This window comes from Phallusia mammillata, chromosome 2 (genome assembly GCF_965637545.1).
Source record: "Phallusia mammillata chromosome 2, kaPhaMamm4.hap1.1, whole genome shotgun sequence".
NCBI lineage: Eukaryota > Metazoa > Chordata > Ascidiacea > Phlebobranchia > Ascidiidae > Phallusia > Phallusia mammillata.
This window is the reverse complement of record NC_137253.1, coordinates 4,592,607-4,708,596: the sequence shown is the minus strand read 5'-3', so window position 1 is coordinate 4,708,596 and position 115,990 is coordinate 4,592,607. Positions and strand designations below refer to the sequence as shown.

General features: G+C 36.1%; 6 protein-coding genes and 1 pseudogene across 14 annotated transcripts; 6 read left to right on the top strand and 1 right to left on the bottom strand.

The window, feature by feature from the left end:
* The first annotated feature begins 38,528 nt into the window (after positions 1 to 38,528).
* Positions 38,529 to 49,787, top strand: LOC145214007 (uncharacterized). Its single transcript, XM_080082430.1, has 14 exons — positions 38,529 to 38,913; positions 39,718 to 39,925; positions 40,239 to 40,334; positions 40,855 to 40,986; positions 41,525 to 41,640; positions 42,246 to 42,415; positions 43,048 to 43,265; positions 43,548 to 44,080; positions 44,447 to 44,646; positions 44,851 to 44,932; positions 44,994 to 45,084; positions 45,840 to 46,851; positions 47,324 to 47,435; positions 47,931 to 49,787. The coding sequence occupies exons 1-14, from the start codon at positions 38,727 to 38,729 to the stop codon at positions 48,116 to 48,118; spliced, it is 3,345 nt and encodes a 1,114-aa protein (XP_079938556.1). The 5' UTR covers positions 38,529 to 38,726; the 3' UTR covers positions 48,119 to 49,787.
* Positions 49,788 to 51,283: 1,496 nt separating this feature from the next.
* On the top strand, positions 51,284 to 61,032 carry LOC145212826 (calcium-activated chloride channel regulator 1-like). The gene is made up of 20 exons (XM_080081086.1): positions 51,284 to 51,493; positions 51,667 to 51,801; positions 52,001 to 52,148; positions 52,522 to 52,633; positions 52,708 to 52,885; positions 53,211 to 53,453; positions 53,631 to 53,852; positions 54,568 to 54,687; positions 55,027 to 55,215; positions 55,565 to 55,810; positions 56,087 to 56,248; positions 56,420 to 56,522; positions 56,792 to 56,868; positions 57,383 to 57,470; positions 57,626 to 57,740; positions 57,884 to 58,023; positions 58,159 to 58,345; positions 58,820 to 59,079; positions 59,320 to 59,388; positions 59,547 to 61,032. The coding sequence occupies exons 1-20, from the start codon at positions 51,317 to 51,319 to the stop codon at positions 59,699 to 59,701; spliced, it is 3,126 nt and encodes a 1,041-aa protein (XP_079937212.1). The 5' UTR covers positions 51,284 to 51,316; the 3' UTR covers positions 59,702 to 61,032.
* A 4,303-nt stretch (positions 61,033 to 65,335) lies between these two features.
* Positions 65,336 to 73,834, top strand: LOC145212825 (calcium-activated chloride channel regulator 1-like). Its single transcript, XM_080081085.1, has 20 exons — positions 65,336 to 65,458; positions 65,615 to 65,749; positions 65,929 to 66,076; positions 66,458 to 66,569; positions 66,659 to 66,836; positions 67,156 to 67,395; positions 67,562 to 67,783; positions 67,872 to 67,985; positions 68,235 to 68,423; positions 69,001 to 69,255; positions 69,702 to 69,863; positions 70,384 to 70,486; positions 70,728 to 70,804; positions 71,148 to 71,235; positions 71,426 to 71,540; positions 71,827 to 71,966; positions 72,130 to 72,316; positions 72,898 to 73,151; positions 73,424 to 73,492; positions 73,626 to 73,834. The coding sequence occupies exons 1-20, from the start codon at positions 65,336 to 65,338 to the stop codon at positions 73,832 to 73,834; spliced, it is 3,120 nt and encodes a 1,039-aa protein (XP_079937211.1).
* A 3,637-nt stretch (positions 73,835 to 77,471) lies between these two features.
* LOC145214647 (uncharacterized) lies at positions 77,472 to 83,860 on the top strand. Of its 3 annotated transcripts, XM_080083212.1 has the most exons (18): positions 77,472 to 77,721; positions 77,795 to 77,869; positions 78,257 to 78,373; positions 78,640 to 78,747; positions 78,874 to 79,221; positions 79,289 to 79,465; positions 79,549 to 79,667; positions 79,762 to 79,876; positions 80,054 to 80,332; positions 80,942 to 81,199; positions 81,267 to 81,386; positions 81,459 to 81,541; positions 81,606 to 81,696; positions 82,531 to 82,662; positions 82,737 to 82,826; positions 83,218 to 83,274; positions 83,529 to 83,624; positions 83,685 to 83,860. In XM_080083212.1, the coding sequence occupies exons 4-18, from the start codon at positions 78,711 to 78,713 to the stop codon at positions 83,750 to 83,752; spliced, it is 2,070 nt and encodes a 689-aa protein (XP_079939338.1). In that variant the 5' UTR covers positions 77,472 to 77,721; positions 77,795 to 77,869; positions 78,257 to 78,373; positions 78,640 to 78,710; the 3' UTR covers positions 83,753 to 83,860. The 3 variants fall into 3 exon arrangements, with proteins under 3 accessions (XP_079939338.1, XP_079939340.1, XP_079939339.1); XM_080083214.1 differs by lacking the exons at positions 77,472 to 77,721; positions 77,795 to 77,869; positions 78,257 to 78,373; positions 78,874 to 79,221 and having other exon boundaries at positions 78,645 to 78,747; XM_080083213.1 differs by lacking the exons at positions 77,472 to 77,721; positions 77,795 to 77,869; positions 78,257 to 78,373; positions 81,459 to 81,541; positions 81,606 to 81,696 and having other exon boundaries at positions 78,645 to 78,747.
* A 1,292-nt stretch (positions 83,861 to 85,152) lies between these two features.
* On the bottom strand, positions 85,153 to 87,754 carry LOC145214284 (uncharacterized). 2 transcript variants are annotated; one of them, XM_080082783.1, is made up of 8 exons: positions 87,610 to 87,754; positions 87,128 to 87,518; positions 86,849 to 86,939; positions 86,598 to 86,792; positions 86,263 to 86,424; positions 86,035 to 86,194; positions 85,773 to 85,873; positions 85,153 to 85,555 (listed from the first exon to the last, which is right to left on the bottom strand). In XM_080082783.1, the coding sequence occupies exons 1-8, from the start codon at positions 87,704 to 87,706 to the stop codon at positions 85,244 to 85,246; spliced, it is 1,509 nt and encodes a 502-aa protein (XP_079938909.1). In that variant the 5' UTR covers positions 87,707 to 87,754; the 3' UTR covers positions 85,153 to 85,243. The 2 variants fall into 2 exon arrangements, with proteins under 2 accessions (XP_079938909.1, XP_079938910.1); XM_080082784.1 differs by having other exon boundaries at positions 86,035 to 86,110.
* Positions 87,755 to 87,786: 32 nt separating this feature from the next.
* On the top strand, positions 87,787 to 91,584 carry LOC145214283 (uncharacterized). Of its 5 annotated transcripts, XM_080082778.1 has the most exons (9): positions 88,156 to 88,207; positions 88,286 to 89,117; positions 89,193 to 89,327; positions 89,397 to 89,577; positions 89,643 to 89,806; positions 89,877 to 90,053; positions 90,136 to 90,345; positions 90,427 to 90,577; positions 90,643 to 91,584. In XM_080082778.1, exons 2-9 carry the CDS (start codon positions 88,380 to 88,382, stop codon positions 91,488 to 91,490), a joined length of 2,604 nt encoding a protein of 867 aa, XP_079938904.1. In that variant the 5' UTR covers positions 88,156 to 88,207; positions 88,286 to 88,379; the 3' UTR covers positions 91,491 to 91,584. The 5 variants fall into 5 exon arrangements, with proteins under 5 accessions (XP_079938905.1, XP_079938903.1, XP_079938907.1 ...); XM_080082779.1 differs by having other exon boundaries at positions 87,787 to 89,117; positions 89,508 to 89,577; XM_080082777.1 differs by having other exon boundaries at positions 87,968 to 89,117.
* Positions 91,585 to 104,764: 13,180 nt separating this feature from the next.
* LOC145212824 (uncharacterized) lies at positions 104,765 to 109,796 on the top strand (annotated as a pseudogene). Its single transcript, XR_013856793.1, has 17 exons — positions 104,765 to 104,778; positions 105,132 to 105,214; positions 105,605 to 105,952; positions 106,020 to 106,196; positions 106,282 to 106,400; positions 106,526 to 106,641; positions 106,703 to 106,707; positions 106,816 to 107,087; positions 107,611 to 107,868; positions 107,938 to 108,057; positions 108,124 to 108,206; positions 108,272 to 108,362; positions 108,593 to 108,724; positions 108,799 to 108,888; positions 109,277 to 109,333; positions 109,402 to 109,497; positions 109,563 to 109,796. The product of XR_013856793.1 is annotated as an uncharacterized LOC145212824 (transcript).
* Positions 109,797 to 115,990: the final 6,194 nt, after the last annotated feature.

Sequence of the window (115,990 nt, the reverse complement as noted above, 5' to 3'; positions counted from 1 at the left end):
AAAACTTTCTGTCGGCGCCTATATGTGCACACACGATTCAAAAGAATCAACGGTATAAAATGTACACACATATGTATCTGCATCTTTCGATTAATATTAAACATTAATCATACTACGCCAGGTCCATTGAAGGCATTGTAGCGACGTCACTACCGGAATCAGTCATGTGCCTCGAAGCGTGTCATTTAGTTTTTATCTGTTATTGTCATTGCCCGCCTGTATCAATGCCTCTACCACTTTTGCGTTTATAACACGACTCTCGGACTTAGCGCCGCTGCTTCGACCGCTTTAGCGACCTACTAAATCAGCCGACCACCAAGTATTCACGTGCAAGAGTTTCGGCCATAAATGCTCAATCTTAATTTTATTCGCTTTTCTGTATATTCTGTGTAAAAAAAGTATTCTCAAATGGCAAAGCGGCGAAGGCGGAAAATCTAGACTGTGGTGGGATTTAAACCCACGACGTGAGTTCTTCTGGGACTCGCGCACTACGAACTAAGCAACACTAGCTTAGTGGTGATCCAGCAAAACTCGTATCACAAGCATCGTTGTCGTTGTCGCTGGTGGACGGTTATGACTGATCCCGGTCATTATTATATTTTCGACGTACCTAATTCAAAATTAATAACACAGTGAGTTTCTTCAGGCAAATATTGTTTATTACAGAAAGAGTGTCTTTCTCATTCTTTAAATAAATGCAGACTAAAACAAAAACTCAGCAAAATAAATAGTATAACTGTTTATTGTGACACATTGATTTAAAACTCAAAAGTGGATCAAATCCATTGAAACTGTGACAGTGAAATGTTTTAACAATGCGTTTCACACAATGACATTTCAAGTAAACAAATCATGTTATTTGCATGTTAATTTTCTGCTAAAAATTGCAAAGCTTTGTTTCGGTCTGAATCAGACATGCCTTGTTTGGATAACATTTCCAACATGTACCTTGGTGACCCAAATTTCCACTGTTTTAACCGTTTATCAGCGATACACATTATTACATAAGATAAAAAGAGAACACAAAAACAAAAACCTGAGTTTGTCCAATAGCTTTCATAAGATTTTAGAATGCAATGAAAGACTTTGGGTGTGCAATCTGAAAGTACACATGTAAAAGAACTATGAACTAAGAATAAGCAAATCGCCAAAACAAATGCGATAATGCCCGTAACTTCCGATTTGTTATAATACGAAGTAATGAGACTTAGATTAGAACCAACATCGTGAGATTTGGTCACAATGGTTTTTAATTTTTGTATTACATCGAATTCGGGTAGGTTCTCTCTAGGATTTTTTGGGTCTGAAGGCTGGTCGAAAGCTGTATTATATTTTATTATGTCGGTGGGAGATATTTGTGGTATTTGTTGAAATACGAAATTCCATTCTTCTAACACATATCTTGCTTGTGGGTGCAATCGCCAAATAAAGTTCAAGAAGCCAAATACAAACGCCAACATGATAATCACACTGCCAAAGTTTCGATCCAGCCAGTGCAGTTGATCAATACAAAGTATCGCGTCTTTAAGCACTGATAAAAAAACGAATTGATTGTAAATGTTTAAACTTGGCTCTTTAAACTTTACAGAATAAAACATCATCAACGTATATCAACAAACCATCAACATGCACTTACTTTCAGAGCCGTTTTATGGCAGAAAATAAACTTGTCTTCTGATCCAGGAACATAGTCATCAGTTGATTGCCCAATCAGCATCAGAATAAAAAATGCCAGAATCAGTAATATTTCCCACCATGGGACTATTGTACCAAGTATATGATTATACAACTTAAGTAATGGGTCTGGTACAGTTGCCATTTTGTGTTTATACAATTCACCTAACCTGAAAAATACATGATTTGCTTTATTACCAAACGTTAGGCGATGAAGGTGCGATTTAAGGCTTGGTTCTACATGACAGTAATAATATCCGAATTATAACTCAATTTTTATCGGAAATAATAGAATGAAGCGAAAAACGCCTGCACAAAACGTGTGTAAAGGAAAAAGGCAGAAACTTGCGGCTAAAAAGATTGCAAATATCACGCTTAGAGAAAAACGTACAGGCAAAAGGCATTGGTTTAAAAATGTTCTATTCGACACTTTGCGGAATATAATACGATGCCCAAGTTTTAAAGTTTTTTCCGATCTTTGTGTTGTTTGCAAAACTCTTCTCGAACATTTCCCACGCTTGTTTGGTAATTTTCTGTTGTTCGAGTTGTGCTTCCCTGTGAATGTTGCTGATGTATTCCAAATCGTCAAATTCTGCAGCTTTGCTCAGATCATCACATAGGGATTTTTTCGCCATTTCCACGTCATCATTAAAAGCTTTTAGTTTGCGATGCTCAGTCAACCTTTGCAAAGCTGCCAAGGACTCGTAAACCTGCATAGCTTAGGACAAATTATTTACCAAGTTCGTTTAAAGTTGGTTAGGTAATTCCTATAAATAAAACGTTGTTGTTGTCAGTAACGCAATATTAGTAATACTTTCTAACATTATGACGCCATTAAAAGTGACTACTGGCGGATCGTGACTCAAATATGCAATGGTGCTGTTTAAAAAATGTAAGGTTTGTTTTGATATTTTGGGACAGCAAAAAGGGATAAAGCGACAAATGATAGTTTATTTAAAAACCTATTACGTTCTTAAAATAATAAAATCATACACATTTTTTTACTTACTATAACCTTAATAAACACAATTTCAACTTGATCCATTTAAATTAGCGGTTGTTAATCAGGACCCATCGCCCCCAGGGACAACAGGGCTAATGACGAATACTTGCACAATGTGCGCAAAAATGTGCAGGTCAAAATGTTAACATGACACTTATTTTTAACAAAAATGTCGTGCAGAATGGGCACTGCTTTTTAGCATTATCAGAAAATTTATTTCCTTATCTTATTTTAATTTGGGTTTTTTCTTTCTTTTTTTACCGTTCAACATTTTATATTTTGACCTGCACATTTTGGCACCTGCACATTTTGACCTGTCCATTTCGCGCACATTTTACAAAAAAACGCTCGCTTTCTCGACTCCCCAGAGGGGACACGAGCTGTATTACATGGGAGTTTCAGGTGTAGGCTCACTAGAAACATCCACCAAAAGACATTAAGCCATTTGTCCAATGTGATGTAGCCCGCTTATCTTTCGCAATGCGTTGAATGATGGGGATATCCAAATATTACTTAAATTTCGATTTATTGCGTTATTGGACATTCGTATTCTTGATTAAATCGACTATTTCTCACTTAATCTTCGTGTCTGTATTAAGGCCACCACAAATAATGTTACTTTTACTTCAACTGCTAATAAACTTTAACGATTCAGGAACTAAAGTTGATTTGCCGTTAACTATTCTTGTTTCGACATTTCACTGAAATTTCGCAACGTATTGTTTTAGTGGCGTTATCCATGTTGAGGTACGCAGGAGCAGTTCAATGTCTTAAAGTTTATACCACTCATCTGTTATCCTGATGGATCCTGGATTTTATAAGTATTGAGTTTTTCATCTGCATTTTTAATAAGCAGGGTCCTGAAGGGTTACTTAGGGGGACACAGTCTATGAAAGGTTAAGAACCCCTGATTTAAATAAAGTTCTCCTGTTCAAATGTGCGGGTAAAACTTTTCTGCTTAGCACTGCACCTCTTTTTCTTTGACATTGTTGTAGCTACAAAACTTACATTTGTTATTTTATATATTCTTTTTGCGAAAAACTAGACCTAATTACAATATTCAAACATACAAAAAACACCACATAAAATTATAGGTATGTGATAAGTAATTGAATTTGAAAAGGCTCGGAACACTCGGAAAAAATCTCGGTAGTCAATCCCTCTTTTTTTCCAAGACATGACACATGAGCCAGTACATGCGTAGGTTTGACATGCTACGTATAATGTAAATGCAAAAATTACTTGTTATTGCTTGAGCCACTGCGCTTGAGCTGATGTAACATTCTAATTAAAAACATCACCAGAGGTGTTGCGTTGCCAGATTATCATGATACCAAGACTCGTGTCATGTCGAAAAAGCTATTGCTTCTCAGCTTGTAAAGGTCCGTTTACACTATGCTTAGTGGCGCCTAACCTAACCTTACCTTGCGACCCCTTCCGTTTACACTGCGATTATCGGTGCGTACCTAAGCTTACTAAATAATATACTAGACGTATTTTTCAGCTCACAGCAAATGTCGATGACCATAAATTACCACATAAATTTATTGTTACCTATTTTAGATCGAAAAAGCTTTGTATCAATCTAAATTAAATCATATTTTGTTAGTAAACATGATTTTGCATCTTGGTAATCATACAGGATAGCTCTGGATGTTGTTGTATAGATTGGTGGCATGTTTATCTCATTTTCATGTTTCTATGACATATAGTCCGCTGTGCTAGGGTAAATGTACATTTTAAATGCACTTAATTACAATATTTAAACACAATAAAACATAACATGCAATCGTAACCATGTAATAAATACTTAAATTGAAGGCAAATAGCGTGTCATCATTTATTTTTGGCAAATGAGCCAACGTTTTCAAATCACAAACCCGCACACAGCGATAACACAAACCGTTTGCGCAGGTTCAAGCAGCTTGATACGCAGAAAAACGCTCGGCAGGCGATCGCTCGCTCATTTCTACGAGACTTGAGCGCCCGAAAAAAAGCGCGAGACCAGACAGAAAAAATGAAACAAACAAACTTACGCAGGTCTGAGCGAGCGCGATACGCATAGTGTAAACGGGCCTTAAATGTTAAAACAACACATACAAAAATGAGCTTAAGTACCAATTAAAAATGTATGTTTAATAAATTCGTTATCAGCAAGGCTTTGTGTCATTACATGAAGTTGCCAAGACGCTTGCCACCCCATTCTGACCGCTTAATAATGCACTGGAAATGGTATATGATGGATTATACTTAACTAAAGTCACTGATTGCCCAAAGGCGAAACGATCAAATGAAAAATGATTTAACGGATCAACAGAAAACAAACAAAACATGCAACTGGCGGGGTAAAAAGAGATTTTGACCTCCTTAACAATCAACAGCCAATACCGATATAGGCCTATTGCTACTAAAAACCCGACAAAACCACTGGTTGCGCTTCTCCAAGAAATATGCCAACAAGTGTTGAATCGCGATGCTGCATGACATCACGATAAACATGAGCAGTCACGTGCTATCCAGTAACGTCATAGCTGATTTGAGTCCGAAACGGAATGGAACCTATACAAACACCACGAAGGAAGAACATCCACAATGACCAAGCACCTGCTTGGAAATTAAAGTGGTTTCCACTAAATGATGTTATTTCAGTATGAAAGGAAATACCTAATACAATAATCATTGCCCACAGACAATGCATAATGTTTCTAGTCAGGTTACATTTGCAAACACGACCCATTCGGAAAAGAACTTGGCTGAATGGTCTAGGTCGCTTAACCCATATCAAACAAATCTTTAGGTTTCGTCTTCGGGAGCTTTTTGGCTTCAAACCCAGTGAAAAAAAAGACTGTCTGCTGAAAAGTGTAAACTTTCACATAACATGTAATGGTTTGCACTTACCAGTACAGAGTTGTAAACGGCCCTGAAATTGGAGCCCGAAACCCGGCCCGAATCCCATTCGTTTTTGAGAAGCCGTTTAGGCCCGAAAGTTTGATTGACAGGCCTATACATTATAGCACCAGGAAAGACCAAGACAACAAACACAATAGACAAAGGCGTTTTAGGGCTGTTTGAAATGAGGTCTGGTCCAACCCGACCCGACTTACAACTCTGTGCCGGTATATTCCATGTCGGTTGTAAAGTGGTAAATATTTCTTTAATAGGAACACAAATAAATTATGACGATAATGAAAATAACACTTTTTTTTGCAGGCGTCTGAGACTTTTGACGTTTCTCGAATTTATGACGTTCCTCAGGATGATATACAGCGTCAAACTTTCCAGGGGGTCATAGAAAGAAGAGAACGATACGGAAACGGCAAAAAACGGTGTTATGTGGTTTTCATTAAGTTTGGTTCAACTTGTTTTTCAGGAAAAGAGTGTTGTTGTATGTATCGCTATCATCTCGTACTGTAACATAAACTACAAATACTATTATTTAGGACTGACAAATTTAAAAAGTGAACTAAGTCTTACCTTTAATGCCATTTATTCTTCTATGTTAGTCCTACGTATCCTACTTTAACGCTTCAAATCTCAGTAACAAAGTTTTATTAACTCAAAATCGCCTTTGTTTGCTTTATGTGTGTTTGTTTTATTGTTTTCTTCTGTCGGCGAACAACACTTTAAATGCAAACCATAAGTTCGTCGGTTACCTGAAGCAATTAAAACGTGATGTAGTGTGAGCGACATCTAGCGAACAAAAAAAAATAGAATGTGTTACCTGGATACAAGCTTTGCATGTGATTTTCTGATTTTTTACTGGTTGGTGGCAATGTTTGTTTGTTAAGTCTTAAATTCGTACAAACTCCTGTGGAGCAGAGATGTTGCCAAGAATTACTTTAATATTTTTGGTTTACGTTATTTTAATGTTTGCTGGGGTCGTTTTTAGTTTCCGATTTTACCAAAAGCTGATATGATTCTTACATGGGCAACAGCGGGTCATAAACTTATGTTCTTTACCGGGGCTTCAATAAGAAAAGCTCTGCTCATTTAGAACAAATTTTAACCAATATTATATGTTTACTCTATAGTGGCCTTAATTTATTTCACAATCTGTGCTGCCTGGATCTGCACCGACCACTGCACAAGGGCTGCCCAAATCGTTTTGAAATCAACACTGCCTGACGGGTATATTCCTTCGTTTTGTGAACAGCATTGGTTCTCTGTGAAAGCGAACAGAAAAGTGTCATAATCATCTAACGTAATATGCACACACAAAATGGCCAATAAAGTTACACACAGAAACATGTGACACTAGGAAAGTCAATACTTCACTATTCACCACAATGTTAGCACGACATTAAAATTACATACAATCAAACGTACCAACTTGTTGTAAAACCAGGTTAAAAACTAATCACTGTTCATTACTGTTTAGCATTCTTTTGCACGTAGCCGCCCACAATAAATTGATCAGTAAGCTTACACATATTTCTAAAAAAGAAGGCTGCTTACAGCACAGAAAGAAACTGTGAAACGTGATTAGATTGCACCAATCATGGCAGGCGCTTTGTTACGTAACAATAAAGAAAAAAGCAAAATCCAGATTGCTTTTACTAATTCGGCGGGTAAAACGGTAAAAATTAGTGATGCACCGAAGTTTCGGTTGGCCGAAACATTTCGGCCGAATCCGTTGTTTTCCAATGTTTCGGTTTCGGCCCGAACTTTTTTGAAAATTCGGCCGAAACCGAACTTTTTTATTGCATGGAATTAAGGCCTTAGATTTCATTTTCGCCCATACGAAACATCATAAATTAACTATTTGTTGTATCTATAAGAGCCACTGTGTCGGCAAAAACTTAGATGTTTAGTAAATCTTACACAATGTGAAAGTGATTTTAGTTTGTCAAAATTGAGTTCACTCGCACCAACAACACAAAGTTCAGTTGAAAACATCCATAAGAAAGGGGATTTTAGGTTCGGCCTGATTCGGCCGAAATTATTCGGCCTCATGGCCGAAGAGGCCGAATATTCGGTTTCGGCCCGAACCTTTTTAGGAGGGTTCGGTGCATCACTAGTAAAAATATAGTTTGCAAAGTTTGTCTGGTTCATTGTTTTTTTTTTTTGGCGCTGGGCGGAGGAACGCACGAATACGTCATGTACAATTGTTTATTTTTCTAATTCATACCAGCACAACAATGTACTTCCACCTCCAACCAACACCAACTATAGAACGTTCACGAATGACTGCACACTTAAAGGGAGCGCCAAAGTAAAAGTGTTAAGATGTTTGCTAAATACCGATGGATGAATCAAAGAGCTTTTGCTAATATTTACAAACAATTTGTGGAATTGTTGACCGTTGGGGCTGCTAGGGTTGGGGGAAAGTTTTGTAATAATAATAAAACAATGAAGCCATCCTTCAAACTTAACGTTCAATATAATTGCTAACCCTATTCCATTCTCACTGTTAATTAAAATAACTGTGCTCTTTACGCCACTTATCGGCACTTAACAGACTTACACTGTTGTGAGTTATTATGTTAGTAGTTCTATTTTCACACTTCATGTGAAAAGTGTCATCAAGCGAACAAGCAAACATAGAAGGTGTTACCTGGATAAAAGCATTGCAGTATTGTTGTCTGTCTCATTTTTAACTCGAAGCAAGATGACAGTGAATAGAAAATACAGGAAGGAAAGAACAAACAGAGCCATTGTTGTTGCAGATATTTATGTAGGTATAAATATTGATTTTGCAAACAACAGTGACAAAAGAAACTCTAATGAGTGGGTAATTTATTCCAGTCTGAGTGAAAGCTACCGAGGTATTCAACCAAACTGATCAGTTGTTTCGTAGTGATTTTTTCCATACACATGCATAAACTGAGCGAACTTAAGCGAAGACTGTTAATTACCGAAAGAATTATTTTTCTCAGTCTTGGAATGATTTCTGATTCCAACAAAAAGTCAGCAAAATAAATAGTACAACTATTTATTGTGACACATATTGTGTTGAAACTATACAATACTTTGGTTTCAACGTGGATCAAATCTAAAGAAAAAGTGACAGTGAAATGTTTTACCTACGTGTTTCACTCAATGGCATTTCAAGAAAAAATAACACTGTTATTTAGTTTTCAGCCAAAAGTTGTAAAGCTTTGTTTCGATCAGCATCAGACATGCCTTGCTTTGACAACATTTCCAACATGTACCTTGGTGACCCAAATTTCCACTGTTTTAACCGTTTATCAGCAATACACATTATTACATAAGATAATAAGAGAACACAAAAACAAAAACCCGAGTTTGTACAATAGCTTTCATAAGATTTTAGAATACAATGAAAGACTTGGGGTGTGTAAGAAAGTACACATGTAAAGGAACTATGAACTAACCATAAGCAAATCGCCAAAACAAATGCGATAATGCCCGTAACTTCCGATTTGGTATAATACGAAGTAATGAGACTTAGATTAGCACCAACATCGTGAGATTTGGTTACAATAGTTTTCAATTTTTGTATTACATCGAATTGGGGTCGGTTCTTTCTAGGCTTGTTTGAAGGCTTTCCGAAAACTGTGTTATACTGTATTATGTCATTGGGAGATATTTGTGGCATTTGTTGAAATACAAAGTTCCATTCTGCCAACACATGTCTTGCTTGTGGGTGCAATCGCCAAATAAAATTTAGAAAACCAAATAAAAACGTCAACGTGATAATCAGGCTGCCAAAGTTTCGATCCAGCCAGTGCACTTGATCAATGCAAAGTGTGGCGTCTTCGAGCACTATTGGAATAAAATAGTTTTAATTAGTAGTACAGTTTTTTTTTTTTTAAAAACTCGCTTATACAGTATATTATTGATTTGTTCATAATATTTAAACTTGGAACGTAAAATTTCATAGAAACAAACAGTTCTTTTTGGGAAACCACAACTAGAACTTGACGAAAACTGCCATATTAAAAGCGTGTAAGAAAAAAACGTATTTTTTATTATTTTTATTGCTATTTTACTCCATGATTTTACAGTACGATGCCAATTTTAGGAGAACATGTATTCCGAAATTTTGCATCGACTGATTTTGTTTTTTTCGCAACGTATTTTTATATTTAGCCATAACGAAAGTTATATACACAAACCATCAACATGCACCTACTTTCAGAGCCGTTATGGCAGAAAATAAACTTGTCTTCTGATCCAGGTATGTAGTCATCAGTTGACTGTCCAATTAGCAACAAAACAAAAAATGCCAGTATCAGTAGTATTTCCCACCATGGGACTATTGTACCAAGTATATGATCATACAACTTAAGTAAAGGGTCTGGTACTGTTGCCATTTTGTGCTTATGCAATACACCTAACCTGAAAAATGCGTGTTGTTTTATTAGAATGCGAACACAAAGAAAACAATTAAGTGCAAACACAAATTATGCGTGGCATTTTAAGTGCATTTACACTAATATGATAACATTTTACGGGTTATTTTAGTAAACTACAATTTTATCCCAAGGCGAGGCGATAAAGATATACTTCACTTGGTTTACACAAAAATGAGTGTCGGTACAATAAACCAGTTTCTATTTGGCACAATGTGGAATATAATATGACGCCCATGTTTTGAAGGTATTTCCAGTCTTTGTGTTGTTTTTAATTTTCTCCTCGAAAATCTCCCACGCTTGTTTGGTGATTTTCTGCTGTTCGAGTTGTGCTTCTCTGTGAATGTTGGTGATGTATTCCAAATCGTCGTATTTAGCTGCTTTACAGAGATCGTCCGCAAGCGATTGTTTTGCCATTTCTTCGTCATCATTACATGCCTTTAATTTGCAGTGTTCGGTTAATTTCTGCAAAGCCGCCAAGGATTCATAAACTTGCTGCATGACTCATGCCAAGTTATGCACCTAATGGTTTAAAGTTGAACAGATAATGCCTAAACAAAATAAGTCTACTTACATGGAGCGTTTAAGTGTATTCTATACGCTTATTCGATACGCATTTTTCTCGTTTCCGAAAAAGAAAAAAGGCAAAGCGTATTAGACTTCTCTGATTCTCGATGCGCTCGGTACAGGTGGTTTGAATACGCTTAGGCGTCGATACGCTTACGGAAACCTTTTTTTGAACAAGTGGGTTAACTTAAGACCATATGTTAGTTTGTTTAATTTTGTACCCAACATAACGGGGAAATTTGTATTCGATGCTAAACAAACGTTTCAATACCCCACGTTGCATAATTAAAAAAGTTTTTCGTCTAACTGGTGCAAAGTTATACAAATTAGTCGTTTATTATTCATATAACATACAAGAGACTCCAATGAAACAAAGTTTAACAGATTTGTCCAGTCATATAAGGGAATTTTTAAATGTGCTAATGTATGGCCTTAAAATGTGACATAGTTATAGTATCTCCAATTTTGATATCAGGTGTTACTACTAATTGACAATGAAGTCAGAGAGTGATCTTTATATTTTAAATGTTTGTTCCAACTTTTCCTGATACACATTAATTTGGTATGTCTGAACTCAACGCAAACAACAAACAAATCAATTTAGATATTTTCGGACGCATAGACATATACAGTCCAAAAATACTTTTAAATTAACACTATTCCGGCCTTATGTATGCCCATAATACTCCAAATCGTCTTTGCGCAAAACTGAAAAACCTTAAATGCGATTCGGTCTGGCAGCCATGTAATTTTACGCTTTAGCGAATCGAACGCGTGACGTGACATAATGCTTATCAGTTTCACGATTCGATTCCCCTATGAGCGGTTGTCAAATGCGCAAACAGTAAGAAAAACGCCACCGCAATCAAACTAAAAATTAAATTTGACAAGAGCAAAACATCAAGAACTATAGCATGACTTGCCCACAGGTTATATTATACTTTTTTTGAAAAGGTTCTATTAGTTTTTTTGTAAAGTAGATAGTTCACTTTTCTAAGTCGTCGGTACATTCTTTAATTTGGACTACCACAAATCGCCTAAATTAAAAAGCTGATACCGAATTCTGCAGCACACAGTTGAAAGTGAGCGAGTTGAAAACGAGTATGGATAACATGTTCAATTTTATCAATATATATACTATGCATCCACACAATGGTTTGTTTAAACCTAAAGAATAGGTTTAGTTATCCAAACACACCCGCTCACGAATGGTACAAGTTGGAACTATAAAAACAGCAGCACGCTATCCAATAACAAAAGGGTTTCGCATCTGTTACTCACTCTTCAAAAGGAAGTTTCACACCACTTGGAAATACAAATATTTGGGCAAGTGATTGCCAAGAATCGAGTTACAAGTTATTTTTGATGAATACAGGGAGTCGAACCTGTCATATGGGTTCAGGTTGGATTCGAGTTCACTTTGTTTTTTTTAAAGGTTCGGGTTCGTTTCGGTTTTTATAAATGTATATTTTCGGGTTCGGGTTTTGTTCCGATTCAGGCAAATTATCCGGTCCGAACCGATTTGCGATTTTCAAACCGGTCCAAATTTTTATATGTTTCAATTTAATTCTACCAATCATCTATTTGCCCTTTTTAAACTCCAAAAGAATTTTGACCATGCACTGTTATTTTTGACACGCCATATAACTGTTATTCTTTTTTTTCAGTGCGCGTTATTTTTTTTTAAATTATAAAATATAAGAGACTGCATTTTTGCTGGTTTGGTTCCGGTTGAGGTCCAACACACAAAATATGGGTTTCAACTCCGGTTCGGGTTTTTAGGAAATCGTAATTAGCGGTTCAGGTTTGGTTCAGGTTTAATGAAATTATTCGCTTAATCCGGTTTGCGCGTTCGGGTTCAGTTTCGGTTCGACGCACTGGATGAATACGTTAAGCAACTCGAGTTGGACGGAAAAGTTGTTCAACTGCCAATTTTTAAACAATAACAATTTGATTGTTGAGGAAAATTATGTCAAAAACATGCATTTCTCCCGTAAGACACGTTGTTTTATTTTGTCATGTCAATGAACATTAACTTTATCCTTGCGCCCACAATGAATGTTTTCTCGTGTTTTAAATGTGCTTGAATTAAGTTAGTTTTTATCATTTTCATTTGATAACAAACTCTAAACTCAGATATTTAAGCAGAGATAGTGGGCTTGTACACATTTACTTGTCCTTTCTGTATATTGAACTTTAATGCTGGTTGCATTCTTATGAACCAATTCCAACAGCTCAAGAAATCCCAGAAACAGCTTCTTAAAACCCGGACAAGTCCCAACGCTGCAAGGTGTGTGTTGTTGTGATAGAGGAAAACACCGAAATCAACAATGTCATTGATCTGTGAAGTATCTGTGAAAACATGCCGTTGTTATTTTTTTGGCGTGAATAAGGTTTAACTCTGGAGGTGACAAAGCAGAATAAAGCTGGAGTTCAAAATTCTATGTCTTCTATGTTTGTGTTTGTACGTGTCTGTCATATTGCCATTGTGGTGCGTTGCGTGACCACGATACGCCAGATAGCAAGCATTTTTCCACTCTTGAGACTACGCAATATAAATATTTATGTAGGGGATGGGGATATTTTCATGGCGTTCATTAGTTGCTATCTGCAGATACACAACACGCAATTACATACAGAGGAGTGGGCAAGATAATAAACGACACATTCCGTCGTACAGGTTTTTAGTTTTTCGTTGTTTGCGTTCACATCAGCAAAAGTCATAAAGTAAACATGGGCTGAAAAGACTTTTGGCACAGGTTGTTGTGACGCCATGACCATAGGATAACAACAAAAAGTGATATCCCTGACTGGATGACTGGCTGTGCCATGTCGCCGTCATGGGGCGAACCTCGAAGAACAGTAAAAGTTTTTCCTGCAACTTGCGCAACACAATGAAGGTGTGAGTGTGTCGTCACTCTTCACACCTGTATTATATAAAAAGTCGTACCTAAACAAAAAAACTCAACAGGAGAAAAGACAATTTTGTATACGAGTAAAACGATAAAGTTAATGAACATTTGCACTAAACAACACATGTAATTGTCGTTTTATCATAATCAAAACGTTTCAAACTTACCAGATACCGTATGACTTGCAGTTTTGTTTTTCTCAATGTTTGAATGTGTAATTTTGCGCAGTTTATTGCTTGAGAGGCAAAATGTCGATACTACCCTCCCTCCACATATACAGCAACCAGAAAATAACTTATAACTTTACAGTTGTTCAGCTATTTTTCGATTGAAGAGATTTGTGTCTTGGAAATAAGTTTGCAAGCATTTATGGTGCTCAGCATTATAAGTATAACTGCAAAAACAAAATTGTGTATTATTTCATTTTTTCGACGATTGGCTTATCACCAGGGGCAGTATAATACAATAGACATTTAACTATAGCAAGCGAAAACATTGTAGGGCAGAAACTTGTCCGAATGGTCCGGCTCGCCTGACCCATATACAGACTTAAAAAGCCCTAATCGGGATTCGTCTCCAGGAATGTCCTGGACTCGAACCCCGTAAAAAAGCAAAAAAACAAGAACATTGTAGTACTGGACTCTCAAATCCGCGAGAGTCCGAATACACGATGACTTTTTTGTCTTACGGGCTACGATGATTGGATGCTTGAAAAAGTAGATCTTTGGTCAAAAAACGTTTTTGTTCGTAGCTGTCCGTAATAATTGCTTCCCATAACGTTCTTTCTGCTATATATCCCACGCTCCATATGTTGATATAAATTCAATCAAACCAATTTAACAAACAAATAAATTTGCACACTTGCATATTCCATCTCTTGCATGGTATTGATAAAATACAAGCTTTATTGACGAAAAGAATACATGTATATATTATTAGTTTCAATCGCGTGAACGTGTATTTAATGCATGAAGGCTTTGTTTGTGAGCCTAGGAGTACTCAAATACCAATAGCAGGGTTGCGTTCTGGCTTGTGTATACGGAGAAAAGTTTAAAATACTTCAAATCGTCATATTTTCGTAGCGGTGTGGTAAAGCCTTTGTAAATACATGAGTAACGGAAATCAATCATAACTTGACGTAACGTGAGCGACATCTAGCGTTTAAGCAATCATGAAATGTGTTACCTGGATAAAAGTTTTTTCTATGGTTGTCTCCAAATGCTTTTGTTGGTTGTTGTTTGGCTGGTTTACTGGTTTCATGTTATTAGCTAGCCATCTAAACTACTGGGGAGTAGAAAAGGTGCTCAGATCCTTACATTATATTTCTCCCACAGTCATTCAGCAGTTTTCAGCATCATTTAAAAGCTGAGCAATTATTTTTAACATCCGTAGACGGGTTACTTTCCGCAGCGGGGTGCCATAACACAAACATAACTAAGGTGCCACAACGCAAAAAAGGAAAGTGAAAACAAAGAGTTACAAGCAAGAAAACCAATGTACACAAGCAACAAATATCTCTACACTACTACTGTCAGCAAACGCACAAAATCGCGTTGCAAGGAACATGTAAGGGGTATTGCTAGTGCGTTTTGTAACTCTGGAGTAAACATGCTATTACTTTGTAGCTTAAACGTTTCCGCACAGGTCTAAAAATAGATGGATTAAGTATATATGTTTAAGGGTTTACTGTCACATTGACAGTGAAAATGTCGAATTACCGGTAATGAAACTTACAAGCTTCTCATTTTTTCTATGGCACGGATGCAGTGCCATTTCCTTTGTTCTCATTATTTGGCTGCCGCTTGTGGTGCTATGTGGATGTGTGCGAGGCCAATAACAACGCCAGCATATTGGCCGATTTTGCTTGACAGACAGTCTGGTAAACTGTGTGCAAAGATGATTAAAATAAACACCACCCAAGAGTACAAAAAACCTTAAAATGGGTGTTGAGAATGTCATATAATAATTACGGTCAGTTGCAGTTTAGGCCAAGTTTCCTGTCCCGGAGAGTTCCCGGGGACGAATCCTGATCATGTTTTTAAGTCTGTATATGGGTCAGGCGCGCCAGTTTGTCACAAGGTGACGCACTCATCGCACTTAAAGATTTAACGTTACACAACACCAACGCAAGGATGACCAATCCGCGCTTTCTTTATTACGAACACAAACATATGTTTGCGCTAATAAACAACCTGCGCTCCAAAATTTAATGCCAAAATAAACATTCAACTTAAAATTTAGCCTCGGGCCTTCGTTTTCCAATTTTGCGTCACATCTTCAGGAGACGTGCCTGTCTAATAGCGTGCTTATTGCGCTTGCTTTTGCACTGTTCCTAGCAGGTTACACAGTTAGAGCCACACACACCACACCTCACGACAGACCCAAATTTAGCTAATTTCGAACGGTGACGCAAAGAGCTGCATTATTCATTGAGCGGCTAAAAGGGTTAAGGTTGAAAAGTTTTTGAAAATTTTTCATGAGAAACTAAGTTCTATTGCTTGGTTTATTGAATTTTAAATGCTAATGCTTTACTCCGACCCTTATAATCCTAAGCGTAAGCTTTTTTAGAAATATTTCGTTTTTAATGGTTGAACTGCTCTTTGTGCCACCTATCGAATGGGGTCTTCTGTGAAGTGTGGTGTTAGTTAATTTTCAGGTTACATAACGGCAGCCTTTTGTGTTGTATTATTTTATCGTTACTCTGTTTCATCGATTTTACATTTATTCATATGAACTGAAGAGGACAAAAGAATTTGGCAAAATATACACTTAATAAAAAAGTGCTTTCCGACGGATCCGATTTGGCCTAGGGCAGGGTCTCAAATTTTTTTTTACAATGGGCCAGATAAATTTAATAATAAGCCACGAAAGCCACATGGCTTACAACCCCTAACTCACTCCTTCACAAACTGGACCCCGCGAGGCAGTATTTCCGTTCAGATGATGCCGCTGTTAATTTGTAAAACTATGACGGATGTATACAAATACTATTCTATGCTCGTGTCTGTGGCGTACATTTACAAAATGTTCCAAACGTTTTGCGTAACCAATAACACCTTCGCGGGCTGGATAAAATGGCGCCGAAAGCCGGATCCGGCCTTTTGGCGACCACTGGTCTAGGGTAACATGCAAGTTTTGGATTATGAATTCCTTTAATTTGCTATGCTTAGTTGTGAAAGTCTATTTTCAACATAGCACGCAATGTTTTGTTGTTGAAGGGAAGGCGTGATTTAATGGTTTACCAAACACACCCGTTGACAATCAAAATTGTATTAATCGAAATTCTGTACGATCACAATGGACAAAAAACGCCATGTTGAGTAAACTTACGTCAAGGAATTGTTTTATTATTTGTTGACTACAAAAACATCAACACTTATTCAAACACTATTTCCCAGAAACTGGTCTTAACAATGGATGTCGTGCTTTGTTGCAACAAGGTACAGAGAAGATTGTGAAATCCAAAAGTTGAATGCGTCTGTAAAAAACATGTCTTTGTTGATTTATCTGTGACCTAAATCACTTTTCCTCCTAAAACAAACAAAGCACCTAAAAGCGTCGCGACCTTAACCCTTTGTTCCTATGCACCAAGAGCGAAATAGGTGACATAACACAATGCCAATGACAAAAGAGCGTTTCAATCATATCTAAAATAAAACGTGTCGCAATTGCTGTGAGGATCTTGTGGAAAGCTGAACACAAAACCGGCTTTTGTAAGGCCAAAAATGTCCACAACTTCCGTTCTAGCCACGAGTTTGTTAACGCGGGTATGATGGTCTGCAAAAATCAAATGCAATTTTATAACAAGGAAAAAATCGACAAGAAGCAATTAGTATTTAACTCTAGAGCAAATCACTCCTTTAATTTAGACTAAGAAAACGCAGTAAGTACAAATCTGTTTCTGATCCACTTAAACACATTTATGCTGACTAACGATAACGAAAAAATTAGATGTAAATTACAAATGGCTGAAGTAAGCAAGCATAGAGTAACGAACCAAGTGTTCCTTCACGGTAAAGCAGCTGATTTTTCTGTCTTAAATTGGATCTGACGGTGGCCGACCGCTTAAATCTGAAAAGATATTATGTATGGTTCAAGTTAGATGCAAAACCTCACCTCGAAAAGCAGATTAATACTAATATTTGGGTTTGTAAATTCCTAAAGACTGCCTTCAAATGGCAGCTTCGTACTTAGCTGAGGTTGCAGATAAAACTGCATTAACTTAGCCTGAATGTCCATACGAAGCTTCAGAAGTGTCTTCATTCATGGAAGTGCAGATTCAAGCATGGTAATTATACAGTTTTAGTAGAAATACTTTAAAAACTCTAGTAACCTAGGATTAAAAAAGTACAATGATTAAATTAGTTTTTAAAGTGAGCTTAAATTTACCCCCCCTCATAAAGAGCGCATACAATTTTCGTTCGTGAAACATATCTACGAATATTTTTGATGCAGCAGATTGGATTTTTCACGGCATACAATGATGAAACTTTCATTTCAATAAAGCCGCTTTCCTAACGTGTAGAATAGGGCAGACCAAAATAAGGGCCTGGATTTCCTTATTCCTCTTTATAAAAATTTCAAATTTTGGACAAGAATGCGTTCCTTTGAAAGAACCATGAATTAGAAACATCAAACGAATCCGCCTTCCTAATGTGTGGAATAGGGCAGACCAAAATAAGGGCCTGGATTTCCTTATTCCTTTTTATAAAAATTTCAAATTTTGGACAAGAATGCGTTCCTTTGAAAGAACCATGAATTAGAAACATCAAACGAATCCGCCTTCCTAATGTGTGGAATAGGGCAGACTAAACTAGGTGCCTGAATTTCTTCATTGCTTGTTGAATCTTCTTCAATTTTTGACAAGCATGCGTTCCTTTGAACGAACCACGAATTAGAAATATCAAACGACTTCGCCTTCCTAATGTGTGGAACAGGACAGATCAAATTAGGTGCCTGGATTTCTTCATCGCTTGTTGAATCTTCTTTAATTTTCGACAAGCATGCGTTCCTTTGAAAGAACCATGAATTAGAAACATCAAACGACTTCGCCTTCCTAATGTGTGGAATAGGGCAGACCAAATTAGGTGCCTGGATTTCTTTATTGCTTGTTGAATCTTCTTCAATTTTTGACAAGCATGCGTTCCTTTGAAAGAACCACGAATTAGAAATATCAAACGATTCCGCATTCCTAATGTGTGGAACAAGACAGATCAAATTAGGTGCCTGGTTTTCTTCATCGCTTGTTGAATCTTCTTCAATTTTTGACAAGGATGCGTTCCTTTGAAAGAACCATGAATTAGAAACATCAAACGACTCCGCCTTCCTAATGTGTGGAATATGGCAGACCAAATTAGGTGCCTGGATTTCTTCATCGCTTGTTGAATCTTCTTCAATTTTTGACAAGCATGAGTTCCTTTGAAAGAACCATGAATTAGAAATATCAAACGAATCCGCCCTCCTAATGTGTGGAATAGGGCAGACCAAATTAGATGCTTGGATTTCTTCATCGCTTGTTGAATCTCCTTCAATTTTTGACAAGCATGCGTTCCTTTGAAAGAACCATGAATTAGAAATATCATACGAATCCGCCTTCCTAATGTGTGGAACAGGGCAGATCAAATTAGGTGCCCGGATTTCTTCATCGCTTGTTGAATCTTCTTCAATTGTTGACAAGGATGCGTTCCTTTGAAAGAACCATGAATTAGAAATATCAAACGACTTCGCCTTCCTAATGTGTGGAACAGGACAGACCAAATCAGGTGCCCGGATTTCTTCATCGCTTGTTGAATCTTCTTCAATTTTTGACAAGCATGAGTTCCTTTGAAAGAACCATGAATTAGAAACATCAAACGACTCCGCCTTCCTAATGTGTGGAACAAGACAGATCAAATTAGGTGCCTGGTTTTCTTCATCGCTTGTTGAATCTTCTTCAATTTTTGACAAGGATGCGTTCCTTTGAAAGAACCATGAATTAGAAACATCAAACGAATCCGCCTTCCTAATATGTGGAATAGGGCAGACCAAATTAGATGCCTGGATTTCTTCATCGCTTGTTGGATCTCCTTCAATTTTTGACAAGCATGCGTTCCTTTGAAAGAACCATGAATTAGAAATATCATACCAATCCGCCCTCCTAATGTGTGGAATAGGGCAGACCAAATTAGGTGCCTGGATTTCTTCATCGCTCGTTGAATCCTCCTTAATTTTCAACTCCTTTCTTATGTATTGCGTTATTGCATGTGGTTTCTCATCGCCGATATTATGAATAAAGTGACATTCCCTCCAATCCAATTTCCTTTCCAAGTCAGCAACATCTGAATATCTTCCATACACTTTGTTTCCAAACTTTCCATCCGGCATTTTATTCAGCAGCGACATGTAGGTATATGCCTGCAATTTTGGGTTTGTGTATTTTCCCAAGATTAGTCCAACGCTTTTTACACTTTCCCTGTTCTGATAAAACAAATGTAGAGCACGGTGATAGAAATACCCAAACCATCGTAGAGCAAAACTATGTTTAGTAACAAGCCACTTATATAGTCTCTGTCAATCGGGCAAAGTCAAAATTCCTTTGTTGACCAAGCACTCAATGTTTTCTTTTAATCAAGCACGCAATTGGAAACACCCAGTTGTCAGTCAAGTTAAATGAACCACCCGATATTGCAACACGTATGTCGCAAAAACAACAGCACACCAAAAAACACTTCTAGTTATGGTTACAAATGGTTACATCAACACAACGTTTCAAAATAAAAGTTTTAATTTGACTTGCACTAAAGGCATAAAATGATTCTTAATTAATTTTGACAATTGAATAGAAACGGTAAAGCACATCCTTAAAAAAATTCCGAACACATCACTTTTATTATTACCATAAGTTTAATTAGTACACTTGGCTGAAGTTAGTTGCACTTTGCTATAACTTGTTTAAACTCTAACATTTCGATCAACGTTTTTATGTCTGCATGTGGGCGAGCAAACATATAGACAGAAAAATTTTAGTAGACTAGACATTGAATTTGTATTGCAACGTGCAGGCTGTAGGCACATATATGTGGCGACAAATACGTTTGCCAAATGAAGATTTTGTTTACCACAAGGTTGCGCAGTAATCGCGCGACATGGCAGAGACTTACCGTTGTACAGCTTGAACAGAGCAGTGACAAAGCCGGGCTTTTTCGTCATTAGAACACAAACATATGTATGCGTCGGTCTCTAAACCGGACATCGCCACTAGTTTTACGGTAATTGTAGAAGCCCAACGTGCGCTCCAAATTTTTGCCCAAATAACTTGGTTAACGAGGACTAATGCAAGCAGACTTGTACAAGGACTAATGCTAGAGTATTGCCTCGCCTCTACAGTAGACTTGGATAACACAACGTGTTTGAACTGAATATGCCAAGGTTAGTTTGGCAAATTTGGCATCATGTTTTGTGCACAGGATCCTTTAATTTGCCATGCTTGGAGGTGAATGTCTGTTTTCAATAAAGTACTGTGGCGCTATTTATTTGCGCGAATCCAAATATCGAATGGCAACACAACAGAAAGAGCGAAAAATGACACTTTGCCAAGAGAAAATGCCACCTGACGTATTGTGAGGTTTTGTAGCCAGTGGATGAATAACGCAGTTGGGTAAACACCGGTTGTCGCCACAGTATGATTGTTTGAGTTTTAAAGAAAAAGCTTCATTGAAATGTTAGCCCTGCAATAACACTGGGACAAAACTTGCCATATTTGTCAATGAAGTCAATGACTCGTGTCTTTATTTGATTACTACAAAACATCAATACGTAATTCAAAAATAAAACCAGTTTCGCATCTATTTTTCGACAACCAACATGAAACACCTTTTTACACTTTAAAAAAATACAGTTTTAGGGCAAGTTGTTAAAGGCTTCTTTTTGATTGTTTTTTTTGTGTCGATGCATTTCAATGTGGCTTCCTACAATTGTTTAAATTCAAATCCAATCGAGTCAGCAATTGCATGTTGAAACTTTTCCAACAGGTATGAAGCTATAATAATTGTGACATTAAAGCACATGTAGTGTACTTGTATGCATATTCGATGCAATGTCTGTACATGTTAACTTATTTTGCATCCGATTTCCATAACCCTAGCAATCCTAGAAATAGGTTCTTTCGGAAAAATCCCATCATTGGATGTTGCGTTATGTAGCAATAGAGTAACAGAAGATTGTAAAATCAGCAAAGTCATTTTGAAGCTGTGAAACATGTCATTGTCTGTGACCTGAATCAAAACAGACAAAGCACCTGAAACGTATTTAAAAAGCGCCGTGACCTTATATCTTTATTCTAATGTTGGTGAGAAACCAATACGCCCTACGTGTCATAACACATAACAGATTACAAAAGAGGGTTTTAATTCAATCCAAAACACAACGTGTCGCAATTCATGTGACAATCTTTGGCGAAATCCGAAAACAAAACGTCACGGGAGAATAAAAGGATTGCAACATGATAAACATTAAACACAAACACAACAAGCTGTTTGACAATGGTTGTTTTTTAAACCAGACTTCTGCGGCCGACAGCGAACAAATTTACCAGTTTATAAGCTCAAAAGGGCCCATACGAACAAATATCCTCCCCTTGGCAGATAAGTTTATGTTATAATTGATCGAGTTATCGGTTGCATGCATCAAGTCGTACGCATACTAAATGGATATACATGTTCGTAAAACTACAATGCAGAATTTACTGAGGTGGATATGACGCTTGAATGTGATCGCATTTAAAAAATCATATTTTGAAGCCAACGCCGGAAAAACAACATTCAAAATTACGGTTTGGTGTGAATCATTTAGAAAATACAGAAGTACCAACGTGCCATTCAGCAATGGTATGGGATAGTTTATTTAATTAATTATATTTAATAATATAATTTCGTTAAATCAAGAGCACTTGTTTCAATTTAACGTTGTAGAGAGAAATAGCCCTTAAAATTAAGTCCCTTTTTAGGCACAGATGGGCAGAAGAATACCAATTCAATTTACTTACGTCTTTATGAAGCAACAACAGTAACAAAGTTATCAATTTGTTTTGGCTAACCTAAAAAATGCCATGCGGGCGTGAGATTAAATAAATAGTGTCAAGTGGGGCACGACCGAAAAAGTTTAAGAACCCCTGCTGTGAAGCAATTTAGCAGCTACTGTTTAGAGAAATAGTACATGTCTATTATATCAATACACATGATTGCACTTGACGTGGTGTGTTAAGAAATGCACACTATTGTCTTCACTCAGGTATTTCAAAATTCCTGTTGCTTCTGCAATTGTTTGTTCTGCATTTGATATTGCCCGCATTTCAGTGAGGCATTTAACTTCACAGTCACAAATTTAATTTATTTTTTGGTAGCATTAACAACTAAAACTGAGTATTTCTTGTTGTTGTTTATTCCTGCATGACATTGGAGTAGCAGATGTTTTGTCCCATACTTTCATAAAACTTTTTAATTCAGATATTTATTGTATAGTTTAATTGTGATTTTTCAAGGTGTTAGATGACTTCTTTTTCTTTTTCAAGGTGTTAGATACACTTATTTAATTCAATGATAACTGTAAAAACTGAAACCCACTTACAGTCATCTTAAAAAGTCACGACCAACAGTCAAACAATAAATTTAATGATAGCAAAATAAATTTTTAACTGCACTCACTGTTAAACTTAAACTTTTTTTTTTCACGGGGTTCGAACCCAGGACTCTCCCGGGGACGAATCCCGATCAGGTTTTTTTATGTCTGTATATGGGTCAGGCGCGCCAGACCGTTCGGCCACGTTCCTGTCGAACTTAACAGTACACGGGTTTGGCTTTGGAGCTTACTGACGCGAAGCGAACAACACAACTAGCGCTACGTCACGGGATGGGCTGCGCGAGCCACAGCCTCCTCGCGCCTATTTCGCCCGGCATGTAGCTTTTCCAAGTGCGCGACAAGCTCCGCAGCCCCCTCGTACGAGCCGCTCCTGATTGTATAATATTGCGCTGACTAGCAAGAAATGCGTTCGTCATGCGTTCACGGGACGTTACAGCATATAATAATCAAAAATGTAATTTTTTAACCGACCTGAGTTTGTACGTGGAAAAAATCCATGCGTTTTAGTTCATCCAAAAGTCAAGCCATCATCAGCATAGCACAAAGAATCGCCAAAGGATAAAACTGCAATGAAGTAAACACATACAACAACAACAAGCAGAAGGGATTTGCAAACATCATTACCTCCGTAATTGATACAAAAGCACAATACGATCAGAAAAATATTCCATTTGAAATCTTTTTAGACATTTAAGGCTGTCACCGCTGTAAATAAATCTACATGGTAAGTTTTGTTTTGATGATCATGGAAATGTGCCATGATTTGCACGAATAGTAAAGAAAATTAGGTTGACTAACGTAAAATTACAAATCAAATTTGCACGAGTGTAAAATCAGGCTCGAATCAAATAAGTTTCTGTTGAACTTCGAATGGTGACCTGAAAAGCCCCAAGTTACATATTTGCTTTACCTGAATCGCAATTGACTGTTGCATTAATTTGGCTTGTGCACATTGGTTATAAAACATCCCTACAGTAAAAAAACCTGTGGCCAAAAATAAAACAATACAATTAACCTCCCAATTTCAAAACTTACAATATAATCTTTGTCGTCATACATTTATCAAATTACCGAAATACATTCCAGAGCTTTTCTTTAAAACCCAATTAAAGAGGTGATAACAATTGGTACCATCCTCATTGTTTTTTTTGTCAAATATTTACATTTATATCTACAATTTAGTTTTATTTTCCACACTGAAAAAGTTTGTTTGGAAATTTGGTAGGTGTTCGCTTTTTGGCATCAAATTCTGATATCGAGACAACAATCAAAACGTAACAATCAACAGGACATGTAAGACAATTTTTTTGTTATATTTACTGTAAACCTGAAACGGTGAAAAAGCAAATAACCAAAAAAGAATATAAATGCGTTATATGCATACTTATATGAACTAAATCACAAAAAGTTGATTAAATATATTTCTGTGAAATTTCTGTTTTCTGTGAAAATATTTCTGTGAAATATTTAAATCAGAAAAGGACATATAAAGTATTTAGGGATCGAGACTGCCTTTTTGGATGCTGCATTTCAACATCGCAAGTGCAAGTAAACCTTTTTTAAACTAATTGGCCCAAGTAGTATAAAAATACAAGAGCTTCTGGGTCTTGTAACAACAACATAAAAAACGCTGTACATAGGCCTGTTGTGTCAAATGGTTTACCTAGTTGTTTTTTGAAGTCTTGTACAGGCTTATGCAGAAATTGGTCATAGTCCAGTTTGATTAAAATGACGGAGTACATAGAGGTTCTTTCTGTCCAAGTCGATGCGCTTCTCCTATAATTATCTACCTATCTCACTAACCATTAGGCAAAACATACAAAGCAAACCTCAATAAGGGGTTACTATCTAACTAACTTACAATACGTCACACTTATTCAAAATTGATTGCGTCATCTATGATTATAGCATGCCGGGGAGTGGGAGATGTACTTCCCGCTCTTTGGCGCATGAATACTCGCTATTTGCTACAAAACATGACGTCATTTGGCAAAGTGTAAGCATTTTTAAACATCTCTGTCCATGCTGCAAGTCTATAGTGGTGAAAAAAGTTGTTTGTTGTAAAAAACGAGTTTTCTTTCCATTAGTCTCCAGTAAGTATTTGGCACGATTTGTAATTTGTTACTATTCTATTGCAAGTATAATTTCACTAATACGCAAATACACGCAAAAAGGATACATTTTGTCGTAATCAAGCATTACACTACAGTGATACAGAATCCGAAACTGCTACGACAACCCAACAGTTACGAGTGTTGAAACCAAAGTGTGCAAACAGGTAAAGGTGAGCGATATTTGCATATTCATACAAAAATAAATGCATCACATTCTAATGCAGTGTTGCCAGGTCAAACCCTTACAAGCCGCAAACCTGCTTGTCAAAACTAGCCAAGATCGCAAACAAGCTCAAAACGAGCCCAGTTGTACCGTTAATAATTTCATTGCGAAAAAGCATGTACAATAACAACAATAGGCTTTTTGAAAACCCACAACTTGATTTCAAAAATCATCCATTTGTGTGAAAAAAACGACCCTGGCAGCACTGTTGTTAAGACCCGCCACCACCAAAACCACAGTTACTCCTATTCAATGCATGGCGTGATAGTAGAAACCTAGGCGCATGGCTTGATTACTTCATTTGATAAGATTGACATTACAATTGCATAATATTTTATTTGCTGTTTGCATAGATTTATTATGTTATGTCTGCAGGAATGTAGTAAAAACGTACATCGGAAAATATATTTGAAAAAGGAAATTGTGCAACTTTTTTATTTACAACTTGGTACTGGTTATTTACACACAACCAACTTAATTGATTATGGAACAATTAAACTAGACTTTTAGTCGTTTGTGTTTTACACATCACTAAAAATTATTTACGATTGACTTGTGGGACGTCGAGGAAACATTCGTGTTTCCAGAAAACGAACTGTACATTGAGACCATTTTTAAACTCAAAGTGGCACATAAAAAATAGCAAACAACTTAAATTGTTTTATTGGAATTTGTTAGCGATCTGTTTTTGTTTCAAAGACAAACGTTTTTGTGCTGACAACATTTCTAACATGTAATTTTTAGACCCAAATTTTTGCCCTTTCAGGCGTCCCCACGCACATAACATAACAGCGAAAGAGAAAGTTAAAGTGCAAATGGATAAAAAGGCCACTGTAACATAGGAATTATACGCTTTTATTATACAACGGTAAGTTTTTGGATGATGGTGTTTTGTGTAGCACAAATAGTCGGGCTTTAGAAAAAAATACCAACTTAAACCGAGACCAACAATAAGAGCAACAGTCAAAATAATTTTTATACAGTACGAGGTTAAGTTGATTAAAACCGAGCTTTGGTTTAACGAAGAGTTTAGTACAATTGTTTTCATTTTGTCCAGTTGTTCATTAACTTTATTACTTTTTCGTTTTTCTTGTGGCTTAAATCGATTGGTGTTAAATTTTTCTACTTGATCTACTGAAATGGTGTCTAGATGCTCATACACAAACTTCCATCCGCTCATGACAAACCGTGCCTCCGGATGTAATCTCCAACTAAAAACAAGGGTACCCATCAAGAGAGCCAATATAGTTATGAAACACTCAAAGTTCCGTTCTATCCAGGAGAGTTGAAAAACACAGGAAGCAATGGCATGGGGGTCTGAAAAAACGACAATAAACTTGGATAAGCAGGTAGATAGTAGGTTTGTGTGGAACCACTAAAACAGAAGAACAAACCGATAGATTCATCTCGACAAAACAGGTGATTTGTTAGGTAGTTTCGATCGGACAATGAGGACAACTTCACGTAAATAAAATCTGAAAAATATTTGGGTCTTAAGGTAGTTTGTTGCATAAAAAGTTGAAGTTCAGCTTTCATGTCAACGAACCTGGTGTTGTGCTTTCGCAGAAGTCGTATGTTGCACTTGAATTAAATATGTTGCTTGTAGGTATGTGATCGCATTGATCTTCCGCACAGACAACTGCAATACATATTATTGATGAACAATTGTGTTAATGGATGGTTAACTTTTAACAAACAATTATAATTGCATGAAAACAAAATCTCCAAAATAAACTACTAGACAGGATGGCAGGTTACCGTTATTTTACTGATTAATGTTTTTTGATTCCGAAAGCCACGCTTGTTTGTAACTTTGTGTTTAAATACCTTAACTTTTTTGATAAACTTATGGTTCTAAATGTGTTACGCTTTATAGTTACTTAATTTTATTACTGTATTTTTATGTTTACCGTATGATCCACAATATGAAAAAATAAATACCCAAGTTAGTTTTGCAACACGAAAGAAGTTTGTCTTCGGATCCAGGAATGTAGTTTTCAGCCATTTGCCCGAGAACTAGCATAACGACAAGAAAGAACATCAAACATGTTTCCCACCAGGGAACTATTGTCAAAAATGGGTATTCAAACAGTTTTAATGAAAAATCGTCTATGACTGGCATTTTGCTGCCTGAAACAAAACTAAATATGAGTAATTACACGAATGAATACATTGTGCTTTGCGTATATCTGAGGAATTTAGTATGCACTGAAATCCATAACAAGAAACTACATAAAACTAAATAGCACGCAAATGAAGAAATTTTGGGCTGTAAACAATAAAACAAGGCTTACTGCAGCGGGAGTTTTGAAGTTTAATAAAAAAGGGTGACGCGGCAAAATAGCTCACTAAATTAATTGGTACGCCAGGTTCAGGGAAATACCCTGATTCAAAAAACGTGTCGATGAAGAAATGCCTGACACTTGCGGTCGGGTTATCGAGGTTGGGATCAAGTTTGATACTTAAAACAAAGGGTTATCAGTGTATAACGTACATATGTTTTAGACACGCACTATTTTAAAATTAATTTGTAAACAAAATACACAAGACAAACGTATTGGTATAAAAAATTTCAACGTTTTATCATTTACAGCGGTTATTTTCAAAGAAATAAAGCAAGAAGACCAGCAAATAAGCGACGCTAATTTGTAGCTAAAAGCAATTAGCCGCATAAGTTTTGACATTTGTTTTTACAATTTTGAACGAACTTACAGCGGAACATTACAAAGACCTGCTGAGGCGGCCTTTAAGTAACATTTGAACATGAAGAGTGTTTTAACATATTTTACATCAGTATATGTCCACCAAAGGGTTTCGGCATGGATGCAAACACAGTTTTAACTGTGGCTGAAAATCTACATTCGGACAAGTAAGTTGTCTTTAAGCTATAAACGTTTCAATCAATGTTTTACATGACCATCACAGAACCTATTTCATTCACTTTCTGAAGCAGTATTTTCTTATTGTCTTCTCCGATTTTTTTAAGGAACTTTTTGAGGGCTGCACCAGTTATTTTCTGCCGCTCTAGTTGACTCTCTTGCACAACATAGGCTATGTATTGTATATCTTTCAAATTCCAGGCTTTTTCCAAATCGGCGACAAAAGATTCGGTCGCATCATCATCTTTGTTGTTGTACTCTTTTAGTATGATGTCTTCTGTGATCATTTCCAGTAGTGACAGACAGGCATTAGCTTGCATCTCGATTCTGTGTCCCACTTACACGTACACAGGCATTGTTAAAATGGAGAAATAGTCTGCAAAACGAAGCATTAATTTTCATTGTTAAGCCTAAACAAGCTTCAAAGTTTTTAAGGTCTCATATCGAGAGTATTGTTTGAAATTTCACAGCAGATTAAGAAAAGATCGATGGTTACATGGAGTTTAAAATAATGAGAAGATTTTTTTCTGATCCCGGGATGTAGTTGTCAGTTGTGTGTCCAATCAGGAACAAAATAAATATAGCAAGCATGAAAAGCGTTTCCCACCAAGGAACAATTGTTCCAAAAATGATGTCATAAAGTTTCAGTAATGTTTTTTCAACTATGTCTATAGACATGTTTTATTCAACGTTTTTTTATGTCGGTGAAAAACCGTATTGCTCCACATATAGAGCACACAATACCAGGTAAAAAGAACAGTAAATATAAAATCTAATTACACAACAAAGTGTTGACATTTTTGTGATAAATGCAGTAAACTCTTAAACACACAAAGTATATGTTCCCGTTTCCAAATACATGACGTAAAGCTGCATTGATTAGTAAGGGCTAGTATCAGCATTTAATTAACACATATGTAAATATGAGAACTGCTCAAGCAACAATGCATGTCTGTAAAATTGCTTGAAAAGCCTTGCGGTTTTCGTCGCTTTTAGCCATGTTTGCCGTGAAAGTATCCCAAGCTTCTTTAGCTATTTTTTGTCGGAACAGCTGACTCTCCCTGTAAACGTTGCTGAGATATTCGGTGTCTTTGAACTCCACTGCTTTTTCGAGATCTTTAACAAGAGATTGTTTTGCTTTTTCCTTGTCATATTTGCACTCTTCTGGCTTGACATCTTCAGTAATTTTATTGAGAAGTCTCAAACGTTTGTTAACTTCCATGGCGACAACGTTATCACCACAATAACCTTCTTGTTTCTGCGACTGAAGCTCTCAGGAAAATCTCTTTGCTTTTTTAGCGAGTGGTTTGTTGCTATGGTCACATGTGGCTTATAATTTAACCCTCGCTCGAAGTTTTTTTTTGGTGTGGCCCACATCAGTGTTAAAGTTTTTGTACAAAACAGGAGGATAATGATTGGTTAATTTTACTATAAACTGGAATGCGATTATCACTTCCGTACTCCCAACATTCTGAGGTGTAACGACAACCAGTGACGCTTGTAACCAAGTCCGACTTTACAAACCTGCCTGACGCTAACAATTGTAGAGAATGTCAAAACAAAAAAGCACAATAGCAGGGTTGGTTACGTAGTTGTAATGATTTTAAACAAACAAATAATATGGTTTTGTTCTCGTTTTTGTCCGTGAGCTGTCATGATTGCGCAACTTGCAGCAGTAAAAACAACCTTGTAGGGAAACTGTACTTGCTTCCCTGTTGTTTCATGAATCAGGTATAAATAATACCAGTTGTTTGGATTGCACCAGACCTGGGGTCGCCAACCTTTTGAGCGAAACGTGCCAATTTACTTGTTATTTCCACGTCATAATGACTTTGCGTGCCAACATGCATCTAAGTGATAATATTATTGTGATTTTGTGCTAATATCAATATTTAGGAAAAAGCAGAGCGTTTTGTGCACGCGGCTGGATTTGAAAACAATGACATGATAAAAAACTGAAAACAAATAGTGTAACAGGTTCACTCAGTACTCGAATATAAACGTGCAATTGGTTTGCGCTGCCGGGATTGGTGCCAGGCACCAGAGAAACTTAACAAAACCACTTATTTATACACAACAGTTCGTCCCATTTTATAGTACCAGGAACAGGTTTAAGTGACCTGTTACACAAAGGTATTTATTTGCAGCTGTTTCTGTTCTATGTCTAAATTGTTTTAATTTCGTCTCATTTTTACCAAACATTACGCCACCTTCTAATTTTGATTGCATCCACGTGCTAGGTTTATGAAATCTGTTGCCAGTGGTAAAATTAATGCAGTAAAAATTAACAATGATCCCACTTTCGTACTTCGTAATTAATACCTAAAACTGCCGCAATGATTGCTCTTTTGCGCTGTGTAGCGGCGACTGCCAAAAACAAATCTGTACAACAGGCTTTAGGGCAGCGGTTCCCAACCTTTCTTGTGTCGTTAGCCATGCCTTAGGCGACCCCTGGCAAATTGTCAGGCAGTCCCAGTTGGAGTCGCGACCCACAGGTTGGGAACCGATGCTTTAGGGCATTTTTTGTCAAAGAACATGATGAAAAAGAGTAGATTTTACCAGAAAAATCCAGAAAACCAGAAAAACCAGAAACAAGTTACACTGCTTTTACGCTAAATACTGAAAATAATATTAAACATGACCCACTGAAGATCTACAAATTCATACCATAGCCAAAGTAGTAAATGTGACAGATTCATAGCTGGTGTAAAAAGGTCAAGGAAATCTTAAACAAAGCATATTTATAAAGATAAAGAAATATAAAGAATCTTGCGCAAATGTAATGAGTAGCGTTTTATTCTTAGGTTTTAATTTAAGAAACGCGTTTTGAACCCGAGACATTTGGTGCCTTCAAATGTCACTGCCTTTCGAGGTCCTTAACAAGAGATTGTTTTGCTTTTTCATTGTTGTTTCCGCACTCGTTTAGCAATCTTCAGTTGAAAAGTTTGAAACAGTTATTACCTTCCACAACGACAACTCGACCAACCAATTCCTATGACTGAATCTGTTGGGAAATACTCTGCTTTATAGCGAGTGGTTTTGCTAATATTGGTAACATAGCTTGTTATTCAACTCAGGTTTACCTTCGTCTACATCAGTGAAGAAGGTTTTGCATCAAACAAAGAAGATTGACACTGGGATGCGAATCACTACGGTATTCCCTAAAACTTCTCTTTTTTGTATGGGAATATTGGTTTACGTGATAACGACAAACAATAACACTTGTAGCAAAACAAAAGTCACCAATATAAACCCGTCCGCCGCTTACAGTTGTAGAATGTCAACAGCAAAAAGGCATAACAGGGTGGTATACACTACGTTAGTTGTACTAATTCAAAACAAACAAATCATATGGTTTTGTTCTCGAATTTCTAGTAGTTGCTGTGTAACGATTAAACAAGACTTCCAGTTAAAACAATCTTGTACGAAAACTGTTTGTCATATATCCACCACGCAAATTGAACACGTTTAACTTTGTGTTATTCAAATTGATCACGTTTAACTTTGTCGTGTTATATTTAAAATATTAACGCAGTGTCTAAAAGTGGTACCCAAGGGGGAGTATATAAATTGTGCATATAGATGATTTTGAAATTGTTTTCTAAACATTAATATTTAAATTGATGTATTTTATCGATGCATGCAGTTAGAAAGCGCAATCGATATTTTGCCTAGTTTCCAGGAATCACAGGTCAAAATGGGCCCATTCAAATAGTTGTTTGATTACAATTCAAATTATAAATGTTGATAAAAAATTGAAAGAAGAGGTTTTTGAGTGTATAAATAAGGATACATAATATTGTCCGCCAAGTTCAGTTTGATAGATTGTTTGTAAAATAGTATTTAGTTTATCATTTGGCGTGTCATACAGACAGGTTCTGTCAATAACTCTACAGTTTCCTTACACTCACTTCTGTAATGCACAAAAAGTTGTTCGCCATTTGAAACATCGCGCCTTCCTCTTTTAACTAGTGCTTTCAAGTTCTCATCTAATCTGGTCGTAATCATCAATTAGATCTAACTGGTGACATGTTAACAAGTTTAAACCTACAGCACAGCTTACGGATCATACATGTCTGTTATTAAAACAGTTTCCAGATCCTTCAACAAACTTGTTTACACTCAAGCAAACGTACAATAACAACAAAACAGCTGATGCGTTTACTAACAAACGTTTGTTAGGGTTTTGTGATTCTTCCAACAGCTTTAAAGCTGTCATTTACAGGTTTCACTAAGTTACAAGTGTAGGGCAAAACGTGCACAACGCCCCTCTCAAACAGAATGAAACGCTATCGAACTACAGCGCGGAACACGCCTCAGAAAGGCTTTTGCAAGCGTGGGAATGTGACAATCAACGCGCGTGTGCTCCAAAAAGGACAAGAACGGCTTCTACAAAAAAAAACCCGCAAACATGCTAACACAATATTGAAAGAAAAATGAGCATTGGCAAGAATCGTTGCAGTGTTCATAGTGAAGCATCAGCCGCGACTGCATTAATTCACTGGAATACTGACGTGCTTTATAGCGAAAAACTCAGTATCTATTGACTGCATAACTTTTTCTCTTGCGTCATCTACCGACTGTACAACTTTTGCAGAAGTTAATACGCTTTTTTGAAACATATTCGTTTTTCTAAAACTTTGTTGCATATATTGAATTGAGGATTGAAATGATTAATTATCATGTTGTAAAGTTGCATTGCCTGGTTAGTCTTTTTTACATCCTTTGTGTGCGACGCTGCTTTTGACACTGTGAAGCACAATCCAGCAGAAAACGTTTTTTTTTTTGGACAGCAGGGCTTTTTGTAACCCACAGCAAAGTTTTATATTAGAGGCTGTTACTTTGTATGTGGTAGTAAAAAGCTCATGACCAATCAATAAATGCCTTTGCAATTAAACACGAGGAGCTACAAACAATTTTACATTAAACCATATTTTAAAAAGTTTGGATATAACCGATCTACGCATACGGAGCTCCATTCAGGTGCTCAATTACAATAAATTTCTCTTTGCTCAGGTTTTAATCAGATTAACAGGTAATCATGAGTCAGCAGGTTTGTTTTCAGTCATTACATGACAAACAAGTTTCACAAAAGCTTCTGGGATAATACGGTGTCGATTAACACAGTAAACAGCTCAGTAGCACAAGCTAGTGGTTGGACAAATTTATGTTTAACAGGGCGCCATATTAACGACACAATGAACTTTATTTCCAAACAAAAGCTTTACTTTGTTCAAAAATATGTAAACAGTGCACCAGTAATAATAATAAATTGTTTGTTAAACTTTATAATCATAACGTCACGCTTCTATTGTGACACTTTCTTCAAAAGAAATATAACATACAAATCACCTCAAAAAATTCACACAGTAGCAAAAAGCGGTAAGGTATAGTTCAACGTATAAGTCAGCAATACTGAGTTTTCATTTTGTTTGATTATTTTGATAAAAATTTCCGAAACATACCAAATCACAAATACCGGCGTTTTTAGACGGCGATACGCCTAAGAAAAACAATCAAATTTTAAGCGAGACATTTATGGCAACGCAAATAAAAAGCACACCGTGGCACAGAGGGTATAGTGCAGGGGTGTGCAACAATTTTTGATTGTGGCCCGCGGGCCGCCTGTTGCACACTCCTGGTTTAGTATAACAAACGCGAACAATTGTTTTTAGATATTTTGATGTTATTTTTTTATTTAATTTTCTAGTTGCGTCAGTCTCTGTCTGATACCGGGTAGAACTTGTTTTTGTTTTGACTGCAGCATTACCATATAGTCGGGGGTGCCAAATTGTTTGTTATGTAGACGCCATTGGGCGCAAATCATGGTTATAATGCTGACAAAGACTATAAAACATAAAATAAAGTTTGTCCAGTATGCTTCATAGGATTTTAGAATGCAACTGTAAGTTCCAGGTTTATATTGCTTTATAGAGCACCGATGGTTAGAGTGAACATAATTGTAGCAACAAAAACATAGGACAATAGTGATAATGGTAGTGCAGCCAATTTTTATTGCATACGATGTAAGTTGTTTAACGTACCAGCTTTTCTCCCCGCTGGTAGAGTCTACTACAATTTTTTTAATTTTGTTCAAGACTTTATATCTGTCATTGATCTTTCTTCGTCGTTGTTGGGGTCTTAATATTCTGTCGTTAAACTGGATAATTTCGTCAAGTGAAATATCATATATCTCTTCAAATATGAAATTCCACTCGCTCAAAACCAGTCTGGCCTCCGGATTAAGTCTCCAAACAAGAACCACAAACACAAATACGGAGGCCAAAATTGTGATGAAATACCCGAAGTTTCGTTCTACCCAGGAAAGTTGATTAACACAGGTAACAAGGGCATGATCATCTGCTAAATAACGTTTGTTATTTAAAAGGAATAATTCTTGTTAAAACTCTCTGTGAAAGTCGTACCCAGGAACACGATACGGATCTGTTCTTATCTTCACAACCTTTCATGTCAATATTTTATTTATTAAATGGGAAAAATTTGATGTCGTATAACGCAGTGCTTATTATTTTTCTTCTACTTATCGCAATGTGTACATAAATTCGCCATATACAAATAGATAGGGTCAGCTTGCAAAAATATCCAATTGTGGCTCCAGCTGCACCCTTTTTGTTTTAACGCTTGTTTTATATGTTTAACCGTATGTTATTCGTCTTTATTATTGTACGTGGGCGCTGAAACAAATAAACTAAATTGATTGATTGATTGTTCATAAGTTTATAGACGTAAAGTAGGGACAAATAAACGTAAGAAGCGACATGCTTAATTGTTCAAACGCATGCCGCTTTTTACGTCTAAGTTTTTTTTGGACCGTTATTGTATCATTAAACATACTTACCCAGATTATCCTTTTCGCATGTGAGGTCAGACGAAGTTTGTGCCGGAAACGAAATGTCTAAAATAAATCTTTGCTAAACAAATGCTTACTTCTACTTGTACACCAGGTTGCAGAAAGCACAGCACTCACCGAGTTTTATATTATACCTTTCTTTGGTGGAGTTAACAGAACAGCAAGAGGTAAAGTTATTACAGCGATTTCCTCCGACAGGTGTAATAGGAGGATCTGCAATACAAAGCACCAGTTAAATACTTTGGTAAAAAACTAAAAGACAAGACAGCTCAAAAATCTGTAATATCATGCAGCATTTAAATCAGGGGTGGTCTAATTTTGACATTTGTAATTGGCCCTACAGTAACAAAGGTTGCTCACCTCTGATTTAAATACTACGCACCTGTAATTATTCTGCAACATGAAAGCAGATCTTCCTCTTTGCCCGGTTTGTAATTGTCAGTTGTTTGTCCAATCAGAAACAGAATAAATATGAAAAGCATTAACAGTGTTTCCCACCATGGAACAATTGTTCCGAAAATGATGTCATAAAGTTTTAGTAACGGACCTTCTACACTCGCCATTTTGTATCTAATTTTCCTTAAAAAAATATTTTTTTGAACATTGGTAAACACAAAATGGAAACATCGATAAAACACAAAAAAACTACAACATAGGAACACGAAAATTCTAGCCCAAATAGACGTAAAAGGCGACATGCTTTTATAATTTAAACGTTAGCGGCAAACCTTTAAAACTATGTGACTCAAGTCGTTATAAAGGGGTATAACTAGTGTGGCCCCTAATATCACTGATGACGGTATGAGCGTTTGGAGAAGCGTGTCGCTTTTTACGTCTATTTGCCGACATTTGCATCATTAAACACCAAAACATTTTTTTTCACTTTTTGTCTGTACACAAGTAAAATATCTTAAGTGCAAATCGCTCTCAGCAGGTCATAGTATATTGTATTTGATGATCCTGAGTTTCGAAAAATGGTTTATAACGGCAGGAAAATATACACACACGAAAAAATGAAACAAAAAATTCGGAAACAAACAAAAAATACCTTTACATCACATCACATACGCGAGTAATTTAAACTCATTTTTAAGTGCATTTGGGTATTCCATTTCGGTTTTAATCGTTTATTACCCACAAACCTCCTTGCGGGGTTAAAGGTTATAAACTGGCAAACCGTCACATAGACAAACCTACTATTAACTTACGAAATTCTATGTCGTTTTTTGTACACCAAAAACATCCAAACTTTCTGGCAACAGACCTATCCTATTTTACATAACAGTTACTATCTTTAAAATGGCTTGACCACTTTTATCGTTTTTGTCCATTTTTGCAGTGAAAGTCTCCCAAGCTTCTTTGGTTATTTTTTGTCGTGACAGCTGACTCTCTCGATAAACGTTGTTGATATATTCTATGTCTTTGTATTCCACTGCTTTTTTGAGATCTTCAGTTAGAGCTGTTTTTGCTTTTTCTTTATCGTTTTCGCACTCTTCTAGCATGACATCTTCAGTAATTTTATTGAGAAGTGTTAGTCGCGATAAAACCGGCATTTCGACAACTTGAAAAAACTACACACTTGCAACAGTTTCACTTCAACATAATGCTGTCGCGCCTGTTTTATTGCGCTCATTGAATAGCCCAGCTTTGTTACCTCATAATTAAATACCTTTTGTTTCGGAATAAAATACTGTTGCGTAATCACGTCAGCACTCCACAAAATAAGATTAGGGCATTGTTGTAGTGGATCACATAGAATGTTGAAAAGGCTATAGTTGTTTTGGTGCAATAAAGTATTGCAACAAAACTAACAATTTAAAGCAAGAAAAATCCACAAACCAAGTCTTTGTTTTCTTAATTATTAAACAATTCGTGATCATGTTTAGTGTACGAATTTGACGAGAGTATAACGATTAACGCCAATGACTTTGCTTTCTATAAGTGCGTTATAAATGCGCATTTGCAACATAATAACAAATCATTTTCTAAGTAATTAGTTCCTACATTTCTACACTTTGATAGTTTATTGCAGCGTTTGCAGAAATTGAGAAAAGAATTTCATACGAATGGCGACACAAAGAAAGACCTCTAATCCATGGGAAACATGGTGCAACCAAGGTAACACAAAACTACACATATGGAAACAGATACGTAATGCGCGAAACAAGACCGAATTAACAGCGGACCTATGATTGATAATTAATTGACACAAACACTGATGATAATTAATTCACACAAACATTTCGGACAACAACTGTTACTCACATGTCACCAGTCTTTTTGTGTTTAATTATGTCGCAAAGATGTACAAGCCAGCAGAGCTAAAACTGAAGCACCTTTGGAATCCTATTATTGCCTATGTCATACTCGAAAATATTTCCTGTGCATTTTTTGTTCAACTTTCGCCTTGAAACTTAAAATAAGTAATTATTTTGGAACACTAGATGCGGATCTGTTCATAAGTTTAATGGTGAAAATAACGGCCCAAATAGACGTTAAAAGCGACATGCTTTATTGTTCAAACGTTTCGGCAAATGCTCATACCATCATTAGTGATATGAAGGCCACATCAATTGCACCCATTTATATACACTTTAGTCGCATAAAAGAATGATAAAAAGGTGCGAATCAAGCGTCGCATAAAACGATAGATATTGTTCAAACGTTTGCCGAAACGTTTGAACAATAAAGCATGTCGCTTTTAACGTCTATTTGGGCAGTTATTTTCACCATTAAAGTAATTATTCTTTTGCTATTTACCTTTTGTGTAACTTGTATGCCAGGCCTATTAAAGGCGAAGGCACAATTAAGGTTAAAAAAAATCTATTCTGCGGTGGGATAAGAAACAACGACAAGATCCTTTCGGGCTGATGCTGATCGCAGGATGGATTTTATGTATATTATTGCTAATCCGTTTAAGTGGTAACAATTAATGCAATATGTTAAAAAGTGACAAAGGGGGAATGCCGCGCTTGCCTACAATCTGAGTTTTCCAACACCAAATTGTAGGCGTGTTAGAATCGCCTAAAAGTGACGGAAAGGGACTATGAATAAACATTTTCTAAAGTTTCCATCTTACAATATTTTGGGTTTGGAATCTTGTTTTGAAGCAGAGACAAAGTAAATGAGACAAAACGCTCTGATGAGCATAAAATCATTGAGGCGTAGCGAGACTGAACAAACGCGTGAAACAAAAAAATTGAACACTTCTCCATCACAAAATAATGAAATTATCATACTGCGAAAAAATTAAAACAAAACTCTTAGCATTACTTCTATATTGACCAAAATAAACAATAAAAACAATCTTTGCCCTCATTGGATATTTCAATTGTGTTGTTGTTTTAGGGGAAGTTTTTCATGCAAAAGTCGGAACTCGGAAGGAAAACTGTTTGTCTTCATTTCCGGCAAAATTTCTGTTTAACAAACGTTTTTGAAGAACTTGTAATTTGTTTTGTTCAGTTAACAATTCAGCTTGTATTAAAAAATTGGTCAAAAGCAACGTAACCTATATCAATGGAGAACAAATAGGAAAGCTTCAGTTGCTTTGAAATGTCTGTTTCTGTACCTCAACGCGTTCCTTTAACTACAAAACATCCAACAATTGGGACAAACCGGCATGGCTCTTCTTCACATGAAGGTTTTGTGACATTTGATGTTGGAAGTCGGTACAAATTATTGGAAACAATCGGAACTGGAGCTTATGGCGTTGTATGTTCAGCGATTGATGCAAAAACAAGTAAATAATGTTAAATGCTTGTGTATTTTGGTTTTATCCTGTCATATTTTAACAATTTGTTACATCATTATACCTACCTAATGCTGTGTAAATTACTGAATGTGGATTAGCAAATTTTGAAGAGTTTTAATAACTGTTTCTTAAAGTCTTGAACCAGAGCATGAAACAAGGAAAAGTTTTTATAACAGGATTCCTTCTCCGGAAATTCTCAAGAAATGTCAAAAAAGTGTCGTTTTTCTAGAAATAAATAACAGTTTCTCACAAGAAATGATATTACATATCATAAACAAAAAGTAATGGCAGCACCTCGTATAATGTGTATATATATATTTTTTGTTTTAACTTGCCCCATAGCGCACTGGGCACATTACTTTCTTTCTTTACTAGTGAAACAGCGATTCTTAAAGTGTGTTGCCACTAACCTTTTTTCTTTCCCAAGCAGTATTCAGGGATAGTTGCATTATTACTATAACACAGACCTACAGTCGCTTCATTTTTTGCTGGTTTACTAGCGAATCACTTGTTGCGATTGCTACCAGAAGCGAAAAAGCATACAGTCGGACTTTTTTGTTTGTTTTTGTTAGAAAATGTGCTTAAATAAATATTTCGAGACTCTCGTGATTTTTAAATAACGAATTTTTAATTTCTCGATTCTCCAGAACAAAAAAGTCGAGAAATAGAGGATCCCTAATATACATAACTTACCCTTTTCCTTTATCTATTTCTAAAACTTGTTTTTGTTGCTAACACAGTGTTTCGTTGTTTGTCCATTTCTTATCGTATTTTAAAAACTCTTTTCTTCAGAGAATCATGTGGCCATAAAAAAGATCGTCAATCCATTTGATATTGTGACAACAGCAAAAAGAACTCTGAGAGAATTGAAATTGTTGCTTCACTTTAAGCATGATAATGTGGTTGGTATCAAAGATATTGTACAAAGTGAAAACAAGAATTTGAAAGATGTTTATCTCGTCATGGATTTAATGGAAACTGACTTACACCACATTATTCGGTAATTTTAAATTGTTTAAAATTTACTGTTTCTTATTTCTGTATGGTTAAACAATTTTTGAGCCATCTAAATAGTTTATAAATAGCGGTTATATGTACAGGCCTTTTTACTATAATATCTTTTATCATAAAAAAGTCTAATGTGTGAAGCAAATGATGTTGGGTGATAAATTTTAACAACTTGCAATAATACATTGCCCAAGTAGTTAATTTTGTTTATCACTAGTAAATGTTTAGAACACTTCGAATGCATAACATTTTAAACACTCTAAATGTCCGTCATCTGCTAGTCTAAAAGTATTTAATTTTTCTAGGTCAGAACAAACTTTGACAAGTGAACACATTTGTTACTTTCTGTATCAATTGTTGAGAGGAATAAAATATATTCACTCCTCCAATGTCATCCACAGGTACAAAAAATACTTGTATAATCTGACATGTTTTTATGTCGCTCTTTGTATTCAATCAATGATAATTCAGAATTAAAACTCTGCAAAGACTCAAGTTTTAATATATAAGTCAGGGGTCGGCAACCTCAAGGTTGAAATGCAAGGTGATTTTTCGTGGCATGCCAACCGATTTTTCTCAAAATTCAGCCTTAAATGTGCAAAGCGTTTTTTCTCTTTATGAGTAATACCTGCTGGCACAAACCCCTATTATTTAGAAAAATGTTGGCTTGTGGGGTCATTAACACATGTAAATAATGAGTAAATTGGTATGCCTCGGGTAAAAAGTTGCCGACCTCTGATAAAAGCTGTTGTTGCTAGGCCTAATGTCAAAATTTAATTCAAGTTTTAAGTTAGTAAATGCCTTGTGTTTGTTTTGCCTGTTAATGTTAGCTGTCACCACAAACTTTTTGCATTTAATATGAACTGTTTGTGTTATAGTTTGCATAGAAAATACTAACCTGTTGTGTATGTATATTTTTAGAGATTTAAAACCGAGCAATCTGCTTGTAAATGAGAATTGTGAATTAAAAATTGGAGATTTTGGAATGGCGAGAGGAATAACTTCAAGCCCAGAGGACCCAAAACTTTTTATGACCGAATATGTTGCTACAAGGTAAACCATCATAAGCAGAGAAATGGACCAACTGTTGTTACTGTAAAACTTGCAATATGAAATATATATATATTTAAAATGTGATTTTACTTCTTTATGTGTACATTTTATGTTTTACTATCATGTTAAAAAAACCCATAAAAGTAATTTTTGGCATACTGTTTTGTTGTTACTAAAAATACTTTAGTTAGTGTGTAGTGCTATTGTTTTGACTTGTTGTTTTTACTTTCAATTTATTTTTCAGTCAAAATATTAGTAAAATATGTTGCTTTTGTGGATTTAAAAATGTAAAATGCAATTATTCTTATTTTTCTCAAAAAATAAAAGTTGTTTCAGCTATGAAATATACATATAAAAATTGTATTAGCAGATTGTACTACCGAGATATTGTGTTCAAAACATTTAGCATAAACATTACTACTTTTTAATTTTTTTTATATTTTGGAGGTCAAAAATATCTTGACATGTGTTGAAAAAATAGTAGTTAGCATTATGTTATGTCAAATTGTTAAATTACATATTTGTTGCACATTTTTAGGTGGTATCGTGCTCCAGAACTTATGCTTTCAGCTGGCTCCTACAGTCAAGCCATCGATATGTGGTCAGTGGGATGTATATTTGCTGAAATGATGGGCAGAAGGCAAATCTTCCCAGGCAAGTATTTGTATGTGGGAGTTACCAGCTATGTCAGCAGCTTTTAGCAGGGAATTTCCATTTGTGGTTTACTTGAACTGAAATGCTTCTGCTTGTTGATTTAAGCCAGGCCTTTCGATGTCTGCATTTTGTTTTTGTAGTACTGTGCAAAAGCCCCCCTTAAATACCACTTGCACTGATGATGTCAATGTCGATAGTATAAGTGTGTCTGCATTACAATATATTACCTTTATACATGATCTCTGTGACAGTATTGTTTCTTTTAATTTTGTTGCAATTGAAGTGGCTAGTGTGTTCCAAAGATGACTTCAAAATATTAGTTTCACCTGTGTTTATAAGATAGTAATATCCTTAAACACATGGAAAATTTATAAGCCACCTTTAAGGTTTGAAGCTGTATTACTCATAATGTGTAAATTACAATACGATTTTAATGGCGAAAATAACGGCCCAAATAGACGTAAAAAGCGACATCTTTATATTTTAAACGTTTCAGCAAATGCTCATACCATTTTTCACTGGGCTGTGTCTTCACAATTAAACTTATGTACAGATTTATATATAGTGTCTAAAATACAATATGACTGATCTTAATTTTTGTTCAGGTAAAAACTATGTGCATCAGCTACAACTGGTGGTCTCGGTTCTTGGCTCTCCTGCAAAGGAATTGGTAAACACCATCCGATCCGAACGGGTTCGTCAATATATGCAACGCCTTCCCCGTAAAGAACCTGTACCTCTTGTCTCACTGTACCCCAAAGCCTCCAAGGATATGGTGTGTAATTTTGTAGATTATGTATTGTTTGTGTTAATGGCTAAATATTTGTCCTTGTTTACAATGTTTCTTGCAATGGGTGAAAGATTAATAAACAGAAAATTAGTGTTTTTTTAAGTAATTGTGTCTTCTGTGAAAAGTAGAACATTGTTTTTTAAAGTTTCATGGCCATTTTTGGTTGGTTTTACCTATATATATACTCTATTCAGGTTTACAAACTGTTCACTAAACTTACATTTCTATTGCCTGCACTGTACAACACAGTGTAATGGTGAATACACCACTGATTGTATGTTTCACCTTTTTACCCATTTCTTTTTATTATTGCACTGTTGTTTTTTGTGAAGTTATGTGACTGTGTTTTCTGCACCAGGCAAATAAATTTAATTTAAACCAGTTAAGTGGTGAAAATATCGGCCCAAATAGATGTAAAAAGCAACATGCTTTATTGTTGAAACGTTTCGGCTAATGCTCATGCCATCATCAGTGATACAGCATTTCCAGAAACGTTTGAATAATAAAGCATGTCGCTTTTTACTTCTACTTGGGCCAGTATTTTCACCATTAAACTTATGAACAAATCCGTATGTAGTGTTTCAAACCAGTTTAATTTAAGCAAATTGTTGTCACAGATTGATATTCTTGCTATGTTGTTGACCTTCGACCCTTCATCCCGTCCGAGTGCTGACATCACGCTCAAACATCCATTCTTTCGACATTACCATGACAATGAGGATGAACCGATCTGCCATGCTCCATTTGATTTTCGATTTGAAGCCACTGTTACGAAGGAAGAAGTTTGCAAACAAGTATCCACTGTCATAGACGAGTATCACCACAGGAAAAACAGGTATATACATTTTTTACACTGTCTAAGTCAAATCACAAGCACCGTTGCCTGTCTTGTATGCTGCACATATCAGCTTTGTAATAGGGGATCGCCAGTTCGACCATCATAAACTCGTCTTGTTTGAATTAGATTCTCAACAACTTATATTTGTTTTTTCAACTCATCTTTGTATCATAAAAATCAGCATTATTTAGTCCGTTACCCACCCTTACCTATTCTGTGACTACCTCCTGCTAAGTATTGTTGCATTGTTTTTCTAAATCATTTTTGCTCATTTTTCAGGCTGTCAAAACAACTGATAATAGTCTCAAAGCAGCCTCAAACCCCATCCACTGATGCAACAAAAGACTTCAACAAAACACCAACCGAGGTTTTCAAGAAGCCGCAGACTCCTGTTGCAAGTCAAAGGATACTTCCCAAACCAGATCACAGCACCACAGCGAATGACATTGACATGAAAAGTGCATCATCTGTTTGTTCCATGGACTACAGCCTCGAATTGGACCCTGCAACGGTGGATAAGGCATTAAAGCTGCCTTCTAAAACAACTACAGACCCAAAAGTCACCACAGTTACGAGCAAAAAGCCAATGATAACGGTCCATGTTGTCCAAGACAATGAGCCAGAATCTGATGTGACTGTGGTGAAAGAAACACCGCCTGTTAAAGAGACAAAAAGTAGTGACACTGCAAAAAGGCAACCGACCAGTACCAAGAGTAATACGAATAATGCTGTAAAAAAGAAAACTATTTCCGAAACTACCAAGACTAAAATCAGAGATACTATATTCGCTTCTATGCTGTCCAAACAAAAAGGTAACAACTGTTTAAGTCAAACATTTGGATTTATCCTTTAGCGATATAATAACTGGAAAACAGGTGCATGACTCAAGTCATAATACAGTTGGTAATCCCATTTACACTTATAACTTAATGATTGTAGAAAATTATGTTGCAAAAATCCTTTTGATTATTAAATTTTAGATAAAATTTACTAAAACAGTTATTCATAGAGCTCGTTTTGTTTGTCGTTGCTTGATGACTGTTTCAAATTCCACAGTTTTCCACAGTTGTAAGTAATTTGTATGCCCCTGCTGAAATGTATGCTATAAAATTGTGGCAAATTATTGGTTACAACTGTTTTTAATGTATTTTATGTAAAATTACAATTGTATGTTTTAGGGCTGGGAAGGCCAAATGAAAAAGTGAAGAAGTCTGTTACTGCTGCTGAGAGACAACGGGAGCGTGAAGAGAAAAGAAGAAAGAGACAGGAGCGAGCTGCAGAGAAGGAGAAGAAAAAGAAAGAAGCAGAAGATGCAGAGAAAAAGAAGGAACTCAGTGAAGCTGATCGAAGCTTACTGGAGAGATGGACCAATATGCAGGTGGAACAAACTTTTGTGTTTCAAGTGTTTTGTTTCAAGCCTGTGGTTGTAGGGGAGTCACTCCTTGGTTTCTGTTTCGTATTCTACTGCGGTTTGAAAGCTATTTTTCTTGTGTAAATACAGTTATATATATACTTTTTTAGGCTGCCAATTTTTTTTACTTGTGTTTTTAAATTAACATCTTTATTTGTGATAAATTTGCAGAAAGTGGAAGTTCCAAAAAAGACTAAATCTAAAGAAAATCAAATCCCTGATGAAAGTAGCACAGCTCCAAAGACAAAAACTGGTAACAGACTGAAAATTATTTTTTGCTTTAAAAAAATTGTTTAAATATACATGTTGTTTAGATGCTTCAACCAAATCACTCTCTGACAAGAAACTATTTCGTCATAAATCACTGCCATCATCTGCTTCAAACCCATATCGACATGTTGTACTGTAAGTAAACAATTCCACATATTTTTGGGAGACAAAATTGACTTACAACAAGCTGAATTTTTCGCACACCAAAATCTCAAAATCATAACATGAACATAATTATATTCATGGTAATTTACCAATGTGCTTTATAAAACTGTAAATCATTGCACACAAAAAAGCGATATTAAAATGAAAGTAGTTTTTAGGAAAGATCATTTGCATATATGTTCCACACAGACATAAACAACAATTCTGACCTGCTTAAACAGAAATTGTTTGGAAATGATTTTCCAATTTAAAATCTCTGGTTAAAAAGTGCATGACACCAAACTCAAAACTGCAAATGTTCTGTTTGGTCGAGCACCGAGCATCTCACGTTAATGCTCGGTGCTCGGCCGAGCACGCTCAGTGCATTATGACGTCACAAAAAATCTCCTTTCTACATTTTTGCTCAACAAGGTCTTGTACGTCACCAGCGGTGTATTAAGCTGTACAGGCCTCAGAAGTACACGTTTTTTCCAGCATCTAATACATTTGAAAAAATCATTTGTTTTTGTTCATAGACACCCTTTAGAACACTAGCATATATTAGCAGGGCATGAACATGCAAAATTAATGCTCAGGTCAGTTTGTGCAACTGCTCGGCCGAGAACCGAGCATTAAAAACAGGGATGCTCGGGTTCTGGTTCGGCTTGTCGCATCCCTACTCTGCACATCTTTTGATAGCTGACTTCAGGTCCAAAACTCAATTGTTTGTTGTTTATTCTCTTTAGTGATAACAATGGGACCAACAAGCGATGGAGCATGAATGAAGAACAAACTCAAATTTTAACCAAACCACAAAAACCCGATGTCTTCGCTGTTGTGATGGGAAACAGCAACACTACAAACCCACCACCAGGTGTCACTGCTGTACTCAACACCACTGTTGCTAGTAACAATGGAATTGTGATGTCATCATTCAGTGACATCACCTCGTCAATCAATGCGCTGACGTCGAAAATTGAGTCCAACCCACAACAACAGCAACAGATGAATTCACGGTCGCATGCTTTTATACCAGAACCAATGTTCCAACCAGTGGTCCACAATAAAATACAAACCAATATGACCAGTAAACCACCATCCACTGGTGGCAACCAGTATATTAACACCAATGTCGGTGGTGTGTTCATCCCAGAGAGCGAAGTAACTGTCACCGCACCGGAGACAACAAGACCAACATCTCTGTTCACAACTGAACAAAACAATATATCGGTTTATGTGAATAACCAAGTCATGACGCCAGGGCAGGCTTCAATGCAGAACTGCTTGACCACACCTTCAGGAAAAAATCTAATTTCTATCAGCCCGGACACTGTAGACTTTGTGCTTGATGAAGAACTAAAAGATCATCATCGTTTAGTCAGTGATTCAATTTTAATGAGCGCAAAGTCATCTTCATCCCTTGAGGGCGGCGTTACTTTATCTCCAGGCGGAACCTCCCTTGTTTTTCGAGCCAAGCAGCCTAAATCGAAGCTCAAACCAAGTACATTGTTACCGACGGAAAACCCCCTCTCTCAACCTATTGCCTTAAGTGACATTCCACAAAATGTGATGAGCGATCCATTGCAGCATACCACTGTATCGCATAACACTGGTAAACTAGCACACAGTGGGAATGATGGCAATTCTACATGCAACCAAAACAAACAGATGCAAACTGAACTACCTCTCACAAATGGTGGACTTTTTGTACCAAACATTGATAACTCATTGTCACTCAATGCACATCATTATGGACCTGTAAGTAACTGCTCCATGTGCATTTTTAGTTTAACATGCTCCGGTCATTCCTCAATGTAATCAATCTGGGATTACAGAGCTAAAAGTAATTTTATTGGATAACAATAATGTTTGTTTATTATACGCATAACAATAATGTTGTTCAAAGAAATTGAAATATAAATCGTACAAAGGGTAATGAAACCTGATCACTAGACATGGCAAACCACAGTTTATAGACATTTTTGTCACTTTTACAAAGCATGACTAATTTTATTATTATGATGAATATCCATGCATTACTGGAATTAGCCCTAAAGCGTTCAGTGATTACAAAACACTCATACATAATTATAGTATACCAGGCTAATGCATAACACCTAGTAACATGGTAATGTGGTCAGTATAACACCTTGAATAGTACTGGTGTAGTATGAATAAATTTCATTCTAAGTAGAATGTACAATAACCGTTACTGTGCTGTGGAATGCAGATCACCTTTACTGACAATCTACCAACTTCTGCTGGTGCTGCTGATGCAACAGGTAGTGGATATGGACTTGGTGTTAACATCGATGATATCATTCCAGCAGCTACTGGAGAAGGTGCTGTAAGCTTTGTATTATTTCCTTATTCAAACAGAACCAATATAATCATAGCAATATACCTCATAGCAAAAAGTAAGCTAGCCAGATGGCTACTAGCTTTCTTGCCACCAGCTTAAATAATGTGGATTTATAGGTCAAAACTGTTAGTACTGTCAGCAACTTATCAAACACTTAACAATCTAGTGTTAAAAATGGACATGAAACAGAATTTTAATGGTAAATACTAAAGCACAATAAAAAAGGCCAATGCAATTCCATTATTGCTTCATGTAAACGCACATTCTTCCTTAATTAAAGAGTTAAATGAGTGATAAATAAAAGAAAAATGTAATACAAATCATAGAAAAATACTTGAAATAACTCAAGTCCACCTGACACCAACATTAACTAAACAGCCTATGAAAATGTTACCACCATTATAAACCATATTATAAAAATAAGTGATGTACTAACAATGAAAATGAAGATTCAAACTCAATTAAATGTCAACAGGTGGTATCATGGCTGGAATGGACTTCAGTGCAACATCTGGTGACTCTCTTGATCCTTGCTCCTCATCTCTGCTTCGTGATTGGTTGGATTCCCACTCATTGCAACCAGCTGATATGGAAGCACTACAGAAAGATCTTGAGCTGGGATCACCGATGAGTGTGGATGGCGATAGTATTAAGCTTGGATGAATACTTTTGATTGGTTGCACTGTTTGGTACTGGGGTATTATACTCTATGTTACAGTTGCCGCCCTGCCAGATATTGTCCAGTGACACCTGTCACTAGTTCAGGGGTCACCAACCTATGACATAGGAGTCTCAAGCACCTCATTTAATACATATGACAGGCAATAAATGCTATTTTTTTGTATTCATTAAAACCAGTAGCTGATATCAAGTTGCAAAGGTAATCCCTGATTTTTGGGTCATTTACATGACCACAGGCACACCATGTACACCTATCTCTGTTTATAAACCAATCTGTTAGGTCTCACACAGCTTGGGGATTAGTTGGCGTCCATTTTAAACTCAAAAACAGCACTGTCTTTCAGTTTCTGCCAATGCACTTACACTTTTGTGTGATAAAGGTGTCTGCAATTCATATTCAATTTGACAATCAGAAAATGACATGTCTTGAATGTATATTGCTTACATATCCAAACTGAGCTTGTTTATGTGACCCTTTCTTCTAAATGTAACAGAAAACAACACTAGTTTGCTTTTGCTGTAGAATGCTTTTGCACCATGTGTTTTTTCACCCAGTGAATGTCCATGCTTTAGACTTTTGATACGCCCTGTGCTTCTTTTACGCATTGCTAAGTACGCAATCAACCATACGAACGCCCTTAGTTTGCTTCTTGAACGTTGAAATTCTATTATGTGTCGGCACTTCAAAAATGAAAAGTTTAACTGACTGGTTACAAAGTCACATAGGCCAAATTTTGTGACATACACAGGTTGCCCTTAAGTTTGTCATTGTATTGTGGCCAAATTCTAAAATAACAAAGGTGGTGGAACATTCCCATTGTTATGTTTGTCAACAACAATGGCACAATGCAATAGACGGTATAATACTGGTGCTGAATCTATTGTAACTGACTTTTGTGACAGCAAGATAATGTTTTTGTTACTTCTTATTTTTTGCTTGTGATGTATTTTGCACTAAACCTTGTTAGTAGATTTAACTGTAACTGTTTTCTTTGCACTTTAATTAGGAAAAAGAAAATTGAACTTTTTCCCAATCAATGTGTTGAAAATTTGTAATCAATAATTATGCGTTCAGTTTTAATTCCAAGAGAGTTAACTGAAGTTAGTATTTTATAGAGCATTTTCTCCAAAATTTTTATCACATATTATTGTACACAACTACAGCTTCAATATGTCAACTATTGCGCTTTATTGGATCCAAGCTGTGTTGATGTTAGTATGTCTTAACCTCCGTTTATCAAGTGATTTGTTTCAAGTATTAACGATAATAATAATAATCATCGCTTACATAACTAGTTACGAAGCGTTATATGCTTCTGGGTTGTTCCTACTTTTACACATACTGGCCTTAATGGGAAATTGCGGTGATTTAACCAAACATTTTTTTGTGTTATTTCAAAGTTTTACTCTGCATTTGTCACAATTTTTAGACGTGTCCATGTCAACCGTCCTGCGTAGCATTAATGTGCCTTACGCCGCTTTGTAAGGTGATGACGTAGACGTTAAACCAGGTTTGTCATGACCCAACTTTCAAATATGCACTTCCCGCGCTTTTTTACACGCACTGATATAACTTGTTGCTGGACGCGCCTCTTTTATACGACCACGCAAAAAGGTTTGCTCTCAATAATACTCACTTTTGTGGTTTGTACTTGTTGTGTTTTTACTGATTTGCAGCAGCTTTAGACTGTTATATTACTGCAAACTCCAGTCATTCAAACATAGCCAGTTAATTTTTAAATGAAAGGCTCTCAACTTATTGCTGGGTTTGATAGTTTTCAATTTACACCTAAGGAAGTAAAAAACATGTTTTCTAGTTGATCCTCCAAGTCTGTTTTGGGCTACCACAAAAAGATTGAAAACCTATGTCTCGGGCAATGTCAACTTAATGCAAGCTAATCGGTTTTTGCTGCTCTATCGATCAGGCGTTTGATCCATCATACATCGAATAAGGAATTTAAAGGTTATTTTTTTGTGATATCTTGGAGAGACTCACGTGACGTCAGTTTAGACTTGAGACAGATAATTCAGTCTCAATAGGCTAACTGAAGCGTTAACAACTGCCAAGGATAATTTGGACCAATCACAAATTGTGTTCGTGCTGAAATGTTTGTGATACTTTCAATTTTTGTATAGTGTGTTCCAAAAATATCATCAACAACATAATAGTTTGCGTAATTTTATTGGCTATAGACAGTGGAGGGATTCAGCCGGTTCGCACCGGTTCTATAGAACCGTCTCACGATATTTTATGAGATTAGCGAACCGGCTAGCATTACTGGATACTGTCAATGCACTTTGTGTAACAGAACGGGCTGAAAAGTATGACTTTTGTGATAGAACCGGCTGAAAAAAATTAGAATCCTACCACTGGCTATAGATTTAAGTTCTCACTTTTAATGTGTAGGAATTGCATGTATGTAGTACTAAAAAACCTATGTTCTTGTTTTTTCTCCAGCCTTGCCTTACACAAGATTCGATCACGGACAAAACAGTGAACAGGAAGAAATACCCTTCCAAAATATTGTTCCAAGCATAGCGTACAAAGACGAATCATGTTCCAATGCGTACAAGGCAATTAAACGCCCCAATGAGACAAGGTGTGTTGTGCCATAATATGGTATAACATAGGAATTGTTCGGTGTTTGTTACAGATGGAACGTACCTTTGTGTATTTTGTCATTGTTCGGTTCATAGGAACTGAAACATTATCTTGAACATAAACAAGGCAAGGGCTATTATCGCCATTTGGAAAACACCCATGTTTGTTATGAACACAATTGTATGACAGGATATTAAGTATTTTGATGGAGAGCACCTGTCATACTTTATGGTTTGCTAGAAGTATTTGTTCTGCAGAGCAAAATTGAGAGTAACAGCAGGCAAGCATGTTGTTAAGTATTCTTAATTTACAAATTACTTACTTACTGTACTTCCGTTTTAGTTCAAGGAATAAAGCTATATTTCGTTTTGTCTGTTCCGGATGTATGTCTGCTGTATAACAATGCTGAAAAAACACAGACGCTTTGGATTAGAATACCCTTGAATTGACAAGTTAAACATCTGTGAAAAAGCTTACGCGACATTTTTGGCGCACTTTAGGGTGGACCTTAAAGTTATAAAACCAAAACATGTTTAAATTTTTGTTGTCAGGTTTATTGTAGGCTATACGACGTAGGCATGTGCAGAGCCGGTTTGTTTCTAATTTGTATTGGACTTGTGTGTTTTTGTTGCATTTTTGACTTCGCGACATCATCATTTGCGCGAGTGTCGCTCCAAAACAACTTGTACAATGGAACTGTGGTAGCAATTAATCCGGCTGTGCCCGAAAATATTACGATTATTAATGCAATAAAGGTAATAGTTTTCTACTAGATCATTAGCGTCCTAAACCAACAACTTTATACTACCTGACAAAACATTTTAAATATGCAATCAATTTCGATCTGTAAACTTCTTTCATTTATACATTTAAAAAGAAAATATAAGTTACAACATCAATCATACATTTTCGTGTTATGAACTCGCAGGCTGCATTTACCGAAGCTTCAGGATATCTTCACAATGCAACCAATCAAATGGCTGCGTTTGGTCACGTGACCATACTCGTTCCTAAGACTTGGAACGGAACTTGGGCATCAGCTGGAAAGTTGAATTATGGAGAGGTGCGAGATGCAGAGATTTAAAGTTTTCCTGAAAATCGGGGCCGAAACCCCCCGCTTGGGGCCCCAAAATGCACATCCGTATTCGGGCCTGAATTATTCCAAACATCCTTAATTAAGCCTTTATGTTAAAGTTTGAAATTTCAAAAATGTCTTGGAGTGTAAAGTCATGTCCCAAATCAAGCCTTTTTTCATGTTACAGGCTGACGTGATTATCGCCAACCCCAATCCCCAGTTCGGCAATGGACCTTACACTTTACAGTTCGGTGACTGTGGAGAACCTGCGAGTTACATTCATTTAACTCCGGATTATTTACTTGATGACATCTACCTTAGTTTTGGAGCAAGAGGTTTTGATTTTTTTCTTTGTTACTTTTTGCAGAATAATTGGAATATTTATGCTCAGTGTACAGTATTTGTATGTACACATTCCACAGATGTCATTTTTTTTAGATTTTTTGCGATTTTAATGACAAAAATACTCCTTTCACCAAAATGGGCAGTTAAATTATTTTGTAAGTGTTTTTGTTTTTGTTTTTTTGTCCAGGACAGATCTGCACTGTACTTTACTGGTCGTACCTAAATTAGCAACTTTGGGAGTTAAACCTTCTAGCTTAAAATTGTGTTTACCTTATGGCTTCAAACAAAGTAAAGCAGTACCTAATTGTCTTTTTTGGCTCAAGAAATACATAGTTTCTCGGTTGAATATTGTGTTTTTCATAGGAAAAGTGTTAGTTCACGAATGGGCGCATTTACGCTGGGGAGTTTTTGATGAAATAAATGCCGGCGTCGACGCCTTTTACCGGAATGACAATGGGGAATTGGAAGCTACAAGGTACGTTGGTACTGTAACAAAAGTATGTACACAAACTTAAACCACATGCATTATCGCATTCTCTTTTGCTGCAGATGTCCCAAATCGCTTGCTGGACAAGCTCTAATTGAGATAGGCCCACAGAATAACCCAGCTCCTTGTGATGTCAATCCTGCGACTGGTTTTTATGAGGATGGCTGTCATTTTGTACTGAATCAAACACAACATGCCGATCTCACTACTTCTTTAATGTCTCACCAATATCTTGAAAAGGTTGTTTTGCTTAGAATTCACACATACGAAGAACTTGATAACCTTATTTGCGAGGTTTGAACCACGAACCTTTCGAAGTACACTTTTCGATCAGATTTTTGCGCGTAATAAACTACGGGTTTCCTAATGTGTGGCCACCTGCTTCACCTAGGACAGTCGGTTATCTTCGTTGAACGGCAGCGGATGGACGATATTAAATGTACTTTCGTGTGCATTTAAAATTCCAATAACTTATTGTATGCTATCCTAATTATCCCTATATATCTGTTGTACATAAGTGGGAACATGTATTAGGTAATAAGTTAGGCTGATGTATGTGTTACAGGTGACTCGATTCTGTCATAATGACCCCACGGACCCTGTAAATTTCCACAACCCTAACGCCCTGAATGAACAGAACAGATTGTGTGATCGCAGAAGTGTGTGGGAAGTTATAAACGGTTCAGTGGATTTCTCCAACGTTGCACCTAATCCGAATCTAAACCTTGCCACTACGTTTGAGGTGGTTCAAGCCAAAACGGAACAAAACTTTGTTCTTGTACTAGACGTGTCCGGCAGCATGGGTTCGGTAAGATCAATAATCGTTTTTCCATACCTTTGTATCATGTCATATTTACAGGTAGTTTAGACTGCAGACTTAAGATTTTAACCACCAACGATTGGAAATTCGTAGCGAAAATGCACACGACAAATCTATTGTCCAATCATTATCACATGTGAAATGCTTAACGCAAACACCTTGCAGGATAACAAGCTTGAAGACATGATAACGGCTGCCAGGCTACTTGTGAGCGAACATTTGCCGAACGGAAGTTACGTTGGAATCGTTAAGTTCTCTAGCGCTACATCAGTGGTGGCGGTTGTTGAGTTGATTGACAACAACCGACAAACTTTGCTCAACAGTCTTTCGGCACTGACAGCAGGAGGCAACACATGTATTGGTTGTGGAATCAGATCAGGAATACAGGTAAAACATATACACAAACCTGTTCAATTGTAAAGAGAAATACAACAACACAGCGTATCAACCTTAATCGGTGACGCCACGAGATAGCATGCCACTTTTTATCCTAAACTACCCGATTCATAACAGTCAATTTAAATCGGATAATACGATTTTGTTTTTATCATGCTTATTACTTAACTACTCAGCGTGTTTTTGTTTTGTAACTATTTTGCCAATCGAACTCAACGGTTGCGCAATCAAAACACACGCTTTGTTTTCTTTTTCTTTCTTTTTTTAACCATTTGTTGAGGGAAAACGTTTTTACATACTTTCATTAATTCGTTCGGTGCAAATTTTATCCGTCAGGCTGTTGGAACATAACTGGAAACCGGGAACATCTAACAGTGTGGGAACAACGACACTGATTATGGACTTCCAATAGTTACTGAATCATGAGAACACGTATTCGAAAAATAATGCTTGCACAGTTAAAATTTTCCATTACTTAATGCTTAGCCAAACCAAAGTCCTAAAATAATAATTTGAAAGCACGTGACCGCTACAAATGTTCTAGAACAATTCCAGAACATACCTCTGTTCCAAATTGCCCGACCCCACTTGTGTCATATAGTTAAGCAAGGATTAATTCACGTAAGCTTGTTGGTTAAGCTCTCATTTCACATTTGTTTTGTAACGAAGCGTAAATTAACTAAGAAACATTTTTAATCGATACTAGATGTTATCAACTGCCACGGTTGAGGTTCCTGGGAGTCGATTGATTGTTTTGACTGATGGCCAAGAAACTTCTTCTATACCTCCAAATGTTTCTGGTGTGAGGTCTGAGGTAATAGACGAAGTAAGTTGGTGTTACTAACTATTCTAAATATTTATGAAAGAAACAATTGTTCGAATATAACTGTATCAGATGCGTTCAATGAATGATAAAATGTAAGTATGAAACTGTTGTTTCTCTACGGCGAATTATCTTCCGAGCCTAATATTAAATTTGCGCTACAAATCGTGGTTAAAAATATGGTTGGTGACTGCACACAAAAAACAGGCCAAAATACCTAGTTTGATCAGATCTTAATCGTGTAACGTAATAAAAAACCAACTCATTTCGTGATGTTAAGAGCTTTGTGAATTGATCAACATAATTTTGGTAAGTTGTAATTCTTTTTGATTGGTTCGTTAGGAGGTATGCGTTAGTGCAGTTTTTTTCGGATCTGGTGGTACCATGGGAAACGCGAACCTCCAAGATTTAAGTGAAGAAGCATGCGGGACTTGGTTCTTCAACCAGGAAAATAGCCTACAAGAATTGGTTTCAACGTTTGTTTCGGCAATTCAGACTGATGACGGAGACGTTTTTGACCAACCGTATCAAGTAAAAAAAAATCTTGTACAAAATCGATGACATTAATTAGTCGTGAGTAATTTTTGCACACGCAAAATATAAGAAAGATGTTTGTATGCCATAATAGAGCATGAAATCGTTTTGCAAAATTTGGATGCAGCACCGTGGAGTTAATCAAACAATATTTTTTATGAGTTTTTATGTCTGTGTAAACAATATTGTGAAGGAATCCCTGTAGGTTCCATTGTAAACATTTGTTTTAAAGCTGTAAACTGACATTGTAAACAATGTTTCTTTTAAACGGTGCTCTATGAACATTATTTTAACCTTTACAAATGGATGTACAAAGCTCATTAAAATATCAATCCTTACATTTTAGATTGCCAACGAAGAAATTGAGCTAGCAGGTGGTCCAGCTGTTAATAGAGTTGTTACCATCGATTCCACAATCGGAAACAACACAGCAATCTTCTTCTCCTACAGTGGAACGTCTGCTCCCCAAATCGTATTGTCATCGCCATTGTCTGTTAGATACTGTCTTAATACACCTTTACCCGGTTGTATTGAGGCTAATCATGACAGCGCCGCAAAAACTGCTGTGTTTAGGATTCCCGGAACTGCTGAGGTTTGAACCGATCAACTAATACTTTGCAGACAAATTCATTTAAACCTACGATTGTTTCTGTAATGTGAACTATTATCACCTCTTACAATTACAACTAAACGTAAACAATTAAGTGAAAAAGGTGAAATTCTGTTTTTCGATATTCAATTTGTGTTTTACCAGAAAGTAAAATTTGACGCAGATTTGTTTTAAAGCTATCGGTAGTAAATAAAAAATTGCTTCCGGTTACAGTCGAACGCGTAGCTTAACAAGCTCAACTGGTTGTTTTTATTTTAGACTGGCGATTGGACATACAGTATTGGGTCATCAGAAACTCAAGTGGCCACCTTGACCGTGTCGTCATACGCCGCGAGTCGCTCAATACAACCTGTTCTAGTTGAACCTGGATTCAAAGCATACAACAGTTCAAACAGTGATGTGTTTGTCGTACAGTGTAAAGTGAGTTGTTGTTTTAATTAGCAACAGCTTGGCACTTCCTAATGTTAGTTAGTTTACGTGAAGATACTAGCTTCCAAACTATGTATGGTATTGATTAGCTTAACGTTAAACAAAATGTTTTTGGCAGCCAATTCAAAGAACAAATTACTTTTTTAGCGTTACATGTTTTAGGTGTCGGTCGGTTTCCTACCCGTCTTGGGTCTTGACGTGAAAGCCATTTTAACCCAACCAAACGGAGTTCAAATAACACTGGATCTGTTTGACAAAGGAGCACGTAAGTGTCCTCTATTAATGTTATAGTTGCTTGCATGAAACGTATAACTACCAGTTAAGCAAATCAAAAAAACATTTGTGTGAAGAAAGATCTTACTATGTACTTCCAAATTTGTTATTACCCATTTTAGACTAAAAAAGGCTAACTTGAAACGTTACACCATTCAACCGTTGCTAATATATGAACAGCACAGTTTAAGCAAAAGCTGAAGGTTAAAAGCAACACATATTTAGTTTGTATCAAATAATTTTGTACTACTGTTCTTGCAGCTCCTGACGTTAGAACCACTGATGGTGTTTACTCTCGATTTTTCATGCCCACTCAAGTCGGTCGTCACGCATTACGTGTAAGTGACGTAATAGTTTTGGATTTAACATAAAAAACATCTTGCCAAAAACAAACAAGCTGTAAGAAGACACTGAAAAAAATCATTTTATTCCTTGAACTTTTTCTTACAACCGTTGTCATCATCAACAAAATATTTACGCTTTGCTAGCTTTTAAAGGTTAGTTTAATTTTTTTGTAGTTTTATCTTCAACAGGCACGAACTGCAAGCAGCATAATCAAGAACGAAATTGTCGTTTAATTAACCTGAAACAAAAATTAGGCGTTTTTAATAAGTCGCTTTAGTAAAAAATTACCAAAATCAGCGAAACAATCCATCAGATCAAATACATTAATGTAGTAACTACTTGTGCCAACTAAATCTTGTTCTTAGTTGAATGTTTATTTTATGTAAGATTTGTCAATCTATTTCTTACCTACAAGATAATGTACATTGTAGAGTCAAATGAAAAGAAAGACTTATGATAAATTAATGAAGTTCATGAGTATAATACAAATGAATTACGTTTGTTTAGGTTGAAGCTCGTGGTTCTGGAAATGGAAACGTTTCTTCAAATTTTGCTTCTGGGGCTGCTTTTAATACTGGAGTTCTTCTTGAAAATGGTTTGTTTGTACCAATTGACAGAAATGAAACCAAAATTTGGTTTGATGCGTTTAGTGTGTAAATATTTATGTAATAGATCATATATATGCAGCAGGTTTAACTGTTTGTAGGAGGCAAATTTTCTGCTGAAAATCTTACATTTTTTGTCACAAAGGCACGTTCGTCCCGAACAACGTTGTTCAACCACCGCCACAAAGCACGGGAATTCCCGCGAATCAGCTCGGCTCATTCACAAGAAGTGTCTCACCAGGGGGAATCCCCGTCGCAAGGTACAAATTACTAAATTTTGAGGATTATTATTATTTGGCTAAAATATACATGCAAAAGTTTAGGTTTAAGTCGACAAAAAAGTTTATGAGCATATTTGTAAAAGTCATTAATTGAGTGCAAACGCGATTTTAAAACTGTTCAGAGCTGCCACTGGTTCCACTGACGTCACAGCACCCAATCGGGTTCTAAACTTGCAAGTAACGCAAAATGACATCTCCGACCTGAGTTCGGGCTTCAATCTTACTTTTACGGCACCGGGAGACGACCTGGACTTTGGCACAGGTAACTACAATAGCAATTTAAAGGTTTGTAAATGGGTATCATTTGAAAAAGGTCACATATTGAAAAAAGTCCAAAGTTTATCTGTTTACGAAATTTTACCAACTGCTAGAGTCTTGACTTGTTGTGTCGTTACAGCATCAAGTTACGAGGTTCGTTACAGTTTAAACGGATCAACTTGCTTTGGAACGGATTTTGAATCCTGTTTGCTTGCTAATAACGAAACTGTGTTGGTTGGCAACCTTAGTCAACCGCAAGAAGCAGGATTAAACGAGCATTTCGTTATTGTGTTGACCGATTTGCCAGAAAACGAAACATCTATCAGGTAAGACTGAGCATTCAATACCTTCATACATTTCAACTTCTTTTTTTGTCTTTTAACTACGTCTGTCAGGTAACGCTGATAGTTTAACACTAGCATAAATCAAACTTGTATTAATATAAAGCAAACGTTTTCTCAATTCTTTCTAAACTTGTCAGGAATCAAACCTTAGGTTGAGTATTTTTTGAAACTTCAAAATCTCAGCGAGTTAAAAAAGTTTTATATGTTATGATGTGTTTGCGAATCAATGAAAACCTTTCTTGAACTGATTTAAGTCTGAGTACAAGAGGCTGAACGTTAAGAAAACACTGATGGTTTAGGTTTAAACCCTGCAAAAAAGGCTATATGGAGGCGTTATAACGAATCAAGCTGGTTTTCCAACATATTTCAATAGACTCTGGTTTATAGCTTTGATTTTATACGTATCTGAAACACAACTGCTTTTTATAGTTAATCTTATGAACGTAAATTTTCCAGAGTTTGGTTCGCTCTTCGAGCATTTGATGAGGCAGGAAATGCAGCACAAATATCAAACATTGTCAGGGTGAATGGGTTCACAAGGGGCGTTCCCCTCTCCCCCGTTGTGAATGTCCCCACCACCACAACTACTGTCCCTACTACCACAACTTCAAGCTCTACCACTACAACCACAACCACCACTACATCAACACCAAGTGAACCACCTATTACTACTACTACCACAGAAACACCTGCGACACCACAAACTTGTCCACCTGGTATGTTTTCTTATTTGCTTCTTGTTCTGTAAAATGATGTCCAAACGTTCTCCTTATAAACCCTTCGTTACAAATCTAGCCGAGCCAGTTTTATTTTGCTTGAGACATATTTTCAAACACTGTTTTATTTTTTCTCAGTTTTAATAATTAGTAATTCAAATGGAGAAAAATAAACAACGACTTGCGAATTGCCTAAATTGTGCTAAAAATGTTGATAAAACATCAAAAATATTTTAACAGATTTGGAGTCTGTTGTGGCAGGATACAAAGTAGCCACCATTGTTCTGGCATGTGTCACTGTCATATTAGGTAAGTGCTAAGTCACAACAACTTGAAAAATTTAGCTTTTAAATCTTAGTGTTTCATAATTAAGTATGTCAACAAAGTAGGCTTGAGATACTTTTAGCTTTAAATTAATGAGTGAGCAAAAAAGCCGATCTCATTACTGAGTGCATTTTTGTGTTAAGTTGTGGCATTGGTATGCTTTGCTTTCTCCTGCCAATGCAAATCACCATCATATCGACCACAAGCGGCGCTATACCGGAATGAAATCATTATCCCACGGGTACAAGTTCCCAGCGCACCACAAGACTGCGCTCCAGTGGAATTCACTACAATTTAAGCATTTCGGTTCTGTACATTATCTCATGTAAATAATTAAGAGTGATGTATTATGCATATATTTAAACTGGCAGAATAAATTAACAAAAAGCAATGAAATTATCTAAAAAAACACAATTAGAAATGTGTTTGGATTAACACCAATGTTTTGTCTCTTTATTGCCAATAACATTGCCTTAGTACAGGGGTCACCAAACTTTTTTCACTGCGGGCCGGTTGAGTGCTAATAATGATTCACGCGGGCCGCATAGTTTACATGCCCTAGCGCCGTCTTTCCACACTTACCCCGCGAGACGTTTTTAGCTGCTTTTAAGATATGGTCTTTCTACAATCCCATTCAAAAAGTAGTCATGTGACTGTTAAACTGTATAATTTTTTTTTGTTTTCCACGGGGTTCGAACCCAGGACTCTCCCGGGGACGAATCCCGATCAGGTTATTTTATGTCTGTATATGGGTCAGGCGCGCCGGACCATTCGGCCTAGTTCCTGCCCTTAAACTGTATAATTAGTCTCGAACAATGCTTGCATATTACGCCACAAGTGACAAAAAAGAAGGCACTTGTTTGCGCACAATTATCACTTGTAGTCTTGTCTGTGACACACAAAACTGGCTTTGGATCAATCTTGGGCGTTATAATCTTATGAAACTCGGTAATATTAATCCTGAATATCTCCACAGAAATTTTGTTTAAGGAGTAGATTAACTTTTAATGTTTCAAAGTTATTAATACAATTTGGCAACCTGAAAAATGTGGTCGCGGGCCGGATGAAATGACCTCGCTGGCCGTAGTTTGGTGACCCCTGCCTTTGTATATTGTTGCCTTTTGTGTGCTTTTGTATATTTTTCGTAACACTGTATTGTTTCAGGGACATTGTGCACGGATTTAAAAATAAATTAATAAACTTAACATGAAATCATTTTAAAATACTTGTTAAAGTTGTAACAAAATCATTTTGCAATAAGTTTATTATTCAAACCTGAACTTTTTGATACCGATGCAATTTTTCAACGTTTCAGTTATGTCAGTCTGCTCCATACTAGCAACCCACGTAGTTTGTAACGTCATGTGTAATAATAATAGCATGAAACAGGGAACTGTTGTTGTGCTATACAACCATTTTGCATTACCACACCAAGATTTATATTCATCGGTGGAGTTTGAATTCAAAAACAGCTTGAACTTATCACTAGCTTGCTTGGTGTAAATTATGAAAATAACATGTGACTATGGTGGTTTACAATCGTTAACTATGATCTGCGTGAGGGCAAGACGTCTGAATAACAGTTGACAAAAACATTAGTGCTTATATATATATATGCGCGTATTTCATGTTTCGGTTTTCCGAAGCGAAAAGGCATGCGATAGTGGAAAGATGTGATTCTATTTATTGCAGGGATGTGCAACCTTTTTCGTCGGTGGGCCATATAACCAATTGCGGACATCAAGCGAGGGCCACACAATGTTTTTCATATACTGTATTTACACGTTTTTTTACGCTACTGTTGGTGCGGCTTGCATTATAATATCATGTCGATATTATTTCCACACCCCTACGTTTTGTTTTATTTTGCGTTTAAAATCAACTTGAAAATGTTAGGTGCAAGTAAGTTTCGCCGCAACACTGCCTTTGACAACAAAGTAATTGTTTACTAGACAATGAAGTATATTACGTCACATTCGGTATAGATACGCAACCACCACCTAGTGCTAAAATGTGCATTTTTACTTCAAGCTCTGAATCAGAGTGTTGTTGAGGGCCACACTAAACGGCTTGGCGGGCCGGATTGTGGCCCGCGGGCCGCGGGTTGCACACCCCTGATTTATTGTGATGATGCGTTCGAAACATTTATAAGTTCGGCAGGGTTTATCAAACTGTAATTAGGGCATTGAGATAGCCTTTCATGTTGTAAAACTTATTCTGATTTCTGAAGGCTCGTGGCAGTACGTGCCAATTAAAAGCTTTCAGCAACGTCAAGGTTTGAATAAATCAAATTGGTGCCACGGTTGATACGAAACGCAATATAGCAAAGTGTTTTTGTGACATAACAACTAAATTTCAATTTTAAAAACATGTTTGTCCACGAGCATCGCGTAGGCGTTAATAAGTATCTGTGTACATAACGAGGCACAGAGCAACACATATAAGTTAGTATTTGAGTTGGCGCATGTTTACTTCATAACTGTGGCCACACACATGCTCTATAATTATTCTCCTGAATATGTATGCCTCATAATATATTAAAAACATTTGACACAAAATAAAATTATCAAAATGATAATCCAAATTAGTCATTTGTTTTGAAAGTTGTTACATGTTAAATGACGCAATTTGGTTCACCTAAGACGGTGTTAGAAAAAACTTAAATAGTCATTAGATAAACAAGAACAAAAGTAAAGATTATTACTTACAAATCTATCAGACATTGGTTGAAAGCAGATTAAAATTATGTATATAATGAAATTCTGGATGGTATTATGTTTTTCTTGCATTTTCGACATTACTGCAGCTCCATTTTCGCGAGTTTCGCTTCAAAACAACTTGGATTCCTTTTTAAAAAATTTGGGCACTATTGCAATTAATTGGGCGAAAACTGCCTAAATTATCTTCGATAGTCGTCAAATTACGACCACCTGGCCGAGTGTGGTATAATCCAGGCATAAACTGGTCAAATCAACAGTTTGACGGAGATACACCGACCTAAATTTTTGATTGGATAAATATAGCTCACAGTATGACTTACTATGGCCAAACAAAGCATCGATTCCGACTTTGTTACAGCGCGTTCTGAGGAGCATTGCTGCCCTGTCGTTCGAACAGGAAGGTCGCAAGCGTTTTATGTAGACTTGTGTGCATTCCATCGTATGAAAAACTTGTTTTTTCCTTTGGCCCACGTAATTTTATATGCAGATAAAACACGTACCCAAGTCAATGCCGTAATTCCGGCAGGTTAAATTTAGCCGGTTTAAACACTTTTGTTGTTGGTTTCAAAAGTATCTTTATTTATTATTTTAGATGTAATCATATTCACACAACATAAATATTCAAATATGTTTTTGATGCTTTCATTATGGGCAATGATTCTCGGCATTGTTGACGTAATCAACCAGTTTTCCTTTAAGTTTTTTTTTATCGAAACCCGTTATTCCGCAATCTTAAGATTAAGCGTTTTCGCACCCACCTAACAAAGATTAAGCGTTTTTCGCACCCTCCTAACCCGGTTAAAAGTACATTTGTGTTTCGTGGGGTTAGATTAAGTTCATGGTAACCCAAACTCCAGTTCAAATCAAAGTGCATTTTTTTCTTTATTTACAGCACACTTCGAAGACAGATACGTAATTACAAAGCAAATCAAATCGGTGCGGTCAATTGTGGCACACGACAAAAAGTCTTTGTTGAATTAAATGCTAATGTCATTATCAGTAATACGAGGGGCCACATCAGTTACGCCGTTTACGAACACTTGAGTCACAAAAAAGATTGATAAAAAGGTGCGGAACATGTGTTAAATTTTTTTTTTCAATTTCTGAAATTTGTAAGCAGACCAAAAATCAGAAACACTGAAATCAAAAACAGAAATGCTTTTAACTTCATACCAAAGCGGATGCTTTTTTACGGCAGTTCAATAATAGAAGACCGCACAACCGAAAAAACGCGCTTAAAAGGCATTACCGACAAAGCGAGAGAAAGGCAAAACGCCCGCTTCGATACATGCAGATATAAACATACAAGAGAGGTTGCCACAATACGAATATAAACATGTAACATTTTTTACGATATTGAAGAATATTTAAAATTTAAAACGTTCTTAACCTTTCATAGACCGTGGCCTGTGGTCCCCTGCTAAAAAAATAAACGGAAACTCGTGTGGAAATTCGGTATTAATATCGGATTTAAACAAATCGAATAGAAAACCCTGATTTTTTGTGGGTGTTTCTGGTGAAGCTACAACCGCATATGTGGCATGTACTGTTACGTGTTTCACAGTTTTAAAAATTATGGCAAGAAAAATGTCAAAATAATTGTAACAAGCATGGCATTATGTGTGACATTAAAATCATGGCAGGCTTGAAATAGAGTGTTGTATGTTGGGACCGATTGCTGCTATTTATGCTGAACAGTTTAAAAAAATCTGTCGCAGAATTGCTTCAACGGTACTGGTGGCAACATAAGTCGATGATACCTAAAATGACATTGGTGATTGTTTGAATAAAAGCAAACAATAAACGTAGAGCGTTACTAAAATTCAACGCTTTGATCATATATCAAAAAAGGGTTTTTCACATTGCATCGACCTTATTTTTAGGAAATGAAGGACATTATCCTATTATTTGACATTAACTATTGTCCCATTAATGCCTATATTTTCCTGTAGCTTGTGTTTTTTAGCTTAGGATTAAATAAAAATTAGGAAATGGCCAAAATGTGAACCTCTTAGTTTACCAAGTCATGTTAGATTTACAAAACATACATTGGACCACACAAAAAACAATAGGACGTCTTGCACACAGTTTGTGTACACCACTTCTAAATGAGTGATATCCCGAAAGCGCTAAACAAATTCTTGCGTAGATGTTTGAATATAGTTGAAGTAGACGTTATGAGCTGTCCCTGACATGTAGACTTTGTTATCGGTTTGAACTGTGTTTCCCTGCGCATCCACATAACGTAGAGAACTGGATCCTGTCGAGCCAAGTTTCTAAACAATCAAATGCATGTTGCTGAAGCAGATTTTGGCGTTTAGTAAATAGAAATAAATTGATGTTTGAAATGATGAATCATTGTCAAATCATCAAATCATCAGCTCCTTCAGTTACTAATGCATCACGCAGTAAAGGATCGGTGGGCGATTTTCTGCTATTATCTTGTATTTATTCTGACACTGTTCCCTATGGTTATCGGAACATTTAGTATTTGGGGTCCGATGTCGCTAATACAACCAAGGCTAGTATTGTTTATGTTGCGAGTTGGACATCCAATAGTATAGGCGCCTTCAATTTTTTTTCCAGGAAACAAATGTCACCATACAATTGCACCGTGAACACCATGGAATGCACATATCATGCCAAGCAGAAACCCCCTATACACAACTTTAAAATGACACAGGAATTTGTTACGAACACAATTGAATAACAGGATTTGAAGTATTTTGACGAAGCACACCTATCATACTTTATGGTTTGCTAGAAGGATTTGTTCTGCAGAGCAAAGTTGAGAGTAACAGCAGGCAAGCATGTTGTTAAGTATTCTTAATTTACAAATTACTTACTTACTGTACTTCCGTTTTAGTTCAAGGAAAGAAGCTATATTTCGTTTTGTCTGTTCCGGATGTATGTACAAAATTAATTCCTCTTGTTTCTAATTAGATGACAATTTCTTAAAAATGCGCATGCTGCTGTTTGACAAAGCGGAAAAAACACAGACGCTTTGGATTAGAATACCCTTAAATTGACAAGTTTAACATCTGTGCAAAAGCTTAGGCGGCATTTTTGGCGCACTTTAGGGTGGACCTTAAAGTTATAAAACTAAAACATGTTGGAATTTTTGTTGTCAGGTTTATCGTAGTCTATACGACGTAGGCATGTTTAGGGCTGGATTGTTCCAAATTTGGATTGGACTTGTTTGTTTTTGCTTCATGTTCGACACTACAACATCATCATTTGCGCGAGTCTCGCTCCAAAACAACTTGTACAGTGGAACGGTGGTAGCAATTAATCCGGCTTTGTCAGAAAATATTTCGATCATTGATGCAATAAAGGTAATAGTTTTCTACTGCTTTATTAGTACCTTAAACCAAGAACGTTTTTAAGTAATGACACAAACATTTCACATGCAGTTTAATGCGAGTTATGTGTTAAACAAGAAAGTATAGATCGCACTATCAATCACCAAATTTCGTGTTATGCATTCGCAGGCCGTATTTACCGAAGCTTCAGGATATCTTCATAATGCAACCAATCAAATGGCTGCGTTTGGTCACGTGACTATACTCGTTCCTAAGACTTGGAACGGATCTTGGGCATCAGCTGGAAAACTGAATTATGGAGAGGTGCGAAATGCAGACATTAAACGTGTAAAAACCCCCGCCTGGGACTCCAAAGGGCACATCCCGTATACCGGCCAGAATTATTCAAAAAATCTTTAATTAGGCCTTAATATTAAAGTTTGAAATTACAAAAATGTCTCCGAGTGTGAGATCATGTCTGAAATCAACCTCTTTTTATGCAGGCTGACGTGATTATCGCAAATTCCAATCCCCAATTCGGCAATGGACCTTACACTTTACAGTTCGGTGAATGTGGAGAACCAGCGAGTTACGTCCATTTAACTCCGGATTATTTACTTGATGACATCTACCTTAGTTTTGGAGCGAGAGGTCTTGATTTTTTTTTTACAACTTTTCCTTGTTACTTTTGCAGAAAAATTGAAATATATTTATGTTCATATTGCATTTGTATTTACATATTCAACGTATGTCGTTTTTTTTTGTCCTGTTTTTTTCGAGCTTTTAGATATGAGACAAAAATGCTCCATTCACTAAAATGTGCAGTTAAATCATTTTTTGCCAATTTTTTTTGTTTATATCCAGGTCAGATCTGTGCTGAACTTTCTACTGGTCGTACCTTAATTAGCACATTTTCAGTTAAACCCACTGATAGCTTAAGTTATGCTTAGTAAAGCAGGACCTCATATAGTCTTTTATGGCTCAAGAAATACATAGGTTTTTAATTGGATCATGTTGTTGTGTTTACCATAGGAAAAGTGTTAGTTCACGAATGGGCACATTTACGTTGGGGAGTGTTTGATGAAATAAATGCAGGCGTCGATGCCTTTTACCGCAATGACATTGGGGAATTAGAAGCTACTAGGTTAGTTGCTACTGTAACAAGAGTATGTACATCAAGTTAAACAACCACACGCATTCTCCTTTCCTGCAACACATTCTCCTTTGCTGCAGATGTCCCAAATCGCTTGCTGGACAAGATCTAATTGAGAAAGGCCCACAGAATAACCCAGCTCCTTGTGATGTGAATCCTGCAACTGGTTTTTATGAGGATGGCTGTCATTTTGTACTTAATCAAACACAACATGCTGATCTCACTACTTCTTTAATGTCTTACCAATATCTTGAAAAGGTTGGTGTAGCTTAGAATTCACACATACAAAGTACTTCAAACCCTTATTCGCCAGCTTCGAACCCCGAACTCCTTGAATAACACTTTGAGATCATTATTTACGTCTAATAAAGATGGGTTCTCCTAATGACTGGCCACCTGCTTTACCTAGGACAATCAGTTATCTTGGTAAAACCTGCAGCAAGTTTAAGATATTAAATGCAGCTTCGTATACATTTTAAGTTCTTATGATACGCTATTCTAAATATCTATACGTATCTATGTACATAAGTAGGTACGGGTGTTTGGTATTAAGTTAAGTCTGATGTATGATTTACAGGTGACTCGATTCTGCCATAATGACCCCACGGACCCTGTCAATTTGCACAACGCGGACGCCTTGAATGAGCAGAACAGATTGTGTGATCGCAGAAGTGTGTGGGAAGTTATAAACTCTTCAGTGGATTTCTCCAACGTTGCACCTAATCCGAGTCTAAGCCTTGCTACGACTTTTGAAGTGGTTCAAGTCAAAACAGAACAAAAGTTTGTTCTTGTGCTGGACGTGTCCGGCAGCATGTGGGTGAGTTTAGAAATCACTTTTTCGATACCTCATGTTAACCAAACTAATTAAAAATTTGCGTAAGCAGAAAGGTTAAGCTTTTATTAACAACTATTTGATATTTATCAGGAAAATGCACAAAAGGCAATGTCAAAACATTTGAAATACGCAACATCTGTCCTCGCAGGGTGACAAACTGCGAGACATGATAGCAGCCGCCAGTTTGCTTGTCGGCGAGTTTTTGCCAAATGGAAGTAACGTTGGAATCGTTAAGTTCTCTACAACTGCATCAATAGTGGCAAATCTCCAACTGGTTGACAACAACCGACAAACTTTGCTGAACAGTCTTTCTGCACTGATAGCAGATGGCGGAACATGTATTGGTTGTGGCATACAGACAGGAATTCAGGTAAGATCCATGTTGTTTGAGGAATTTTTCCATTAGATCTACTTGTATATCAAGAATTCGACAACCTTATTTAGTTTTCAATATTAAGGTTATGGAGAACAACATGGCTGAGCTTCCAGGGAGTCGCATGATTGTTTTGACAGATGGCGAAGAAAACCAGGCACCTAACGTTGCAACAGTGGGGCCAGAAGTGATTAACAAAGTAAATCAGTGTTTTTTGCTCTGTCTTTCATGCCACTACTTTTGCGTTTTTTAAATTGGTCAACTTTAATTTGTAACCCTTTAAACACGAATAAAAACCTATTAGTCAAACATGGTTGGTTCACAGTGATAAGTTACTCGCTACACACCTGACCAACATTAGAAAAACAAACAGCTTCACAGAGTTGGCTGCAACACAAAACTACGACCTTTCGTTTTGTTTTACAAAGTTTCTGCTTGTTTTCATTAGGAAGTTTGCGTCAGTGTTGTTTTCTTCGGAACCGGTGTTACGACCGCTAATCCTAGCCTTCAGGTTTTAAGTGAGGAGGCTTGTGGTACTTGGTTCTTCAATCAACAGAATAATTTGCAACAATTAGTTTCAACTTTTGTTTCGGCAACTCAAACCGATGACGGCGATGTTTTTGACAAACCATATCAGGTAAGTCAAAAATAGTTCAAAGGCATGATATGGATATTGGTAATCTTGCAAAAGGATGTTTTTACGTTACATACATGCTTGCAAAGAGGATAAATTTTATATCTGTAGTAGGGTGAAAAAAAGCAAAAAAAGATCTTTTCCGCTCTTATTTTATTTTTCAGTTTTTAGTAAGTCTGGGTAATTCATTGTACGTAGAAACAATTTTTTTTTTACTTGAAAAATCCATAACCAAACTTATTTTTTGTTTGCGGTTTGTGCAATTTTAAACAAATATAAAACGTTTATCAATGCAAAATGTAAAACTGAATTCGTTAATTAGTTTGTTTGGAAAGTGTTTAAATCTTCAGGGCTACAATGTCACTGTATTCGTCTGAAAAAAAAGGATCTTATCATTTTCATATCCATCAAAGAGTGTTCGTAAAGGAATGCTCATCAGAATATTTTCAGTGTTACATACTTTTATTCTCTTTTTTCTAAAGTTTGTTTGTTGAAATCCTTGGTGCACCTTGTACAAATCTTTGTAAATTTAAGTCATTTTTGACCCCATTATTCGTTAAACTGTAAGCCCTTGTTTCAGATTGTTAACGAAAAGATTGAACTGATAGGCGGGTCGACGGCTGCTACTCGAGTTGTTACCATCGACTCCACAATCGGAAACAACACGGCGTTTCTTTTCGCTTATGCCGGGGCGTCCTCTCCCACTATTGTCATTAGTTCCCCATCAGCATCAGAACGTTACTGTCTCAATACTCCGATACCTGGATGCATTGAAATCACCAATATTGACAATTCGGCAAAGACTGTGGTGGTTAATATTCCTGGAACTGCTGAGGTTTAAACAGTAACCTATTGATATGGAAATAGTCCAGTTTTCATGTGAACAGCTAACGTTAACAAATTTGTCATTCAACTGGTGTAGTGCTAAACAATTACTAACTTAGTTGTTTTTCAAGAACTGGTATTTTTGCTGACGTTTCACGCATCAGAACGGTAGGGCTTCTTCAGAGTAATGAATGCCGTTTCAACTTGTTACCTCTACAATAATTCATCAGTCTTGATTTTTTGCCAAATTGCACCTGCATAAAACACACTGATGGGAGAATTTTAGACAAAAATTCTTTCCTAGTATTGTAAAACTCTTCACGATTTATCTGAATTATTTACGAATTATTAGCCCGGATAATCAACAAAGCACAGTATATGGTGTGGCTGAGCTTTGGAATGATCTGTAGCGTTTAGCGTAGCCCCCAGACAAACTTAACCTACTTTTTGTTTCAGGTCGGAGATTGGGATTACATTTTAAGTTCTACAGAAACTCAAACCGTCACATTAACCGTGTCATCTTATGCCGCGAGTCGCTCGATACAACCAGTTCTAGTTGAACCCGGATTCAAAGCATACAAAAGTTCAAGCAGTGATGTTTTTGTCGTTCAGTGTAAAGTGAGTTGTTGTTTTAATTAGCAACAGCTTGGCATTTCCTGATGTTAGTAGTGTTTTTTGAAACCTAACTATGAATTGTTTCTTTAAGAGCTTACTTGAAGATACGCCTTTATTACTATTTAATACAACAGATTATATTTAATGCTGCCAAACTATATATTGTATTGAGTTTAAAGAGCTCTTCTGGCAAATGTAATTTTATTGCAACGTTTCGACGTCTTATACAGGTCGTCTTCATCAGTTGCGTTGTGGCGTGCTTGCGTTCCATTTTTTTCCTTTGTTTATCGTGCACTGTACTAGTCGCATTCAGTGTTATTTACCCTGATGAAGACGAGCTGTATAGGACGTCGAAACAGCGGGATAAAATTACATTTGCCAGAAGAGCTCTTCAAACTTGATGCTATACCTGGCAGCAATAGCTTATATATATATGCTTTGTATTGGTTAGTTTAACGTTGAATTAAACGATTTCAAGCAGCAAATTCAAAATACAAGTTATTTTTTACCGTTCATCTCTTAGGTGTCAGTTGGGTTCCAACCGGTCTTAGATCTTGACGTGAAAGCCATTTTAACCCAACCAAATGGAGTTCAAATAACACTGGATTTGTTCGACAAAGGAGCACGTAAGTGTCCTCTATTAGTGTTATAACTGCTTGTATGAAAGTATATATTTACTAGTTAAGCAAAAAAAAAAACATTTTGTATTAAATGAATTTGTACAATTTCGTCTTTTTTAAACTTTGTTGTTAATCATTCGGTCATTGCTTGCATGAATAGGCTAATATAGTCTAAGCAAAAGCTCAAGGTTGAAAGCAATACATGTTAAATTTGTATCAAATAAATTTGTACATTTTTTTCTTCCAGCTCCTGACGTCAGAACCACAGACGGTGTTTATTCCCGCTTTTTCATGCCAACCCAAGTTGGACGTCATGCATTACGTGTAAGTGACGTAATAGTTTTTCGATTTTACATTAAAAAACGAAAAATCTTACCAAAACAAACCAGCTGTAAAGGCGTTATTAAAAGAAATCATTTATTCTTTTGAACGCTTTCTAAAACTGATGTCATCGTCAACAAAATATTTGTGCATAAGTAAGTCTGTTGTTTAAGGGTTAGTAAGATTTGTTATCTGTATCTTATTGTCGTTTAATTAGCCTTAAACAATATTATTACATTAATGAAGCGTTTAATACAAACCAAATACTATTACCAAAATCTGTGAAACAATTCAGTGGAATAAAAGTAATGGAATTCATGAGTATAAATAAACCACGTATGTTTAGGTTGAGGCTAGTGGTTCTGGAAATGGAAGGGTTTCTTCGAATTTCGCTTCTGGTGCCGCTTTCAATACTGGAGTTCTTCTTGAAAATGGTTTGTTTGTGATAATTGGCACAAATGAAACCTAAACTTGTTTTGTTGCGTTTAGCCTGTTGAAACTACCTCAATGTAAATACTGATGTGATAGATCATATATATGCATCAGGTTTAACTGTTTATAAGGGACAGATCAAACTATTTTAGCAAATTATTTTCTTAAATCCTCGATTCGTTTGTCATAAAGGCACGTTCGTCCCGAACAACGCAGTACAACCGCCGCCACAAAACACGGGAATTCCCGCGAGCCAGCTGGGTTCATTCACAAGAAGTGTCTCGCCAGGGGGAATCCCCGTCGCAAGGTACGAAAACTAAATTTTTGGAAAAATTAAAAACGCTGGCTAAAACATAGATACAAGTTTTTGGGGTTACGTTGACAAATAAAGTTTTTCAGCCACTTTGTAAACGTCATAAATTCTGAAGAAAAGTGCAAACACGATTTTCAAACTGTTCTGCCACTAAAATTATTTGTAAATTTCAAAATTACTGAGGTTATGGTCAGACAAACAAAGGTTTTGAGCTAATTTGTAAAATGCCTGACTTCTGTAGAAGGTACGTAATATTGAAACACGATTTTTGACTGTTCAGAGCTGCCACTATTACCACTGACGTCACAGCACCAAATCGCGTTCTAAACTTGCAAGTGACGCAAAATGACATCTCCAACCTGAGTTCGGGCTTCAATCTTACTTTTACGGCTCCAGGAGACGACCTGGACTTTGGCACAGGTAACTATAATGGCGATTGGTACGTTTGCAAATGAGTAGTTTTATTTGTAGGTTGAAAAAAAATCCAATGTTTATTTGATGATGGTTTATATGCACATACGTGTTCACAAAAGTTTGCCATATGCTAGACAGCTACAGTCTTGTATTTGTTGTGTCGTTGCAGCATCACGTTACGAGGTTCGTTACAGTTTGAACGGGTCTACCTGCTTTGGGACCAATTTTGAATCATGTTTGCTTGCTAATAACGAAAGTGTGGTGATTGGCAATCTTAGTCAACCACAAGAAGCAGGATTAAACGAGCATTTCGTGATTGTGTTAAACGGTTTGCCAGAAAACGAAACATCTGTCAGGTAAGGTCGAGCAGTTAATACTTGCATAAATCAAACTTCTATTGTGGCTTTAAATTTATTTGACCTGATTTTTAATACAAAGTAAACGTTTTCCCAAAGCTTCCTAGGCTTGTCAGGAATCAAACCTTTGGTTCAGTTTTAATGGTGAAAATATCGGTCCAAATAGACGTAAAAAGCAGCGACAAGTTTTTTTAAACGTTTTAGCAAATGCTCATGCAATCATCAGTGATATAAGAGCCACATCAGTTTCGCCCGTTTATATCTATTTGAGTTCACTTTAAAAAAAAATTAGCTCAGCGTTTTTGTGCCCCACTAAAACTATAGTTTTGTTTGTCATGATGTGTTTGCGAATCCACGAAAACCATTTTTCAACTCATTTGAGTCTACGCACAAGAGGATGTTAAGAAAACACTAGTTTAGGTTTGCACTCTGCAAGTCAGGCCTATTAAAAGCTTTATACCGAATCAAGTTGGTCTTCTAGCTATGCACATATGATAAGGCATAGGCTGGTTCTGGTTAAAACTTATACGTATGTGAAATGCAACTGCTGTTTCTAAGCTAAATAAACGTATATTTTCCAGAGTTTGGTTCGCTCTTCGAGCCTTTGATGAGGTCGGTAACGCAGCACAGATATCCAACATTGTCAGGGTGAATGGATTCACAAGGGGCGTTCCCGTTTTGAATGCCCCAACTACAACTACTGAACCAACTACCTCGAATACGACTCCTAGTTCTACCACCATAACCACTTCCACCACAACATCAACGACAAGTGAACCACCTATTACCACAACAACCACAGAAACTTCTACGACACCACCAACTTGTCCACCAGGTACATTGCTTCCTTTTTTTGTTGTGTAAAATGATGCGCAAGCGTTCTTACCGAGTGGCAGTTCTGGCCGAGTAAGTTCTATTTTGCTTAAAAAAAATTTTCAAGCACTGTTTTTTAGTTTTAATTATTACTAAAGTATTTCATAACATCACTGAAACTGGTTTAAAAAAGCTGATGCTCCGAAAAAACTAATCAGACAGGAAATAATAAATCTTGCGAAATGCCTAAATTATGTTTAAAATGGTAATAAAATGTCAAATGTATTTTAACAGATTTGGAGTCTGTTGTGGCAGGATACAAAGTAGCCATTATTGTTCTGGCATGCATTACTGCCGTTTTAGGTAAGTCCGAACCTTTAAAATTGTTTTTATAATTAAATATAGCAACAAAGTAGGCTTAAAATAACTTTTAGCTTTAAATTTGAATGAAAGTGGCCAAAAGCGAATATCATTATTTACTGCAATTTGTGTTAAGTTGTGGCTCTGGTATGCATTGCTTTCTCCTGCCAATGCAAATCGCCATCATATCGACCACAAGAGGCGCTCTACGAGAATCAAAGCGGTTCCCTGCGAGCACAAGTTCCATGCAAACCACGAGGGGCGCTCTACCATAATGAAACCTTTTTTCCACCAGCACAAGCTCCTAGCCCACCACAAAATAACGCGGCATTTACTAAAGTTTAGGGCAGGGCACAAGGACAAACAAGTATTGATTCCTTTATAAACTGCTACCAGACAAAGTAAACTGAAAACTACCTAGTTAAATTTTTTTATGATTATTACATATGTTTTATCACTACATTGCCAGTAATATTGCCTATATAGGGTGTGTTATAGATATAGGTAATCATTTGTGTAGTTATATATATATTTTGCCATCTATTATTATTTTTTCGGTAAGTTACGTTGTCCCACGTAGACTCCCATCTTTGGTTTGTTTACTTGTACTATAATTGTGCATTTACTTTTTTCAAGACAAGCGTATGGCGTATACAAATGCAAGTTTTGCTTACCAGTGTTCATCATTGTGTTGTAATGTAAATAAAAGTTTACCCAGAAATCTATAGAGTAAGTTGCAATTATTTTTTTACATCACACTGTATATTAAATAAATACATGTTTAATTAAGCCACTGTGTATTGACTTACGTGAAACAATTTTAAAATTAATTTGTTTGGGTTTTAAAACCACGATCTTTTTCAAAAGTTAGTAGTTGCGGGTTTTCTAGTACAACCTCGAAGAATCTAAATCACATCTACACCAGCAAATAAGTTTGACCGAAAGCCCAATTTTATTCGGATACCAGTAGCCGATATTTTACCCAAACTGCTGTCTGATGCCCACACATAGGTAACGTCTAACAAAAATAATTTTTAATTTGTTAACAGTTTATAATTCGTCCAGGGCTTTTTTGTATTGTGTTTGTATAACAAAACAAAACCGTATGAAAATTAATCAAACTATTTAAGTGTACTCAAAGAATCTAAGCTGTATTGATTGTAGGCACTTTTCACGTTGTAAATGCTGCTTACCGAGTTTGTGACATAAATCGTTCAGTAATGGCCAAAACTTAACCAACGGTCAACCTTCTGTTCAGTTTTAGGTTTCGATTTGGTCGCTTAACTTGTCAAACCGCAGTTTTATTGACGTGCAAATTGCTTTAATTTTTATATTTAAAAATAATCCAATTAACCCCAACTTAACCAATTACTAGCGCCGAACCAAATCATTTTTGTTATTGTTGCTCTACCAGACTTACAGCTGACGACACATATGTGACATTGTAAACAATAGTGTAAATAGATACCATAGAATTGCACATCTTTATCTGTTGTTAAAGGTATGTGTATTTGGGTTAATACCATCAAGGTATCGCACGAGTTCGGGCACCATGCATGGAATGAAGTGTTGGCGCCGATATAGTGCTATCTCTGTATACCTATAATTAGAAACCCACTGGTTTTAAAGCTTTATGTATAAACTGTATCAAGCAAGCTATAGTTGCACTAGCGACACGATTGCGCTAACACAATTGTAACAAGCTTTTATCAATTCATATTTAAACTTGGAACGAATGCTATATTTACAATTTTGGCAAAAGTCATGTTGCACATGTGTTTCAATGTGAGATTTTGAAAATCTTTTTTCCAAAATTTTTGTTAATGTTGTACAGTACAACAGTACAACTTGTACTGACCCTAATAGTATACAATTATAACACACCGTATATCTGACTCCAATAAACAAACTAATCGCTGCCCAACTAAACCTATGTGACGAACACTATAGTTACATTCCCAAATCTATATGTCGATAAAGTATGTCACAACCACCCCACTTGCGGTTAAACACGCAAAACGAATGTCACAACGCCAACGTGTATCACAACTATGAAGTATGAACTGTTATGCGCTTGTACACTGATTTTTGCTTAAGAAAGGCTTGACTTATATAGCGCCCAGGTCAGCACGATATTGTTATGGGAATTAATTTGTAAACACATGTCCACGACAATGTCAAAAATGACAAAAATGACATCAAAAATGACAGGCAAGTTAACTTGACCGAATTTTACCGGGGCAATACGTCACGATACTTGCATGCAAGTAATATGTTTTGAATTTAAAGTCCAATGTCCCATACAATGTCATTATTATTTTTATCGTTTTTTGTGTCGTTGGTTTTGCTATGTAAAGTGTAACTACGTTAAAAAAGATTATAAGAAACGTTTATTTGAGTTTTATTCCAATTAAACAACTGATGTATTATTCTTGAGACACACACACGCAGGGCAATGTCAAGTACACATAACAGTTTTACAGACGAAATCGTTTAGCTTGTGGATCTTGAACAATATTTTCCAGCTCCGATAATTACAGCAGCAAAAAGAACAAACATCACAAGCTGAAGATTTTTAAAGTTGCATTTGCTTTAACTCCGCTTCCTGCAGCGTGAGTAAAATAAAATGTTTTAATCAGATCCAAAGGTATATGTGCAAACGCACTAATTATAACAACCGGATTTAAAAACGTATATATTGATCAACAATAACGACACCTATTTAAATCATGCTACTCCAAGTCCGCATAGGGCGTTATTCCAAGCAAAGGCGAGCACCAATGTATTCCCAAACGCTAAACGGAGGAATATGCGTTGTTTCTTTTAAATCCAATCATTGTAAGGATAGGACTTCCAATTGTCATTTTTGATATGACTTCAAGTTTTTTATAAATGATGATACACAGGTTTGGAAGTCATGTTATCGGATTGCGTACTACGTAGAACATAGGTTTGTCTTTTTTAGCACAAGTTAGGTTTGTCTTGCTTAGCAAAAATAATGCATTTGAAACACAAAAATGTGCATCTGGTGTGTTCATTACCATGAATTGGCAAAAACGATAAAATGAAATTGTTGTCACCTAGCACAAGCAAATATTTGGTGGTTTGTAAGATGTGAATTGGCGTAGTAGAATGTCGTTGTCTGTGTCGGTTGTCAACAGATTGCCGTTTTTTTTGGTTGTGAAACCAAGCGGCTGTAAAAAAAAGTTGTAAAAACTAAAAAAAGTATATGGAGACGTTAAGATTTTATTTTATAGTTTAGAAATGCAAGACAAAGTTGGGTACAATGTACCCGCGACCAAATTTGACGAGTCTATACAACATTGCCAGCTAGAAATTCCTTCTACCGGTGCTATAGCTAAGCGAAGCAGACTTTATCACATTCAGTTGTGTATAGATAAAATGTCATATTTTCAACCTTTCTGAAAGCGGAAAATATTGATTAAACGTATTTTAAAAACGGTCTTAGTGCTTTTTATGAAACAACAATTATATAGGGTTCGTTTATATTTGGTGAGATTAAACTCATTACAGGGGCGACCGTAACTCGAAAATACTGTAGCTGACCTGTTTTTGTGCGAATAATCGTAAATACTGCAGTTAACGTAAAACACGCACATACTGCTGGAAAAAACATTTTTTATACCCTTAAAAATCCCAAACTAACCCCAAGCCTAAAACCCAATACTTTAATCCTAACCCAAGTTACCTGCGGTATGTATAATTTCCTATGCAAATACCCAGCGGTCTAAGCGCACTTAGCGCACCAAGCTTACCTGTATTTGAAAGCACCGAAAAAAAAACTGTGTAAAAATCGTACTGGTGTCAGGCATAAAACCACGAAACCAAAACAGAACTGAAATAGAATTTGTTTTCGTTGTTTATTGCGGTTGTAATTTTTGCGGTGGTAAAAAACCAGGTGGAAATTTGTGTAAACTTTCAACAACTATACGGGACCACTTTTAACTCAATTTGCATTTTGGCGCAAATATTCAAAACAAAGGCAACCTACCTGTTTGCCACTCACGGCAAGTCAAATCTACTAATTGGTGCAGTTTTTATTACACTTTTGGATCGGTTATTGTGTGCAGAGAGTTGTAAGGGAATACTGAGGATCTGTTAGTATGATTTTGATTAAATTCTTCTTTATTGTTTTAAAAAGTTATATAAATAAATGAAAAAATGAAATCACACAAAACTTTTTCTGTCATGTGTTCCCAATACCTATGCTGGTAAGTTTGTAATATTTTGTCTTAATATGTATTTGCCAATAGTTCAACTGTTTTTAAATGCTTGACCTCACAGCTCATGGACTTTTGAAAGCCACCAATTTGAAACTTATATTCAACTATAAGTTTGGGTTTGCTAGCCGAATTGTAGGTAAATTTGTGTTTCATGTCTGGTTCTATTTTTGTTATTATTATTAGTTGCACTTTTTCCGTCTTATTTTCTACTTGTTTCATATATTTTGATAAAACTAATAATTTGCCAGCTGCTGTGCTTAAAGCTGGGGAATTGTTTTCACTTGGATTAGTTGTATATTATCACAAAAACACACATGACCAAGAAACTGATTTGTTGTAACTGTTAGAAAATTTATCTTTATCCCATTACATTTACAAAAATATTGATTGCCGAAGGAAACCAAATAAGCTACTTTCACTTGGGTATGTACAATTTTGGCAGTTAGTATATTGCTTAATTATTGTTCATTGACTTCAAACCAACCATATGAAAAGATTTATTTCAAATCCAATATTTGTTTAGGTAAGGAGCTGTGAAATGGGCTGCATCTACTTTCACTCTGTGTGTCACCACAGCACTCATAGCTTGGCTTGTAAACCTCTGATAGATAATTAGTCAATTTGAACTACATAGCTACTGGTAAGTTGTGTTTTTTAGAGAAGTGTTTACAGCAATTATGTATTCTCATGACTGTGGTAGATATATAGTGGTAGATATATTCCAAGTCTTTTGACAAAACACAGGAAGTGACAACAGTGATTGTTTAATCAGTGTGAGTACTTTAAAAGATTGGTCAGTAAACTTGGTTTATGTAATCAGATATGTAATAAGTAGTGATTTTTTTGGTTAAAAGATATGTTTATTTTATTTATTTGTATTTCTAATATATGTTTATATTTTCTAAGGTATGTTAACATTATCAATGACTAAAATCTAATGTTTCTGACCTCTGTGATACATGTGGGTGTGAAGAATCATGCAGTATTGTCTTATTTATTGTCTTTTGATTGGAGGTGGGTGTTAAACCATTTTTTTTTAAAAGTAATGAGTTTACACTTTAGTATAATTTAAAATTCTATAAAACTAAAACTGTCACCACTACAGAAAAAAGTTTAATTAATTGTATTTGTTGTTTGTAGTTGTGTCTGCAAACCTAACGTGCAAATCAACTGTTGATTTTGTAAATGTCACCTGTAATTGCTATGGAAAAACAAGCGCTCAAATTGACATTAACAACAGCGGAATTATACTTAATATTTATGAAGGCAAATTTCTGATTGGCTACTTTGCTGAAGGTTCATGTTGCATTAATAAGCATGACACAAACTGCACATTATATATATCAAACAGTGAAACTATTGATGGTGATATAAGGTGTGATAATGTCTCATTAACATTGTTTGTCTACAATGTCAAAGAAAATATGAACATATATTTTGTGTCGCCAAGTGGTGTTTCACTTGTCACCGCAAACATAACTTTACAAGGTCAGTCAGTTTTGGTGGGTTTTGAATGCAAAAAGTTTTATGTGAGTTATATATTTCACTTGAACAGATTGTGATAGTTATTGCAATCTTTCTGGTTGCATTAGTTCTGGACGATACAATACTTCATCTAGTTTCAATTGTGTTGAAAACACTACACTGTTTGTTGGTGGGACAATGGAAACAATATCCTTGCTAACATGTGATGTTTGTAGCTCATGGGTTGGTAATGCTGAATGTTGGTATGGTAAGTTTTTTTAACATTCTTGACTGCAAACATTAATGTCATGTTTAAACTAGCACATAATCTCTCTTACCTTTTCTTTTTAGCTCTGTTGGTTGTTGATCCATTCTACATTGAATCAGATGTAGCTGATTTTGAATGCTTGTTATTTGGTAATTCCACAGCCCATACAACAACAGATGTGGGATATTTTTTGGATGATACTGTAAGGGCAAAACATTTTTGATATGCATATGTGGGGCTATTTCATGCTAAAAACACTTTAATTTTAACTGTTTTATGTTGACTTTATATGATAGGAGGTGAATAGTGCAATTGTAATGAGTTCATCAAACAATAACAAAAATATTTGGTGTTCAGTGGCAGTTTCAAGTTCTACATTGAAATCTAATACATCTACACTTGCAGTTTATTGTAAGTAAATTTGTATGGTACAGCATTAGCAAATGATGTTGGCTAATGAAAATATCAGCAAGAACATGTTGCTAGGTCTTTTTTTTCTTTTTTTTCTCATTTAACAATCATTTACAAAATGTGATTGATGTGGTTTTGAGATATGTTTAACAATCTAAATACATGTTTGTTTTTCAGGGATCCATTATAGCATGATTGGGGTTGAAACTTCCAACAACGTTGTTAACACAACCAACGGTGTGTTGTTGAACGCCAAGCAAGATGTTGTGATGTACTGTTTGATTGATGCAAATCCTGAAGCGTTGTGTCAATTTTACATCAACAACACGCTTGTCCAACAACCATCCTGTGTTTATCATCAAAGAATTGAAAGTTCATCATTTGTGAGCTGTACTGGTCAAAATGTGGCTGGAAACCAAACGAGTTCAAACCTAACTATTACAGCAGTGGAACAAAGTACGATCGTAATTTATTGATTGTGCCATAAGAAATGACGTTGGAAATCAATTGCAGCTTATTTACAGAGTGTTACCTTTGTCGTGGTGTGGTGTAATTTTACTACTGGTAAACACGTGCCTCAGTGATTAAAATGACATTTACGCACCATAAAGACACACTAAGCAAACATTGCGTTGTGTTGCCAAAAATATACCTGAGGTTCGGAAACTTGTCTTGGCTAAATCCAGTGCTGGGAATTTTTTGTGCTCACTGTCATAACTTTTGTAGTTTTGCGGAATATCTTAAAGCTAAAGTGTAACTCGCCAACCAATATTAGGCTCATAAACAATTGCAACTTACACTTACTTGTTTGCTTGGCACAACTGTTGTAGTTCTGCGGAACAGTTAAGATGAAGTTAAAAGTTGCTTACCAGTGTTGGAAACACAAACAATTGCAACTTACACTATGACAATATTTGTTTGAAGAGGGATATTTGTCTTTCTATTAGTGGGTACAATCACTGCTATTGTCCGTTGTTTATTTCAATTTTGTTACCCACCTATTGTCGTTTTGTACTGCATAACGCCACAGTTACAACGAATAATTTGAGTTTTTGTTTGTTACAGGAATACCTGACGTTAAGTCCAGTCATGACACAAGTGAGATATTAAAGAAAGGGGATGATATATCGTTGATTTGTGATGTTCCCTACTCTTATGAACTGCAAACAACTTACCATTGGGACACACCAGCAAAGCTACATGACATTAATGAACCTTTGTTAATTGTAAACAATTTAACCCGATTTGATTTGGGATACTACACTTGTCATACTAATGATTTGTTTGAATCCACTCAAGCTACAGTATTCTTGAATGTCACTTGTAAGTTATGTGAAACCCGAAATCTCTTCAAAACCTTTTGTCATGATTTTTATGATGTTGTTTTCAGATGGTCCTGAAATAACTGGACAAAATACAACGTGCAAATGGAGCGATGTGGAAAACGGACATTGCTTTGTTGATTTTGCTTCAAACCCACTTACGCAACAATACACATTGATTGATAATGGTGAGAATGCTAAGACAATTTTATTTATACTTCGGCTGCTAAAAACTATTCAATGGTTTGATTCTATGCAAGGTAACCTGATTTCATGCACTAAGTGCACTTTTCAACAACATACAAGTGATTCAACAATTCAAAGATTCGTTCTAATAGTTGAGGTAGTACTCAAGTTAAAAACCTTTCACTGTTCGATATGTGTGAACTACGTTTTCTTTTTGTCAGACTTTCGATACAGATGCTACTTTAATTCTTAATGTATTTTCAACTTCGCCTGACTTTCCTGAACCTCTAATTGCCAACTTTTATATGACACGTAAGTATGTTTATTTGCAAAGTGAAATGTACGTTATTAGAGAATGTTACTACAGAAAAAAACATCTTTACTCAGTATCTGGTTTTTACTGCAGTAGTAAGGTCGTGTTTGTTGTTTTTATTTGGGCATGCAACTCTCTTTCCATGGTAATCGTTCTTTGTTTAGTGCAGGGGTGGCCAACCGGTCAAGGCCCAAGATCCACACTTTTTACTGTGTTACCACAAAGAGCCGCATGATACACATAAGCACATTTGTTAAATAGCTCGTCCCTTCCTCGCATACAGAGACCCTAAAAAACGCGGTATTTTCATCTAACGCGCCCCAAACACCTAACGCGCATGTGCTTTAAGTGCAAAGTGGCGAAACTAAATTCATTGCGACGTCTTTAATGCATTAACCACCAACAATCGCTCAAAAACCAAAAAACAACGGATTGAAGCATTATTTACTTTGGAACAAATTTGTTGCAAATATTGCTGTTGCGTTGTGTCTCATTCGCATTGTACGCAACACTGAGCAACCATTCATTGTTTACAATTGAATATATGCCATCATAATCAAGCCATTTTCCGCATAAAGTTGCAGTTTTAAGACAAGGTTTGTGGCCATACCGATAATAAGTTTGTTCAAAAGCAAAATTGTTGAAGCTTTACTTTAAATTTAACGATTTTTATACCAGATCGCCACATATTAACCCAAATATGCACAATGGCGCCAAACTTCGATAACAACTTAAGAGCCACATAAAACCAGGCGAAAAGCCGCATGCGGCTCGCGAGCCGCGGGTTGGCCACTCCTGGTTTAGTGTTTAAACAAGGAGTTTCCTTTTTACAGAAGACGATGTTCCTCCAAATCCTAATCAAACTGTGGCAATAGCTGCAAGCGTATCAGCAATTACTGTGGCTGTTGTTATTATTCTTGTTGCTATAATTGTTGTAAGAAGAAAACGCCAGTCAAAGCAACCAGGTGCAATACAGTGTATCATTTTAGCTTTTAGGAATCAATTTTTAGTTTGTTCTCAATCATTGTGTATGGTTTAGAATGCGATGGCCCAACTCATAATGCCAATGTTTACGTAAACGAAGAGTTTGATCAAGATGGCAACAGTTTTAGTACGGATGGATGTACGGGTGGGTATGCAAGAATGTTTGATTCGTCGTCCTCTTTTAATTTGCCGCTGGTTGGCGTCAAAAACAAAATGCAGAGCTGTCGGTCGGGCCGGGTTTAATTTTGAATGGGGTGGACTTCATTCGGCCTGACTTTACACTTTCCACATTAGTGTCGTTTATGGTCTGATTCTGGCTTTTTTGTTCATAAATCTATTCGTTTGTGTTTTGTGCTTCACTTCATTTTGTCTTGTCTGTTCTGCTTTGCACCCATTTACAACCAAGTATGAACTATCGTGGGGCAAACACAAAACTTGTTTGAATTCTTACTCAAGACAATCTTGGGTTTGAACCCCGTGAATAAGCACCAACATCGCATCCATATTAATCTAACCAGTTATTACTTTCTTTTCAGATTATGATGAAGGTATTCCATCTAAAGATGTCGCTTCTCCCGATGGTCATTTCTATGGTTTGTTTCTGGTTTACAACTCATATTTTTTGAAAACATTAGAGCTATACCCAGTGGTGGGATTCAATTTGTTTGTCATTCGGTTCTATCACAAAAGTCATATTTTCAGCCGGTTTTGTTACAAAAAGTCCATTGACAGTACCCAGTAATGCTAGCCGGTTCGTTGATCTCATAAAATTCGTGAGACGGTCTTATAGAACCGGTGCTAACCGACTGAATCACACTACTGGCTAGACCACTTAAATGTGTTGCAGATGAAGAAATAAGATCAACACATAGTGTTAATTCTCCGATCTACGGTTATGACAATGAACCTCTTTACGATGATGTGCCCAAACACGATGCAATGAGTAAGGCTGTGTTTTACAAACAAGTGAAACACCAACAGTAATTTGACTGTTTTTCATCAGGTGCTTATGAAACCACTATCATTGGAAAATCAGACGCACCGTATGAGGATTGCAACCGTTTGAAATGATGTTGAAGTCTGACGTTTTTGTGTTTATCTTAATTATAGCCTACTTCCTGTCCTAATTTTTTATTGCCATGTTTATTTGTAAAGAAAATATCTCAGTATTATCGTCAATGACGTCCTTAAAATAGGAATATGTTCTGTGTTTAAGTGGACAATTGCTCCGCAGATAAAAAGGTTCGATTTTCTTGTCGTGTAAAAATACAAAAAACTTGCTCTGTAGGCTATGGGCCGGGGGCATATTCAGCCTATGTTTTTGTATGGAGTTTTTTCATTTCGTTTTCACTTTCGTTTTGAAAAACGAAATTTCGTTTCGTACGACACTTTTTCGTTTCGAAACGAAATTCAAAACGAAATTTTTAGGAAAAAAACATAATACTAGGAAACAAAATATTTTGGCAAATATTTGGCCACTTGATGGTATACTTGAGCTAAGAAAAGGAGTTGATTTTTTCAAATCAAAGTTCGTCTGAATAACGTTTGCGAAACGAAATTTTATTTTGTGTTAGATTTGAAAACGAAAAAAGCGATGGTATTGAGTTCCACCAAGAAATTAGTAAAATATTACAACATTTGCGGGAATAAATGAAATTGTAACTTAATTATCTGCCAATATCGATATTTTCGAGTTGTTTGATGCGACACTGCACTGTAAAGTTGTCATTTATGCAGAAAACAGTTAATTTTAGTGATAACATTCTCACCACACACAAAATCAGCAAAACATCGAGGGTTTCACAGTGAAGTAAGACAAAATAGTAATTGTTTATCGCGATAACGTGAATCTTGCACTATTTACGCCAACAGATAATGTAAGATCTTGTATTCTCAACAAATCTGATCCTGTGTCGTGAAAGGGAACTATAGAAACGAAATTTTGGTTTCGAAATAAAATTTCGTTTCCATCAACGTTTTGAAAACGAAATTTCGTTTTCATGTTAGGTTTGAAAACGAAATGCAAGTTGATTTACGTTTCACCAAGAAATTTGTTAAGTAATAAAACATTTGTGGGCAAAACGGAAATTGTAACATAATTATCTGCCAATTTCGATATTGTCGAGTTGTTTTATGCGACACTGCACTGTACACTGTAAAAATACTTGGGTACTGGCAACCCAAATTGATTGGGTAGAACGACCTTTTGAGATTGGGCACATTCGTTGAGACACCCAAGAAAGGATATTGGGTACATATTACCCAAAATATTTTGGGTAGTGCACTTTTGGGTAATCACTTATTTTTTTTCTTATTTGGGACAGTACCTGAATTTTTTATTTTGGGTAACAATAGCTATTTACCCAAAATTTTATTTGGGTATCAAAAACCTATTTGCCCAATGTTTTGCATTGGGTATTTTATAAATTTTTGGGTGCTTTGCGACACATAAAATTTCACTCACATTGAGCTCTTTTTTGAATGCCTTTCCAATTCAACAAAAGCATAAACAACGAAGTACAACAAAAGCATAAACAACGAAGTTTAATGACAATACCATTTTCAAGTGCATAGTTGCATTTGCATTGCAAGTTCATGCACTGACTGCTTTACATCCGGTTTTTCTATTTTAAGCCACTGTTTTTGCAAAAATGCCAATGCCAAATGCACATGAGGGCAATATTCATAATTGAATACAAAATAATAGGCAAACATTGCAGTTACAGCATCAACCATGCTTAAAACTTCCATGACTGGCGTTTTCTCACAAAAAACAACAATCTTTTTTATGCTGGTAATGGATCCAAACACAGCTACAAAAGGTTGATGACGGTCAACCACTGCCTCTTTGATGTCGTCCATTGTTGTGTTTTCCTGGATAAAAACCCATATTTACCAAGTGAATATTTATTGTGTATGCCATTCAGGCACCAAAATTATTTTATGAGCTATAAACCCAAAATAGGGCATGCTTTCGACCAGCAGCATCAGTATAATACAACAACTGGGCAAAAAGCATGACATGTTGATTGTTCAGTCAGGTCCAGTACCAGCCATATATTTAACATTTAACAAGAAATCAATCACTTACAGGACAAATATCCACCAAGTAGCGTTCACTGATATGCACTTTCTTTGTGTTTGTTCTCAGCATGTTGCACAACAACCAGCAAGCAATGATAACAGATATATCTAAAGAAAAACATGGTTTAAATATTTCGCGATCACAAAATGACAAAACAGTCTTTCATTGAAGATTAAAGCTTTAAAACAATACAACTGTTGTGTTTTGTCTAGTTTTCATTCAACACATATAGTACACTGAATTTCCAGCAGTATGTGCACACTCTCACCTAATGATAGTGATTCCTCATCAGAATTTTGAATCGGCAAGTGCTGCAGTGTCCTTCTTATCAAAGGAGAATGTGTCTGCAATTGTGCATGTGTGATGATTTTGTGAAAGATAGTGTCACAACTACATATATTTACAATTCTTTTCAATTCTTGAACCAGCTGAAAGAAATAGAAGCATAATTAACAGTTTTGTATCAAACTTAAAGACATGCATTTTTTGCATTTACCTCACTATACATAGAAAGAGCAGGCCACTCCTTCACAACAACAGTAACAGTTGGGTTTGTTGCCATAAAGTTTCGTCGTAGTGGAAATGTTTTTTCCATTAATTCACAAATTAGTCTCTTGTTTCTTTGAGCGCTTGGTTTTTGAAATTCATCGCCCAACAACTAAAAGCAACCGAAATGTAATAATGACATACATACATCTTTTATTGTTACAAATACATGCTTTCCTCAGCTTGCATAATAAGTTACTCCAATCAAACCAATTTGCAAAAGCCTTTAGGGTCTTAACACAAAACACAAGTAAAATAATTGGGCAGTCACTAAACAAAACTTACTTCTTTGCAATGATTCATTTCAACCAGGTCATTGCCTTCCATGTAAGTAGATTTCCTCCGTTTTGCCAATACTGTTGAGGCCGTTCCACTAGAGTTGTTTTTTGCACGTTTTGATTGTGATTTGATGTTGTTTAGGCGACGATGTTGTTTTAATTGAGTATTCAGTTTTTGTGTAACTTTTTGTAACCAAAAAGTCTGAAAAACAGTATTCTTACTTTTTTCAAACAACAGTCAGTGTAAAAACTGCTTACCTTTGCTTGTTCTTCGGACAAACTAAGTGATGCTTTTCCCAATTTGACAAAGGCATTTATTGCTGACCTTCGGGTTGATCTGGTTGGATGACTATTCACAGTAGACATACATAAAAACAAATTAATACATCTATTTCAATTTGGTCAACAGTAAGCAGACTGCACCTAGGATACATTTTTATACCTTTAGTTATTGCAGATGTTACTTCTACATACATATAGACATATAAAGTTTAATACATCTATTTTAACTTGTCAAATGAAAAGCAGACTGTATACCTTTCATACAGTTTCATGACTCTAATTATTTCAGATGTAATTTCTTTTTTTCCTCTAGTGGTTATCTCTCCGGTGCGAATCAAATTCTTTGCATAAAATCCAAATTCACATTTGTCGATGGGAAACTGTTTCGGCAATGGCCTTGTTATGTTAGGAAGATCAACACTACTGTTGAGTGATGAACTTGATAAGCTCTCGCTATCCTCAGAGCTTGACAAAGGTTCGGTATCAGAACCTGAATTTTCTGTCAAAAATGCTGTTGGAACAACTTGGATAGCTTTAAGTGCTTCAAAAACCTTTAAAATGTGTCCTCTCGGGATTCCTGGCAATATTTTGAACATAATGTCCAATTCTAGCACAGAAGAGAGGGCTTTTCCATCAAGTTTGTTTTCTGAACATAAAGCCAAAATTATAACAGGCTTTAAAAAACTGTAATATGGAACTTAAAAATGCAATAAATATGTTGTGATGAAAAATCTCACCAAAAAAGGCCTCACACACTTTCTCCTGGTCTTCACTGTCCTCATTTTTTAGTGCAGACCTAACAATTTCAACCACTTCATTTACTGACAAATCCATAATTCAAACCTATACTGAATAGCTTTATCACGCAACTTCAAAGTTAAAAACAACAAACAAAACATTTATAAAAACAACAAACAAAACATTAATATAAAAATAGAGTTCAAAGTACAAAGATTTATAACGAGAAACTACTTGTTTAAAACCTGCCACTGCAACATCGCTGTCTCGTGTTATCCACAAAGCGCGCCTTTTTGCGGCGATAGGAGGACGACCAGTGTGGTCGCGCGCCAAATTTAAATTCAAAATTTCAAAGCAAATTTTCTCTGAATTTACAAACATCTGTGGAAAATCAGCAGTGTTAGTTTTGCTTCGCATAATTGTACTAAGTGAGAGTTTGTAGCTAAAAAGTATCGTGTGCATAAATAGCCAAAAAATAATTATTAAGTCTTCCCTCTCATCCGATGCGCATGCAAATAGTTGTTGAGCAATAGTTTCAGGCGCGCATGCTCACTCATGTCATGTGTCGCTTGTAAGCGGTTTTCCGAAAGTGGAAAGGTGGGTAAGATTCGAGACAAGTGTTTTGGAGTGTAGGCACTCATTTAGGTTTAAACATTTTACACTTTTCGATTTCAGAGTGAGGTCTGTAGGTGACCAAGGTAATATTGTCACATAATCTGTGTTGAGTTTGTCACATAATCTGTGTCGAGTTTATGCTAGTTTGAAGGATATGGAACTAGAAGTCAAGATTTTGTACATGTGCACTTTCTGCAGAAGGAAATTTCACAGTGAAATGGCAGTAAAAAGGCATATTTTTGGTGCTCATTGTTACGACAGAGGATTTAATCTTGAATGCAATGTTGATGGGTGTTCTGCTCGCTTGAATGACAAAGTTTCTCTGCGTAAGCACATGTATAGAAGACACTATGGAAAGCTCTGGCGAATGCCCAATACATGGTTTGAAATTATATCTACAAATTATGCATTTGGGAATGAATACGAACAGCAAGTTGTGGCCTTGCACGATGACATACTGGAACAAATTGATGATACAATTTGCAATGATCTGACAACACCACAAACCAGCAGTGAGTCTGTTGTAGATATGGATATGGATTCCCATGATGACAGTGAACATGATGATATAAGTAACATGGACTTGGACATTGGTACCTTCAACATGACATTAAAACATGTTCACACCAGAAAACAAGAAATGGCTGTTTCACTGTGCAAACTTAAAAGTGATTGTAATTTAACTGAGTCCTCCTTGCATACTATACAAGTTTGGGTGGAGGCTCTTCTTGAGGAATGTGTTAGAACTGTTATAGGAGGAATTAAACGTTCTTCTAATGCTACCAGTTTTTCAAACTTTGAAGATGTTTTTCAGTTGGGATTGGGTTTGGCAAATCCTTTTCGTGACATACAGATGGAATACCAAAGAAAGGCTCTCCTTCCAAGCTTGGTCGTAAGTGCTATTTGGTATACCACCTTATGTTGGAGCATGTGTGTTTCAAATAGGTATAAAAATTATTAAATTTAGGCTCCAACAAGGCACATACTTTTTGAATGTCCCCGAAATGGATCACAACTGGGCATGAAGCACCATTCACTTGAATACATTTCTTTGATTGATCTTCTGAGAAGTTTGATTGAAAATTCCAGCATTTACCAACAGGTAATTTTGTGTCCAGCTTCAATAAATTGCAACGGTACATGTGACAAATATATAAAATCTTGATGACAGGTGAAACAGTGGGAAAATGAAGACCATTATTTGTATGAAAGCTTTACCAATGCAGACTATGCGAAAAAACATGATCTCTTTTCATCTAACTCTGTAACTCCGGTTTTGCAGCTTTTGTTTTACTACGACGGATTTGAGGTTGTAAATCCGCTAGGATCAAAAACTGGCACCCATCACATAGGTATGATCAAATATGTGCCCCAATTACCTTGTATTTGGTACATACATATTAAAATGTTGTTTCAGGCGGGATATATTTTTCAATCTTAAATGTCCATCCAAAACTGACTTCATCTGTGCATAGAATTTTTTTGAATACATTGTTCCACACAACTGATTTGAAACACCCACAAATTGGTTGGAAGAAGATACTGGAGCCACTCAACAAGGAATTGAAATTGTTGGAAAAGGTAAGATTCCTTTTTGCTTGTGTTGGCACCTTGAAATGCAAATATGTAGCACACCAAAAATTTTTTGCAGGAGGGTATGGAATTAACTATTTCTGGCAAAACTACAAGAGTAAAAGCCACAATAGCACAAATGTCTTTGGATAATTTAGCAGCCCATTCCATTTTTGGATTCACTGAACGGTTTTCAGGTTCAAATACATTTGTCTCCAGATACTGCTTATGTACTGGCAGTGATATACAAACTAAGGTATGCATAAACTAGTTTATTAAGAATTTCAGGCATTTATATTTTAGCAGTAAACATGTTTATCGGAATTGTTTGCTTTCAGAACTCCTACAAACAATGCACATTAAGAACAAAAGAAAATTATGAAAGTTCAGTTCAAGTTGTTGAAGCCAGAGGAAAAAATCATAATGGAATTAAAATGCGCTGTCCAATAAATTCTATTTACTTTCATCCAACTGAGAATTATGCTGCAGACATACATCATGATTTGTTTGAGGGTTCCATCCCATACATTTTGAAGCTGACCTTACAGGTATATATTTTTTTTTAGTTGCATATACTTTGCCTTCTCCACCAATATATATGTTTAACAAATGAGGTTTATTTTGTTAAGAGTTTAATATTTCAAAAAAAATTCTTCACACTTCAAAGTTTGAATGCAAAGATAGACTGTTTTCAATATGGTGTTGATAAAAAAAACAAACCAACAATAATTTCTCACAGTAAATTGTTGGATGATAAAAGCAAACATTTACGACAAAATGGTAAGTTTTGCTATTTTGAGAAATAGCCAATTTCATTTGTGATAGCCAGTATTTTTGCCTTGCAGCCTCCCAATACTGGTGCTTGTTTAGAACTTTGCCTATGCTGGTTGGAAACTATATTCCAGATGGAGATGAAGTTTGGGAATTGTATTTATTGTTTTTGGACATTGTTGACATGTGCTGTTCTCCCAGAATTGCAGATGAAACAGTTCTTGAACTTGAGGTTGATTTAAAATGTTTCATTCAACATTTTCACTACATTTATCCCGAGGCTGTAATAATCCCCAAAATGCATTATCTTTTACACTATCCCAGGCTAATTAAAATGGTCGGACCTTTAACTCAATTTTCATGCATGCGATTTGAATCTAAACACAAAGAGATGAAACAAATAATATCTAGAAGCAACTGCTATAAAAATGTGCCCTACACCATTGCAGTTCAACACCAGCTACAATTGGCATCAACCATGTTGAAAAGGGACATATTTTCTTTTGATTGTGATATCAAGAATTTTACGTTAGTAAGTCCAAGTATAGCATTTCAATTGTTCGATACCACTCCCACTAATGAGCCATACTTGCAAAAAACTGAACATCTAATTTATGAAGGAATTACATATTTTAAATCCTGTATCTTGTGCACCAGTGTCAGTGAAGATGGTGTGCCGAATTTTATGCAAGTTGACAGTATTTATCTGAGTAAGTTGTGTGGTGCTATATTTGTTGGTAACCAACTTGGCATAATGTCATACTCCCAACATTTCCATGGTTGGTCAATTCACAATACATTTGTCAATGAATATGTTGTGCAAAAGAAAATCACTTATCCCCATCCGATGCCATTGCACTCACCATTTGGTTGCTTTAAAAAGTTTGTTTGTCCCAAATTCAGACTAGAGACTTGCTGTTGAAATTGTTAATGTTTGTCAATGTGCATGTTTCATAAAACCACAGTGTTCTTTTGTCACTTGCTGTAAAAAGGGCAATAAATGCTTTCATAGTGTTCATTACAATGCCTTTGTATTTGTCAGCTTCATTTATTGCATTTTGATGTTACCCCAAAAAAGTAATGATTTTACATTTTGGTATGATACCAATGTACACAATTTCTATCAATCACATTTTTGGGTAAAATTTACCCAATGCACCTTGTGATTTGGCAGTTGGTATCATGTCATTTTACCCAATAAATTTTTGGGGAGAACAATGAAGAACCCAAACAGTATTTCATTTTACATTTGGGTACCTCATTATTTACCCCAAAGTAAATTCACATGCATTTTCAGCAACCCTTTTACCAAAATTCGGTTTGGGTCAAATAACAACTTACCCAAAAATTGATAATTATTTAGTTGGGTACAATAACATTTTACCCAATTTCTAAAAATTAAAAAAAATGGGAATTGCTTTACCCAAGTTTATTTTGGGTTAAACAATCCTGTACCCACAAAACAATTATTTTTTAGTTGGGTACCACGAGATTTTACCCAATTTTGATCATCAAAAGTGTTGGGTACTTGCTCTACCCAAGTTCATTTTGGGTAAAACTATCTGGTACCCTAGTATCTACCCAAAAGTATTGGGTAAATGTGGTACAATACCCAAAAGTGCCAAAAATATTACCCAATATTTTTTTCAGTGTAAAGTTGTCATTTATGCAGAAAACAGTTAATTTTAGTGATAACATTCTCACCACACACAAAATCAGCAAAACATCGAGGGTTTCACAGTGAAGTAAGACAAAATAGTAATTGTTTATCGCGATAACGTGAATCTTGCACTATTTACGCCAACAGATAATGTAAGATCTTGTATTCTAAACGAATCTGATCCTGTGTCGTGAAAGGGAACTTTAGAAACGAAATTTTGGTTTCGAAATAAAATTTCGTTTCGAATAACGTTTTCAAAACGAAATTTCGTTTTCATGTTAGGTTTCAAAACGAAATACAAGTTGGTTTAGATTCCACCAAGAATTTAGTTAAGTAATAAAACATTTGTGGGAATAAATGAAATTGTAACTAAATTATCTGCCAATTTCGATATTTTCGAGTTGTTTGATGCGACACTGCACTGTAAAGTTGTCATTTATGCAGAAAACAGTTAATTTTAGTGATAACATTCTCACCACACACAAAATCAGCAAAACATCGAGGGTTTCACAGTGAAGTAAGACAAAATAGTAATTGTTTATCGCGATAACGTGAATCTTGCACTATTTACGCCAAAAGATAATGTAAGATCTTGTATTCTCAACGAATCTGATCCTGTGTCGTGAAAGGGAACTATAGAAACGAAATTTTGGGTTCGAAATAAAATTTCGTTTCCATCAATGTTTTGAAAACGAAATTTCGTTTTCATGTTAGGTTTGAAAACGAAATGCAAGTTGGTTTAGGTTCCATCAAGAAATTAGTTAAGTAATAAAACATTTGTGGGAATAAATGAAATTATAACTAAATTATCTGCCAATTTCGATATTTTCGAGTTGTTTGATGCGACACTGCACTGTAAAGTTGTCATTTATGCAGAAAACAGTTAATTTTAGTGATAACATTCTCACCACACACAAAATCAGCAAAACATCGAGGGTTTCACAGTGAAGTAAGACAAAATAGTAATTGTTTATCGCGATAACGTGAATCTTGCACTATTTACGCCAACAGATAATGTAAGATCTTGTATTCTAAACGAATCTGATCCTGCGTCATGAAAGGGAACTATAGAAACGAAATTTTGGTTTCGAAATAAAATTTCGTTTCGAATAACGTTTTGAAAACGAAATTTCGTTTTCATGTTAGGTTTGAAAACGAAATACAAGTTGGTTTAATGATTTTATTTGTGTAGAAAACAGATCAGTTCAGTAATAACATTCTTACCACACGCTAAATAAGCAAACCTTCGAGGGTTTACATTGAAGTAAAGCAAAATCGTGATTGATTATCGAGATGAAGTGAATCTTGCACTATTTGCGCCAAAACATGATAAAAGATCTTGTTTAAAAAGGAATTTGACCGTGTGCCGCAAAAGGAAATTAGAAAGGAAATTTTGATTTCGAAATAAAATTTCGTTTCGAATAACGTTTTCAAAACGAAATTTCGTTTTCATGTTAGGTTTGAAAACGAAATGCAAGTTGATTTAGGTTTCACCAAGAAATTAGTTAAGTAATAAAACATTTGTGGCCAAAACGAAAATTGTAACATAATGATCTGCCAATTTCGATATTGTCGAGTTGGTTGATGCGACTGTAAAGTGTAATTATTTCATTTATGTGGAAAACAGATCAGTTCAGTGATAACATTCTTACCACACGGTACGGCAGACATAGTAATAAATGGCTGTGATCGAAAAAATCGTTTCGAAAACCGTTTCAAGAAACAAATTTGTTTTCAAAACCGTTTCAAGAAACAAATTTGTTTCTAAAGTGTTTCAACAAACAAAATTTGTTTCGAAATCCGTTTCAAGAAACGATTTTGCCCTCAAAACGGTTTCAAGAAAATTTTAGTAAGAACATAAACAATCTTTACAATACAGCTGACAAGATCCAGTAGTAAAACAAACGGAGAACAAAGCGTTAAAATAAATAATTTGAACAGAACAATTGTCTGTTTAAAAGAATTGAAGAAGAACATAAACAATTTTTGTAGAAAATGCTAACAATATTCGAAGAACAAAAGGCAATCAATCTGTTTGAAGTAACACTTGTACATCAAGCGAAGCGATTTCTGAAAGATTCACCGTAATTCAAGTGGAAAGCTGCTTGCTTATAATCAAAATCAAAGTACAAATACTTTGTTGGTAGGTTAGACGTGAAAAATCCAAAAAATGGTGCGTGTTATAGTAATTCAGTTGATATTAGTGCAACATCCTTATTGAATTTTCTAAACTTCTAACCACAGCCACTGACTACAAAGCATCGTGCCACTATCATAGCAATTGACTGTTACGTCATAAGCGCGGGAATAAACAACGGTCAGTGAACAAAGAAAATGTTGCACACATTGGAGTACCAAAAGCCCTACGGACTACAAGTTTTCTTTTTTTTCAACCTTTACAATACCGATGCATGCATCTACAAATACTTCAGTTTTAAGTAAGTTTTGGAGTAACATTTGGTGCCAAGATTTATTGATATTATTGACTAGGTATTTCGTGATCTTGAAATAGGCTTTAAAAATGTTGGTGACTTCCGTTATTGGCCTTTAATCACAAACAAACTGAAATAAAGTTAAACAGTTTCCACGAGCCAACTAGTATTTGTTACGTCATAATCTGCCTGGTGCTTCAAGAGAATCAGTAATGTTTCTTGGTTTATTGAAATGCATCTGGTATCAGAGACTCGCGCAAAACGCATTTAGTAGTAAAACATCTTCCGAACTCTGCAGTGATATAGATTATGCCAAACAGAAAACAATAAGCAAGTAACGCTAACAGAACTTTCCAAGAAAGGTTGGCATGTGACTTAAAATCCCCTGTAAGATCAGTAATTTCTGACAGCCATATGGAAAAATCGCTCTACATTTCTCCATCGTCCATCTCACAGAATATTGCCAAACATATTAGAGAAAAACAGGGCCAAACTTTACATTGAAATATCGACTTGTGGGAAAACCTTTGTTGACTTAACTTTATCTTGGTGTGTTTATTGTTCTTATAACTGCAAACGAGGATAATACTCATTTCAAAGATTAGAATTTCGGTGTGAGGATTTTTATAAGAAATTATAAGACAGGTATTTCTAAGATTCCGAATTAGCAGTAACACTCAAGTGGCCCGCGCAATCATTCGCAAACCGCATGTGGCCCTTTGGCCAAAAAGGTTGGACACCCCTGCTTTAATGGCTTAAAAACACGAACGAACAAGTTTAAAATTAAACGGTTTTCACGAGCCAACTTGGAATCGCAACCAGAAACAGCATGCAAAGTTTCAGTTTGTTCAGTTAAGAGATCCTGAAATGACAAGCGAACATGATACTTATTTGCGTGGGGACGACCGCTAACGCAATATATGTAGGTCGCTCTTACTATGCTTTAATGGCTCTAAAACACGAACGAACAAGTTTGAAATTAAACGGTTTTCACGAGCCAACTTGGATTTGCAACCAGAAACAGCATGCAAAGTTTCAGTCTGTTCAGGTTAGCCAAACAAGAATGACAAGCGAACATGATACTTATTTGCGTGGGGACGACAGCTAACGCGGTAGATGTAGGTCGCTGTTAGTATACTTTAATGGCTCTAAAACACGAACGATCAGGTTTAAAATTACTCGATTTTCAAGATCCAACTTGGATTTGCAACCAGAAACAGCATGCAAAGTTTCAGTTTGTTCAGTTAAGCAAAACCGAAATGACAAGCGAACATGATAGTTATTTTCGTGGGCACGACCACTAACGCGATATATGTAGGTCGCTGTTAGTATACTTTAATGGCTCTCAAACACGAACGAACAAGTTTAAAATTCAACGGTTTTCACGAGCCAACTTGGATTGGCAACCAGAAACAGCATGCAAAGTTTCAGATTGTTCAGTTAAGCAAAACCGAAATGACAAGCTAACATGATGGTTATTTGCGTGGGGACGACAGCTAACGCCAATAGAAGTTGGTCGCTCTTACTATACTTTAATGGCTCTTAAACACGAACGAATTGAGTTAAAATTAAACGGTTTTCACGAGCCAACTTGGATTTGCAACCAGAAACAGCATGCAAAGTTTCAGTTTGTTCAGTTAAGCAAAACCGAAATGACAAGCGAACATGATGGTTATTTTCGTGGGCACGACCACTAACGCGATATATGTAGGTCGCTCTTACTATGCTTTAATGGCTCTAAAACACGAACGAACAAGTTTAAAATTAAACGGTTTTCACGAGCCAACTTGGAAACCCAACCAGAAACAGCATGCAAAGTTTCAGTTGGTTCATATAAGAGATCCTGAAATGACAAGCGAACATGATACTTATTTGTGTGGGGACGACCGCTAACGCGATAGATGTAGGTCGCTGTAAGTATATTATAATGGCTCTTAAATACGAATGAATTGAGTTAAAATTCAACGGTTTTTACGAGCCAACTTGGATTTGCAACCAGAAACAGCATGCAAAGTTTCAGATTGTTCAGTTAAGCAAAACCGAAATGACAAGCGAACATGATAGTTATTTTCGTGGGCACAACCACTAACGCGATAGATGTAGGTCGCTGTAAGTATACTTTAATGGCTCTAAAACACGAACGAATTGAGTTAAAATTAGACGGTTTTCAAGATCCAACTTGGATTTGCAACCAGAAACAGCATGCAAAGTTTCAGTCTGTTCAGGTTAGCCAAACAAGAATGACAAGCGAACATGATACTTATTTGCGTGGGGACAACAGGTAACGCGGTAGATGTAGGTCGCTGTTAGTATACTTTAATGGCTCTAAAACACGAACGATCAGGTTTAAAATTACTCGATTTTCAAGATCCAACTTGGATTTGCAACCAGAAACAGCATGCAAAGTTTCAGTTTGTTCAGTTAAGCAAAACCGAAATGACAAGCGAACATGATAGTTATTTTCGTGGGCACGACCACTAACGCGATATATGTAGGTCGCTCTTACTATGCTTTAATGGCTCTCAAACACGAACGAACAAGTTTAAAATTCAACGGTTTTCACGAGCCAACTTGGATTTGCAACCAGAAACAGCATGCAAAGTTTCAGATTGTTCAGTTAAGCAAAACCGAAATGACAAGCTAACATGATGGTTATTTGCGTGGGGACGACCGCTAACGCCAATAGAAGTTGGTCGCTCTTACTATACTTTAATGGCTCTTAAACACGAACGAATTGAGTTAAAATTAAACGGTTTTCACGAGCCAACTTGGATCTGCAACCAGAAACAGCATGCAAAGTTTCAGTTTGTTCAGTTAAGCAAAACCGAAATGACAAGCGAACATGATGGTTATTTTCGTGGGCACGACCACTAACGCGATATATGTAGGTCGCTCTTACTATGCTTTAATGGCTCTAAAACACGAACGAACAAGTTTAAAATTAAACGGTTTTCACGAGCCAACTTGGAATCCCAACCAGAAACAGCATGCAAAGTTTCAGTTGGTTCAGATAAGAGATCCTGAAATGACAAGCGAACATGATACTTATTTGCGTGGGGACGACCGCTAACGCGATAGATGTAGGTCGCTGTAAGTATACTTTAATGGCTCTAAAACACGAACGAATTGAGTTAAAATTAGACGGTTTTCACGAGCCAACTTGGATTGGCAACCAGAAACAGCTTGCAAAGTTTCAGATTGTTCAGTTAAGCAAAACCGAAATGACAAGCGAACATGATAGTTATTTTCGTGGGCACGACCACTAACGCGATAGAAGTAGGTCGCTCTTACTATGCTTTAATGGCTCTAAAACACGATCGAACTGAGTTAAAATTCAACGGTTTTCACGAGCCAACTTGGATTTGCGACCAGAAACAGCATACATAGTTTCAGTTTGTTCAGATAAGAGATCCTAAAATGACAAGCGAACATGATACTCATTTGCTTGGGGACGACAGCTAACGCGATAGATGTAGGTCGCTTTTAGTATACTTTATGGCTCTAAAACACGAACGAACTGAGTTAAAATTAAAGAGTATTCACGAGAAAACTTGGATTTGTAACCAGAAACAGCTTGCAAAGTTTCAGTCTGTTCAAGTTAGCCAAACAAGAATGACAAGCGAACATCATACTTATTTTTTCTTATTGTAGCCACTGACTGCTAAGCATTGGGTGACTGTCATCACAGTTGACTGTTACGTCAAAAGCGAGGGAAAGACAGCGCTTAATGAACAAGAAAATGTTGTAGATAGTGTATCACATAAGACCCTGCTATTGTTAGCACGTCAAGGATTATACGCGCTATAAATTTTCTGAAACTTTCACTAAACAAATGCATTTATTTGCAAATACTTCGGTTTAAGTAAGCTAGTTAAATGTATTGATGTTTTCTATTGCTAGCGCCAAAGCCAGCACTCAGGTCGTTTCCTGATCTAAAACACGAACAAGACGAAACAAAATTGAACGGTTTTCACAGTCCGATTTTAAATATACGGTAGCATCGTGTTCCAAAATTTTATTAGAACTAAATTAAAAACAAGCAACTGACGGCCTGATGTCAACCTGTTTGTGGACTAGTCATGAACGACCAACGTTTGTTTGATTGGCAATTTTAAAACCAATTTTGTAGAAAGAAAACGGTTTTTACAATTCGATATTTAATAGACTGTAATATCACTCTGCAAGTGCAGTAAAATTAAAGTTAAAACAAACAAAAAACCCTGTCAGTCCCTTTGTGGACTGGTCACGGCCGGAGAGCCAGTGTTGCGCTGATACTTTGTATGTCGAAAATCAATTGATTGATGCTTTTGGAAGCTGCGTCTGGTTGCAATTCCAAGTTTTCTCGTGAAAACCGTTGAATTTTAACTCAGTTCCTTCGTGTTTCAGAGCCATCAAAGTATAATAAGAGCGTCCCTACATCTATCGCGTTAGCGGTCGTCCCCACGAAAGTAACTATCATGTTCGCTTGTCATTTCAGGTTCGATAACCTGAACAAACTGAAACTTGGCAAGCTGTTTCTGGTTGCAAATCCAGGTTGGCTCGTAAAAACTGTTAATTTTAACTCAGTTCGTTCGTGTTTTAGAGCGATTAAGCTATACTCTGAGCGGCCAATACTTCTCTATAGCGTTAGTTGTCGTGCCCACGAAAATAACTATCATGTTCGCTTGTCATTTCGGTTTTGATTAACTGAACAAACTGAAACTTGGCAAGCTGTTTCTGGTCGCAAATACAAGTTGGCTCGTGAATACCGTTTAATTTTAACTCAATTCGTTCGTGTTTAAGAGTCATTAAAGTATACTTACAGCGACCTACATCTATTGCGTTAGCGGTCGTCCCCACGCAAATAAGTATCATGTTCGCTTGTCATTTCAGGATCTCTTATCTGAACCAACTGAAACTTTGCATGCTGTTTCTGGTTGCGATTCCAAGTTGGCTCGTGAAAACCGTTTAATTTTAAACTTGTTCGTTCGTGTTTTAGAGCCATTAAATCATAGTAAGAGCAACCTACATATATTGCGTTAGATGGTCGTGCCACGGAAATAACTATCATGTTCGCTTGTCATTTCGGTTTTGCTTAACTGAACAAACTGAAACTTTGCATGCTGTTTCTGGTTGCAAATCCAAGTTGGATCTTGAAAATCGAGTAATTTTAATCCTGTTCGTTCGTGTTTTAGAGCCATTATAATATACTAACAGCGACCTACATCTACCGCGTTAGCTGTCGTCCCCACGCAAATAAGTATCATGTTCGTTTGTCATTCTTGATTGACTAACCTGAACAGACTGAAACTTTGCATGCTGTTTCTGGTTGCAAATCCAAGTTGACTCGTGTATACCGTTTAATTTTAACTCAATTCGTTCGTGTTTAAGAGTCATTAAAGTATACTTACAGCGACCTACATCTATCGCGTTAGCGGTCGTCCCCGCGCAAATAAGTATCCTGTTCGCTTGTCATTTCGGTTTTGCTTAATTGAACAGACTGAAACTTTGCATATTGTTTCTGGTTGCCAATCCAAGTTTTCTCGTGAAAACCGTTTAATTTTAACTAAATTCGTTCGTGTCTAAGAGCCATTAAAGTATAGTAACAGCGACCTACTTTCATCGCGTTAGCGTTCGTCCCCACGAAAATAAGTATCATGTTCGCTTGTCATTTCAGGATCTCTGATCTGAACAGACTGAAACTTTGCATGCTGTTTCTGTTTGCGATTCCAAGTTGACTCGTGAAAACCGTTTAATATTAAACATGTTCGTTTTTGCAGGTTATAACCAAGATTTTTTCAAAAAGAAACATTGACAGAAAATTTTAATTGTCCTGTGAAAGTGAGAATTCCATAGTTCAAATGAACTGTTTTCTACACATAAAACATCATTACACTTTACAGTTGCATCAAACAGCTTGAGTATACATAATTTGGAACAAAATTGCTTCACAGTTTCATTTATTCCCACAAGTGTCGTAATATTCAACTAATTTATTGGTGTAAGCAAAACCAACGCGTTTTCCGTTTTCCAACCTAACACGAAAACAAAATATCGTTTTGATAACTTTATTCGAAACGAAATTTTATTTTGAAACCAAATTCTTCCTTTCTAATTTGTTTTTTCGACACACGGTCAAATTTGTTTGTAAACAAGATCTTTTATCATCTTTTGGCGTAAATAGTGGAAGATTCACTTTATCTCGACAAACAGTCTCGTTTTTGCTTTACTTTAATGTGAAACCCCTTGATGTTTCTCTAACTTAACGTGTGGTGAGAATGTTATCACTGAAATGAACTGTTTTCTTCACAAATTAAATCATCATACTTTAGAGTCGCGCTAAACAACTCTAGAATATCGTAATTGCCAGATAATTATGTTACAATTTCATTTGTTTCCACTAATATTGCAAAATTTAACTAATTTCTCGGTGGAACCCATACTAACTTGTATTTCCGTTTTTAAACCCAACATGAAAACAAAATTTCGTTTTGCAAACGTTATTCGAAACGAAATTTAATTTTGAAATCTTAACTTCTGTTTATAATTTCCTTTAACGGTGAATGATTGGCAATAATAATGAAAAGTAACTTTTTATCTAATAAAAATGATTTACGATCGTATAATTAGAGCCCAGTCAGTACGAACAATAATGCAACACTCCACGGTCCTCTAGCGTCACCATGCGCAAATCAAAAAAATTCGAAACAAAATTCCGAAACAAAAATTTTGTTTTCAATTTTTTTTTTCGTTTTGGACCGTGCTATAGGGTGTACAACGTATGGCCCGCGGTTGTTGTTTTAAATTTTGTTGGGTCACAGTTTGCGTTTTTTTGGGTTTTAGCGATTGCAACTTTACGCAAAAGCGCTCAATGGTAGGCTACTTTGTTTTCCACTAAAAACGAAGTAGGCCTATATATTGTGCTGACGCAAAAATTTCACGTTTTTCTTAAATTCCATATATTTGTGTTTATGTTGTGCGGTTGAAAACTCAACGCTGGCGTCTTCACCTGATTATCCCCTTCCCGGCCTATTAAAAAAGGTTTGGAGACCCCAGCTATAGAAAGTGTGGCATAACCTTACAAGTGTTTGAATTTATTAATAACCTTAAACTACAAAACACTATAATCTTATCTCCCCGGAATAATGTCAATAACTTATATCAATTTCTATCACACAACAATATAGCGAAAACATCAAAAAACACCAACCAAGATGACAATACTGAAAGAATAAAGCTACATTCTAATAATTTTTTGTATATACTGCAAAGCGAACGCTGATGAAAATGAACATACAACACATAAATATAAGGACTTAATTTAAATAACTTGGTGGATCTAATAAATGATACACAAATTCGGCATACTATTGTCTTCATGTTGCATTTGTGGTGAAAGCAGTTACAGGACATTTGAGTATGTCTTTCCATGTTTCAAATGTTAAAACAAGGGCTAGCAAATTACATGTTATTGCCGCTGAGAACAGCTCTAAACCTGAGAAGTCCAATATGTTGAAAGACACTGCAATAATATCGGTTAAAATGCAAATAATTGTCATGATAGCAGTTCTTTTCATCATTTGAAGTCCTGAAGTGATGTTATCCTCTCGGTGTGTACATTTGAAAGGATAAAGGAAAAACATTAACAGTATGCACTGGCCAGAAAAATCAATTGCTCCACCGGTTATTAATGGCCAAAATACTATAGCATCGGCAAATTCACATCCATTTCCGAACGAAGCAAATTTTTGCGCAAATGCATATCCAATACTCGCAGTTAGTAAGCCCGAAATCGAAAGGACAATGCTAAAGTAGCCGAGGAATTTGATGCGAAAGTTATAAAACTGATTTGAAAGCGAACTCTTATAGAAGCAACGTTGTTTTAACCACAGGAATGTATAAACAACACATAGATTTAACCCTAATACAATGGGTAGGATTTTTAAAATGATTTGACATATATACGTCGAGCCCGGTGTATAGCCTTCAAATATCACATATATATATCAAGAACAATGTAAATAGTTACTAATATTGATGACACACTTGTCAGGATGTACATCCACCGTCCATCGTTATTTTCACTTTGAAACTTTTTGTACTTGATACCGTATACCAAAATTGCAGCTGTCAAGTAAACAGTTATGCCGAGGGTGATTATGTTTGTGACCAACCAAGCAACTTTTCCAGGTTGAAAGTTTATTTGATCATTTATTCTTGTTTCGTTGATTGATTGATCAGAATTATTTAAAGCCATGTTTCAATTTCCAAACGGCTTTTCCGACAATTAAATGTAACTATTACTGTCCGATCTCTATCTGAATATACAACGTAACAAGTAAAAAATAACTAACTTGCGACATCTTTACTGTGGTATTTGGTAATAGTTTCGAACTTTCATGCTGTTAAAATCGTGTCCAATAAACAACAACAGCCTCAGTTCTTACCTTATTCGCTGCATGCTACAGTATTCTTTCCTCAAAAGCGTGCAACACGCTGTATATAATGTTTAGCAATATATCACGTCAGCTGTACCTTCTGTAATCTTGTAAAATCCCGCAGCTGCTTTGTTTGTCTATTAAACTTTATGCAAATCTTGATTTTACTTTCACCGGATACCTGTTTATATACACAGGTTCGTCTAACATTGAACTCCATTTAGTGTAGCAGATAGTTTCTACGTAGATGCAAATTGGGGAATCAAAGAAACGATAGAATACATTAAACGAGGCTATGTTGGTTATTTGTTTAAAAATAGATTTGAAAATGGTGGATTAATAAATAACCAGAATAGTGTTGGTGAGAAGAGAATTATTAAATCTACCTAAGTAGTAGGGTACATAAACCGGCTTCAAAATCTCGATAGGTTACTTTATTTTCTTCGTGAACATTTATATGACCAAGCTAAACCATCGCAAAACGAAACATGTAAGTTTGTAAGATGTACGGCGTTCGCCTTGCGTGTTGTCGACGTGGATATTAAACGCTGCAGAAGTTTGGTTCTTTTATTTTTTTTGATTCTTCTTTGAGCGATCCACAAACAGCATTGTAATGCAGTAATATAGAATAGAATGAAATGCCCGGCCTAATACATACAACACACAATTACAAAATAGAATAAAACTTACTACATGTATACTAGAAAAATGGTGTGGAATTTCCAATGTCGCTTGCTAACACTCACACATGGCTAATACTACACTAATAAGCTAATGTCCAACATTTTAGAAACTGCAAATGTATATATATATATACACATATACGTAAGAACGTTTTGACATGTACTGACCCTTAGGGACATGTATTATTGTATTATTTGGCACATGATTTACCAGAAGGAACGAAGTCCTAGATCAGTTCACCTTGTAAGAGATGACCGTCAAATACCCTTTGCTATTTTGTCAGCTGATGGCGACGGCGCAGTGCGTTTAGAAACCATACAACAATAGTACAACGTTTTAACATCGGCAGCTATTTCTGGCTTTTGTTTGAAATGACGGTGATGTGGCGCAGTTGACCAACATGCAGACAAAACAGCTGTTTAAAATCGTACTTGTGTCATGGATGAAACCATGAAAAAAATAATCATCAGAAACAGAATTTGCTTTCTTTTTTATTGCGACTAGTGATTGTAATTTTTGTGGTGGTAAAAGCACCAGGTGGGAATTTTTTGTAAACTTTCAACAACCTTACTGGACCACTTTTAGCTCCATTCGCATTTTGGCGCAAATGTTTAAAACAATTGTAACCTAACCTGCTTGTCATTCAGAAGTCAAATCTACTAATTTACTGCAGTTTTTATTCAATTCTTGGATTGGTTACTATGTGCAGAAAGTTGTAAGGGAATGCTGAGGATCTGTTAAGGTTTTAAACAAATTACGTCCGCATTGTTTCTAAAATCTATGTAAATGAAAGACACCATGCACCACGGAATCAATCAGAACTTGGTTTGTCATGTGTTTCATATAACTTTACTGGTAAGTTTCATTCTTGCAAAGTTTTAGCCCACCAAATGTTTGACAATGGTTAAACTGTTTTTTATTTGTTTGACTTTGGCCTTACTACTCATATAATTCTGTAAAATCGTTTGACCTATAACTGGCAGAAAGCAACTTATATTTAACTATGGTTCTGGGTTTGTGAGTCATGTTAATAAGCCCAAATTATAGTTAAATTTATTTTTCATAAGGGAGCTGGGCATATATACTATTGTTATTTGAAGAAACTTTTTGACTCGATTTTTTACTTTTATTTATATATGTAATTTGCCAGCTGTTGTGTGAAAACCTGGGGAATTTGTTAACATGTATATAATTACCAAAACACATGTCTCCAAGAAAATGATTTGTAATACCTGTTAAAAAAATTTCCATTACATTTGTAAAAAACTTGATGGCTGAACAAATTCGAATGAATTTACTGCACGTTTATTGACAATTGATATCAATCTAACCATATGGAAAGATTTATTTCAAATCCAATATTTGTTTAGGCATGGAGCTGTGAAATGGGTAGCATCTACTTTCACTTTGTGCCACCATGGTACTTAGCTTGGAAACCTCTGATGTATAATAAGTTCATTTAGACTCAATGTTAGAGTGATTACAGGTAAGTTGAGTTTATAGAGACCTGACTACAGTGATTACATATTCAGTTTGTATATATTTAGGTTTTTACAAAACATTCAAGTTCTTAAAAGTGACAACAGTGATTGTTTAATCAGTGTGGTTCTTTGGTATTTCTAGGTTGTGTTAAAAAATCCTGTGTTTCTGACTTCTGTGATACATGGTGGTGTGAAGAAGTCATGAAATGTTTCATTATTTATTGTCTTTTGATTGGAGGTAGGTATGGGTATTAATCCACTTTTAACTAAAAATTTTATTGTAATGTAATGTAAAATCAACCTAAAACCATTACCACTACTGTTGTAATTATAATAATGTAGAATTGTAATTTTGTTTTTAGTTGTGTCTGCAGACCTAACTTGCAAGTCAGCTAATGATCTGGTGAATGTCACCTGTAATTGCTTCGGAAACACAAACGCTCAAATTGAAGTGAAAAGCAGTGGATCTGGTATTAATATTTTTGAGGGCAATTTTCTGATTGGCTACTTTGCTGATGGTTCATGCTGCATTAATAAGCATGACACAAACTGCACATTAGGGTTATCAAACAGTGGATTTATTGATGGTGATATAAGCTGTGACAATGTCTCATTAACATTGTTTGTCTATCATGTCAAAGAAAATATGAACATATATTTTGTGTCAGGAACTGCTGTTTTAATTGGCACCACAAACATAACTGTACAAGGTCAGTTAGTTTTGGTGTGTTTTGTAAATGCAAAAAGTTTTATGCGAGTTAAAGTTGATTTATGCAGATTGTGAAGATTTTTGCAATCTTTCTGGTTGCATTAGTTCTGGAAGATACAATACTTCATCTAGTTTTGATTGTATCCAAAATACTTCATTGTTTGTTGATGGAACAATGGAAAAAACATCCTTGCTAACATGTGATGTTTGTAGCTCATGGGTTGGTAATGCTGAATGTTGGTATGGTAAGTTTATTTTAACATCCTTGACTGCAAACATTAATGTCCTGTTTTAACTAGCACAGAATCTCTCTAACCTTTTCTTTTCAAGCAATGTTGGTTGTTGATCCATTCTACATTGAATCAAGTGTAGCTGATTTTGAATGTGTGTTACTTGGTAATTCAACAGCATATACAACAACAGAAGTGAAATATTTTTTAGATCATAAAGTAAGGGCATAACTTTCTCTTAAAACCTGTTGATACACATATGTGTGGCTTTTAGTGCTGAAAACACTTTATTAATCTTTATTCATGCTTGTACAACTTTTTTTTTGACTTTATATGATTTATAGGAGGTGAATAGTACAACTGTGATGAGTTCATCGAACAATAACAAAACGATTTGGTGTTTAATTACTGTTTCAGGTTCTACATTAAAATCGAATACATCCACACTTGTAGTTTATAAGTTTATATAGTTAATTAGAGAAAATATGTTGGCTAATGAAATATAAGCAACTTATAATCAGAACGTGTTGGCCGGTCCTTATTTGTTCTCACTTAACAATCATTTACAACTTGTGATTGATGTAGTCTTGATATATGTTTAAAAATCTAAATTGCCTACATTTTTGTTTTCCAGGGAACCATTATAGCATGATTAGGGTCGAATCCTCCAATTACGTTGTTAACACATGCAACGGTGTGTTGGTGAACGCCAATCAAGATGTTACGATGTACTGTTTGACTGACGCAAATCCTGAAGCGTCCTGTCAATTTTACATCAACAACACGCTTGTCCATCAGTCATTTACCATCAAGCAATTGAAGGTTCATCCTTGGTGGGATGTTCTGGTCAAAATATGGCTGGAAACCAAACGAGTTCAAACCTAACAATTACAGTCGTGGAACAAAGTACGGTAATAGTATTCCAGTACCGTAGTTACATTGACGTAATTTGTTGATTCTGCCATAAGGAATGACGTTGAAAATCAACCATAGCTTATTTACAGAGTGTTGCCTTTGTCCAAGTGTGGTGTAACCTTACTACTGGTAAACACGTACCTCGGTGATTAAAATGGCATTTGCTCACCATAAAGACACACTAAGCAAACATTACGTTGTGTTGCCAAACGTATACCTGAGGAAACGTATACCTGAGGCAGTGCTAGAAATTTTTTGGGATCGCTGTCACAACTTTTGTAGTTTTGCGGAACACCTTAAAGCTAAAGTGTAAATTGCCAACCAATATTGGGCACATTACTAATTGCAACTAACACTTTGACAATATTTGTTTGAACAATTTATTTGTCATAGTATTAGTGGGCACAATCACTGCTATTGTCTGTCCAATGTTTCAATTTTTGTTACACACCTATTGTCGTGTTTTACTGCACTATGTCACAGTTGCAACTCGTTCAGTTTTCGTTTATTGCAGGAACACCTGAGGTTAAGTCCAGTCATGACCCAAGTGGTACAATAAAGAAAGGAGATGATGTATCATTGACCTGTGGTGTTCCCTACTCTACTGAACTGCAAACAACTTATTTTTGGGACACACCAGCAACACAACATGACATTGATGAACCTTCGCTAATCTTAAACAATTTAACCCGATTTGATTTGGGATATTACACTTGCCATACAAATGACTTGTTTGAATCTACTCAAGCTACAGTATTCTTAAATGTCACTTGTAAGTTATGTGAAACCTAAAATCTGCTTACAAAAGCTTTTATATTGATTTGTATGACTGCGTTACCAGATGGCCCAGAAACCACTGCTCAAAACACAACATGCAAATGGAGTGATGTGGGAAACGGCGATTGCTTTGTTGATTTTGCTTCAAACCCACTTGCGCAGCACTACACATTGACTGATAATGGTGAGGAGACTTTTCATTTATTCTTCACTTCGGCAAGAAACGTTTATCGTTTTGTTCCTATACAAGGTAATCCGGTTTTGTGCACAAGCTGCACTTTTCAACAACATACCAGTGATTCAACAGTTCAACGATTTGTTCTTAGCGTCGAGGTAGTACTTAAGTGTTTGACCTTTTACCGCTCGATGTAAATGAATTGCGTTTTCCTTTTATTTAGAAATCCGATAGAGATGCTACTTTAATTCTTAATGTGTTTTCAACTTCCTCCGACTTTCCTGAACCTATGACCGTCAACTTTATCATATCACGTAAGTATGTTTAGTTACAAAGTGACCTAAACGATATGTTATTTAAGAAAGTTAGTACAGAATAGAAAAAAATCCTACTCGGTAGCGGGTTTTCGCGGTGTTACTGTACGTATATGGCTGTTTTTGTTTTTGTGCAGACCTTGAACGCACACGACTTTGTTATACATCTGTTCTCATAACAACTACATCACGTCAGTATTCTATGTTTAAAAATGTGTTTGTTTTTACAGAAGACGATGTACCTCAAAACTCTAACCACACTGTGGCAATAGCTGCAAGTTTATCTGCAATTACTGTGGCGGTTGTTATCATTCTTGTTGCTATATTTGCTGTAAGAAGAAAACGCCAGCCAAAGCAGCCAGGTGCAATACAGTTTATCAGTTTATCTTTTGGTAATCAATTTTTAGTTTGTTCTTAACCCTTGTGTATGGTTTAGAATGCGATGGTCCAACTCATAATGCCAATGTTTACGTAAACGAGGAGTGTGACCAAGATGGAAACAGTTTTAGTACGGATGGATGTACGGGTGAGTATGCAAGAATGTTTGATTCGTCATCATATTCGGTTTGCCGCTGGTGGGCGCTGTAGAGAAAATAATCAGGCGAGAAACTGACTAAAAACTCAGAACTGTCTGTCGGGCCATGTTCCAGTTTGAATGAAGGAGGTTTGAGTCGATTTTGACTTTACGCTGTCCACATTTGTGTCTTAGGCCTAATTCTGACTTTGTTTATGTACAATTCGTTGAAGTTTCATGCATCGCTTCAATGTTTTGCCTTTTCTGGTTTGCTCCTATTTACAAACAAGTATGTACCATCATTTCAATCACTTGTTTGGTTTCGTACCGGGATAGCCCCGCGTTCAACCCTATGAAAAGCACAAACATTGTCTTCATTGTTTTTCTTGTCTTTCTTCAGATTATGGTGAAGATATTCCATCTAAAGATGCCGCTTCTGCCGATGGTCATTTCTATGGTTTGTTTTCGGTTTACACGTCACATTTTTTAAACACTTTGGACCCAGACCACTTAAATGTGTTGCAGATGATGAAATAAGACCCTCACAAAGTGTAAGTTCTCCAATCTACGGTTATGACAATGAACCTCTTTACGATGATGTGCCCAAAAACGATACCATGGGTAATGGCTGTTGTTTCCTCAAATAACATAAACCCAGCAGCAGCAATTTGACTGTTTTCCATCAGGTGCTTATGAAACCACTATCATTGGAAAATCGGATGCACCATATGAGGATTGCAACCGTTTGAAATGATGTTGAAGTCGGACATTTCTTGTGTTTTTCTTAATTATACTTCCTGTCCTAATTTTTTATTGCCATGTTTATTTGTAAAGAAAATATCTCAGTATTATCGTCAATAGCGTGCTTAAAATAGGATTATGTTCTGTGTTGAAGTGGGCAATTGCTCTGCAGAAAAAAGGTTCGATTTTCTTGCCGTGTAAAATTACAAAAAACTTGCTTAGATCTGTAGGCTATAGGGCGGGGGTATACAAAGTATGGCCCGCTGTTGTTGCTTTAAATTTTGTTGCGTAACAGTTTGCATAAAGTTTTTGTGTTGTGGCGACTTTCAACTATACGCAGAAGCTTTCCATAGTACTTAATTTTCAAGCAAAATCAAAGTACACCTGGTGCTGACGCAAAAAAACAAACAATTTCCTTAAATTCCGTATATTTGTGTTGCAGTTCTGCGGTAAAAAACTTAACCTTTGCCCGCGGGCGTGTACACTTCATTTTCCCCCTCCCCGCCCTAAAACAGGTTTGAACACCTCTTTTATGGGGAGTGTCTCTTAACATTACAAGTATTTCAATCTATTACCACAAGTTGTTAAATTTTGCCTCTCTTAACATTGTAGTTGCAAACTATAATGTTGTCATAAAACTACAAAGCACAATAATTGTATTTTTCCCGAATAATGCAGGTTAAGAGGTCAACTTACTATGCAGGTTAAGAACCACTGATCCATGGAACACATATTTGGCTAATTGAGTTTAAAAAATATTTATTTTACACGCATATCAATGCACAATGTACAAAACACACGTTTTACAGCTAGTGGGTGCATTTTATGTTCAGTGATATATTTAGGTCATATATACTAACCGCATTAATTTTTAAACCGCCATAAGAAATGTATAAAAGGATAATGTTAAACACTGCGTGGCACGTTTTCCGGATTGAGCTATTTGGGGCAGACTTTGTTTCTAAAACAGTAACAGATGTACTCATTGGACAAGTAACACTGGACGACTGAGCAGTGATTTGCAAACGCATTATAGCTCAATAACTATTTATATTTGCATCTTTATTTTAATCGGAGTTCTGTGGTAAATTTTTTTATGTGTTATTTCTTTAAAGTTGTAAACCTGTATATCGTATAGAAAAGTAAAAAAACAACAGAATGTAGCTAAGCGAAATAATAGTATTTGACAAATACAATCATTTTAAGAAATGTTACCTCTTTCATATTAGATATGTTAAAACTATTTTTCTAGTTATGTAGATTCGGAAAGTCTACTAACACCATACCTTTCGGCAGAACCACATTTAGCTAATTTTCGATAAACATAGGGTACGTTCAATCTAATTGACGTTTTCCCTTTGCACTTCCATTGAAGGCGGTACTGCATTGAAAATCATAAGGTTTTTCGCATTCTCCAGGGTTTTATTTACAGGGTTTATAGTGGAATTGTTGCCAAAACCAAATAAAGAAAAACATAATTGTAATCCCTCCATCAATGTTACAGTTTACGGTGTAAAGCAGAGACGGTTTGCATCTGCGAATTTACTTACAAAAATATTTTTATGTATTAATTATAACATGAAACAACTTAATTTCGGACGAGTATTGCACAAATACTGTAAATAGTAAACAAAGCGGTTCATAATGTTACAATTTGCCACTTAAAATGTGCGTTAAAATGTGGTTTAAATTGTTCATAAACAAGACCGTATCATTCTAATAAAAAGCTTAAAACTTCAAACATTACAAAAAAGTGACGGTATTACATTTTGATTGGTTTTTGTTTTTGCTAATTGCTAAAAGGTGAAAGGTTTTTATCTGACAAATCAAACACATAAAAATACTTTTTCTATTTTGGCTTTCTAGGCTTTTTCTTCAATCGAAGCACAATGTAGTCGCCTTCTCTATGCACTAGACAAATAAAACATTCTGACGTTGCTTTAGCAAGTTTTGGGCATCAATGCTTTTATCTGTCTTACTTACCTATTTTCCCTTCAAACCATTTCTCCAAGGCTAGTGTCACAAGCACTAGTGTTGAAACCCCTCCGGCAAAAACTCCTATGATAAGAAACGCCAGCTCCACATCCGTAAGTTCTGATACATGTTAATAACCACGCTTTAAAGACAACTTACACATGTTAAAAAAAACTATTGCTTACCATGTCCACTGGATGTTATAAATGGGTCTTTCGAACCTGTGAAAATCCATGCAAGTTTAATTTTAAACCACAACAGGTAAACCAAAACAATGTCTTAGCGAAGTAGCTGAAAGGTCGCAAAAGCAAAAGTAGAAATTGCGACCTAGATAATAAAGCAAACATCATAAAACATCCCCGCATGCAGTTAAGTATCCTCACAGTCTATTTTGTCCCGTAACTGTATGCTTATCGTGTGATTACACAAGAAAAATCAACGTTCTTACTTGCACAATTATCATTAATAACAGTCCAACCGTCTTGTGTGCAAACAGCAGTAGCAGAACCAACGTAATCTTTTGAACAATTGAGTATCGCATAGTCCTTGTATGATCCCAGTTGATCTTCAGCAAAGGTATAGTTTGATCCTGTAAGTTCAATTGTTCCGTTTGCTACACAAACAACTGTAACATAAAAGTTTTACATGTATTATTATAATCATTTAAAATAGATGCATCCCGAAATAGTTCTGTGAACTAAATACCCTGTAGAACATGTGTAAAACAATGCAGTCCAGTATTAGTTTTAATACAGTAAAAAGTTAAGCAGGGATGCTGTATGGGCTGCTCGTCCAATCTAGTGAATATGGGCACTTGTTAACTACAGCGGTACAATTATATTATCCTTTTCACCGCTTGTGGGAAGATTGGAATTGCCCGTCATGCTGTTAACAGCTTGGTCTTACAAAACTCTTATACTACTCAGCGTGATAATGCATTTTTGATATATTGCCCAATATTTTTAGACAAAAACATTCTAATGTTTGGTTTACAACAAAAAACAAAAAAATACCTGGAGCACACGGTTGCGTCACACTTAACGTTCCATCAGTGTCACATTTCGCTGTAGCGTTTCCATTGTAGCCCTCCGGGCATATAAGGTTTGCGCTATCCCCGAATTCCAGGATTCCGTAGGTAGTAAAATTACACTTTTGGCAAGCACCGCAGTCGATTGATGATGGGATGGGGCACTCAACTAAAAGTGACTCAAATGTTTAAATTCGAATACTACACGTGTGCTTGATGCGCTAGATAACTCGCTTGGTAACTTTTTTTCGTGTAACGTAACTTAAAAATAGCGCTGGTAACTCTCTTTGGTGTAATTAAAATCATAATAGGTGCGACGTAACTCAGGAGCTATCCTGTTTTTGCGTGACGAACCGTAAATACTACAGGTAACGTTAAAACACGCAAATAAAGCTGGAAAAAGATTACGATAGTCCTAATAGCAACCCAAAACCGAAAACCCTATACTAAAAACCCTAAACCCCAAACCCAACCCCATTTCTGCGGCTAATTAGTTCTTATCGCTATCATGTATTTCTTATGTAACTTTCGAGCATGAGTAATGTGAATCTCGAAATAACACTTTGTAAATATATTGCACAGTAATTAGAGATCAGTTGTGTCTTGTCACAGGTAGACTACAAAGTCAGATTTATTACAGCAATATAATAGAACTCACTAGCGATCTATCTTTTGGTACTTGGAATTTCGTTAATGTATTCTGGAAATTATGTCAGAAACAAATCAAGTAATTAAATAGAACATTGATCGCAACACCAACTCTTACCCTAACCCAACCCCGGCCTTAAATGCAGTACCTCCACATTTTTAAGTTACGTCGCACTAATTACGAACTTTAAAAAACGTTACCTGCGCTATTTACGAGCCTTGTCGCAATAAAACGAGTTACCTGCAGTGCATATCTTTTACTATGCAAGTACCAAGCAAAGTACCGAACGGGCTAATCGCAATTAGCGCACCAACCAGACCTGTAGTATTCGAAGGCACCGAAAAACAAGTGGTGCAAAATAGTATTGTAACAAAAAGTTGTTGTACACTTTAAGTCACTACAAAAACCTACCTGTTAAGCAGTGTTGTGTGATATTCCACTCACAATCGGCATTGCATGATGCTTCACCTTGTCCATGCAAGCAGCCCACTTCACAGTCAAATAAAACGTTTGAACCAAATTGCAATGATCCATCAACGGAGCAAACCTCTCCACAGTTGCAATTTATTGTCGATGCACAACTGCAGTCTGTACAAACACAAACTTACTTTCTTGGACTCTACCAAATAGATTACCAAACACGCTTATTAAAAACCTATCAAAGATTTTATTGGGTTAACACCGCTATATTTTTAGTTTAGTTTTTTTAATTATTGTTATTTAACATACTTTTGCAATCTATTGAATGACTCCAAGTGGCATTTGCCAAACATGTTGATTCCATAGGGTCTGAATCGTCCTTGTAACCTGGACCACAAGTAAATGTGGCGTTGCAATCAAGACCACATGGTGTATGCGATATATTTGATAATACTCCGGGGCTATTGTCAGGTGGACATCCTGTAAAAGTGTTAGTATTGGTAGTGGAACTGTTTGTTTTGGATGACGTTTATCATACCTGACACAATTATCACTATAGGGTTGGTTTTGTCTGGCAAATCTTCGACCTGAATCGGAAGCCCATCCATAAACATTTGTAGATTAATCGATAGGTCCATAGAAACTGTGGTGCTGGCAGGTTTAACCCACCTAAAACAAACACATGAACAATGTTAAACTGTTCAAAGTCGGTTTTTATTTGAGTAGAAACATGATGAAAGATAATTTAAATTCAACTATTGTTAATGAAGCTTAAACCTACAATAGGTATAAGTAGTCTTCATAACGTGATGGAATGACTTCTTTTGTGGTGGAAGACGGACTGTCCGTTATTCTGTAAACTTGTGTCTGTAACAAACATACTCATGGGTCGATTCAAAGGAAACCTTAGTATATGTTCAAAGCCATGTTAATAGAATTGCATTACAAGATTCGCACTTACACCATTTATTGTCCAATAAACAGTAGCAGTTGGTGACGTTCTTGTGCTACTGGCTGATACGATCATCGTCGAATTCGGAATAATAGTAGTTGATCTTAGTAACAAATCTGAGAAATTTGCTCTCGTTGGCTGAAGCACTGCAACATAAATTCATATCGTAAATACTGTTTTCGTTGCAGACCAATAACTTTAAACACGCCACTAAGTTTATATGTGTACTTACATGTCAAGAAAAGGACCCCTATGCAAAAGTAGCACGCAGATTCCACCGTTTGGTTGTTCATAATCAAAGGCTCCCACTGGCTGCCGCGTATTAATTGAAAGGGATGAATAGTTAAAGGGTTTTAACAAGATATAAGATAACCAAAGAGTAAAGGTGCGCGAACGCAAAGTGTCGAATAGCCGTTGCAGTAACACTGAAAAAGTTACTATACATATGTTTGCAAAGTAGCTATTTTGTCTACATTCGGTTGTGTTGCCTTTGCAACTTCCCTCATAAACAAACTGACTTCGCTGGGTTGACTTATACTGATGTTCTTACCAAAGCAGCTGCACTGTGTCAACGATTGTTACTCGTGTACGTACAAACGAACGAAAATAACGGGAAAAGCTTGTTGCACATGGGGAAAAAGGTTACCCGTTGAACAGACTGGATACTGACAGGGCGGCCGAGAGCAGCTCTGGGCCACAGAATATTTTAAGCTGAGAAACCATACAACATGGAATTGTATTTAATACTTGTCAAGATTATTTTGTGTTATTTTTTATCGAGTTTCCTTAAAGGTAAGTGACCAGTTGTTGGTTATATTTTCCGAGTAGATTTTGTCAACACAGTCATTCTAAGAAAGGATATTGGACAAAACCTTTTGTATCGATGCTACTTAAGTTTGTCTGTAAACTGGATACAAAACTAATTCGAAGTAAATAAACAAAGCTGAGGTATTTTAGTAAGAACATGCGTTGTATTTTTTGGTTTAGCCGAGACAACTTGCACATCTTCGAATACATCACTCGCCACCGTTAATTGCAGCTGCGAAGATATTTCCAATCTTCACATAAAAGTTGCGTTTTCAAGCAACTCGCAATCGTTTGGTTTTTCCGTTCGGAAAAACTCCTCATTTTTTGATTTTGGTTATGCTGTATTTTCCAGTACTGTTCCCCGTACACCACACTGTTGTACGAATGATAAAACGTTAAATTGCACTGATACTGCGAATGTGATCTATGTTCCCTCAAATGTTTCCTGTGCCAATGATTCGTTTACTTTAAGAATATTTAATATTACCGAGAGCATGGAGATTAAACTGGTTAATTCAAACGATGAAACGGAAATCTCTGTAAA

What these genes read in the sequence shown, in the direction of transcription:
- LOC145214284 (XM_080082783.1), bottom strand. Translation starts at nt 87,706, where the DNA reads ATGGATTTGTCAGTAAATGAAGTGGTTGAAATTGTTAGGTCTGCACTA. An exon ending in TGTCCGAAGAACAAGCAAAG is followed by an intron (nt 86,793 to 86,848) that starts GTAAGCAGTTTT and finishes ACTGTTTTTCAG; the next exon opens with ACTTTTTGGTTACAAAAAGT. An exon ending in ACTTGGTGGATATTTGTCCT is followed by an intron (nt 85,556 to 85,772) that starts GTAAGTGATTGA and finishes GTTTTTATCCAG; the next exon opens with GAAAACACAACAATGGACGA.
- LOC145212826 (XM_080081086.1), top strand. Translation starts at nt 51,317, where the DNA reads ATGTGCAGAGCCGGTTTGTTTCTAATTTGTATTGGACTTGTGTGTTTT. An exon ending in CGATTATTAATGCAATAAAG is followed by an intron (nt 51,494 to 51,666) that starts GTAATAGTTTTC and finishes ATGAACTCGCAG; the next exon opens with GCTGCATTTACCGAAGCTTC. An exon ending in GAAAGTTGAATTATGGAGAG is followed by an intron (nt 51,802 to 52,000) that starts GTGCGAGATGCA and finishes TTCATGTTACAG; the next exon opens with GCTGACGTGATTATCGCCAA.
- LOC145214283 (XM_080082777.1), top strand. Translation starts at nt 88,380, where the DNA reads ATGGAACTAGAAGTCAAGATTTTGTACATGTGCACTTTCTGCAGAAGG. An exon ending in AATTGAAATTGTTGGAAAAG is followed by an intron (nt 89,807 to 89,876) that starts GTAAGATTCCTT and finishes AATTTTTTGCAG; the next exon opens with GAGGGTATGGAATTAACTAT. An exon ending in CAAACATTTACGACAAAATG is followed by an intron (nt 90,578 to 90,642) that starts GTAAGTTTTGCT and finishes TTTGCCTTGCAG; the next exon opens with CCTCCCAATACTGGTGCTTG.
- LOC145214007 (XM_080082430.1), top strand. Translation starts at nt 38,727, where the DNA reads ATGTCTGTTTCTGTACCTCAACGCGTTCCTTTAACTACAAAACATCCA. An exon ending in TCCTCCAATGTCATCCACAG is followed by an intron (nt 40,335 to 40,854) that starts GTACAAAAAATA and finishes GTATATTTTTAG; the next exon opens with AGATTTAAAACCGAGCAATC. An exon ending in TATGCTGTCCAAACAAAAAG is followed by an intron (nt 44,081 to 44,446) that starts GTAACAACTGTT and finishes TGTATGTTTTAG; the next exon opens with GGCTGGGAAGGCCAAATGAA.
- LOC145214647 (XM_080083212.1), top strand. Translation starts at nt 78,711, where the DNA reads ATGCAGTATTGTCTTATTTATTGTCTTTTGATTGGAG. An exon ending in TAATGCTGAATGTTGGTATG is followed by an intron (nt 79,466 to 79,548) that starts GTAAGTTTTTTT and finishes TTTTCTTTTTAG; the next exon opens with CTCTGTTGGTTGTTGATCCA. An exon ending in GATTCGTTCTAATAGTTGAG is followed by an intron (nt 81,542 to 81,605) that starts GTAGTACTCAAG and finishes TCTTTTTGTCAG; the next exon opens with ACTTTCGATACAGATGCTAC.
- LOC145212825 (XM_080081085.1), top strand. Translation starts at nt 65,336, where the DNA reads ATGTTCGACACTACAACATCATCATTTGCGCGAGTCTCGCTCCAAAAC. An exon ending in CGATCATTGATGCAATAAAG is followed by an intron (nt 65,459 to 65,614) that starts GTAATAGTTTTC and finishes ATGCATTCGCAG; the next exon opens with GCCGTATTTACCGAAGCTTC. An exon ending in CGACCTGGACTTTGGCACAG is followed by an intron (nt 71,967 to 72,129) that starts GTAACTATAATG and finishes GTGTCGTTGCAG; the next exon opens with CATCACGTTACGAGGTTCGT.